This window comes from Perca fluviatilis, chromosome 16, assembly GCF_010015445.1.
Source record: "Perca fluviatilis chromosome 16, GENO_Pfluv_1.0, whole genome shotgun sequence".
Classification (NCBI taxonomy): Eukaryota; Metazoa; Chordata; class Actinopteri; order Perciformes; family Percidae; genus Perca; species Perca fluviatilis.
The window spans coordinates 8,326,276-8,447,730 of NC_053127.1; the positions used below are offsets into that span (position 1 = coordinate 8,326,276).

Genomic DNA, 121,455 nt, shown 5'->3' on the forward strand with positions numbered 1-121,455 from the left:
GTGGAAACGCAGAAACTACAAAAACAAAAGGTTTTTACACTGGGCTCAGGAGGGAAAGTCGCTGTATAGACAACAACAAAACTGTGACAGTGCAATGGAAACAGACTTCACCAATAAATCGTGACGTGCAGGCCAGTGGAGAAATGTAACTAAGTACATCTACTCAAGTACTGTACTTAAGTACAAATTTGAGTAATTTGTACTTTACGTGATTGTTTTCTTCTCATGTTACTTCACACTTCTCCTCCACAATATGTCAGAGGGAAATGGTTTTCTTGTTACTCCAAATATGTTTATTTAAAAAGGGAACACCACGTAAATTAAGAATTCCAACATGTTATTTCCATGGTCTCGGAAAAGTTCAATCAATCAACCAATCAATCAAATAGGCTATAAAGTCTGGAGCTGCTCGAGACTGATTTGGTTTTCTTTTTTTTTTATACCCAATAAGCTTTATTCTATGAAGCCAATCACAATGTTTGCTTACAATAACTTCCGGGTAGAAAACTCCTGCGAGGTCTCCATTGTCAGGAATGAATGGACGACGGAGGAGGCGTGAACGGTTGCCTCCGCTTTGGAAAGCATTGATTGACATTTTTTTCACCGTTTTCGGACTTTTTATAGACCAACACGCCCACTCAGATCCTCGAATCTTGGTCTTTTATCCATTGCTCGCTCCAACTACAAGACCGAAGGTGATCGTGCCTTTGCCATTTTAGCTCCGACCTTCTCCCTCAGTCTGTCAGGTCTGCTGAATCTCTGAATTCTGAATTTTAAGCGGCTTTTAAAAACAAACCTTTATACGTTAGCTTTCGTGTGAGGGGCTGCACCCCCTTTATGCTGTACTTTAAATGTAATTTGTATTTTGTAACTCAAGTTTATTCTTATTTATTTCTTCATATGTATTGCGCATGAATGTGTGTGAAGCACTTTGTAACTGTGTATTTTTAAAAGTGCTGTATAAATAGTTATTTACTTACTTACAAACAACTAATCGATTGAACGAGTACATAATCGACCCATAAATTGATAATAAAAATAATCCTTAGTTGCCCTACATGCGACCATTGGTAAAAGATTTTGTGCTACTCTGACGACCCCCTCTGCTTGCTAGCTCCGTTTTCCTGTCTTAGCATCTGGACCTGAATGCCATTGGCGATTTTAGACCCTTTTTAGGGAGGGCTCAAGCCTGAGTCTCTATCTAATCTGGTTATGAAGTTTATCGTTGGTAGTCCCCAGAGAAGAAGTTGGTAATTTCTTGGCGCAGATTATTCCCAAATTGAAACGTAAACAACTAAAATGAATGTTAGAACATTGTGTCAAATTGGTCGTTATTACTGTGACTTGAAAATGTCAGGTTTAGTACCATCATAGTGTCAAAAAACCTTAGCTGACGTTGTTGTTCAGTAGCTAACTCAGAGATTATCGGCTAATGAAATTACTGATTTCCGTGTTATTTACTAGCTATATATCCGTGTCACATTCTCATTAGGGGCCGAGCCCCCCTAAAGGTCTGATCCTAGAATCTCCCCTGCTGAATGCAAAACATCCCCATACTGCGGATAGTACAGATAAAACTTACTGGAGCCCAGACTGAACAAAAAGCAGTAACAAAGAAAGGGTCAGTGTGAAAAGATTTCTCTGCAATATGTGCCTGTGGATTGTAGAAACAGCCCACATTTGACTCAGATTTAGCTGTTCTTCCTGAAGCATGCACACAGTGTCACAGTCACACTGGGAGAGAAATGCACTTACTGGATTTCTTTCTGCATCGCAGGCAGAGAGCACACAGCGCACTCAGCGACACCACTGACACAAGTGTCAGCACTGCAGCCAGCAGACTGGAGTTTCCTATCATACCTAAAAAGACACACAGACAGACAGAAATGAACAGCTATGATGTGACTTCAAAGTGGACCGACTTTAGCTGTAGTTTGCAGGTCAATGATCAACAGTTCTTCCCTCTGTCATGGTTAGAATAGCTGCTGTGTTCTGGTTAACAAGACAGTGGAGTCCACACAGGATGTGGTTGGCCAAAACAAAACAAAACTGAAACCTGGTTTGTCGTTTCTATCGAAGACTTACATCTAAAGCTCAGTACACTGGAACTTAACAGTTTACTCAAGTCCTTAAAGTGGCAAAATGCCAGTCCTGATTGATTTAGAAATTCTCTTTGAGTGAAAACAATGGGATTCTGCTGAGTTTAGTTTATTCACACATTATTAAATAAAGCAATACGGCTTGATTAAAGGTAAAACATTGTGCAGGAGAGGCTGGAAGCCAAGGAAAGGCTTATACCGTCAAGATACCACCCATCCAAGTAACACGCGTTAGACTTGGCAGAAGTGAAAATTAGAAAAAAGAACATTGATATATTTATATTCATAGTGGTGACCCTGAATGGGAGCGTGCCTAAGTTCCCACATTTCTAAGAATTTTTTTCCCACTGAAAATTAGGCCCTATGTTCCCACATTTCTAAGATTCTTTTCAAAATTAGGCCCTATGTTCCCACATTTCCTCTTTCATAAATTTCAGATTGTATCCCCCCTTCTCCCAATTTGGTAGCCTAACCCTAACCCATAGGGCTGTGGGAACATAGTGCCTAATTTTAAGAAAAATCTTAGGAATGTGGGAACATTGGGATGTGGGACCATTGGGCTGTGGGACCATTGGGCTGTGGGACCATTGGGCTGTGGAACCATTGGGCTTTGGGAACATAGGGCTTTGGGACCATTGGGATGTGGGAACATAGGGCAACCCCCCCCCCCACACACACACACACACAATCGTGTGTATCGTGATTTTTATTTTTTTGACGATTTTTTTAATTGATTCTTTTCCCCTAGAATCAATATTTATATATATAATTTACTACATCATATCTGTTTCCAGCAAAACGGACAGATAGCAGAAAACACATTTACAGTTAAGTTCTTCTTTACAAATGAAATAAATATCAGACTGACTGACTGACATGGGATGTGCATTCTTTTTAGAAAACAATTAGTTTTTAGAAATGTCTCATGATATATTGTCTCTAGAAGTGTATATCAGCCTATTAATAATACTGTTAATAACAATGAGAAGTAAGGGTACTCATATGGACAAAAATCACAAGTGCAAGTGTTGAATACAAAATGGAAGTGTATAAAATGGGACGACTTCCAATAAGATCCTAAAAGTCTTAAACATCGTTGTTGATTAGAGACATTTTCAGATGTGTTTTGAATGATAATAATATAGATGTTGATCAGTGATAACAGTAGATTGTTTCAAAGAGATGGTCCTCTGTATTTACATCTTTATTGGTTCAGGGATGTCTCGAACAAAATGGGAGAAGAATGTCCTTCATGAGAGTGTCTTGTATTGTACGAGTGAATTATGAGTGAATGCTAAAGGTTTAGCAGTCTGGAGCATAAAACTGGAAAGAATATCATTCTACTTATTTCGTCTGGACTCATGTTGATACACGAGCTTTAGGTTTTCAGATATGTGTGCATAGTTCCATTTTTGTTTGCGTATACAAAACTGTAAAACCGGATTTATTCCGGGAAATGTCACGCCTGACAGAGACCCAGTTTGTAATACTGCAAATATATAAATATTGTAATACTTTTATCAGTGGGCCAAAGGCTCAATCACTGTTGTGTTACCGCCTTCAGCGTTAGATAAGTGACCTAACAGACATTTATTGAAATGAAAATCTTTAAAATTACAGCTTTGAGTTTACATCTGTCAACTCTGTGGAGTGGGCGGATTCAAAGGTCCGGACCCAGGCAAGCTTCGAGTATTCAAACTACTTTTCTCGAGTATTTCCCTTTTATGTTACTTTGTTCTTGTACTCCACTACATCTCAGAGGTAAGTATTGTTCTTTTTACTCCGCTACATTTGTCTGACAGCTTTAGTTACTTCTCACTTCTGGAAAATGCATCGTCACAAAGCTGAAAACAGGGCTAATTTCTGACACAATGAAAAGAAAACGTTGATCCTTTTTATGACGTTTTTATTTTTCAGTTACCAGAGCCGATCAGATCGACTCAACAACAGTGTATGTATACTCCGACACACACCAGCTAATCTCATTTGATCTCTAACATTTCTTCAAAGTTCAAGCTTTTTTCAAACTAATTCAACATCCACACTGGAACAGTATTCTCCCATCATGCAACACTGTCTGTGGGACATCCACTAAATGGAAGTTTGAATTATTTAATTCTTTTTTGGGGCCAAAACTATTTCTGTTAAACTCTACTAAACTATTTTGGTGTCTGAACTATTGTGTTTTGATCTTTGTTTAAATTGTTATTATTGAAGGAAAGAAGAACGTTTGAATGGCAGTGTACCACATTATTATCACATTATTTTAATATGGTTGTAATTTATTTGTCTGCGGAGCGGTTGCAGTAATATCTTCTCATGAGTATGGCAGAAACACCTGCTAGAGGAGGGTTATGTGAAAGAATAAGAAGTGTGTAAATGGCAACCGAGAGATAGCGGAGGACACAAAAAGTTCACACTCTGCAATCTGAAAGGTTAAAGCCGCTGATGGCAGCTGACCGGTATTCATGAGCATTTCTTTAAAGTTCTAACTTTTTGGGAAAACATTGTTTTTTTTTGGCTTTCTTTTCAAGTGTGCGATGAGAAGACCGTGAGATGGTGCATTCAGTACAGAGCTGGAGAGACGTGGTTAGCGTAGCTTAGCATAAAGACAGTGAACAGGGGGAAACAGCTAGCGTGGCTCTGTTCGAAGTTTAAAAAAAATACACCTACCAACACCTAAAAAATCTCACTAATTGGGCGCCCAGATAGCTCAGTTGGTAGAGCGAGCGCCCATATATAGAGGTTTACTCCTCGACGCAGTGGGCCCGGGTTAGACTCTGACCTGCGGCCCTTTGCTGAATGTCATCTTCCCTTTTTTTTTTTTTTTTTTTTTTTTTTTTTTTTTTTTTTTTTTTTTTTTTTTTTTTTTTTTTTTTTTTTCTCTTTCATGTCTTCAGCTGTCCTGTCAATTAAAGGCCTAAAATGCCCCAAAAATAATGATAAAAAAAGAAAATCTCACTAATTAAAATGTTTAATATCCTTTGTTTTATCCATACACAAACAACACAAAAGTTGTGATTTTAGCGGGGAAACTATTTCTTTACAAACAACAGTGTATCCATCCGCCCAGCCCAGACAGTGAGCTCAGTCACAACTTTAATACAGTCTTAAAGTCATTTGTATCTGTTTATAGCTGCAGGTATGTTCGATGAACTGGTCCAGAGTTAACTAAAGACACCTACAGATAAACCTCCAGACTATTTCGGACCAAAGCGCTGTGTTTCTAAAGTGATACAGCTGTTGACCCAAAAACAATGTCTCACCCACCACATTTCTTCTCAACAAGCTGCTTGGTTAGCAGGCTTTTCAAGAGGCGTCATGTACCTGAAATAACCTACAACAGTCCTATAAGATAGCAAAGAAGAAGGAAACGGACTTCATATCTCTGATTGGCTTTCTGAAGTTTGTGAAATCAAAGCCAACGATGTAATTACATGACACAGTTTAATAGATAAGAAGTGTTAAAGTGAAAACAAATCTCCACAGATTTATTTAAATTACTAAATTATTGACAGTGACTACACACGTCTGTCTTCATGAGCAGCTCAGTTCAAAGTATGTGTGAAACGAGCTACCACTTCACTGCTTTGTATTTCTTGCAGAGATCATACACGAGGAGCATCAAATATACGACCCACAGACGTTGTGAGTGTTTGTTCCACATTCTCAAGTCATGTTCTAGCTTTTCTATTGGTTTCCACAGATTAGTCATACATATTTGGAAAAGAAAATAAGGGAAATTATTACCTAAACTGTCTGTTGTAAACATCCATCACAGTTCACACGTAGGTATTGAGAGAACTGGCTAACAAAAATCAACTGTGCTACATGTATAAGAACCTCTTTAAAGTCAATCATTTGTCCATAACTGTCTGATATCTATGGATACAAATCTTCATAAAGAATCTTTGTGACCTCAATCAAAGAGTAACGAGCATCTTCATTTCACTTTTAGCCTTCATCTAAAGTCTTAAACTCAGTCAACGCTGCGATTTTGCTCTAACTTTTGTTTAAATGAATATTTCATGTATTTTAATTTGTTTATAATGTATATCTTGACAGCCAACGTGGTTTGCTGTGACGCGATCAAAAACAGGTAAGTGAGAATTTATTTGGAATTTATTTTAACCGTTTGTGGAATGTAACTAAGTACATTAACTCTAGTACAAATTCAAGGTACAGTTACTTTACTTGCTTATTTCCCTTTTATGCAACTTTCTAATTCTGCTCCACTACATCTCAGAGATAAATAAAATAAGATACGATAAAACTTGCTCTATCCCGAGGGAAATGGCTTTGCAGCAGTTGCAATACAAAGTGGGAAGAGTGCAAACCTAAAAATCTGAAAATATCAACAAGTAACTTCTTTATGACCTCTTTTAAAGTAATCACTGTCTTTTTTAATTCACTCTGGTCACATGTAGGGGAAACATTTCCCCACCTCCACACAGAGGTGAGCCGCAGAAAACAAGAACTATGAGTCCTACTTTAAGGTCAAACCCAAACAAACATTTTAAGATCATTTAGACATCAGCTGGAGCTAATGTGAAGCAACATTTCTAATCTGATATCTTTGATGCGTTTTACCTTCAGTGGACCGGCTGCCTTCATTCCTCACACAGCAGCAGCAGCAGCAGCAGCATTAACACAAGCTGTGCTTCCTCTTTCAACACCTCGCCACATCCGTCCCTCTGAAGGCCGAGGAGAGACCTCCCTGGTGCTGCATGTCTTCTCTGTGTGGTGTGAAGCGTGGGCACTCTGGTTCAACTGCACGTAGCCTACTGTTTGGGGTTTTCATTTCATTTCATTTTAAAGCTGATTAGAGATGGTTAAGTACAAAATACCGATACGGCAATATATATCGCTGTGCTTCGTGCGGTAGGCTACGTGAATTGATACGCTGGCGTTAAATATTGCTATTTTTTATTAATAAAATAAGGCGCTCAATTGATGATAAATTAATGTCTTTTGAGGAGCTATTCATTATGTATAACATCCCACAGAAACATTTTTTTTTTATTTCTATAAGTCAGAAACTTTATAGGAACAAACCTCAATCATTAGATATACCTCCCTATTCAATGTTAGAGGAAAAATATTCTGAAGGACTGTACAGGAAAGGTATAATACCCTATATCTATGTAATACCTGGATTTTATGAGCTACAGTATCATACAAAAGTGAGTACACCCCTCACATTTTAGTAAATATCTCATTATATCTTTTAATGGGACAACACTGAAGAAATTACATGTTGCTACAATGTAAAGTATTAAGTGTCCAGCTTGTATAACAGTGTAAATGTGCTGTCCCCTCAAAATAACTCAACACACAGCCATTAATGTCTAAACCACTGGCAACAAAAGTGAGTACACCCCTATGTTAAATTCCCATAGAGGCAGGCAGATGTTTATTTCATGGATCCAGGATACTATGCATCCTGATAAAGTTCCCTTGGCCTTTGGAATTAAAATAGCCCCCCCCCCCCCCACCCGCCCCCCCATCATCACATACCCTTCACCATACCTAGAGATTGGCATATTTTCATTTCAGTTAGCCTAATTGCTGGTTTGATTTGCATTGAGAGATGATTATATGGAAATCTAGGAAATATGGATAAAGCAAAAAAGCTGTCTGGGGCTAAAATAGAAAACGAAAGAGGGAAAAGGAGATAGCATGTCAATGGATGCAAAAGCAGTTAAATAAGTGGATGGTGAAAGGCAACAGGTAGGATTTAAAGTGTGACGTCTGTGCTTGGAGGCTTGCATATGTTCATGTTAACAGACCAGCTAGCGTTAGCTAACACTGGGAATGTAGCAGCCAAATGGGGGTTTACGGCTAGCTTAGAATATGCAAAACCCAGGTTGCTGAGCTGAAAACTGGAAAAAAGCATGTACAATAGATGACAATAATCTGGAAAACATAACTAATGCTATAACTCTGGTTTACCATGGAATCATGCATATATTTTGTTTTACCATTAGCTGTCAGACATACAGGTTATAGTTACATATGTTGGGTGACATGGAAGCTGTAATTACAGGGTCACATCTCTTTATTTAAAGGTCTGTGCTAAGTGGCTCTCCATATTTGTAATTTTTAAAATCCAAAATGTGAATGTAATTTCAACAGCAGCACAACCTTACTGCATAATAGTTGTCTTATCAGATGCCATCACTAGGCTGATTTAAGAACTGATTTCATTCAGGTGTGAGGATGGTGGACCAGGAAAGACAGGGGAAGGCCACAGGTAGGTCTAACATTAGGTGGAAGTGTAGGGGGAGCCACTTGATACCAACAGATTCATTTCTTCATATTATTAATATGGAAAAACTAATATGGAAAATCTATTACATAATGTTTGTTTGACAATATGTCTTAGAACACAGGCAAGGAGTGACATACATGAGGTCGGCGATGACATGAAGTAGAGATGAGACCAGTGATGACATCAGGTAGGACTTCTATTAGTTAGGCCACACAAAACTAAATGTCCAGTATGGTTTGAAGTTCTGTTGACCAACGTATTCACTGTGTCCTTTTTGGGGGGGAAATAGTGCAGAAAGAGATGGAAAATATAACAATTAGCCTATGTCTGACAGCGGGGACGTAGTAATCAAATCAGAATGCAAATTTAAACATCCGCAAGGCCTGTGCTCGAATGCCATATATATATATATATATATATATATATATATATATATATATATATATATATGTGTGTGTGTGTGTGTGTACATGCCATATCATTATTTATAATTATGGAAATCTGCAAAGTAACTAAAGCTTTGAAATGAGTAGCATGAAAACTATACCGCTTACTATAGTACTTGAGTACAATAATGTAGGCCTGCTCACCACTGGCACCAGGATATTAAGAATTTTAATAGGCTAATTTATTTAGTTTTATCCATAGCCCATTGTAGCCCTTCAAGGGCTCTGGTTTTATCTAATTGTATATTTTATTTAAAGTATTTATTTGTTATTACACTATTGTCACGTATTTATATGATTTATTACTTTATTTGATGTTTTTATTTAAAGTTTCGCCCGTTTATTTTATCTATTTATTTTACTTTACTTTAGAGTATTTTATTCACTTGGAGCCAAGAGCGCTCCTCTTGACGTGATGACGTCCTGACACGTCACAGCACGTATGAGCGAGGACCGTGGACCGTACGGGGCCCAGCCTGGACTGCTAACCCAAAACACTTTGGATTAAATTGTAGTTTTTAAATCTTTAATTATTGAAGGCGGAATTTCACTCCTTCCGCTTTCCTTCTGAAGGCGGGGCTGTGTTCCTGCAGCTGCTCGCGCCCCACCCTCTGTTGTTGTTGTTCTTGTTTTTTATATTATTATTATTATTATTATTACCAACAGTCGCGTGTTGTGTGGCCATAGGTTGTGGCTCGTGCTGCTTTCACCCCCTGTGATATCAGTTGGCTCGCAGCGCGTATGCAGCAGAATGGCTCGAGCGGTTCTTCTAACGGTTCTGGCGACTGCGGCGGCGGCGGCGGGAGGGACCGGCAGGCTCTGTCCTTCAGCCCACTGCCCGCCGCCACTACACGGGTGAGGCGGTTCATTCAGGAGAGACGGACGCTGCCTCTACCCAGAGTGATGGTGGTATTCTCGGCCGCGGGTGACACCGAGAAACCGGGCGATGCCATGTCCAGCTCGGACTCCGCTGCCGAGGACGAGTTCCGAAAGCCGGCCTCCCCAGCGCCGAGCTTCGCCCTCAGCAAGCCGCTCCGCTCCTCGCTCAACACACCGGAGCTGGAGGTAGGCTAGGCCGCTTTATCTGACCTTTTTAATGTTAAACCAGCACACAAACAAGCTTACCACACTCACATGATATTTAGCTTAAAACATTACAGGAATTATTACTTAATTACCAGTGGTGGAAGAAGTACTCAGACATTTACTTAATCTAAGTAACAGTAGTAACGTTAGGCTATTACCAGAAATAAAATAAAAAGTCCTACATTCAGAATCTTACTTTTAGTAGAATTACAAAGGTATTAGCATCCAATATCTAAAGTACAAAAAGTACACATTATACAGAATTGCCCATTTCAGAATAATAGGATAACATATTATTGAATTTGTACATTGCTTTATGTTGCAGCTTTATTTACTTCAGCTGGGTAGCATGGGATCAAAAAAGTCTTATCTTAATTAGAGCTGGGCAATATATCGATATCGATACTGTGATATGAGACTAGATATCGTCTTAGATTTTGGATATCGTAATATTGTAATATGGCTTAAGTGTTGTCTTTTTTCTGGTTTTAAAGGTTGCATTACAGTAAAGTGATGTCATTTCCTGAACTTACCAGGCAGTTGTAACTGTTCTATTATTTGCCTTTACCTACTTAGTCATTATATCCATATTACTGATGATTATTTATCAAAAATCTCATTTTGTGAAAGCCCCAATAGTCACCACTACAATATCGTCTCTGTATCGATATCGAGATATTTGGTAAAAAATATCATGATATTTGATTTTCTCCATATCACCCAGCCCTAATCTTAATAATATATCACAATTTATTTGTCAAGTTACATTTTGTATTATTAATCAGAATCTCAAGTAACTAAAGTTATCAAATAAATGCAGTATATAATATATAAGTAACGCCATATCTGTATAAAGTACCAGAAAATGGAGATATGAATGAATGCAGTATTTCTACATTGCAATATTGCTATTTGTACTGAAGTAAAAGATCTGAGTACTTCTTCCACCACCTGTCACTTACAAAATAGTGTTACAGAGGTCAGAGGTTTGAGCTGGAATGGCCCTGCCATGATTGGCTGTGTGTTGTGTCACATGACTTGAGTTATTGAGCGAGCACGTGACGTACACATCATGTGTACAGCAGAGTAATCCTCTTATTTCTGAGGTCTAACAGTTAAAGATGCAGTAGGTAGGTAATATACATTACCTACTGGGGTGTGGCCTTGACCAACTGCCACTTTGCTCGTTTGAAAGCCATGATGTCTCTCTCTCATGGGTGGGCCAAATTCTCTGGGTGGGCAAAGCAGAGAAAGGGGAGGTAACCTTGCTCCTTATGACCTCATAAGGAGAAGATTCCAGATCGGCCCATCTGAGCTTTCATTTTCTCAAAGGCAGAGCAGGATACCCAGGGCTCGGTTTACACCTATCACCATTTCTAGCCACTGGGGGACACATAGGCAGGCTGGGGGAACTCATATTAATGTTAAAAAAACCTCAAAGTGAAATGTTCATGCCATGGGACCTTTAAATTGTCAATGGACCTTTTTCACAGCAGACATTTTGACTTGTCATAGCAGGAAAAGCACAGCTGAAATTGATAACCTTAACGATGGCTCAGTTCCATCAAGTGTCCCAGTAAGATATTTCAGTGAGTCAGCATGCACAATACCAGGACCTCTCCTAAGTGGAATGCAGCCATCAGTAATGGTTTAATACCAGGGTCTCTCCTAAGTGGAATGCAGCCATCAGTAATGGTTTAATACCAGGACCTCTCCTAAGTGGAATACAGCCATCATTAATGGTTTAATACCAGGACCTCTCCTAAGTGGAATACAGCCATCATTAATGGTTTAATACCAGGGCCTCTCCTAAGTGGAATACAGCCATCATTAATGGTTTAATACCAGGGTCTCTCCTAAGTGGAATACAGCCATCAGTAATGGTTTAATACCAGGACCTCTCCTAAGTGGAATGCAGCCATCAGTAATGGTTTAATACCAGGGTCTCTCCTAAGTGGAATGCAGCCATCAGTAATGGTTTAATACCAGGGTCTCTCCTAAGTGGAATGCAGCCATCAGTAATGGTTTAATACCAGGGTCTCTCCTAAGTGGAATGCAGCCATCAGTAATGGTTTAATACCAGGGTCTCTCCTAAGTGGAATGCAGCCATCAGTAATGGTTTAATACCAGGACCTCTCCTAAGTGGAATACAGACATCAGTAATGGTTTAATACCAGGGTCTCTCCTAAGTGGAATGCAGCCATCATTAATGGTTTAATACCAGGGCCTCTCCTAAGTGGAATACAGCCATCATTAATGGTTTAATACCACGGTCTCTCCTAAGTGGAATGCAGCCATCAGTAATGGTTTAATACCAGGGTCTCTCCTAAGTGGAATGCAGCCATCATTATGGTTTAATACCAGGGTCTCTCCTAAGTGGAATACAGCCATCATTAATGGTTTAATACCAGGGTCTCTCCTAAGTGGAATGCAGCCATCATTAATGGTTTAATACCAGGGTCTCTCCTAAGTGGAATACAGCCATCATTAATGGTTTAATACCAGGACCTCTCCTAAGTGGAATACAGCCATCAGTAATGGTTTAATACCAGGACCTCTCCAAAGTGGAATACAGCCATCATTAATGGTTTAATACCAGGGTCTCTCCTAAGTGGAATGCAGCCATCATTAATGGTTTAATACCAGGGTCTCTCCTAAGTGGAATACAGCCATCAGTAATGGTTTAATACCAGGACCTCTCCAAAGTGGAATACAGCCATCAGTAATGGTTTAATACCAGGACCTCTCCTAAGTGGAATACAGCCATCATTAATGGTTTAATACCAGGGTCTCTCCTAAGTGGAATGCAGCCATCAGTAATGGTTTTGAATACCTGGGCCTCTCCTAAGGAAACAGCCACATTAATGGTTTAATACCAGGACCTCTCCAAAGTGGAATACAGCCATCAGTAATGGTTTAATACCAGGACCTCTCCTAAGTGGAATACAGCCATCATTAATGGTTTAATACCAGGGTCTCTCCTAAGTGGAATGCAGCCATCAGTAATGGTTTTGAACACACCTGTGCTTTTCCTACTATGACATGTCAACATGTCTGCCGTGAAAAAGGTCTATATGGGGGCAAATGAACATCAGGATTCACAGACAAAAGTTAAAAATAAATAAAGTACAGCACATTAGTGCAATAGGTCCAATTACAAAACCATAAAATATGATTAAAATTAATGTAAATGGACTGTTTTTATATAGCGCTTTTCTAGTCTTAACGACTACTCAAAGCGCTTTAACATAGTACAGGAACCGTTCACCATTCACACAGATTCATACACTGTGGCTGAGGTTGCCGTACAAGGTGCCACCTGTGCACAAGAATCTCTGTCCTCACAGCCAGAACATCTGAGCTATATTTATATAACATATTCAGTATTTAAGAACACTATTGTAGGTATTTGTATACAGTAAAATAGTAAAATATTCCCCTTTTTGTTTTACATATTTTGACAGATGCCGTAGCCATGTTATAGCTGAAATATCTCTTCACTTTTTTTATCCATTCAACAGTCTCGGTTTTATCTCTATATTTTTCTAGTTTCCAGAGGTCATCTCTCTGAACGTTGGGGGCACATACTTCACCACTCGCCTGTCCACACTGCGACGATATGAGGACACCATGTTGGCCGCCATGTTCAGCGGGCGTCACTACATCCCACGTGATTCTGAGGGGCGCTACTTCATCGATCGGGATGGAACATATTTTGGGTGAGTTGCACCGTGTGCGACTTTTTTTTAGACCTGGAAGCTGACGCATGTTTGTTTGAAAGAACTAAACACTGTACGCTTGTTCAACCAGACTGACAACCGAAAGGGCAGAAAGAGACAAAGATCCCTCTGAGCAACAGTTGAATAAGAAGAGAAGAAACCAGCAGTCATATTAAAAGAAACGGGAAGCTTAGCATCAAAATGTGTGCAGATTTATATAAGAACAGCTTCCTGTTTCAGTGCACAATGGACCTTTTACACAGCAGACATGTTGACTTGTCATCGTAGGTAAAGCACAGCAGAAATTGATAACCTTAACGATGGCTCAATTCCATCAAGTGTCCCAGGCCCAATCCCAAAGTTAATCCTGAGGACTAAAGACTCACAGACTTAATTAACATTCATTCAGTGTTTTTTGCACAATGTCTGTTGTTTGCCTGTTGTTTGTTTGTTTGTTTGGTTTGTTTTTACTGTGGAAAAACTGCTGCTGTAATAAGTGAATTTCCCCATTGTGGGATGAATAAAGTATAATCTAATCTAATTGATCTCAGGTGCTAAGTGAGTGAGTGTGTGAGGCCACATGGGCTCATATAGGTATAAATGGGATTGGGACAGCACTTCACGAGATCACATGTTACCTTGGCGACGTTTAATAACAAAGATGTTGCTGACACTTGCCGGTTTGGGAATTTTCATTTTAAGTTTGTTGCTTTCCACGCGGCCAAGGCCCAGGAGACGGCTGCGTGATTCCACATTATTTCAAGCTCTTGTTTTACGAGCTGGACACCAGGTCGAGCTGTTCCGTGGCCGTCGTGTGTCGTGCTTTGTTTACCTTTTGTAATTTCCGGATTTCCCCTTAGGTCTCCGCGGTAAACGTCACAACGTTTTGAACTGTGGGTAATTCCCTTTGGTGAAGTCTGCATCGATGCAGACTCACGGAAAGGGCTCGGTAAGTGTGTACTGAAACCCTCACGCCCTTTGAAATTCAACATTGGGACAACCCTAAGCCCTTACGAATTTTGCCAGAATGCGAACCAAAGTCTGTGAGTCTGTGAGTTCGGACTTTGGGATTAAGCCCCAGTAAGCTATTTCAGTGAGTCAGCATGCACAATACCAGGGCCTCTCCTAAGTGGAATGCAGCCATCAGTAATGGTTTAATACCAGGGTCTCTCCTAAGTGGAATACAGCCATCAGTAATGGTTTAATACCAGGGTCTCTCCTAAGTGGAATACAGCCATCATTAATGGTTTAATACCAGGACCTCTCCTAAGTGGAATACAGCCATCATTAATGGTTTAATACCAGGACCTCTCCTAAGTGGAATACAGCCATCAGTAATGGTTTAATACCAGGGTCTCTCCTAAGTGGAATACAGCCATCATTAATGGTTTAATACCAGGGTCTCTCCTAAGTGGAATACAGCCATCATTAATGGTTTAATACCAGGGCCTCTCCTAAGTGGAATACAGCCATCATTAATGGTTTTGAATACACCTGTGCTTTTCCTACTATGACATGTCAACATGTCTGCCGTGAAAAAGGTCTATATGGGGGCAAATGAACATCAGGATTCACAGACAACATGTTGCTTTAGCAAAGCTCTTCTTCAAACGTCACAACAGGAACAGAAGGTTAGTCTAGGGTTAGCACTGTGGGAATATCAGCTGGACATACTATAGACCAGGGGTCACCAACACGGTGCCCGCGGGCACCAGGTAGCCCCCAAGGACCACATGAGTAGCCCTCAGGCCTGTTCTAAAAATGAAAATTGAATATTGATATTATCTGTTTCCTACTTTGTTAAGTCATTATTGATAATTATTGTGAGAAATCATCAACATGATCAGTGTCTTCACATAGATGAGTATCATTAATCATTAATAATCATATATAACTAAAGGCAAACTGAGCACATTTGTTATTTCAGAAGAGTGTATCAAACTGGTAGCCCTTCGTATGACTCAATACCCATGAAGTAGCTCTCAGTTTAGAAAAGGTTGGTGACCCCTGCTATAGACTGACCCATCACAGTTTAAACATCTCCAATCTAACCACTGAGTAGACTGCACAGGGCCCAAAGAAAAACACAACAACTCAACATTTAGAGCCACATTGCACCGTTGGGCTTCAATAATGATCAATGGCCACTTATGCTTTTCTGGACTGGAAAACTAAAACTAAAACATCCACATTGGAACAGTATTCTCCCATCATGCAACACTGTCTGTGGGACATCCACTAAATGGAAGTTTGAATTATTTAATTCTTTTTTTGGGGCCAAAACTATTTCTGTTAAACTCTACTAAACTATTTTGGTGTCTGAACTATTCTGTTTCGATTCTTTGTTTAAATAGTTATTATTGAAGGAAAGAAGAATATAACAGCTGATTACAACATTTGAATGGCAGTGTACAACATTATTATCACACTAATTTAATATGGTTGTAATTATGGTTGCAGTAATATCTTCTCATGAGTATGGCAGAAACACCTGCTAGAGGAGGGTTATGTGAAAGAATAAGAAGTGTGTGAATGGCAACCGAGAGATAGCGGAGGACACAAAAAGTTCCCACTCTGCAATCTGAAAGGTTAAAGCCGCTGATGGCAGCTCGTTATATTCTGACAGGTATTCATGAGCCTCTCTGTCTTCTCTCAGTGCTGTAAACTGATTTACATTTCTATTTCTGTCCTTGTTCACTGACGTCTGTACCGATAAAAATTGGTGAATGTGAGTCTGTCTGTGGCTTATTAAAAATCTCCATCTCAGCTACTGATGTCAACAGAACTTTACTGAGATTTGTTAAACTTTTGTTCACCACTGAGACTCCGGACAAAACAAATTATACTCAACGGAGAGGAGTGACGTTTTTTGAAATGATGACGATGATGATGTTGAGGTATAATATATACTGTATGTAAATATGTATATGATGTTTAGCAGGTAAAATGTTTACTGTACAATGTTTGTCATTTTAGTTTAGCGTGTTAGCATGCTAACATTAGCAGTTAGCACAAAGTACAGCTGAGGCTGATGGGGAATAGAGCTCAACAGTCCCGCCCCTCCTCGGAGAGACCTTGGGTTCCAGAAGTAAATTTCCCATTCATTACTCCCATTGACGTCTGGAAAAATCCGTACATAAAGAGTTTTAGACCATGCCTTGGGCTAACCAGATGGTACATGACTCATAAGCATACAACGTACCATTTCAAGTGAAAAAACGAAAATAAAATCCCCAAAAAGTCAAAGGAACAAGACTGTGGACATAGTGAATACAAACTGAATAAAGGAAGCTAACGTTAGTTTAGCTAACAGCTAGTTCGGCTAACCGCTAGCTGATACAGTTAACGTTATTTTCAACTGAATCAAGCTGTCAGCTAGCGGTTAGCCAAATTAGCTGTTAGCTAAACTAACGTTAGGCTAACAGCAGAAGCGTGGAACAGATGGTGATTCGTGCAGTGTCGTAAATCCTCGTAAAACAGGATTATCATCTTGCGCATGCCAATGATGGATCGTGCAGGCAGCTCGGCAGCTCCCCCTCCTCACCACCATGAGTTCCACCAATCAGAGGCATCACTGTGGGACTGTGGGTAATGAAGTACTTATCCAAGACATCGCGAATAAAAGACATTTATCTCAAAACAAGGTTGGTGCCCCATGAACTTTTGGCGTCTATATGAGCATATACAATCGCTTAGTCATGTCGTAGCTGGTTTTAAGTCTACCATCGACGGTTACCATTTTATGGCTTATACTCCAATTTGTCAATGGAGAAATTGCATTGTATTCTCACTTCTGGAACCCGCTGTGGGCGGGACTGTTGAGCTCTATAACAAAAGATAACTTTTTTATCGTAAGACTTGATTTATCCCGAGAGAAAGGAAGAAAGAAGGACTGCAAATATAGAGTACAAAAAAATCTAAAATATATACATTAAAGCTCGATCAAAAATAATTTAAAACATGTTTTATAGCACCATATTGTACAAAAGCAGTTCAGCTTTACGTAAACAAAATAAAACTGAAAAAAAGTGCAAATAAACAGACATTCAAGCATACATACATATTAAAATACACATGCATACGCACAAGTATGGTGTACAACTACGGTGTGCTCATTTAGGAAAAAGCTTGATTGAAAAGGAAGGTCTTTAATTTGGTTTTAAAGAGAACACAGTGTCGGAGCAAGTCTAAGATTAGCAGGCAGACTGTTCCATTCTTTAGCTGCATCAATAATGAATGCCATCTCGCCAGACTTTAAAAGTGCTCCAGGCACATGCAGGAAATTTCCATCTTGTGACCATAGAAACCTGCAGGGGTTATAAAGTGACAGCTTGTCTGAGATGTACTGTGGAGACAGAACAGAAGGTGCTGGTAAGGTGCAATTCAAAATGTACATATGCCAAGTTAACGGAGAGGATCATAAAAATAAACAGGTTTGTGGTAAGATGCAAATCCAAACAGAACTGAAAGGAATGTCATTTTTAAGGTGTTTTGACAATGAAACTCCAAATCTCCAAAGTTATTTATAATTTAACCTGACGGGAACATGAATGTCTGAACCAAATTTCATAGCGTTCCATTTACAGGTGTCATTATTCCGATTTTAAATCAAAAATCGATCGAAATGAGCATTCAAGAACAAAGTCAGAGGAACACCAAAGTCAGTAGGCGTCATGGTCATGAGAGATTAACAGTAAGTCTGGACCAAAGTGGGCCCGTAGCATTGCTAAAAAGCTAAAAATATGAATGTGAACACAGGCTGAGTCAAGATGTAAGACTTATGTAAGAGTGGATTGGGGTAAGGTCAGTTCTGTACGAATGTGTCTGTGTGAGGGCGTGTGTATTAGAGATTGAAAAAGAAGGAACTAGCAGAATGAGACAAGGAAAGATGTGACTTTATAAATTAATAAAAACCCAGACACTCATTTGGGACGTTAAAACCGGTGCTTTTAGCCAACTGTGTTTTTGTGGAGCTATTGTCTTTGCTGGAAAATAAATCCTCTTCCAGGTTGCTGTTGTGTTGTACACTGCAGCAACTTTATTTTGCCCTAAGGGAGTTCTGCTGCAGAGAAGCAGAAGCAGAAAATCATCTTTATTGGCCAAGTTTGTTGATACATACAAAGATTTTGAGTCCAGCTGTCAGTAGCTCTCAATATACTGAGCAGTTGTGGAAGAAGTAAAAGAATTCAAAAATATTACCAGCTAAATGTAGACAATGAAGAAACAGGAAAATATTCACATTTAAGAAACTGGAATCAGAGAGTTTTTACATTGCTTTCATACACAATGACTCCAATCGATTAATCGATGAGCAAAATAGTTGACAATTAATGTAATAGTTGACAACAAATTTAATAGAGTACTTGAGTAAATGTCCTCAGTTACATTCGACCCCTGGTGCTGAGAACAAATGTACAGGAATATTTAAATAAAGATATAGCGCTAAATAAAGATAAGGAGACATAAATATATAGCTAGTGTGTGTAAGGGAAGGTAGGTATGAAAATAGATCTAAAACAACAGGACATTAGGAATATAGTTGTGTGTGTGGATTTGTTCTAGTGATACCTGTTTCCATTTAAAGGGACATCCTGAACTTCCTCCGAGAAGGTGAGCTACCTCACAGGGACCGGGTGCGAGCGGTGCACAGAGAGGCTCAGTACTACGCGCTTGGCCCGCTGCTGGACAGCCTGGAGGACACTCAGCCGCTCACAGGGGAGAAAGTTCGGCAAGCTTTCCTCGATCTGATGCCCTACTACAGAGGTACCTGGACTCTGTGTCCCTCACACGCTGAAGAATGAGCATGGATGTTAATGTTTACTATGGAAAGTAATAATTTTAAATAGGGTCGCCTGAGGATTTAAAAATAATTCAGGAATAAATGTTAGTCACTGAATCTAAACATGTGTATCATGTCTGCGTGTTGAGTAGGGCTGTGCTCGATTGAAGAAATTCTTAGTCGACTAACACTCATTCAATTGTATCGACTAATCGATTAGTTGATTTAATCGACAGATCTGTAAATCTGAGTTTCTCCGCAAAGAGTCATGCAAAAGCACCACTTTAATTCTTGTGTTTACCAGAGATGTGCTGGTACAGTTCTTGGAAATAAGTCATTCAGCATGAAAAAAGCATCAAACATGACTAATGGACTAAAGAAATCTAAGTTGACTAAGACCAAAACGACCGATTAGTCGACTAATCCACTAAGAGGGAGCAGCCCTAGTGTTGAGATTTGACTGAGTTATGACTCCCGAGAAGGAGTATATAAAATCATCTAAAATAATAAATAAAATTAACTAGTCGTTTTGGTGTCACCTTTTGTCTCTGCTAAATTTAACTGTAAGGACCGCTAAACATAACTTGTCATTTGACCAGCAGGCGATTGGCATAATTTTGGGTAGGATATCATACAAACCTGTTAATGAGAAAGCGTTGAATATTATTATTATTATTATTATTATTATTATTATTATTATTATTATTATTATTATTATTATTATTATTATTAGAGGTGTGAATCTTCACTCTTCTCCCGATTGGATTCGATTAAGATTATCATGTCAGCGATTCAATTCGATTCGATGCATCACGATGCGTCAAATACATTTTTCTATTAAAGACATAAAGGATATTTAATTCATAGCTTTTCAAGCTTCAAAAACAAAACATTCTGCAGTGCTCTAATACTAAATAAATTGGATACATAAAACTATACAGCGCTGAGCACATGGCACTTCCTGAATGTGCAAAACATACCAGAATATGTCAACAGAAATGTTAGGTCTACATTAAATTGTAAACAGAAATAATCGATTATGAGCCGGCCGATTATCGATGCAGCATCGTCTACGTCCACGATTCGATGCATCGATTATTTGATTAATTTCAACACTTATTATTATAACAACTGTTTCTATTTCAGACAATCTGGAGCGCATTGTGGAGATTGCCAAAATGAGGGCGATTCAGAAGAAGGCCCGCTTTGCCAAATTGAAGATCTGCGTCTACAAGGAGGAGATGCCCATCACGCCGTACGAGCGTCCTCTTTTTAACTCTCTGCGTTTTGAGCGCTCGGACAGCGAGGCCAAGCTCTTCGAGCATCACTGCGAGGTGGACGTTTCTTTCGGACCCTGGGAGGCCGTAGCGGACGTTTACGACCTGCTGCACTGCATCGTCAGCGACCTGGCCGAGCTCGGCATCACCGCCGAGCAGCAGTGCATCGGCGTCTGCGACAAGCACCTTATCAACCACTACTACTGCAAGAGGCCCATCTACGAGTTCAAGATCACATGGTGGTGAAGCTGGGGGGAGACAGTCGGGGCTGATGGGACCAAAAAGCAAAAAGGATGGATGTTCCATCTTTACTATGACTCGGCCGATATTGGTTTTTGTATTGAAGGCGCCAATATTTTGTGCTGACATCTTAAAATGTGACCTTTAAATCATGATTCAACATGTAAGTATTATGTTTCCCCCAAAATATTTTTTTTATTTTCTTTCGTATCAAAGTCATAACACTCAGTTGCCAGTTTATTAGGTACACCCAGCTAAAACGAATGCAGTCTAAAACAACAGTCCTGCAATGAATTAGAGCTGCAAATATGAATCGATTAGTTGTCAACTATTCAATTAATCAGCAACGATTTTGATAATCGATTTGAGTTTTTTAAACCAGCTTCTTAAATGTGAATATTTTCAAGTTTTTTCACTCCTCTACGACACTTAACTGAATATCTTTTGAGTTGTGGACAAAACAAGACATTTGAGGACGTCATCTTGGGCTTTGGGAAACACTGATCCACATTTTTCACCATTTTCTGACATTTTAAAGACCAACTAATCGATTAATCGAGAAAACGACTATTAAAATAGTCCTTAGTTGCAGCCCTACAATAAATCTTAAATCCCAAAGAGTTTAACTAAAAAATTAACATTATAACCTCCATAAAGGAGGATTTATTCCCGGACTGTTGGGTTAGTGACATTAGCTTTAGCTAAGTGAGCCTAATAAACTGGTAAATAGGTGTAAATACCAAAGCACTACTACTACTTTAAAGAGTAAAAATCCAGTTTTTGCTGACCTCCAGTGGTTAAACTTCTCAGCTTGATGCAGTGATGCACTAGCCTGGTCCTACCAGACTCTGGTACACTAGCCTGGTCCTACCAGACTCTGGTCCATTAGCCTGGTCCTACCAGACTCTGGTACATTAGCCTGGTCCTACCAGACTCTGGTACATCAGCCTGGTCCTACCAGACTCTGGTATACTAGCCTGGTCCTACCAGACTCTGGTACATTAGCCTGGTCCTACCAGACTCTGGTACACTAGCCTGGTCCTACCAGACTCTGGTACATTAGCCTGGTCCTACCAGACTCTGGTACACTAGCCTGGTCCTACCAGACTCTGGTCCATCAGCCTGGTCCTACCAGACTCTGGTACACTAGCCTGGTCCTACCAGACTCTGGTCCATCAGCCTGGTCCTACCAGACTCTGGTACACTAGCCTGGTCCTACCAGACTCTGGTACATAAGCCTGGTCCTACCAGACTCTGGTACACTAGCCTGGTCCTACCAGACTCTGGTCCATCAGCCTGGTCCTACCAGACTCTGGTACACTAGCCTGGTCCTACCAGACTCTGGTCCATCAGCCTGGTCCTACCAGACTCTGGTATACTAGCCTGGTCCTACCAGACTCTGGTACATTAGCCTGGTCCTACCAGACTCTGGCACATTAGCCTGGTCCTACCAGACTCTGGTACATTAGCCTGGTCCTACCAGACTCTGGTACACTAGCCTGGTCCTACCAGACTCTGGTCCATTTCATTAGTCCAGAGAGTCTGGCCTCTCTCCATTGACAAGTGTTAACTTCCTTGAAGGCGGGTACTCTGTTGAAGTTTAAAACTATTGGATCTGCCCAGAGCCACTCTGGATCTGCCAGAACCAATCACTAACGTTTGGTCGTGACGTCGGCTTAGCATCGCTAGCGTTAGCCTTAGCTAACTCCTTCCCCACTAACGGAGCGAGCTGGAAAATCAAACTGTTCCCGAACCCCCGTAGGGAGGAGGGCCACAACATCACGGCCCCCCCCAACACAACTCAGCAAAGATTGGTCTTGCTCGGGCTTTAACTTCTGGATATTCGGCAGCGTTGCCACAACGGACCGAATGGCTTCGCTCGCATCTTTCATTACGGAACTACAACTCAAACTAGCGCACGACCTCAACATCATCGTTCTCAGCCACTCCCTCTGTTCGCTGATTGGACCGGTAAAGATTTGGCCGGAGAAAACCCAAGACTATACCGCAAACTCAGACGACGTACTGAAGGAAAATGAAAATTGAGCGGCATCACGTAGGAGGGCGGAGCCAGGCTAGGGAAGCACAGGTGTACTTCAGGACCTCGTGACATCACGGTCGGGTGTGGTTACAAAGCTGACTTGTGACCACACCCGACAGTTATGAAACAGAGGTAAAACAGGCTGAAGACTTTCAACCAGAGAGGAAAAACACTGCTGTTCAGTCTGCCGTTAAGTTAAGGTCTACCCTTGAAGGAATAGTTCACCCAAAAACAACATGAATTATATATAGCACTCACCTCTCTAGACTCTCTATGGACCCACAAAAAGTTTTCCATCGGATGTCTTTAAGGAGAGCGGAGCGCCCGAAAATGAAAACGTATCAGTGCAAACGAAAGACGGCAAACAAGGTTATAAAACGTGTAAAAACATTTCTCCTAAATTCCTGTGCAGCATTATCCACGTGTCTTTTATCCTCTCTTGGAAATCTAAACAAAACTATTTCCGCTACACTATTGCTAAACAAAGCATTTTCTGATTCTCCTCCTTGGAATGCTTTGGATAGTACTGCAAAGGAACTCTCAGAACGTTTTCTGATGTTTTATAACCTTTTTTGGTGTCTTTTGTTTGGACTGATATTTTTTCTCTTTTTCGGGCGCTCCGCTCTCCTTAACGCCATTACATAGAAAACGTTTTTTGGGACCATAGGGACCCGAGGGATGTGAGTTCTATATACAACGTATATTGCTTCTGGATAGACTATTCCTTTAAGTTACTAATTAAAGGTCTATTCTTAAATTATGATATTTAGGGCGCGTTTCAGACGGGTTTTGTTGGAGTTAAGATCCAGGGCAGTCACTGTAGTTACATGCAAGTTAACAAAAAAACACAAAGCAAAAATGATATGCCTCAAGTTGCGGCTATGTGTGCAAAACCGAGTGATAGACCAGCCATTATGGAGCTTCTGTTCATCGCTGTGTTGATGAAAACTGAAGTCTATGTTTTTAGGGCGATTAAATATAACGTGACTGAAACACGTTGGTGTTTGCAGCCTGTTGCATGTCTGACAGAACAAATCTGCTTCATTTTGAATCAATATTTTTGCCAAACACTAGCCACTGTGGCCATGAATAACAAAACAATATCGATAATGACAATCTCTGTTATACAGTAGCTATCTAATGGTCATTTCAGACCAAGTGTGGCTTTAGCTGCCAAACTCCTGAGTGTATATTGAACAATGGTGCGTTTTCACATTGTGCACACAACTTCAAATTTGTAAGAGAAATGAAGAGGCTTTTTCCTCTTTCCTGCTTTAAGTCGCGTAACCTCGACCCAAAACCGTGGTGTCAAATAGGGCTGGGCAGTATATCGAAATTATATCGATATATGAGGCTAGATATCGTCTTAAAATTTGGATATCGTGATATCCTGATGTGACATAAGTGTTGTCTTTTCCTGGTTTTAAAGGCTGCATTACAGTGAAGTGATGTCATTTTCTGAACTTTCCAGACTGTTCTAGCTGTTCCATTATTTGCCTTTACCCACTTAGTCATTATATCAACATAACTGATGATTAATAATCAAAAATCTCATTGTGTGCATATTTTGTGAAAGCACCAATTGTCAACCCTACAATATCGCCACAATATCGATGTCGAGGTATTTGGTCAAAAATATCGGGATATTTGATTTTCTCAGTATTGCCCAGCTCTAGTGTCAAATCAATTTTTTTCTATTTTCCAACTTACATGTGTAACTACAGAGACTTTAGAGAGTTTTTCGGAGTTCTGTGGCTAAATGCATCCAGTGTAGACACACCATAGACTGTAAAAAAAAAAGATGGACGACATGTCTCCACTTCCTCCCACTGTACAAAAGTGAAGCCAAAATATCGCAGATACAGGCGCTGCCATCTTGTAATATTGGAGCCACAGTATTATTATCGGGTGGTGGAGCAACGATATCAAAGTCCCGCCCATACACCTGCCCGACCAATCACCAGTCAATCCCAGCTGTCAATCAGGATGTTTCACCCCGTTTTTAAAGCATCAAGTAACTAATTAAAACCAATTTTATCAGAAAATTGAAGACATTAACAAACATCAGCGTGATCAGAATTGTCTACAATGACAGAAACATCTTTGGGGAAAAAATTATTTGAGGTGGTGGAGGTGGAGGAGGTGATCCAGATGTTTTGGCTTCACTTCCACAGTCTATGCATCAAGCCCTGAGACACACTGACGAAAGATTAAAGCTGCAAAAATGTGCAAAAGAAATTCTGAGATGACAGTCGCATCAGAAGTGGATGACATGACCGTATATCTCATTTAAAAGCTAATTCTGTCCATGTCCTAAATGTATTATTATTTTTTGTAATCATTTACTGCATTAACTTTTTCACGGCTTTGCCCTAACCTGAATTGATTTGGGTTCATGCGCGTCTCACCAGAACAAAGGAATTACCTTGTAGTAAATATTGAATATTGTAAGTAGCTAAAGTCTGAAGTCAAATCTGTATATTTTTAGGACTAAGTTTTGTTTCAGGATGCAGATTAACGGCGAGCCTGTTCCTTTTGGGATAAACAGAGTATATTTTAATTATGCAACCTCCCGAGGAGCGTGTTTTTAAGGATGTGTGGTATCCATTTTTTTTTCTCCAGTTTTCATGTTTTACTTGGTTACTTTTAAAGTAGCACGGGATTGATGGTAGGTTAAGTTGTTGCACACTGCTGCAAATTTGCAGATGAAGTACAGTTGTTTACACATTTGTTCATTGTTTCTTAGTTAGAAAATGCATAATATTTATTATAGCCACTGTCACAGAGAGAATTAATAATTATTCTTATTGAATGTCAACTTTCATTCCACCTTTTACAACATTACGACAAATTCACCGAAGCTGCAATCTAGAGAGGTAAAGTTAAATGTTATTTCTTCTGTTCTTGATAATGAAGTCAGAGCACTTTGTAATTGTAACCAATTCATTATTATTATTATTATTATTATTATTATTATTATTATTTTTACCTCAAGTGAAAGTATCAGATAAACAACGATAGAAAGCAACAGCGTCGGCATCAGTTCATTTATAACATGCTTATTTTGTTGTTTTATACTTTTAACAGATAATGCAGGAGAGATGCAACACTACTAATCTCTGTTTACACTGTTATGTTTTATATTGTTATTTATCTGTTTCTGTTAGCTTCCAGGAAGCTTTAGTTCTGTGGTATTATTTGGGTTAAGTTTGTGAAAAAGGAATGTCATTTTTATTATTTATGGTAAAAGTAAAAATAACTGTTACATGCTTTCACAGTGTGTCCCTCTTTTATTTATAAAAGCCTCTTGAACTCGAAATCCAGAAACGTGTAACAAAACAGATTTCCCTAACATTACTTATTTGTAGCTATTTATGAGTCCTCGCTAAAATAATATAACGCAGTTTAAAAATAAACTTGTTTTATTGTCACAACAGAACAGAGGAACATCAAAATATATTAAAGTTCTGATAAATAAAATGTATAAAAATACAAACTTAAGATATGAAACTTAAAGGGTTAAACACAAGTGTTGCCAGCAGGGAGGCTGTAGAGCGCCCTCTGGTGGACAAACTATACAACACCAACACTCTGAACCTGGCTGAAGGGTGTGTCCTCCGATTTTATTTTATTTTTTAAATATTAATTTATCAGCCATTATAAATGCCGATACCGATAGTTTTGAAAATGCCTAATATCAGCCGATAATATCGGCCCGCCGATATATCGGTCGCGCTCTAATCGTAATGTATCGTTATAGGATGGTCTTGCAATATATTGATTATGGCAGAATTGCTGTATCGTCATATTATCGGTATCGTGAGACGTGTAACGTATCGTGAGTTACCCTGTGATTCCCAACCAGAGATGTAAGTGGGTGTCAGTGGGTTTTTTGACCAATGGAAAAGCCGTGTCAAACGTAGTGGAGTAAAAAGTAGGCTACAGTATTTCCCTCTGTGGAGTACTAAGTAGCCTACTGTATGAAGTAGCAGAAACTGGAAATACTCAAAGTAGGCTGCCTCAAAATTGTACTTAGTTACTTTCCACGGCTGCCTGCTAGTAGCCTAATACATGATCTTTAACATGAAGTAGCCCATAAATAGGCTATACGTTGCGTTCAATCTTATCACCACTCATTTCTCCGCCTCTCTCGCTCTCTCTCTCTCTCTCTTTTTTTTTTTTTTTCTCTCTCTCTCTCTCTCTCTCTCTCTCTCTCTCTCTCTGTGGGTGGAGGCTGACAGCCGATGCCTTTTCTGTGTTGAGGATGGAGGAAAGAGGGAATTAGTGGCTATTTTTCAGTCGGTTTTCGCAGAGAGAGCGACTTGATAATCCCAACCTAAAACCCTCAGCAGGGACATTTTTTTTTTCTTTTCTTCCATGGGACCAGAACGGCTTTAAGAATGACTCGGGGAGAGAATCTGCTGCACAAGGTATGGATGCACCTTTCCTTCCTTTTCCTGATAGCTTGTTAAATGTAATCATATTATATAGGGGGAGGGGGTGGAGTTACATAACAGTGAACGCCGAATCAGAGATTAATTAAGAATGATTAAGAAAACACGCACGTATGAATATTAATTATAGATGGCTGGGGTTGTTTTTCTTCTTCTTCTTCTTCTTCCTGTTGACACTGTGGAGGGAACAGCAGCCGGTTAGAGGAAGGAATGGAAGGTGTTGAAGAGAGAGAAAATGTTCCGGCTGTAGGAGCCTGCAGGCCCGCGGCCTCACCTCCCCGCAGGAGGACCCCCACAAACGAGCCGTACTGCTTACTGACATTTAAAAATAAAAATAGATTAAGCTATTGTTATTATTATCTAGATCACCTCCGTCTCCATGACAACGGGAAATATCTTGCTCTCGCTTTCTGCACCTGATCTCAGCATCCCACATTATCTAGCCGAGCTTTGCTCTAAAATAATAATAAAACAAAAAGTTAGTATGCTTATGATATTCAGGGAAATCTCAAAAAAACGCAGGTGGCTTTTCTTTCGACAGGCCAATAAAGCCAGTCACTGTGTTAGCTAGTCATCCTCCAACCAGCTAATTCAGGTTCATATTAAAAAGAAAAGTGGCCTATATATCAGATATAAGCAGCCTCATCACAATTTTCGTGTTTGGTTCATTCGCACCAACATTTCTGTCCCCATGAATATTTTCTTTGAAAATGTGTCATATAGGCCAATATGTAGCTATATAAAAAAAAGATACATTTATAGATTAAGGTCTTCTTTATCACATAGAATTAAATGCACATAAAAAAAACACTTTTTTTTCTCCTTGCTGGATATTACCATGTTTACCATGTAATATTACCATGCCCCCCAGTCCACTTCTACAAGAACTATAAGCCATCAAATTATAAAATGCTCAAAGTATCATTTAACGGGCCATTTTAAACTTTCTACTAAATATGTATTAGGAATAACTATAGTTATGTTTTGCCATTTTCATCATTTACTGTACATGTCCCTAAAGTAACTTTCCTCCCTGATAGTTTGTAGTTTCTCGCCTTACCAAACAAAACAGAAAGCTGCAATTCCATTGGGACCATTTTCAGGAAGTGACATCATTTGTTTGGGAGGTCACTCAAAGGAGCAAAGTGGGTGAGCGTAGACTTTCACTTATGTCTTTTGTGTTTAACATGTAACATCACGTTGCATGATGTTAATCTGTTTGTAATATTCTTAAAGTTACAACCTGTTAGGCTAAATTCGGAAGAAAATTGGTCCGATCAAAACAATTTCAAAACGTATTTGATGTAGTTGTAAAAGTTTATGTGTCAAAGATTACCTAGCCAAATTTGGATCACTCACAGAACTATGGTTTTAATTAGCTGTAGGTAGGGTTGTGAAGATCCAGGATTTAGCCAAAAAATTTGAACATCAACAACTTCTCAGTCCCTCCCCCCTTTCCTGTTAAAGCCCAAAATGGTCTCCTAAGCCCCTCCCCCCACAAGGGAGAATGAATGCGTGTGCATGAGTAGTGATTGACATGCAGTTAGACACCCCCACCCTGGCCCTGATTGGTGCATCTGAACAGGGAGCTGTGGATTTTTGCAAATCGCACTACAGGCTGTAGGTGGTGTCAGAGGAGCTAGGTTTATTTTTAAATGACCTGCTTCATGTAGTTCTCCTGGAACATAGGGTCAGTTTCAGCAAATATGACAGAAAGTTAGTTTTTATAAGTCTTACCGACTGCACCTTTAATATTGTATGTGGCATTTTCTTTTGCGTGGTGCAAATGTTCCACCAAAACAAGTTCCTTCTCGAGATTATTTAGCAGAGCCACTGTCGCTGCGTCCAGAGTTTAGCACCGCCCAAGACGATTGTGATTGGTTTAAGAAAATGCAACCAACCCAGAGCGTTTGTCTCTCCTATCCAGGAATGTGTGTGTGGTGTAGCCAGACCTTACTCCACAGCGCTGTGGAGTAAGGTCTGGCCTGGCGTGACTGCAAAATGCTCAATCCGAGAAGAAATGCCCACAGCCCGTCAGGACTTCTGTACAGTTGTAATATCACAACTAAACTATATACAGGTAGAAAGTGCCCTTACAGTCATTCCCTGGCTGCAGTGACGGTGCAGAGACTAGTCCGAATCCGGAAGATCCTAAAACACTGACCAATCAGAGCAGACTGGACTTTTCAGACAGAGGGTGAATACAGGTATATTCAGACAGACAGTATGAGGAAAATAAAGCCCAAACCAAAATACAAGTATGAACCTGAAAATGAGGTTAATATGGGGCCTTAAAAAAACCATCCTGTGAGAGTTGACTACAGAATTAGTAACAAATAAAACTGCTGTTGATTATATTGGCTTTTATAGTTTCTTTACTGTCGGTACCATCATAACAAACATGCTCTAAGCAAACGTGTATAATTATGTGTCTATTCCCAGATCTGTTAGAGCTAAAATATATATATTTCAAAAAACAGACAAAAAAAACAGATGTTACATGAATGACACAAAGCAGATACGAGTACATTGTTCCTCCTCAGGCCTCTGAAACGAGATGAAACAGACAAATGTTACCCAACGCTGCGTGGCCTCATCCAGTACATTCCTGCTATTTTGTGAGCACTTGGGTAGACTGAGCTGTGCGTTGCCATGGAAACCAATGCTGCTCATGCTCACAATATTCTCCTGTGAATGGAGAGCAGACCAGCTTCAACACAACACATTTGTGCCAGTGGTTAAAATAAAAAATACACTGATGGGGGGGCTTAGGCAATGTGGATAGTGAAGGAGATTTGCAGAGGCATCACATAACTATTATACTGTATTTCACATAGTTGTTGGATTTATTTTATTATTTTATTACTTATTTTTCCACTGGCGTGGTCCGACTGGACTGAGCACGTTCTGACATGCACATGTAACAGGTGTGATCTTGCTTTGTGTTATGGAGAGACACCACAGGCCAATATTCCCAATTGAGTGGTTTTATTTTGGTAATAGACTAACAGTTTGGTCACTTGACTGCTCTGGACACCAGAGGTGTTCTCACGACCCATTCATACATTACATACAGCTATGAAAAGTGAAGCACTGTAATTCGTATCTATTCAATGTCTTTATTGCTGTATGGCCCACATCGACTGCTGCTGTAGAAGAACGCTGTGGACAGCGAACACAGCGCTTTTAAGCCGGGAAGCGGAGCAGTGGGGGCAGGTCCGAACACCACCCCCCCCTTTTTCTGCCGAGTGTCCGCGCTATTCTCCGACATGCACTCTTAACAATGCAGCCCTATTTCTGATACCGTGGGGGGCAGAAATGTTGCCGTGGGGGGGCCGCCACGGTCAAATCAACATAGAGGAAATGCTGAAGACTTTCACCAAGGAAACGCATGTTTATTCTCCGTTAGTTTTTTAATCCAAACCACGAGTATTTCCTAAAACTAGTATTTTGGTGCCTAAACTTAACTGTTGTGGCAGCATGACGGTCGCTTTTTGTCGGCTAAACTCAACTAGCAACGGTGTCACCACCCGATGTGAGTCGAGTGCAGACGGCAAACGTTTTAGCTATCTGTGATTGTTTGATGTCTAACGTTAGCTCAAAACGCCATTCAAGTGACAGCCTTTGTTGTGTTTGATTGCTAACTTGTAGCCTGCAGTGAACGAACTTCGTTATGTAGGTCCATTTTATCGGATTGACATTACAGAAGTCTCTCGTTAGCAGGTTCTTGTCGGCTACTTCAGCCTCTAATGAAAATGTGATGCCTCACGCTAAATAATAAATTACTGCTATGTAATGTACCTATCTCATTATTCTGTGGCTAACAGCAAAACAGATCTGTGTGAAGTCGCAAAGTGACGCATGCGCAACTCACATCTGCACTCGACTCACACCGGGTAGTGACAACGGCCTCTGAAACGACAGCTCACGTAGCTCTGGCGTCAGGTGGCCAGCCAGCAGTCGCCTTATTGCCGTGTATACATTTTCGTACCATATTATACAAACCCGTTCAAGAGAAGGCGCTGCAGGCACACACACAGCTCATGGCTAATTTAGCTAACAACATAGGCTACATGACGCTGTTCTTAGAACAGAAATGAATATGTCATCCATATTTAACTTCCTCTGGGTACGTACAATATACGTCAACATAATGAACAAAAATGAACAATATCTTAAAATAATATGTGTTATAAACATGATTTACAGCTTACACGAGCAATTTATACTTGGCCTACAGTGCTTGGGTACAAGTACTCTCTAAATCAAACCCTGAAACAACATCACAGCAATTGAGCTATTTACTTATTACCACCATGTTTCTTCTCTTAAAGGCTTGAATCCACCTAGAAACCACATGGAGCAGGATGTGGAGAGCCCCTCCATCATCAAACAGCCGAAGTTGCCAAAGCAGGCCCGTGAGGACCTGCCTAAACAGCTGGCAGAAAGGGACCGGGCAAAGAAGATCCAGCGGTACGTCCGGAAAGACGGGAAGTGCAACGTCCATCACGGGAATGTTACGGAGAAGTACCGCTATCTGACGGACATTTTCACCACGCTGGTAGATCTCAAATGGGGGCTCAACCTGTTCATATTTGTATTGGTGTACACCGTGACGTGGCTCTTCTTCGGCTTCATGTGGTGGCTTATTGCATACCTTCGGGGGGATCTGGAACATTTATCAGACAACACATGGACTCCATGTGTCAATAACCTTAATGGGTTTGTAACAGCTTTTCTGTTCTCCATTGAGACAGAGACCACCATCGGTTATGGGTACAGAGTCATCACGGACAAATGTCCAGAGGGGATCCTTCTGCTTTTAATTCAGTCGGTGCTGGGATCTATCGTCAACGCCTTCATGGTGGGTTGCATGTTTGTTAAGATCTCACAGCCCAAGAAGCGAGCCGAGACACTTGTGTTTTCCACCAACGCGGTCATCTCAATGAGAGATGGACGGCTGTGCCTGATGTTCAGAGTCGGAGACCTCCGAAACTCGCACATCGTAGAGGCTTCGATCAGGGCCAAGCTTATCAAGTCGAAGCAGACCAAGGAAGGGGAGTTCATCCCTTTGAACCAGACGGACATAAATGTGGGTTACAACACGGGAGATGACAGGCTCTTCCTGGTGTCACCGCTCATTATCTGCCATGAGATAAACCAGGACAGCCCCTTCTGGGAGATCTCACAAGCCCACCTGGCCAAGGACGAGCTGGAGATTGTTGTGATTCTGGAGGGGATGGTGGAGGCCACAGGTGAGTCATCAGATGTTGTATTCGTGATGATATTATGCATTGATTAGAATAATGTGTGCAGCAATTGTTATTCAGTGGTTTTTATAGTGTTGCACAGTACGTTTCATCCCACATGAACGCTCATATACAACCCATATCAGTAAGTCATACTGTCTTTTTTTCAATTCAATTTTATTTATAGTGTCGAATTATAACAGACATTGTCTCAGGACATCATAATTATGATAATAATGACGACACTCTATAATTTACAGAGACCCAACTATTCCCCAAAAGAGCAAGCATTTGGTGCGACAGCAGCGAGGAAGAACTTCTTTTCAACAGACAGAAACCTTGAACAGAACCTGACTCTTGGTGGGCGGCCATCTGCCGAGACAGTTTTTATTTTATTTTATATTTTTAGCAATGCCAGTGGTATGGCTCGAGGAATGACAGTGTCGATCTGTCAGTTGATCCACCACTTTAAAATCTCAACAACTATTAGATGAATTGCCATGAAACTCTATACAGACTATAGCCGCTTTCCGACCAAGTATTTACAGGAACGTAGTTATAGGAACAGTCCAATTCTAAACAGATCTACTAACTACTCTCCCCGAAAACCGGTTTTTCCATTTGCATTCGCACTGGCCAAGTGGCCATAGGGACTGATAGGAGGGGTAAGAGAGTGACGCAAGCACGGCAACGGTCTTTATAGCGTTAAAATCAGAAAACAAATACACCCAAAAAAAAGTATGAACTAAATACTAAAATCTAATGTATCCCAAAGAGAAATGGGTATCTCTCTCTCCTCCCCCTCTGCCTGCTGCGCTGTGTGTGTGTGTGTGTGTGTGTGTGTGTGTGTGTGTGTGTGTGTGTGTGTGTGTGTGTGTGTGTGTGTGTGTGTGTGTGTGTGTGTGTGTGTGAGACGGCCAGCCAGCTTGTGGAGTTTAACTCTGAAAAGACAGTTAACCACAGGTTCCCGTTAATCTTATGATGGACATGTGTTGTGATATTTAAACCAACGATCTGGTGAAATAAAAGCCTCTTATTTATGAGAGCGGTGTGAGAGACCACCAGCTGACATCGGGGTCTCTGAGCGTGACTGGCCGAGCAACGAGCCAGCGGCCGGGGCAGGCGCCTGCTGGCTGTCGCCTCACTTCATGACGCTTCTCACCTCCGAAAACTTTGAAGCAAATTGTCAATTCGGCATCAATTTTCGCAAGACTGCCTATATTCGAAATGTTAACAGTTCATTTCTCGCCTAAAACGTTGTCAGAAGTGAATTTAGTGACGAATAAGATGGCGAAAACTGTTAAAATTGTCCCGTTGTTGGTCTGTGTCTGTACCAAAAACCCGACCCTCGTTGACCTAGGTCCCTATGCTGTAAAGGGAACAGCGAAAAGACTCTGCCCTGAAGTAGGAGCTGAAAGAGTTACAGGAACTGCGGCCAGAGGAACTTAAAAATCCCCAAATTGGTCCAGTCGGAACAAGAGAAAAATGTTCTAGGAACTGCAAAAATCCCTCCGGTCGGAAAGCGGCTATTGATTGTCCACAGAGGATGAATCCTACTGACTTTGGTGACCAGAGGATGACTATGTACTTGTGGTCATCCTCTGACATTTCCTGTAGCACCACCATGAGGTTCACACTTGTAATTTTAATATTTCAACAACTATTGGATTGATTGTAATCGGGGATCATTGACTATTGATGATCATTTCCAGGATAATCGTGGCGTTGTGTTCTCTTCGGGAAACGTTATTCATTGTAAATATTTACAAAGAATATATTTATGGCATTTCCTATCTAACTGGGATGTTTTTGGACCAATTGGTGGGATTGCTATAGACGAAGTACACACGGTGATACACTGGTTAGAGCAAATGAGGTTTAACCATGTAGCCAGCTAATTTAAGTAGCTCACGTTACTGTATTGTGTGAACAGTTAACTTCATTTAATATTGTATGAGGCGTTTTCTTTTGCGGGGTGCAAATGTTCCACCAAAGCAAGTCTCATCCCGAGACTATTTAGCAGAGCCACCGTTGCTGCGTCCAGAGCTTAGCGCCGCCCAAGACCATTGTGATTGGTTTAAAGAAATGCAAACAACCCACAATGTATCTGTGGTGTAGCCACACCTTAGTCCATAGTGCTGTGGAGTAAGGTCTGCTAATGCAAGACTAGATTGATTGCAATCTGCAACCTCACCACTAGATGCCACTTAATCCTACACACTGCTCCTTTCAATTTACAGCACATTCCACAACTTTTGATCCTTAAATGTTGCGTTGTGTCTCCAGGCATGACGTGCCAGGCGAGGAGTTCGTATATCGGCAGTGAGATCAAGTGGGGCTACCGCTTCACACCAGTCCTGACGCTGGAGGACGGCTTCTACGAGGTGGACTACAACAGCTTCCACGATATCTACGAAACTAACACACCCGCCTGCAGTGCCAAAGAGCTTGCTGATATGGCCAACCGCACCCGCTTGCCCCTCACCTGGTCACTGGCCAGTAAGCTGAGCCAGCAGGGGCTGCCAGAGGCGATGCAGGAGGATCCGGACACCAAGACCAGCCTGGACAACCAGGAGAGGATCCAGCAGACTGAGAGGAATGGGGACATTGCCAACCTAGAGAGCGAGTCCAAAGTGTGATAGAGGAAAGAAAGTGAGCAAGTTTTGGCTCCTTCTGAAAAAGTTGTGTGCTGTACGTCTGTACGTGTAACACACAAGCTTGCGGAGCACAGGGGAGAGTTTGAGGTACTAAAACGAGGACCAATGAGCACAGTAGACCAAGTATCCCTGCACCAAGAACTGTTTTTTTTCTCAGTGATTTCATAGTTACCCCAAAAAACAACAAAGCATCTAGACATGTGGCCCACCGCTGAACTGAAAGCCCTCTGCGGGAAGTGCATGTTTCAAATATAATGTGATGTCCTCCTGATGAGATTCCTATTATTTTTTCTATAAAAATATCCCTAGGGACATTTGCATAAGTATTTTTGTATATACTATAAAATGTTTTGAATTCTTTGTTTTGTTGTGGTGTGAATATTTGACGGATGTTTGATACTTATTCTTTTAGGTTAGTTCTGTATATTCTCTGACTTACTGTATGTATAAAGCTTTCATTATTTGGTTTTTCAGAAATATATTAGCATGTATTAACATTATCTGCAGTTAATTTATATTGTATTGTGTATATACTGTAGTGTCATAAGGAACACATTTATCTCAATGGATGCAAAAACTAGTTTAAACCAATAACAATTACTTTCCCATGATAAATGTTTGTTTAAGGTAGTACTACACTATTTCCTTTAAGAAGCCATGCCTTGCCGTTTACAGCTGGGTGACTTCAGACAATGGCCCTTTAAAAACTGCATCTGTTCACCATTTGCACATTGGAGGCCTCTGATGGAGAAAGTTAGTCGCTGTTTCAGTCTCCAGAAACCCCTTGCATTTCACCTAACAGTACCAGAAATAAATAAACAATAAATTGCATATTATGCACTTGATGAGACTTTTTCTAAGTGATTGTTGCATTTTAATTTTATTCAGTGGTGGAAGAAGCACTGAGATCCTTTACTTTCAAAATCCTGAAAAAAAGTCCAAAGTCCAAAGACGTTTTTTTCTAAATAATGTACTTAAATTATCAAAGTAAAAGTACCCGTTCTGCAGTGAAATATCTCCTGTGACTGATATTTTACGATATTATATGACCGTATTAGATTAGTGTGGATCAACAGAAGTACATTTCCAGAATAATTGCTTGACATCCTTGGCGTGGCTCATGCCTGATGTCCTTCACCTTCCGCTCTCTGCGTGTTGCCGTTCTTTAACTCCGTTCTCTTCAGGAAACAACAACAAACTTCGAGCTAGCAAGCTACACGCTGAAAATGGTAAGTTTTTAAGAAAATTTTGATCGTACAACAAGGCAGGCCTGCTTGGCTTTTTCAGGGAATGATTGTTGAGATTTACAAAGAATATGTTAACGGCATTTACTCTCTAACTGGGATGTTTTGGGACAGATTGATAAGAGATAAATGTGGCCGCCGTCGGTGTTTCCGGATCTTAGAGCCGCCCGAGACGATTCTGATTGGTTTAAAGAAATGCAAACAACCCAGAGCTTTTTTTTTCTCCTATCCCAGAATGTATCTGTGTTGTAGCTGGACCTTACTCCACAGCGCTGTGGAGATAGGTCTGGCAATGCAAAACTATGTTACCAATATATTCATTTCTACCCGGACCATAAACAGTTTATATATATTAATATATATTGTTTATTTATATTAAGCTTATTTATTTATTTACTTATCTAAGCTTGTGTTATTTTATTATATGAACAGTATGTATGAGAAGTTAAATAAAGCAATCTAAATGATTTAACACCCCTCATTTTGCAGGTAAACCATGACTGCCTACTGAGTATTTTAAGTATTTGTGTTCATGCTGGAGATAAAAAGAGGTCCAAAGCTTCCTGCCACAGAAGATCCACACGCCACTCAAGGAAAATGTAATTAAAGTATTAAAAGCAAAATGCAGAAAAACAAAAAACACAAAAAACCAAGACTCAAAATAATTAAAAAGACATTTAAACCAAATTAAAAGGAAGAGCAGAAAATTGCCACATTGGCTGAAGCTGGAACGTTGAAATGTTGATGTAGCGGAGTAGAAGTAGAAAGTTGCATGAAAAGAAAATACTCAAGTAAAGTTCAAGTACCTAGTAATTTGTCGGCTACTTAAGTACTTGAGTAACTGTACTTACTTGCATTCCAGCAGTGAGTAGGCTGCTACTGTATATGGGGAGAAAATGTGATTAAAGCCTTTTGTTGTGCCAGCTGTGCTACATCTGTAACATGTAATTGTCACATCGTTGTTTTTATTTCACTCAGTCTGCCTCTCGCTCCCTGTTTTTCAGCCACTCCTCACTTCCCCCAGGCCCATGTCATTCTCCTTCCATCCACCTGCTCACCTGTTCCACATTCCCCAAATTACCCCTCACAGTATTTCGGCTACACTAGTCTCGCTTTGCCAGACCTTCCTCCACAGCGCAGCCGAGGAGGGTCTGGCTAGTCCACACAGTATTCCGGGATGGGAGACAAACGTGCTCTGGTTTATTGGCATTTCTTTAAACCAATCACAATTGTCATGGGCGGTGCTAAACGCCAGAAGGAGCCATAGCGCCTCTGCAAAATAGCCTCGGGAAGGAACTTGTTTTGGTGGAACATGTGTACGTTCAAAAGTTGTTTTAGTCGTGCGAGAGAAAACTCCGATTGGACAGATAGTCTAGCTAGCTGTCTGGATTTACCCTCTTAGGAGATCTGAGATCTGAGGAGCAGTTAACCAGAGTCCTCAGAAATCCACCGGAGGTTAGAATTACAACACAAAGAAAGAGGAAGGAAATGGACATCTGCGAAAAGACATGCATTCGGAGGAATTTCCTGCAGCACCCGGGAAGTGGATCGTCGGCCGAAGACGCGTCCCATAGCTCTTAAATTGCATCCCCGACTCCTCCACTTGCCTCCCTTCCTCGCGTCTTAGGAAATCCTCGGAGGAGAGAGGCAACGAGCAAATGTGTTTAAGAGGAATGAGACGTCCTTTTCTTCTGAAGCGTCACATGATCTGTTGCTGTATGGGTGGAGTTAGCAACTCCTTCAGCTGCACGGCTTCTCGTATATCCTCGGCTATAGCTCCTCGATGATCCCGCCTCGATGCTCACTCCTTTTTTTTTTTATTTCTTTCTTTTTATTGACAAAAAAACAACAACATACAAAACTCTCGTAGGGGAAAGAGAATATACATGAGTAGATACAATATAAATGTTGTCAATGTACAAGAAAGACTTACCTACGCTAAAAAACAACCGATGCTCGCTCCTCTTTGTGCCTCGGGGCAGAAATAAGAGCTTTGAGACGGCCTTCACCGAGGAAGGACAGAACCACTCACGGTTCAGCCGAGGACCGAGGAGTCGAGGAGCTATCAAACAAGGGGCATGAGATGCAGCTATGGCTACACCAGCTTGCTTTCCAGTCATCTGAACCGGCTGCTGACCCGTTGTGCCCCTCTAGAATGTGTTTGCTTGTTGCTGATCATCACCCTAAAGTAAATTCCCCTTCATCCTACCTGCTTGCCTGGTGTGTATTTATCCCCTCTCCCACTGGCCAAAATACCATTAACATCTGGCTTTTGTCTGCATTTGAGTCCTCCTCCCTCTGTTTCCGGATTTCACCAGCTGTAACCAGTAACCAGAGGTGTAACGGTAAGTACATTTACTCTACAAGTACTGTACTTAAGTCCAATTTTGAAGTACTTGTACTTGAGTGGGACTGCCGATGTAAATTAGCCTAAGGCTAACTCTGGTGCAATGCATCAAATGGTCACATTTCTGTTTTAATTGCACATTGTCCCTTACAAATAAAATTGAAACAGGAACTGAGTAGCCTATTACCTTATGTTTAAAGGAGAAATGAAACTTACAGACATCTGAAACGTGAAGGAGGCTGAACTACACATTGCTTTTTTGTTACAGATTACAAGTCAAAGAGTTTGGGAGCCACTGGTTTAATACTTAACAATGTGTTGTTGTTTTTTTAAGATCATCATACATTTTAAAATGGAAAATATTGATCTGAAAAATAACTATTGCTGTCAGAAAAATATAGTGTCTGAAATGTAGTATAGTGTAAAAAAAAAATTTTGGGAAAAACTGGAGCAGTCAAAGTGTTGTTGCTCTCAGTCCATTTTACATTTCAAAAAACATATGAAGTTTATAAAAAAAATATGTTTTGTTATAACTATCCAACAGTTTATACTATAAACCAAGTTTGATGGATTGATTGAGTACAGCTGAAAAGATTAGTCGATTCATTGATTTCCAGCTTTATAAATGATCCGATTTGCTGCTGCTGCTTTGAATAATGTTAAAGTAAAGTTAATGTATTAGTAATAATGTTGAGGTCTGGGCTGTTGGTTGGAAAAAACAAATATTGTGAAGGTGTCACTTTGGGTAATTGTGACGCCATTTATTTTCACTAATTATACAAACCAAACAATCGATTGATTAATGGAGAAAATAATCAGCAGATTAATCCATAATGAAAATAATCATTTGTAATAGTTTTATAATGAGCTCCAGCTCAACCAACTCCAACAGTAAAGTCCTGCTTTTACATAATGCTGAGTAATAATAATCTAATGATAGAATATATAACAGTATAACAGTCACAGGGGACATTTTTATACTTTTAATACTTCTTCCTGACTATACTTAATACTGTACATACTGTACGTGACATGTTTACTGCAGGACCTTTACTTGTAACAGAGTATTTCTACAGTGTGGTATTAGTACTTTTACTGCAGTAAAGGATCTGAATACTTCTTCCAACACTGCGACCCCTGAAGAAGACCCCTGTCTCCAGGATGAACCCACCACCTCCCAACAGTCAGTAAAAAAACCATTTGTTTCATTTCTCTGTCGTCTTTATTTCACTCAAATGAAAAAAAAACAGTTAATATCATTTATATCATTTTCAGTCACTCGATCAAGTTTAACTTTTTGTTCTCTGTGGTCCATTTGAAGATTTGCACTTTAAAGTACAGTTTAGCCCAGTTCTTAACCTGTTTCGAGACCAGATAATAGGCTACCAGGATACATTCAAACATTCATTAAATTAAGAACAATTTGAACTAGATTTATCATTAATGGATGAAATGTTATGATATCATAAACACAAAATGTATACACTTGGGTTTAAACATTTAGATTTTTAAGTTAAAGTTAGTTTTTCATAAATCTTCTTTATGGGAGCTTTTGGTAGTTTTTTATATCACATTTCAGAATATGTTTTACATTTTCTTATTGTCAACAAATCCCATAAATACTTCCTGACTTCCCCACCCTGCCTGAGGCACCCTGCCCCAATTATAACAATATAATTATATTATAATTATACAGTATAAGAGCTGATGTTTTTTTGACTCTTTCTACTCATGGTGCACACAAGCTGCAAGAAGTGAGTTACACTGCCCCTCTGAACTGACTTTGTTTCACAGCGTTACCTCACATCCCGTTCACTGTTTAGGTTACTTCAGGGGGGTCAGCCCAATGTTCCCACAGCCCAGTGGTCCCACAGCCAAATGGTCCCACAGCCCTAAGTTCCCACAGCCCAATGTTCCCACAGCCCAGTGGTCCCACAGCCCTAAGTTCCCACAGCCCAATGGTCCCACAGCCAAATGGTCCCACAGCCCTAAGTTCCCACAGCCCAATGTTCCCACAGCTCTATGTTCCCACAGCCCTAAGTTCCCACAGCCCTATGTTCCCACAGCCCTATGTTCCCACAGCCCAATGGTCCCACAGCTCTAAGTTCCCACAGCCCTATGTTCCCACAGCCCAATGGTCCCACAGCTCTAAGTTCCCACAGCCCTATGTTCCCACAGCCCAATGTTCCCACAGCCCAATGTTCCCACAGCTCTAAGTTCTCACAGCCCAATGGTCCCACAGCTCTAAGTTCCCACAGCCCTAAGTTCCCACATTTCTAATATTTTTCTTAAAATTAGGCCCTATGTTCCCACAACCCTATGGTCCCAAAGCCCTATGTTCCCACATTTCTACGACAATTTAAAAATGATGTCTTGTGTTCCTACATTTCCCTTCAATTTAAGCCCTATCATCCCACAACATTTTTTGGGTTAGGGTTAGGGGGGATAAAACCCGATACAAATTTATGAAAAAGGAAATGTGGGAACATAGGGCCTAAAAAGTCTGCGGTCGACAGTAACGTTAGCTAGCTACACATCCCGGATAAAATTGTTCGTAAAAGTTGTTTTGGGGACAACGACATGGTTGGATAGCAAGCTTGTCTTGTTGTTAAACATACTGTCAAATTATTTTTTACTGATTGCCAACTGTACACAATGTTATTGACTTTGAATCTGGCTAGCAAAGCGTTAGCTTTCTGGCTCGTACCGTCAGCTGACCTGATGGGCTCTACGAGCAATGTCTCCGGTTGCTAAGGGTGGCGGTGGCAAGTCGTATCTAAGGTCCGTGCTATTCCCTGGAGCAGTGACCAACGTTTGCATTGCATAAGAACCTTATGGGATGGGAATGGTTGTTCCAAGTATTTGTCAAACCCTCAGGCGTAACCAGAGAACCGGAGCCTTAACGGCAGTTAGTTGTAATTCTTTGTGTTGTCCTTGGGCCTGGGGCCCAGACCCGAGGACAACACAACAGATTATGTACTTCCGTTTACTTTGTTGAGAATTGCTCTCTAAACCCTGTTTCTTGTAAAGTAAGTAAAGTTTATTTCTAGAACACAGTTCTAGACACAGTTTAAGCTGACCAAAATGCTGTACAAACACGAACTAAGGTGCTGTATTAACCCTTGTTTAGAGAGCAATTCTCAACAAAGTAAACGGAAGTACATAATCCTTGTGTTGTCCTTCGGGTCACTGGGACCCGAAGGGCAACACAAGGGTTAAGAGGTTAGCTAGCTGACATCGTTAGTCGGGATTAGTTAAACCACACATGGCAAACGGGGCCCTGGTGAGTAAATATTACAGTGGTACATCCTTTTACAGGCTTTTATGTGCTTTTAATTCAATGCTAGTCACTGAATAAAAATACTAAAAAGATTTTCAAGCTAATGAATCAACACAAAAACAAAAGCAGCCGTTGGGCAGCAGTGTTTCAACAGGCAATCAGACACCACCAGCATGTTTTTACACCCGATATTATACAGTAGTACATCGCACAATGACAAAATAAATCTTAAATACTTAAAATACATTATTAATAGTTTCATTCATTGTATAGGTGAAAATGCAAAAGCCTGCCAAAATACAGTGAATTCTAAAAACACAGTTCAACGTTAAAACAGTGTGTTTATGAAAATAGAAAATGAAAGGCCTCTCGACGATGATGAGAAATATGTTCCAGTGTGGTTCTGTGTGTTTCTCCTGAATGTGTTACAGCAGAAAAATACTACACAACATATTACACACAGCAAGAAATCGGACAGCGTTGCGATAAAAGTCAGACAAAATTGTATTGGAGTAAAAAAGGAAAAAATGAAAATGAAAAAAAAAGAAGGGAAAAAGCTTCAATAGAAAAAAATTAAAAAGGGAAAAAATAATTAAAAAGGAAAATAAATGAAAATAGAAAAAAATATTAAAAAAGGGGGGAAAAAAAGACTTAAATAAAAGGACAATAAATGAAAATGGAAAAAAAGGGAAAAAAATAAAAATTATAGGGGGGTAATATAAAAATGATTAAAAGGTTTCAAAAAAAAGTCCAACTGGCCCTAAACAGACACACCAACATGCAGCAGATTATACTTGCTATTATTTTTTCAGACAAACCAGAAACTGGTCAATAAGCAACTGTGATGAAACAGCAGCAGTGGCAGCGGAGAGCTTTACAGACGATCCGATAACCATAAAGACTCGGTCACCCCAGAAAGCGGCAAAGTGTATGTGTAGCATTGTAGCTGCTAACGTGCTAGCAAACTGCCGTGCTCCCAGGCCTGTGCATTGCTTCGTTTAATAAATAGTTACTAAAGACAGGAAAAATAAGCTCTCCAAGCTAACTAGCTTGCTAACTGACAATAAGTTCACACAGTTTAAAGTGCAGAAGAAGCTCCAAAGTATTCAGCAGATTAGTGCGTATGGGATGTTACCATCAAACTCAAAAAGCTGCCTTTTCAAAGCAGGAGTACCGTTGGTGTTTGTGAAATGTCTTCCCTCCCTTTGTAGACTCCACTACCCAGCAAACACCTGGGGCGTGAGGGGCGGTGGCAGGTTGTCATTGTCCACGTTGTTGGCATCGATGGCGGAAACGGTGCGAGACAGAACCTCTAGCGGGTATTTTTCCAGGATGCCGTTGACCTCCCGCTGCACGCTCTGGGGCCAGGAGAGGAGGTCGGCCTGCAGACTGCGAGCGGCCTCCATCAGCGACTCCTGCCGGCTGCTGAGGCCCGACAGCACCTCCAGGTTGTGATTGAGCTGAGCCAGGACCGGGTTGGTGGCGGTTGGTGCCTGGTCGGCGTGGGCCCAGTCGCCCTCCGAGCTGTTGCATCGCGGCGAGGCTTGGCCTGACATGTAGCGCTCAAATTCCTCTGGGGAAAGGTTGAGAGACTGGGCGTCCAACTTTTCGATAAAGGCCACTGCACAGCACTAAAAAAAAAAAAAAACAAAAAAAAAAAAAAAAAAAAAAAAAGGGTGAAAAACAAAAAACATACCCACCCCAAGTCAACCGAGCCAGATGGTCTCAATATTAAGACTTTGTACTACGGATGTCCCGATCAGCCGATGTTGAATATCTGCTGATACCGAGTCCTGATCCGATACTTAAGATCCTAGATAACAGAGCTTACCGTTTTTTTATTTATAAAAATAAGTAACTAACTAAACAAAGTAACTAAAAGATGTCTTCAGCCTAATGTATTTTACTATGTGTAGCTAGCATTACTATAAAACTCACATATAAAATCAACTTCTACTTAGAATGGTGTAGATTTTACTGACGTAAATGATCGGCGTAAGGTGATCGGGGTGACTGCCGATCCCCGATCAGTTCAAAAATGCCCACGTCGGCTCCGATACTTTCTGATCAGGACATCCCTAGTTTGTACAGTATTTGATTTCTGGTGGAGAGTTACACAAGAAGATTTCATAGCATATCTATTCGTTAAAATTAGGCTTGAGCTAGTGGCGGTTAGCATAACTGAAATTCTCCTACTTCTTAAGCTAAATAAAGTTTTAAAAAAAGCCTCTCGGATCAGCTGGAAAATGCATCGTCTTCATGTTTTTCCGATACCATGAAAAGTTTTAAACTTTTTAGAGATACGTGGTTCCCATAGGATCAGCGACGCTACAAACATATGATGATCTTATAGAAGATGATGAATTGCTGAAGATTAAACTAGCCAACAGTATACAAAGGAGTTTAAATAAACCTTCAACATCTACAGCAGTAAAATGCAACATACACATGAATGCAGCAGGAATATTAATCCAGAAACATCAGATAGAAGAGGAAAACTTTTACTTGTAGTGGAGTACTTTTACAGTGTGTTGTTAGTACTTTTACTTAAAGGACAAATGAGGTGCAAAATGAACCTAGGGGTTAATAACACGTGTACCGAGTCGACCGTTCTCTGGGATATGTTTTCATGCTAATCGAACGTGACCAGTTTGAGCGCAAACCGCTAATTAGCTTATAATGCTAGTCGTGGGTACAGGTAAAGTAAAAAGAAATCACTATTTCTACACCACTAACAAGGCTCCAAATAGCACCACACTTCCACGGTAGCATAACGAGGGTCCCTACATGTAAACCGAAGCATTGAGAACTTTGTAAGTGTACAGACAGTTTATTAAAAAGATAGTTTAGAAAGACATCTTGGGAAAACAGTCACGATCAGTCGAACGACGAACGCCGTGCAACCAGTAACCAGTAACATTGGAATTGGAAATTGATTTATTTGAAACAGGGACAGTGCACAAATAAACATTAAACTTGTTAAACAAGAGAATATGTCTTGGGCCAGGTTATAGCAACAATTGCTAATTTCCACCTGTAGTCCCTGGGCAGGACAACATAGCTCAAGCACGTCGTTCGTCGTTCGACTGATCGTGGCTGTTTTCTCAAGATGCCGCCTATTTGCGCTAAAACTGGTCACATTCGATTAGCATGAAAACATATCCCAGAGAACGGTCGACTCGGTACACGTGTGTTATTAACCCCTAGGTTAATTTTGCGCCGGAACTGTCCTTTAAGAGAGGAAATACTTCTTTTACCAGTGGTGAAACCAGAGGCCTACAGCTCAAAAGGCCCTGACAAGAATTAAAGAAGGCAGAAGATAGAAGACAGACCAGGTTGGTGAAGTAGTATCCATCCTCTCCGCTCATCAGCCTGCTGGGGTTACAGAAGCGGGTGATGTACTGGATGTTGGACTGAAGTCGAGGAGGGTTAGCTTTGAGCACGATGTAAATGAGCGCGGGGAGAAAGTCGTCAGCTGAGGCCGGCTCGTTCTTGGTGGTCCTGATGGCACTGAAGATCTGTTTACTGCAGTGCGTGATGCACCCAAGTTTGTCCCGAGGAACCCTCTTCGAGTCCATCTCAATGATATCTGGAAAAGACAAGGGGTTGGACAGACTCTCGTGTCATCTGTCACTTCTAAACAAAAAGCTTTTAGTATTAGTTTAAGCAAAAGTGCCCAAAAAAAAATCACTGGTTACTGCTGCTCAAGTGTAAATATTAATTGGTTTTCTTCATCCTCATGATAGTACATTTTATACATTTGTGTTTTGGATAGTTGGTCAGACAAAACAAGTAATTTGAAGAACTTAAGCTCTATTAAAAACTGACATTTTACAGATTAAAAGGATGACTTGATGATTCAAGAAAATTTTTATGAACCTAAAAACCTTTTTTAGGATTTTAGGGTTTAGTCATCCTTTTCTTGCAGGCAAAAATAATATGAATGTTTTTTTTTTATTAGAAAAATGCATTGTCAATAGTTTTTTATTATATTAAATTATAGTTAAACTTTCAGTTGGACTTATAAGATGCTGCCCCCCCCCCCCCCCACCCACACTGGACGATCAAGCACAAACTCTAACCTGTTATTGCTTTGACCACATTCTCAGAGACTTCAGGGATTTCTTCATCCATAGACACGCACAGCATCTGGATGGTCACCCAGTGTAACGCCCTGCAAGACAGAAAAAGAAGCAATGCGGTAAGCCTTTTTTTGTGTGTGCATATGATACACATTTTCTTTCCAACTAACGTCCCCCCTGGATGAGAAACAGATGCAGTCAGCAGCTGCCACTATGGAAAACATGGAGAACGGTGCTACAAGTGGCTGTTGTGTAATCTGATAGACGCAGACAGACGTTTTTTTTCCACAGACTGCAAGCATTGTGCAGTGATGCTTTAGAAACCCACGCTTCCACTTAACGTAACACTAAAAGGCTCCTTGAAAAACACAAATGCAATTGAATCTGAATATGTGTATTGTTCCACTTCTAGTTATAACTCCCAATTTACATTTCAGTTACACTTATAAATCAGCTGTTTATAAATTTATGTTCTCCTTCAATAATGGCTAATTTTTATCGGTACAGGCGTATATGTAAGCAAACAAGCACAGAAATAGAAATGCAAATCAGTTTACAGCACTGAGAGAAGCCAGAGAGGCTCATGAATACCTGTCAGAATATAACGAGCTGCCATCAGCGGCTTTAAAACACCTTTCAGATTGCAGAGTGGGAACTTTTTGTATCCTCCGCTATCTCTCGGTTGCCCCCCCCACACACACACACACACACTCTCCATTTAGTGGATGGCCAACAGAAAGTGTTGCATGATGGGATAATACTGTTCCAATGTGGATGTTGAATTTGTTTTCCAGTCCAGAAAAGCATAAGTGACCATTGATCATTATTGAAGCCCAACGGTGCAATGTGGCTCTAAATGTTGAGTTGTTGTGTTTTTCTTTGGGCCCTCTGCAGTCTACTCAGTGGTTAGATTGGAGATGGTTAAACTGTGATGGGTCAGTCTATAGTATGTTCAGCTGATATTCCCACAGTGCTAACCCTAGCAGTGTTTCCTCTAGGATTTTTTTTAGCAGTGGGGGCAGATCTGTCGGACACACTATTCACACACAATGAGGCATATTTTGATTTCGTTTTGATTGAACTCTATTTTTGAGGAACTGTAGGTCTACAAAATAATTTTACAAGAAATTCTTCATAGGGAAACCAAAACCCAAGAGTAGGCTATAATATGAAACCATTCATAACGAAATTTATTGCATATTTGCCTCAGTGGCAAAGTTGGCAGCCTTGCAGTGTACATTTGGCTTTTGGAAAAATAACTCCAAGGCTCGGTTATAGGGGAATTCAGAAAGAGGTGGCCCATTAATGCTGAGTAGCATAAATGCTGCTAGATGGTCCCCCTGTGGCCTGGACGGTCAACTTTGACCTTTTTCAAATTTATATTTGTAATAAATTTGCTAAATAAAAAAATACAATCCTGCTGGTACCTGACTTTTCCTAAAATAGTCTGTATTTTCATTTAAAATTGTTTTTATATAAATTACACAAAAGGCATGAAAATACAATCACTTTTACCTATTTTGGCCAGACACGATATTGACCGCTCGGATTTTTGCGGTTTTGTTTTTAATCTTTTGCGTGGTTGAAGATGCATCTTGGTTGCTTAGTGATAATCATAGCCTCTGTCAAAGAAACGTAACTAGCGGTCTCGAGTAACAAGTGTGGGCATCACCGATGGGCCGAAGGCAAAGCCAGAGTCGGTCGCGTGGATGGACTCGATCCTGAATCAGAAGAACTTCACTCTGTGAAAGGCGCTGAGACGTAGATGGCCGGTAGCTGTCTACATGTTCATATAACTTTATACATGCTACAAATGGCTGGAATCATTACACACATCCTCTCCAAGGAGTGCACCAGCTGTAAAATGTCCCGGAGGAAGTTCATGCAGCAACTGGCAGAGGAGCTGAGAGCGGAGTTTATGGAGGAAAAAAAGGGCAGCGGCGCACGGTCCGAGCAGCGCTGCGCAGCGCAGCAGACACCAAAATGGAGGCAGTGCCTGCCAGGTTAGGTTATAAATGTTCAAATAACATAGCCTACTTTTAAATGTTATTTGGCTGTGAATTATGTTGAATGAATTTTCCCCAATAGGTTTCATGAATGTATGAAATAATCACGGTTTAGCCTATGCCATGATCTGATATCAAGGGCGTTGTATTGAATCAACAGCCACGTGCAATTTAGCTAGCAGGTGAAGGTGAAACTAAAATGTGCAAAAACTATAGACTAATACAGGCTTAAATGAACTGACAATATAAGTTATACGACTTACAGTTCTCAAGGATGCACACATGCCATCTCAACCGGGTCCTCCGCATAGCCTGTCTCTTTTTTCTTTCTCCCTTTTCTCAGAGTGGCACGCGTGCCCACTCGCGTTGTGAAGCGCGTGTCCGCGCTATTCTCCGACGTGCTTTCAAACAATCGATGATAGACGGCTTTATTTCTGATACCTGGCGGGAGAAATCTAACCGTGGCGGACCGCCACTTGCCAATCAACATAGAGGAAACACTGCCTAGACCAACCTTCTGTTCCTGTTGTGAAGTTTGAAGAAGAGCTTTGCTAAAGCAACATGTTGCCTGTTTACTCCAGCTTGTTATAGGCTGCAGTATTGTGCACTTGACACTGAAAAAGGAATGCTGTTCCTATTTAAATCTGCACACATTTTGATGCTAAGCTTCCCGTTTCTTTTACCAATAACTGCTGATTTCTTCTCTTCTTATTCAACTGTTGCTCAGAGGGATCTTTGTCTCTTTCTGCCCTTTCGGTTGTCAGTCTGGTTGAACAAGTGTACAGTGTTAAGTTCTTTCAAACAAACATGCGTCAGCTTCCTGGTCTAAAAAAAAGTCGCACACAGAGCAACTCACCCAAAATATGTTCCATCCCGATCGATGAAGTGGTTCCTATTTAAATCTGCACACATACATTTTGATGCTAAGCTTCCCGTTTCTTTTACCAATGACCAATTCCAATACCAATTCAGCTGTTGCTCAGAGGGATCTTTGTCTCTTTCTGCCCTTTCGGTTGTCAGTCTGGTTGAACCGTTGAACAGTTTTATGTTCTCCATGTACAAACAAATACATATTAATAAGTACTTTACAAAAAAGACTTTTAAACATAAAGCATCAAAGACATACATTCATAACATATAGAGTAGTACATTGATCACAGACGTTCTGATCAGCCATTGACAACGATTAACGACCTACATTCATTGTAGACAAGCACGAGCCTGGTTAGGGAAACGCGTCTTGTGCTAACATCAAGTGGTGGCTACATACTACGATATATTGAAAACGTATTAGTGGAAATAATTAAAATGTTACGGGTGAGAAAGTTCTCTAAACCAACCTTTAAAGTGACCCATCAAGCGGTCGGACAAGTTTTGGTAGAAATCCTGAACGCACTCCGACAGCTCGTCAGCACCCAGATCCTGACAACACAAGTTGGAAGGTCATGAACGTAAGACTAAACACTATTATTATTAAGAGTATTATTATGACACTAGATGTCAAATCAGAAATAAATTGTATTATGTAAGATACTTGGTAAGTAAAATTATATATTTGTAAGTTTAAAAAAATATATGCCTGAGGAAGCTTGTCAACTAACTAACAAGGATTAAATAAGTGTGTACTTCTGAACACATTCTTTTGTGGGCATTGGGACACACTGTGTTAGTCATATATGTATTAGGGCTGCACAATATATAGTTTGTTTATCGTCATCGCAACATCAACTTGCGCAATATACACATCGCAAAAGGCTACAACATATCGCATAGACACTCAGAGATTTTTTTGTGTGAGTTGAAAGAAAATATCAGCCGAAAACGGCACATTGTCTTACGCTTAATGTAAGCAAAACAGTGGGCATGTATTTCTCTATCAAGAGGAATGTTACACAACATCAGCCCGATATCTGTATTACGGGAGAGGTGATACACATTGATGATCATTTCAAGTATCTGGGCATAATTATTGATTCGAACTTAAGTTTTAAAAAACACATAAAAAAGATCTCCAATTGTGTCAGAGCTAGTTTAGCTAATTTGAGACACACCAGTTACCAATAGCCGCAGCTAAACGGTTTTTGCATTCAATGATCTTCTCACATTTGTCTTACCGTTCTACAAGCTGGTCCCAGGCGGGTGGGACTACGCTAAAACCTTTATGTACCCTTTACAAACAAGCTGTGAAAGTTCTTGACAAAAAACCAAGAAACTACCACCACTGCACCATCATAAAAAAATACAACCTACTAACCTTTGACAGTTTTCTCTGGTTTGCAGACATGTGCCTGATGTATAAATTGACCCACGATCTTGCACCACCCCAACTCAAGCAATGTGTGTCATTTTGCAGAGATAATGTAGGGGTCACCAGGGCTTCTGTAAGAGGTGACCGTTCCACTAAATTTAGGAAGACGAAATTTGGTCAATCAGCTTTTTCATTTACTGTAGTAGAAAAGTGGAACTTAATTCCACTTTACATTAGAGATTGTGCAAGTCTCAGCAGTTTTAAAATGTCCTTAAAGACTTGGCTGAAGGCGAATCAACTATGTGATCATTGATCTTTTTATAACATGGAATGTACTATATTTGTATTTTGGTTTATATGTGAGCAATGCTTGTCACATGTTGTTTGTTGTTAAGTTTTTTAATCTGTTTTGATAGTATTGTCTGTACGGTCTATATTGTCTATATTGTTCTTTTATCTCCCTTGCCCAGGGACTACAGATGTAAATTAGCTGTATAGCTAACTCTGGTACAGGGCCTGAACTGTGCATGGTCCCTGACAAATAAACTAATAAAATACAAATACAAAAAAACTGTCATTCTTTTTTAAGTGGTGCCTTTTATGTATTGCCTCTATTCAATGTTCAATTTGTTCAATGAAAAAATGTTGGAAATAATTTCCTTTATTTGTTTTAAATTCGACACACGATTTGTTGTAATTAACAGAATACTAAGAGAAGCAGAAATGCAGAATTGAGCACACTTTAAGATCTGTTTATTTATCGCAAGTCATATCGTTATCGCCATATTCAACAACGTCGTCGCACATCGCATGTTTTCCTCGTATCGTGCAGCCCTAATATGTATCTCGATATGCTTTCTATTTTTGTGTAATATTATTTTCTGTATGAACCTTTCTGTTTCTTTAACATGTTCAAAATAAATTTCAAGCAATCAATCAGACCTTCTTGTTTGACATGTTGACAATGAAGGCTCGGCACTGCTTATGGATTTCCCGGCCGGGCTTCTGGAGGTTTTTCAAGAAGTCCACAAAGTCCTTGGACACTTGGTCTGTCTCGAAGCTGGCATGGCGGCTAATTGACGGACTGGGTGACTTGCCCTCTTGGTTTTCTGATGAGGAAGAACCACATTTAGAAAAACGTAATGTGTGTGACAACAAGACTGCCGTCATTTACAGGAGATAGTTTCAGTACGAAACTCCACCAAAACCACATTTTTGTGAATGTTTGCGTACAGATTAAACCAACGATTAGATGTAACATGTTAATAAGTGAGCTTTAGAGGTGCTGGTAGGGGTATTCTTTAATTTGGAGCACCTAATCTTAAATATTTCAGGCTAGCCTAAACAAGCAAAGCGTGAAGCTGTGAGTTCGTCAACAAACCAGTCTTAAAGTACAAACAGACCGGCAGGTGTATCCAGTTGCTCCTAATGTCGTACCTTTCTTGTTAGCAGTGCGTGACGAAGGGCTGAAGAACTTCTTAACTGTGGTCACTTTCCGTGTCTTCTCGTTGGTCTTCTTCTCCTCAAACTTGGAGAAGGGTCCCAGAGAGGCGCGCCCCCCCGGCTGTGGTTGTGCTGCTGTGGACTGTGTCTGTGATCCCTGACTACTGGCATATGCAGCCTCCTCCTCCCGCTGCAACCTGGCGCACAGGACATTTTAATAGAGCAAATACCAGCAATCAGCAGGGGAATATGGAGAAAAACTCACTGTACTATATACAGGAAGCAAATGTGCGTTTCCTAGGATGGCGAAAGAAGGTCCCGCCTTACTCTGCCTCTCATTGGCTCACCCTGGTATTCTTACCCTAACTAATCCCACTCCTCATGCCGTAACCTAATCAATCTAACCAACGAAGACAACGAGTACTAACCAATCAGAGGCAGAGTAGTGCAAGATATTCCTTTGCGATCATAGGAAACGCAAATTTGGATACAGGAAGGGCAAATGTAAATGTTTTAACCCAGTAAGTGAAGTTGTTGTTGTTGGAAATGAAGCAGCAGAAGGTCTTACTTTTCTGCCAAGGCCCAGTCGTCCTGGATCTGTTTCTGTCGTACCCGCTGGTACTCCTCCCTCCAGCACTTTGAGCACAGGCCCTGCCATGCCGCGTTGCCATAATAACCGCATCCCTTATTGCACAACAGGTCCGACTGGTCCACGTGTATCCCCCCCCGGCGCTCCGTCCGTTGACTCATGATGCTAGACGACCGGAATAGAATAAATCATAATCTAATTTATTAGTGTATTTTGCATGCGTTGCTGTAGCCTAATCGTTAGGGCTGCTTGATTATGGAAAGAAATATAATCACGATTATTTCAGTCAATATTCAAATCAAGATAATTTAACACGATTACTCGTTGACTTCTGGAAAGACGTTGCAATTATTAAAAAACAGTGGAAAAAGTTAAATAAATAAACAGTAAAAAAAACAAACACATACAACTGTGAAATTTGCCTTAAAAATACTTTTCCTATTTAAACTTTATTTTTTCATTCAGAACACAAGTGAAAATAAGAGTTTACTTGCAAAACGTAATGAGCTAAATAATTGTTTTTCTCGATTATTCTGTTTTTGTGATCATTGGGAGCTAAATTGTACAACCAGCAGTCCAAACCTCGACATTATTACTAAAACATTAAACATTTTTACATTATATAAAAAGGAAACACAGCTAATCTGATTATTTGTGAAGCTGGAACCATTACATGTTTTATGACATAAATTATCATCAAAATAGTTGTTAATTTATTAATCAGTTAATCGACTAATTGTTTCAGCTGTGCTTTTATTAACTGTTGGTAATTCATATAACTCTGTTTTTTATGCTAAATTATTGATTGGTAAAGTAACTAAAGATGTTAAATAAATGTTTAGTAACAAGTTAAATATTTCCCTCTGAGATGTTATGGAGTAGCATGAAATGGAAATACTCAAGTAAAGTACAAGTACCTCAAAATGTACTTAGTTACTTTCCACCACTGTCCATTTCTGTGTACGTTAAGAGTCAAAGGTAACATATCTGAGTACTTCTTCCACCACTGAAAGTAACTAAGTACATTTTCTCAAGTACTGTACTTAAGTACAATTTGACATAACATAACAAAACATAGACTACTTGATATCAAGTCAGGTCAAATCAGCTTTATTTGTTAATTTCTTCACATATAGCCTACTAGACATGAAGAGGAATCGAAAGTTCGTTTCTCACCATCATGATGCAGTATTATCTACCCATTAGTATAAAATTAGCTCCATATTGATGAACTACAACAATAAAATGCTCTAACATGTATTTGTTAGTGATAAAAACAAAGTAATATAGGCTTATTTTCTATAATAATAAGCTGTGAAAGGAGCCCAATTTGCATGAGTCGTTCTATACTTTATTGTATTTTTACCTTTACTTATCTGAGTACCTCTTTCACCACTACCTTGTAATAACAAAAATAAATGTCACAAAGACACAGACTGGTATTTGTATGCTTATTGTTTATTATATAACGTTAAATGTCGCCAGTCTGTACGGTCAGTTAACGTAGCTAAACATGCTGCGGTATTTTACGTAGCTATAACAGGGGAGTAACGTTAACGTTAGCTAACGTTATAACGTTAGCTAAGACAATGTTTATTATAACTTATCATTAATGTTGGATTACACGTTATGTACCTGCAGTGCTGCTTTACTCACCTATAATATGTTCTCACCGATCAGGAGTAGGCTACTAAAACAGTCCTCTTCGCTTCTGTTATGAGAGTGAGATGACGGAACCATGAGGGTGAGGCCAATGACGTGTTGACTCTGGCCATTGGCCAAAATCCCGCTGCTGTTCAACCGGGCGATACGTCGACGCGGCTGCCATATTGGGACGGAGTAGCCGCGCCTCCTAATGCATATAAGTATGGAGGCAAGATGTCTCTCTACAATTAAAATCATACTTTCTCGCTGGATTTTAAACCTATTTTAAGCAAGTTTGCTTTGTTACAAAGTGTTGCGTTTTTTTAAATTTGAGAAAGGAGAGGCTTTGTCCAATGAAGATTAACAAAAAATATTTAATAACGAAATGACATGGCAGCGGACTGCAAGATGTATTCCCCTCTTGGTTCTACATTTTACAGTCCCAAACATTTCTCAGGTTCACCAATATATTCCCTTGAAGTTTTGGGCGGTTCCTTGGATGAACATTTTTTCCATTGCTCCGTCATCCCCCAAAAGTAGCAGTAGCATAGCTACATCCTTTTCAGCATCTTCATGTATTTCTTATTAGTTGGATTAGATAAAAAAAAAAATACTTTACCTGATATAATCTAGCATTAGCTTAATTTAGTATCAGGACCAGATCAGGACAGTCACTTAACTTTATGTTAGCTTAAAAGAAGGATTAATCCTACCTATTGTAATATTAAATTCAACACTTTTACAACAGTAAAATAATGTAAAACACCTTTTTTATCTGTGTACTTTTGGCATTTATTTCGCATGAACATCCCAAAGCGGCACAACAGTCTGTCTTTTTCTACAGTCTTCATGGTCAGAACGGGTTACACGCCCGTCCCAAGATGGCGGCGGCAGAGACGAATGTCACAAGCCGGATGCGGTATGTATATATCCATGGACTATAATTAGCATGAGTAGCCTACCTCAAAATCTTACTTAAAGTACAATACTTGCAATACAATAATACTAGCTATTTATTTACACTCCACAGCTGAAGATTAGTATTAACATGTTATCTAATTAGTTTATTTGTAGGCTATAAAAATCGTGTATGTGTGACTATTTCTTACTTTCCAGAGTTTCTTCACAGTTAAAGTTCCACATTTTCACAACAGTTTCAATCGGTGTACAGGCGTCTAGAGAAGTTATTTCTGGACATCATTGAACAAACTCAATATCTCTTTGACTTTTGCCCGAGCTGAGGGGCTCAGCACAGTAAAACTATCCCTCACTGTGAGCTAACTGCTTTCTTATTGACATTAAGGTTAATTTTCAGTGGTTGTGTCTGAGTCTAAATGCCAATCAGATTACAAAAAGTGTAGTGGTATCAGTTTTATTTATCTGAATCTGAAACAACTAGTTATTACCGTGATATTTGTTTCAATAGTTTCAGTTGTTTGCTCTTTTCCATAGCTGAACACTGTTGCACTTCTGACATTTTTTTTCATAGGTCAATGTTTAATCCGGCTGAGCCACACCTTTGATAAATTCTACTTTTTCAACCTTTGGCAGAAGAGATATTGACCATATTGAGTGAGATTGACAAAGAAAACGTGACAGAGAGGCAGTGGTGGAGGAAGTGTTCAAGTACTAAAGGACAAATGTGAGGTACTTGTACTTCACTTGAGTATTTTAATTTTATGCTACTTTATACTTCTACATCTCAGAGGTAAATATTTTACTTTTTCCACTACATTTGTCTGACAGCTTTAGTTACTTGTCAAATGACAGTTTTTCCTCCCCTTCCTGTCCAATAAAAACCACGTATCTCCAGATGTGTTGATGTTGAATGTTTGTGATAAACTGAAGGATGAAGTGTTCCTTTATCTTGACTTCTTAAGCTAAATAAAGTATTTAAAAAGTCTCTTGGATCAACTGGAAAATGCATCGTCACAAAGCTGAAAACAGGGCTGTTTTTATGACACCATGAAAAGTTGACTTTTTAGAGATACTGGGCAGTACAAGGCAGTGACGCTGCAAACATATGATGAACTTATAGAATATGATGCATTGCTGTAGATTATAGCCAACAGTATAAACAAATTAGTAAAAAATGAGCACAACCTTCAACATCTACAGCAGTAAAATGCAACATACACATGAATGCAGCAGGAATATTAATCCAGAAACATCAGACAGGAAACACTTTGAACATTTACTCTTCATACATTTAGCTGATAATACTTTTACTTAAGTAAGGTTTTGGATGCAAGACTTTCAGTGGAGTATTTTCACAGTGTAGTGACCGTGTTAGTACTTTTACTTCAGAAAAGGATCTGAATTTCTTCCAGCACTGTGTGTTTGTAACCTTGTTTCATTTGAGAGCAGATGGGATAGTATGCATTTGTGTCTATATTCATAAGAGCTTTGTTGGACTGTTCATGCTGATAAGGTCTTTCTGACAGGGGCAAATAAACACAGAACACAGATAACAAGCAGACGCTGGTTAGACACACAGACACACACACACACACACACACACACACAGACAGACACAGCCATGATCCTGATGGGTCGCACTTTGTGTCTTCCTTCTCCAGCCACCGTCCAGGAGCTGTTTTCTGTGGCTCGAGACGCCAGCATCATCCCTGATATCTCCTTGGATCCCGTCCTCACCACCTTCCTCTCGCTTGACTCTTCAGCCGCTCTGCAGCACCAATATGCCTTCTTACAGCGGAGCATGAGTGGGGAGCAGCAGGCTGCATTCGGCCTCAACTTGACTGGAGAGCTGGGAGGCAGCAGCAGGGTCACTTGTGGAGGAGTCGGGGTTGTTGCTCTGGCTCTGTCTGTGCTTTTTGAGCAGGTTGCTCATCAAGTAGGTTTGTTTTGTCTATTGTTTGTATAGCTTTAGATTTTGAACGCAAGACTTTTATTTGTAAGATTATTTTTTACACTGTAGTGTTGGCACTTTTACTAAAGGATCATCCGAATATTTCTTCCTCCACTAAGCATGACTGTTCCTAAATCATATTTCCCTCTAGTTCCGTTTCATTATCCATGCTACAGAACTATGCATGCAAAAGAGATTTTTAAGATAGATAATGGTAGGTGATTTGACACCAATAAGGCTACTGTTAAAATATGTTTTTGTATTGTAGGAGGAGATGAGGCTTGCTTAATCAGTTACTTCTTTTAAATCACTTAAAACACATTTTTATAGACTTGCTTTTATGTGATGTTGTCTTTTTATCTTCTTTTTACCCTACCATGTGTTCAAATTCATTTAATCTATTCATTTGTCATTTTTACTGTCCTTAAAGGTTTCCATCTTCTATTTTGGCTATTGATGATGTGACATATATATGACACATATATAGGCTATGTGTGTCTTTTGATTTGTAGTGCTTTTTACTTCTTCTGTCAAAGCACTTTGTATTGTTTTTATACAAATAAAGATGATTATTATTGTATCCCTGAGCATAATGCAAAAACCAAACTGAAATGAATAATCCTAGATGTTGTGTTACCCCACCAGGTCCGAGCACAGAGATCCACAGAGGGGGATCCATCAGCTCAGAGATCCCGGGCTAAGAGGATTTTTGGTATCAGCAGTTCTTCACGAATCGGCTGGATCATCCACAGCTACCTCCGCCGGGTCCCCGGCGATGCCAACAACCAGGAGAAGATGGCCGAGACCACGGAGCTCCACGACAACTGGCTGAAGCTTGAGCTGATTGACCATTATGAGAGGATGACCACGAAGAAGAGGATGGGTTCAGAGTCCATGCAGCAGTGGTTGGCAGGAGCTGCGTTCCATCTGCACATGAGGATTCACCAGGTGAGGACAGACACAAAACAAAATGTTAAAATGTATGTTTTTATTTCTGCTGCAGCATCAATATCAATAACTGAAACATAACCCCCTGAAAAGATCAGCACCTAAAACAGAAACATTTCTATTTCTAGTCATTGTGTAATAGTTCATCAATATTGATGCAACAGAAGCAGAGATATTGTACTTTTTTTTACAACACATTCTTCTTCCTGGTCATAACCTGGCGCCTAAATTTCCCATAATGCTACTTGAATAATTGTGCAGTTCCCCTTTAAAAAAATAAGGGATGGATTGAAAAAATAGGATTTTCCTGCAGCTAATGCCGCGTAATTATAAATGGGAAACTCTGATATTTCCGACTTAATAACACTTGATAAAACAGAAGTGTCAAGAAACCAGACAAATATGGAGGGTTCACATCAGCCAGCGACCGCCGTTCAATGCAATTAAACCTACTTTTAATGAATATGGTGTTGTATTGTCAACACACACATTGTATTTTAACCCTGGCAAAACCAACTCTGTAATCATACAACTGTCTTGGTAAGGTGAACAAAGTCATAAACATGGGAATTATTCCCATCTCTACCATCCATCCCATCTGAAGTGACAAAGACAATTCAGGGAAAGTTTGTGGTTATGGCAAATTGTTATGGTAAGGCAATTTAAACGCTTGGTTAAAGCAGCTATAATCAATATTTTTTTCATCACGGCAATGTGAAAACAATGTGACAATGTGAAAGGGCTCGCTCGTATTGATGAACCTACAGAGAATTAATCAGCTGAATCTGCAGCTGCTCTCGGCTTTACAGAGCTTCATAGTGAGTTCCAGCTCATTGTTTATCTTTCCGGCTGCAACTTTACTGTTCTGGTTCACTCTCAGTGCTCTCATAGCGTTGTTTCAGAGAAAAAGCTGTACAAAATTCACTGTACACTTCCACACAGTCAGAGAGTAGCTGCTGCACATAGCATGTAGCAGCTAAAGAGACATATGTTTCCCTCAGGAGTTGGTGGAGACTAATAACAGATAAAAAAAGAGAGAATATTGGACTGACTTTCATCAGGTGGACACAAACACAAGGACTGAATGATCATGTTGCTCTGTAACTGCTGGATGTGGAAATAAGAATCTGTTAAAGGCAAATATGAATTGCATGCCTATAATGGAAGCAATGGAAGTTCTCCTGCATAAAGTCAGACATGCTAGTACACGCCCAACCTCCACACCTTTACTTTTCCACCTCTTTCACTTGGCGCGGGATGATATGAATTGTGAGGTGATGTGATCTGAAAATCCTTTTTTAATCTTATTCTAACAGGTTCGTCTGAATTCTGTGCCTCTCGGATCAGCCGAGTCGCTGCGTCTGTCTTATAAGACGGCGTTCGGTCGCCTGGTTCAGGGCTACACAGCCTATCTGCACAGAAACATCCAGGAGACTCCAGGAGCCCGAAAACCCAGAAGCAGGACAGCCGGTGGACTGGGACAAACAAACACATTTAGCAGAACCAATATGACCTGTTTACCTAATCACATTTTTAATGATAGCTTGGCTAATATCTCTACAGAGACTGCCACACCCAATTCAACTGCTGACATCAACAGAAGTTGTGAAACAGACATATCCAGTGAAGACTTTGGACGCAATGTGTCAAACAGAAGTGATGTGGTGAAAAGAAAGACACTCAACAATATGTCTGGATATAGCAGCGATGATGGCGTTCAGGGTCTGTTGGTGATTGAGCCGTGCAGGAATGTGAGTCACAAAGTGCAGCATCACCCCTGTGAGTCTCCGGCCATACAACAAGCTTTGGTGACGCGCATTATGAACGCTCAGGACCTAGAGCGGAACAGAAACTTTTTCCAGTTCGCTGAGAAAGTTCTCCACAGCCTGCTTAGGCAGAGGGACGACTTTGAGCTGAAGACAAATTAGACAGAAATGAACAGTGGCAGTAACTAAAGTACATTTACTCATGTGCTTTACTTAAGTTCAAATTCAAGATACTTGTACTTGAGTCTTTTCCTCTCATGCTACTTTCTACTTCTACTCCGCTACATCTCAGATAATAAATTATGTTTATACAAGTACAGCTGAAACCATTTTCTGAAAATGTATTGCCAACTAGTGATCATTGTTTGTCTTTTTCAATGCAGAGAGGCCAAACATTTCATGGTTCCAGCTTCTCAAATGTGAAGGTTTGGACTGTTAGTTGGACAAAACCAAACATTGTGGAGGTGTCACTTTGAACTCTGGGTAATTGTGATGCCATTTCTCACTATTTTCACTATTTTCACAAACCAAACAATCAATCAATTAATTCATCAGCAGATGGAGACAAACTGAAAATAATCATTACTTAATAGTTTTATAATCAGCTCCAGCTCAACCAACTCCAACAGTCAAATCCTGCTTATATTAATGCTCTAAGCAATAATAATAAGCAATAATAATCTAATGATATGTATATATATATATATATATATATATATATATATATATATATATATATAAACACTCACAGGGGACTTTTTTTTACTAGATTTTACTTACAGGCTTTCATTGAAAGAACATTTTTAATGCAGAACTTTTACTCTAACATAGTTTTTTACAATGTGGTATTAATACTTTTACTGCAGTAAAGCATCTGAATACTTCATCCACTGGAAATGAATGGTGTGGGATTAAATATTTTATTGATCGTGTACAGCCACATGCGTTAATTCACTGTATTTCTGTTGCATACACTGTAAACTATATTAAACTATTTCTACCTAAAATCATGTCTAATGAGAGTTAACTGAAGTAGTCCTCTTGTAATGCAAAACTCAGTGGTGTAGTAGAAAGAAATCATGCAGGTTTGTACAGAATAACATATCTCTTAGAAAAATATAATATATAAAATATAAGTTTACCATTTGATTTTGTTTACCATGTGAACACCTAAATAAAATAGTTTGAAGGCTCTGGTAGATAGTGGTAGAAAGCCAAGAGAAAGCTGTAACAGTCATATGTAAACGCATCTAGTCTCGCATTGCCAGACCTTACTGTTTGTGAACATAAATATGGTATATAAAATAATGAAATTACGCAGATATTCAGAGCGCCCATAAGTTCAATTCTTCAATATTCTTTGGTGACCCCTGGCATATTTTATGTTACTTTGTTTGTTTATTCTCTTTCACTTTTATGTATATTCTCTCATGTATCTGGTTAAACACATAAGTAAAGTAGTATTGTTAATATACTCTCGCACTGCCTAGTCTGCCAGACCTTATGCTTATCCCTTGTGTTGACTTTGGTTCACATTGACCCGTTTTAAATTTTTGTTTTATATCAGAAAATATGGGACGTAGAAATAAGAGCTGAAAGTGTGTAGAACAGGGGTCACCAACACGGTGCCCGCGGGCACCAGGTAGCCCCCAAGGACCACATGAGTAGCCCTCAGGCCTGTTCTAAAAATGAAAATTGAATATTGATATTATTGATAATTATTGTGAGAAATCATCAACATGACCAGTGTCTTCACATAGATGAGCATCATTAATCATTAATAATCATATATAACTATCATTAATCATTAACAATCATATATAACTAAAGGCAAACTGAGCAAATTTGTTATTTCAGAAGAGTGTATCAAACTGGTAGCCCTTCGTATGACTCAATACCCATGAAGTAGCTCTCAGTTTAGAAAAGGTTGGTGACCCCTGGTGTAGAAGAAAAATGTAACAATTTAAAAGGTTGGAAAAGGCAAAAACAAAGACGTCAAAAGGTTTTTTCAAGGTTGACGGGAAGACAACAAGACAACACAAGGGTTAAATAATTGTAATGCTGACAGATAAAAATATATCAATACATAAAAAAGATAACAGCAAATGGCCGTGGGGGGCGGCATTCGCGCATCGTTGCGTGACGCCTCCCGAAAGCAAAATTACGAATGCCACTATGGTCACGCCAAGACCCGCCCTACGAAGCAGCTTGATTGGTTAGGGTTAGGCATTTCACCTCGAGTGGTTAGGGTTAGGGTTAGGGGAGTGGGCCCTTCTGCCCCCGGGAATAGCGTATCGCTGATTGCTGTTGAAGGGCGGGTCTTGGCGTGGCCATAGTGGGATATCGCCTCCCGAAACCCCATTTGAAGAAGAAGAAGAAGAAGAAGAAGAAGCAGAAGAAGAGTTTTTGAACCTCCCTCCCCTTTTTCATCTATGATGATGACACGCGGCGCAGCGTGAACAGTTTTAACTTCCGCACACTAATATGAACAGGACAAGCCCAGACTACTGCTCGGCGTTCACGCAATAGTTATAACAAGGTACGTGATGTCTAATTAAATACTTAACTTGCACCATATATGTTTTTAACCTGGCTAACTAGCTAACTTATTAACCTTGGCTCGGGTAAAGTTAACATTAGCAGCTGGCTGCGGCGCGGTAAAAACAAAGTGTCGTAGCGTTAATTAATTGCCATTTAACTAAAGCCACGTCATGAGAACATGATATAAAGCTTATATATTTCCAACACTGCGGTTTAATGAAACTAGCGCCCAACTTCGCACTGTACGAGAACTACTGAGAGGGGTTTAACAAAACTACGTAGGTTGGCTAATAGGCTAAAAATGCTAACATCATAATAACCAATCAAGGAGCAGCGTTAGCTAAACGACGTCATTCCCGAGAGAAAAACTACATAACGTAACTTAAAATAATATAATCTTGCGCCATTTTGTTGTAAGTCTACGCCTAATAATGTAGCATTGCTAATGTATAATGTTACACTATTTGCTGGTACGGTCCCTTTATACATTGACTGCTGAAGCGCTAATTTTACACGACATTAAAGGTGAAAATACAACATAAATACAACTATGACTCAGGTAAATGTTAGCAAGCTGTCCCTTTGTGTCCATTGTTCAAACACACAAAAGCATGAGTAATGTAACCGTAATTAAGTCAAACTAAAGACTGTTTATAACCGAGACGCCCCAACATTGAGCAATAAAGCTCAACAGACCGCCCACCTTTTGAACGACTCTGGTTCCGGAAGTGATTTCCCCCCCACTCAATAGCTCCATTGACATTTCAGAAAATGCTGGTATAACGAGTTTTAAGACTGGGACCAATCCAACCAGCGACCAGATGTAGCGTGACCATAAAACATTTCATTCCACACAAAAGAACATTTTGAAAATGAACGGCAAAAAAAGTAAAGGGTACAAGACTGTGTACAAAACCATCGTAGTAATTAGTATTAGTAGTTTTCCTACATCTGTGTCAAGTGGGTTTCACCGTTGCCACGCCCATAGAAATACAATGCAAAGAAAGGCCATTCCCATTCAAATCAACATTGAATGGTCAGAGCAGTCAAGGAGCGAGCAGTAACGTCACAAGGCATAGAGAGCCAGCCACTAAATGACTCAAATTTTAACTAGTTAGTGCTTTATCCACACAAAGCACATAACTATCGCCAGATGAGTGACAACTTAGTGCCGCTTGTTTTCTGTGACCGGTGTGGGATCATGGCAGAGCTAGCTAACTACCCAATTGTCCGCTGGCTTGTTGGCTGCGCTGTATTTTCATGTTGCATTGGTTTAAAAAAAAAAAAAGGGGGCAGAACAGACATTCTGGAAAACGACTTACAAGCTGCATCTGCCTGCTCTTCTCCCAGCGAGCTGCGACACACTTTACGGCCCCGGTGACAACAATCACCATTTTATTTTGTATTAACCAAATAACCACGTCAAACCTCAGTGTCCTTTCTATCCATTTTATTTCTATGGCCACGCCTCGTTAGAAGATTAGCAGCAAGTGTGTCCTGTGAGAATCGCTTATCTCAAAGGTTTTATAACTTTTCATGGTGTCAGAAAAACAGCCCTGTTTTCAGCTTTGTGACGATGCATTTTATCAGCTGATCCGAGAGGCTTTTTAAAGACTTTATTTATCCTAAGAAGTAGGAGAAACTTCTCAACACATAAAGGGAACACTTCATCCTTCAGTTTATCACAAACATTCAGCATCAACACATCTGGAGATACGTGGTTTTCACTGGACAGGGAGGGGATGAAAAGTAACTAAAGCTGTCAGACAAATGTAGTGGAGTTAAAAGTACAATTTACCTCTGAGATGTAGTGGAATAGAAATAAAGTAGCATAAAATGAAAATACTCAAGTAGAAGTACTTCTTCCACCTCTGGGGTTGTACTCAACATTCAGAACATTAATATAGTGGCAAACAAATATTTGCTATGTAAAGATAAAGTAATGGTGTGCTGAGCAGAGAATGAAGTCACACTCCCTCTGCTGAAATAAATCCCAAATTAGTTTCGAGTTTCTGCAAGTTGCTTTTCATATAGTGAAATAAATTCAAATCAGCATTTTTTGCAGAACGGATTTCAGTAATTTATGCAAATGTTCTTGCAGATTTGGACAAAATGTCAGACTCTGATTCTGACTGTGGTGACAGGGAAGACGTCAAAGTCAAAGACCGAATGAATGCTGTGAGTTACTAAACCAATAATCAAAATAAGAGCATTTAGTATTGTATTGTTTTCTGTATAATGTCTCTAATTGTTTTTTTTTCCCCTCAGCAAATATTTTCCAACAATGCTACAATTGTTGCCCTCCGTCCATCAGGTAAGATATTTAAAGGCACCCTATTATGCTTTTCTGTAGTTTCTTAAACGTAAAATACAAATAATGAGGTAAATGTATTTCAGAGAAATCACCGTGAGCTAAAACGTTCAGATTTCAACTGTTCTGAACGCTCCGGTTTCAACAGTTTTTGTGTCGCGTAACATCGAGCCGGCGTCTCCGGCCTTTTATGATTGTTCATCTGGCAGGAATTACTGGAATTTTATTTTTTTTATTTTCTTAAGCTACTGCAGTGTTACATTTTTTGCATGTAGCTACATGCTAACAGCAGTAAAAGATGTAATCTTGCCGACTTGATAAATTAATAGATTAAAATGTACTCAGTTCTGCCTTTCTGCTGCTTATTATTCTGCTAAAATACAACAGATTACTCTTTGAATTTAAAACAAAGAAAAAGCAAGTGTAGCCATGATGTGCTTTGTCAATTAAATCTGTTTTATTTTCCAAATGTTAACGGTTCAGCAGATAAAATACCCGATTACCTGGAGCCCAAATGTTAACAACTTAACCCTAACAATCCGGTTAGCTCCAGTTATCTCCGTTATAAAGATATGGAGCGGAGGAGACTGCCGCGGCCAAGGACAACCAGACTCAGCTTTCACAGCGGTGTGGCCGCGGTGTTACTGCAGTTTTATTAGTACAGTTAACCCCACGGCAAGACCCCCAGCAGCATGCTACTACCAACGATAGACTCTGGGCCTGAAGTGCAACGTTGTTGACGCTGTCATGCACGCGGCGCAAGACTTCACGAGGGGGAGGGGCTGGAGGCCGCTGGTCTGTGTGCGCTGTTAAAAAAAAATACACTGTTTGGAGAAAAAAATTAATTCAGACGTTTATTATTGTTTATTATTTAGATCCCCATTAGCTACTCCATTAAGCAGCAGCTATTCTTCCTGGGGTCTTAATTTTTACCAAAATATTAACATCAAAGCTGTACAACAATGAAGACAAATACAGAAGTGCACATAACATCTTCTAAATCATATAACTAAAACACAACATAACACATATACACTAAACATAACAACATAACCATATAACAATATATAAGCTCTTACATATACAAAATATTACCACTCTCTAGGTATAATATAAAATAAAAATCACATTTCCATTGCCATTGACGTAGAACCTATGTATGGGAAAAACGGCTGAATATTTGGCTGTTGAGATGGGGAATTCTCTCAGGCAAAACTAAGTGTATTTTCTGCGTGTTTGTGTTTTTTAGAGGAGGTGTTTGAACGATGGAGTCGTATTGCTGTTGAAACCAGAAGAGATGCTGGGGAGCGAATGAGAGTTTGTGCCTTCTGGCTTCCCATCCTGTTGCAATGGGAAGAGTCCAGCATTACTGCCTGCTGGGCTTCAGAAATAGGCCTGATCAACTCAAAGTAAGTAAAGCTACGATTGGAATTTTTTTTTCAACCCCCAGTTATTAACACTTTCAATCTTCAATGTTTAGCCCTTCTGTTGTTCTGTCTCCTCCTAGGGACGGTGATCTGACTCTGAAGCAGCTGTCGAGGATCGAAACGTTGGAAGCAATCCTTAGAGCCTTGGAGAAAGGAACTGTAAGTTTACTTTTTTGGTATGTCAGCTTAATCCAGGAACAAAGGAACCAGATGAACTTAAACAAATAACTAAGATTGTTTTTTTTGGGAGATAAGGTACTCTATTTAGCCCTGTAGAGAATGACACAATATTTGGTTTGACAGTCTAGCAGACTGCCGTTGATATTTTGACACTAAACAGCTTGTTTGTTCTCTGTTCCAGGTGAAAAAGAACCAAACAAAGCAGGTTATCTCCATAAGTAACAAGTTTAACTTGGTAAGTCTGCCAAAGAATATTTATGTGCGGTGAATATGCAAGAGGTTTACAACAAATGGAGTAAAAGCAAATGTATTTAAAACAATGGCGAAGGGCCTTTTAATCTTTTGATTAGTAATAATTATCTCAATTTGTTTATTTATACATCATAAAACCAATTCTAAAAGAGACAGGAAGCATATTTAAAGATGCTAAAACAGCTTGAATTTTTTTATTTATTTTTTTACTTGTTTTTGTTAAAACTCTTAGTGTCAAAAATGCAGTTGAATAAATACCTACGGGTACTGTCATTGCCTACGTAATGGTCAATCGAGATGGAGTTGAATGGTTCTCCATTTGACACATTTATCTGACTTTGTACCATCAGCGTTCCCAAGAGGTTTTGGATGATGCGCTACAATGGTTGGAGCGAACAGGAGAACCTGGTATTCGCCATTGCGTCATGGATCTCGGCCATGCACACACCTGCTTCCAAGCCCTGCACCTTATCTTCACAGAGTGTAAGACACAAAACCATTCAATAATGCATCTCTGTCATTTTGCTCGGTTTTATTGACAATTCTGGTAATTCGCGTAAAGAGGAAAAACTAATCTTTGGGGGCATTTAGTGGATTTCGGGGTCAGTTTTGTATTCTAAACTCAAATAAATATCATTGTACAGCACATAAATAAGAAGTGTTTGATTATGTGTGCGAACCCTGAAGCTGGTTAGAGCTCGTATGTTGATAGTAAACACACACTCCTTTTTTATTTTCAATCAGTTGCAAAGTATATTCATGAAATGGGTACCAACTTGGAGAAGACGATGAAGTCACTAATGGCTCGACCGCAGGAGTATCAGCTAGAGGTAAGACACTTGACAACATGATGTGATATAACTAGTAGGGGTGGGGGGAAAAATCGATACAGCATAGTATCGCAATACTGTATCAATTCACAGACGCCAAGTATCGATCTTTTATATGTGTTGGTCAGTTTGTCTGCTTGACAATCTGATTTTGCAGCAACACAATTGAAGTGAGATGGACAGAGAAATTTATCTTTTTAGATAAAGCAGATGTTGACAAAGTTTCCTTTTGGGGGACATAATTTGTAGTTGGAAAAAAGTTAATGAATTGCAATATATCGCAGAATATTGCAATATGTTTAAAATCGCAATAATATCGTGACGTAGGTATCGTGATGATATTGTATTGTAAGGTCTCCGGTGATTCCCAGCCCTAATAACTAGACTTTTGTTTACTGGGAAATCATTTACAAATATCTGATAGTAACTGCACATGGTTTGAACATTAAGACATGGAGTAACTATAGTAACTATGTGAAACGTTTTTCACTGTAGACCTAAGTATTTGCAATATTTTAAAGTGATAAATGCACACAACGTCTAGCATCTGTAATCACAATAAAACCTAAAGTCACAGTCAAACTGCTGTCTTTCACATTCAGTAATGTGACAGACCTTCCTGCAATGATATCACTGTATGTGGCACCAAGTTCAAGAGGAGTTGTCAAAAGTACTTAAAAATATTCAAATGATTTTTTATTTTTTTTCATGGATGTTGCTTCTGGACCACCCGAGGAGGACCGGCTTTGATCCAGTCGGTTTATCTTACTTGTTAGCTATTATTGAGTTGAAATGTGTACCATGTACCTCATATGTCCATGCACCACACTGCCAGTTGATCTAGAGCATTTGCTGTTATTTCTTAGATGGTCTTGCTTTGCCAGACCTTCCTCCACAGCGCTGTGGAGGAAGGTCTGGAAGTAGGGATGCACCGAATATTCGGCCACCAAAATTTTCGGCCGAAAATGGCCCAAAAGGGCATTTTCGGTTTTCGGCCGAAATACCTTTATCACCGAAACAATACGGCCGAAAATGTTGTGATGACGCAAACAGAAAACGCGACCTGACGTGTGTCAGTACCGATCCGTTCCACCTGCAAAGCGTCTCCTAAGCAAAGAGGCTGAGACGGACCGCGGGTGAAAACAATGAAAAGTACTCTTAGAGTCTGTCAGCACACGTTTCACTGAGATCTGTTCGGATCCTCTGCACTTCATCGCGACTGTGAAGTCATCCGCGTTATAAAAAGCATGCGTACTTGGGATAAGCAAAAAAGGGGCGCACAAGCCAGAACGTCCGGCATGCGGATGCGGAGAACCACGGGAGACGGAGCGCTCCCAGCGCAGGAGATCAGAGCGGCGAAAAAAGACTTGTGTCGCTGCACCAGTGATGGGGCATGCACCCTCGTTGTCTGATATGTTCAGTGAAATCCTGCAAGAAAGTGCCTCAATTAATAATAATAATAATAATAATAACAATAGGTAAGCTATCTGTTCTTAGGCTACTGTATACTGTATGTGACACATCAGATTGTAGCCATATTTCTGCTAGATATTTTTTAATTAAACTTTAATATTAATTTATACAATTGCAATGCCTTGATTTTAAGTAAAGGTTAGTACACAGTCATAGCCATAAATGCAATGGTACTAATAATTGGCTTAATTTCTTTCGGTGTTTCGGTTTCGGTTTTCGGTCTTGGTTTCCCTCTTTTTCGGTTTCGGTTTCGCATTCGTAAACTGTTGATGCCTCATCCACAGCATTCCAGGATGGGAGACAAACGTGCTCTGAGGGATATTGCACAAAACCAGGATAAGGGATTAAGCCGGGATATTCCAGTTATCCTGGATGAATTTAACCTTGACTTGGTTGCACGAAAGCAGAGTTACCATGGAGATTTATTCTGGGCTGTTAGCCTGCTCCTGACCAGGCTAACAGCCAATGTTTGGCAAACCGTTATGATGCGGTTTGCAAAGCTCCATTTTTCGTACAACAACAACAATAGCCTAGTACATAGAGCAAGAGGGATTCAGTGAAGCTGTATGGATTTAGACACAACCTACAGAACAAATGTTTGATTTTAAAAAAAAAATTTTGTTTGTCCTTAAATGTGGGAATAAAACATTTGGTGTGTTGTGTTCCTTATCCAGAAAAGTGAAGAAATGAAGAAGAAAGGAAATGAGTTCTTTCAGAAAAAGCAGTATGAAGATGCTGTGAAGTTTTACTCCAAAGCCATCAAATATTAGTGAGTAATATTTTAATATTATCTTTAAAAGTTTTTCTCAGATATGATTAATCTTTGTTCTTCTATTCAGTACACATAATACATTTAAAGGTCCGGTGTGTAGTGTGTTTAGTTGTTCATTATCAAAATCTGTGTTGCCTGTTCACAAACTTTTTCACCATCACTTCCAAGTATTCCTTTTGGCTTGAAATTTAACATTTGCATGAACTGGGGTAGACGCTCCATATTCATGCTAGGGCTGGGCAATATATCAATATTATATCGATATCGTGATAGGAGACTAGATATCATCTTAGATTTTGGATATCGTGATATGACATAAGTGTTGTCTTTTTCTGATTTTAAAGGCTGCATCACAGTAAAGTGATGTACTTTTCTGAACTTACCAGACTGTTCTAGCTGTTCTATTATTTGCCTTTTCCCCACTTAGACATTATGTCCACATTACTGATGATTATTTATCTAAAATCTAAGTGTGAAGATATTTTGTTAAATCACCAACTGTCAAGCCTAGAATATCGCCGCAATATCGACATCGAGGAATTAGGACAAGAATATCGCGATATCTGATTTTCTCGCTATCGCCCAGGCCTAATTCATGCGCCATCTTGAAATACGTTAGCCGGTAAGGGACATACAGGACATACTGCTCCGCCTTTCACGGTTTCGCTGTCACATGATAAACTCGCAGGTGCTGCTAACGGGTATCATAGCTTCCCGGCCCCGGCAAGTTTAAAGAAAGAAATGTGGAGGACCACACATATTCAAAATCCAGATTTCAGGAACAGGATTCTTCTTCTTCTCCACAGCTTCAGCAGCGTCCTCAGACAGACACATGGACAGAAATGTGTGCAGGCGTCCCGAGTTACACTCTAGACAGCATAACACAAACTTGGTGCTTCAGTTTACATTGACGTCTGGCTCAGGTCGGGTTAGCACATAATAAACAGACTGCCTGTCGTGTTTTGTTTGGGCTTAGTTACTACTCTCTAATTCAGACAGAAATATGCGGCCCAAGCTGTTCTCTCTCACTGTCGCCACTCCCATGCGCTGGTTCACACGGTTCTGCCATAGAACGTCAGCCTTGCTGCCAGGTAGCTTATATGACGCCCCCCTGGTGCTGTTGATGTATATTTATGTTTAAAAGTCTAGAACACAAATATAAATGCCCCATCTTTTCAGAGGTATTTCCAGAAATGTCTGATATTCAGGCCTATACAGTATTATGGCCCTTTCTTTGTGAAGCTTAGGTAATTCTGTTTTTGTTGACACTGTCTAATTAATACATGAAGGGGACAGATTATTAGGAACATCCCAAAATGGTACAAAACCACTCCAAAAATGCCTGATTTAATAAAAACATTTTCTAGTATTTTAACATAAGTTTCACAAAGACAGGATTCATTGCAGGGCAGTTGTATAAGTGGAACTAATTGGCAGATCTGTGTACTTTTTTTAAACTATAATTTATTTCTTCTCCCTCCAGCCCTGACAACCACATAATTTATGGAAACCGAGCCCTATGCTATATCCGGTGTAAGAAATATCTGTAAGTACCATTTGTTCCTTTTTTATTTGATACTTTATCCACACTATATTATACTTTATTATATACTATTCTGGTGTACAGTGTTTGAGTTATAGTTGGTGGTATCATATTACTCGGTACTTAACTTGGCTGCTGCTTACCTCACACTGTCTTTTTGCACTAATATTTCAAGTACATCTCTGGTTGTGGTTACTGTTTGTATTAGGGGTGGGACAAAAACCAATACCGCAATTCATTGTTGTCCATCATGCAATATGAGAATCAATACGCTGGTGCCAAAAATCTATATTTTAATTAATAAAACTAGTACGGTGATCGGTTTATTAGATAGTTATAGCACTCTAAATAGATTTCCCTGCTCACCGTGTCACTACTTCAAGTCTTCTCGAGGTGGCGCTCAAACCATGAATGAGGGAAACTTAAACATAAGTTAACTGGCCAAAGAGGTTTTTAACCGCGGACAGCAGTTTGAGGAAAATAAAAGATGCCCCAGCCATGTTTAAGTCCAAAGTCTGGACCCATAGTTGCTTTATAGTTCTTTTAATTTTATTTTACAGACTGAAAAACTGCTGCTGCAGAATTGCGCTGTTTTTCTAACCGTTTTGACTTGCAGTGAATAAAGAGAAAACCTGCACTTAACCTTTTTATAAGCATTTTGTATTCATAGTTGGACCTAGTGTTAATTTTGTCACCTATTTTTAATTTAGTCTTAGTCTTGTGCCAAAAAATTTTGTTAGTCAAGTTTTAGTCGACTAAAAGTCTCGTCATTTTAGTCAAGTTTTAGTCAAAACATTTTAGTCTTTTTTAAAATAAATTATTTCTGATACATATTTAGTCTCGTCTGACGAAATTAACACTAGTTGGACCGATATCGTGTTGTGTCATTATAGGATTGTCTAGCAATACGTTGGTTGTGGCAGAATTGCTGTATCGTGATATACCGTATTTTCAGGACTAAGTCGCTCCGGAGTATAAGTCGCATTTATTTAGAAATTTATTTCACAAAATCCAAGACCAAGAACAGACATTTAATCTGGAAAGGCAAGTTATTCAACTACACAATAGCACATAGAACAACAGGCTGAATAGGTGTCCGGTATGTTAACGTAACACATTAAGTTATTCAACTATACAATAGCACACGGAACAACTAGCAGGGCGTGGAGACGTAACTGCACCGTTGATAAGCTCCTCCCGGCAGCACGTTGTTCAAGCACCCATCTGTGGACTCGTTCCTCCAGCTCTGGCCATCTTGCTTTCTTTGTTTTATTCATTGCAGTAAGAGTCACCTTTTCGCCAGTCCCTCACAAGTTTCTCTCTCACTCCAAACTTTCTTTCTGCTGCTCGATTACCGTTTTCAGCTGCATATTTTACTACCTGCAGTTTGTAATCTACAGAATAGGATTTTCTTTTCTTTCTCAGTTGTCTTTAGGAGCAGCATATAGTTGTCACAAGCCTAGAGCGCCCTCTCGCAGCTTTAGACGGTAATGTTTTCAGTATGAATTAACATTTAAAAACATGTTAAATTATATATATATATATTTTGATATATAAGTCGCACCTGACGAAGTCGCACGACCAGCCAAACTATGAATAAAAGTGCAATTTATAGTCCGGAAAATACGGTAATCGGTATCGTGATGTACCCCGTGGTTCCCACTAGTGATGCACCGAAATGAAAATTCTTGGCCGAAACCGAAAACCGAAAAAAGAGGAAACCAAGACCGAAAACCGAAACCGAAACACCGAAAGAAATTAAGCCAATTATTAGTACCATTGCATTTATGGCTATGACTGTGTACTAACTTTACTAAAATCAAGGCATTGCAATTGTATAAATTAATATTAAAGTTTAATTAAAAAAATATCTAGCAGAAATATGGCTACAATCTGATAGTCACATACAGTATACAGTAGCCTAAGAACAGAATAGCTTACCTATTGTTATTATTATTATTATTATTATTATTATTAATTGAGGCACTTTCTTGCAGGATTTCACTGAACATATCAGACAACGAGGGTGCATGCCCCTCATCTGGTGCAGCGAGACAAGTCTTTTTTCTGCGCTCTGATCTCCTGCTGCGCGCTGGGCTCCGTCTCCGTCTCCACCGCGGGTTCTCCGCATCCATGCGCGCCTGGATCATTTCTCGTGCGCCCTGCTTTATTTCCGCCGATCCAAGTAATGGGTGTTTATAACGCGGATCAAGTACAGTCGCGATGAAGTGCAGCGGATCCGAACAGATCTCAGTGAAACGTGTGCTGACAGACTCTAAGAGCACTTTTCATTGTTTTCACTCCGTGGTCCGTCTCAACCTCTTTGCTTAGGAGACGCTTTGCAGGTGGAACGGATCGGGTACTGACACACGTGCAGGTCGCGTTTTCTGTTTGCGTCATCACAACATTTTCGGCCGTATTGTTTCGGTGATAAAGGTATTTTGGCCGAAAACCGAAAATGCCCTTTTGGGCCATTTTCGGCCGAAAATTTTCGGTGGCCGAATATTCGGTGCATCCCTAGTTCCCACCCCTAGTTTGTATACTGCTTGCATTGCAATTGTGAGTCTAATTGCTCTTTTATTGGTTCTATTTTTATTCTATTAACTTTTGGTTTTTACAGAAAAGCGGTTAATGATGGAAAACGTGCTACGCTGATAAAACCACGCTGGACAAAGGTACTAATCTCTTTTATGACCCGGTTACATTAATGTAGGACATGTAACACGGAGAAATTTGTGCAACGTGTATTACACAGACGTTAAGGATGTCCTGAGTCAAACGGCAGTGTCAGTACTAATGCGGAGAGGAGGTAACTTCAGTATGGTTAAGTTCAGATTCAGTACGTTTCACACCCCAATAGGCTGTTCATCAGGTACAGAGGTATCAAACAGACACAGGTGTCATGTCATTGAATTGATTTTTTCTTTTTCTGTTTTTTTGCATTGGATTGTTTCCTTTTATGACAGCTTTGTTTCTGTAATTTGTATATTTTGCAGTAAGTTAACATTGTGAATGCTAGTTAGGTCTTCTTGGCGACTGATGTATACACTACTGTTCAAAAGTGTTGAATTAGCTGATGTTTTTCTTCTTTTCTTCAATATTACTGCTAGTTTTTAATCAAGATAAAAACTGTATAATTCGGACACCAAATGTTTATTTCCGACCTGTGACGATTTCCTGCATGTCTTCCCCCCCTCCCCTTTCTCACCTGTCCATTAAGGGGCAGAAAAGTAAAAAAAATCTTTAAAAAACAAAATTCACCTTTTAATAAAAGGAAGAAAAGAGTTTTGTCCCCAAAAGAAGAATTAAATGATTCAAACTTCCCCACAGTTAAGAATATTGTCTAAATCTTGCCTCCACTCATCCATACAAAACATAAGAATCAAATATTATGATGAATAATTGCTGTGTTTTTCATGTAGGCCTACATTAGTGTGCACTATAAATATCAGAGCAGACTATCTTGGCAAATAAAATTAAAGGAATTGGACTGGACATCACTAACAGAATAAGGACATGTTTTATTTATGTAGCAGATTCATATTGAGCAGTACGTCTGAAGTCACAACGGGAACTGAACTGCCTGCTGCTGCTGTTGACACCAACTGTACTTCATGTCAATCAAACAATTATTTTGAGTTAGAAGTTAATGAATGTTTCTGTTTGCAGGGTCACTACCGCTACTGTGAGGCTTTGTTCTCCTTGGGAGAGTTCACAAAGGCAATTGAAGCCAACATTTCAGCCCAGGGTCTTTGTAGAGACAACCACGAGGGGATCAAAGACCTGGAACAGCAACAGCAGAAATTCTTCACTGAAATGCCCGAACCCAAAGGTATTTTCACTGCACTCATGTCATGCTAACACTAGCACCCTAAATCCCATTATTATCTGAAACAACTAGTGCAGGGAAGAGCTAGTGTCCTGTAGATTTAAAACACATTTGTAACTGGTTTACACAAGTAGTACAAAACATACATTACACTGTTTACTAGGCAGATTTACACTGTCAGTAAGCAGCCTCTATACTGAAGGAAGTCCACATCTTCTCATTTTGATACAGCTAAAAAATCAAAGGTGGAAAAAAGTAAAGAAAAGCAGGAATATTAATAAACAAATATACATCTTGCAGTGTTTTCTTGTAGGTATTTTTTCCATTTGAAGTTGGAGTGTGTCTTTTAGAACCGTATTTTTTGCTTGTCGTGGAGGACAAAAATAACTACTTGATATTTAATCTGGGTGAAATCTTTTGCTGTCGCTCATAAACGAAAGCTGCGTTTCTGTGCTTTGATTTCAGTTGTACACCCTAAGAAAAACCACATTAAAAGGTATGTGTGCTACCTTATACATGTTATACAAACTTAATTAATAAATGCTGATAAACGTCTTGATTTAGCTTTTGTTTTTTACAGATCGGAGAGCACTAACAGAGCACGTGCAGTGGAGCCACAACATTTTCTGAAAACTACTAAAAAGATTGATCCTCCTCCACAGAATAAAGTTGGTAACCTTTTTTTTTTCATGTTGAATTAGCAGACGGTGTCAGTATTGCATCAGTTTATTTTTTTTTTAGAGTTTTGTCTAGATCAGAAATGTCTAATCGTTAAGTTGATCAAAATAATTATTAATTATTTTGAGAATCGGGTAAGCCATTTCTTAAGCCAATTGGATTTTAAAATGACAAGTTGATATTGTAAAATGGCGATTTCAAAGTATAAAATCCTGCTTAAATCTTAAAATAGAACGGCTCAAGTTGTCATTTAAAGGAAAAGCGATCGTCTGTGTGCGTGAGAAGTTAATTACTAAGATATAAAGTTGTTTTTCTTCATTTAAGCGTTTACATTTAAGTTTTATTTTCTATTTCAGGATTTTAAATTTCACATCACCGTCATTTTCACATCAACTTTTCTTTTAAACATTTATACTGTAGTACTAAAATATAGATGCATTTTGTTTGCCCTTTTCTTCTTTTTTTTTTTTTTTTTTTTATTTTAATTCTGGGTAAATTATCCTGGATACCAAATCAAATAAATCGAGAACATGATCTTGAATAAACAGATCATAAAAAGAATCATTAGTTTCACCCATTAGTTTTGTCAGTGTGAAACACTAGCTTCAGAATATAATTCACATGTAAAAGACACATCAGTACATCCAATTTTACCTGAAGTATTTTTCTGGCAAGCCAATCGGAGCAGACTGGGCTTTTCAGGAGGGGGGCTGAAAGAGAGAGGCGCTAAAATGAAGCGTTTTAGACAGAGGGTGAATACAGGTGTATTCAGACAGACAGTACGAGTAAAAGGAGGTGTTTTTTGGAGATTAAAGCATGTAAACATGTTGTAGTAGAAACCCCAAATACAAGTGTGAACCTGTAAATGAGCATACTATGTCTTGACAGGTCTCTGACGTTAAATTGGAAAAGCAACAAGGTGAGTTTGTTTCAACGCCTTCTGACACACCTAACACTTTATCTGGCCCAGGTTCAGATCCTGGTAGCAGTATCTCTTGTTGTCCAACGCATACAAGCTGAATATAACTTGTATTAGGGTGTACACAGTAGGGATGCACCGAAATGAAAATTCTTGGCCGAAACCGAAAACCGAAAAAGAGGAAACAAAACACCGAAAGAAATTATGCCAATTATTAGTACCATTGCATTTATGGCTATGACTGTTGTTACGACCGGATGCCTGGGGGTTATGTGGACGCAAACAACAGGTGTTGTGTTTAACTTTACTAAAATCATGGCATTGCAATTGTATAAATTAATATTAAAGTTTAATAAAAAAAATATCTAGCAGAAATATGGCTACAATCTGATAGTCACATACAGTATATAGTAGCCTAAGAACAGAATAGCCTACCTGTTGTTGTTGTTGTTGTTGTTGTTGTTGTTGTTGTTGTTGTTATTAATAATAATAATATTTTTTTTTTTGAGGCACTTTCTTGCAGGATTTCACTGAACATATCAGACAACGAGGGTGCATGCCCCTCATCTGGTGCAGAGAGACGAGTCTTTGTTTCTGCGCTCTGATCTCCTCCTGCGCTGGGCGCTGCTCCGTGCGCTGCTCCGTCTCCACGCGGGTTCTCTGCATCCATGGCGGCCTGGATCATTTCTCGTGCGCCCTGCTTTATTTCCGCATCCAAGTAATGGTCTTTATAACGCGGATCAAGTACAGTCGTGATGAAATGCAGAGGATCCGAATAGATCTCAGTGAAACGTGTGCTGACAGACTCTAAGAGTACTTTTCATTGTTTTCACTCCGTGGTCCGTCTCAACCTCGTTGCTTAGGAGACGCTTTGCAGGTGGAACGGATACTGACACACGTGCAGGTCGCGGTTTCTGTTTGCGTCATCGCAACGTTTCTGCCGTATTGTTTCGGTGATAAAAGTATTTCGGCCGAAAACCGAAAATGTTCGGTGGCCGAATATTCGGTGCATCCCTAGTACACAGTATGTTGCCCATATCCTGAACTACACATTGATTGATTTTGAAGGTGCTCTGTAGAGTTTTGTTGACTTGTGTTTTTTATACCCCCCAAAAATGGACTCATGTTCATGACACTTAATGACTTCATGGCTAATATTTTCTCTCTCCAGTGAAAAATGAAAGGACTGCACAGTCAGATGGCAGTACTAAAAACTCTAAACCATCAAAAAGGTTAGTGGAATATTAAAGCTTTTATAAAAGATGCCACTGCTTAAAACATCTGCTTATATAAGGAATATAACAACCTATAACCTTGCTTTGATGACAAACCCACATTTGTTTGCCTCATGAATAACTGCAATTCACTGCTTAACGTGTCATTCCCCCTGTTGCCTGCGCACGCTAGTTATAAGCGCATTATAGCAGTTGCTGATAAAAAGTGCAATAGTGTTAATAGATTATATGTAATAATACAAAGGTAAAACCATTTGAGTTGGATAGGCAAGGAAACCCCTAAATTAGTTTTCTCCCCAGCCAGCTAATGCAAAGAGTCTGGTTCTGTTGAACTTGCTTCGTCGTATCCTCTGGTGTCACTGATGACATGTTTTTCACTTAGAACAAAGGCACTCTTGTAGCCTTATTACTTGTATTTTCCATAAATCTAACTAAGAGCTGTGTCTGCATTTATTCGGTGCAGACTTGTTTTTATTTCTGCTGTGGGTCTGACCAACACTTGTGTTGAAATAAATCCGCTTTTAATAAGAATCAACATTGTGGCCTGTTCTATAGATTTAATCTCATCCAAAATCAAAGAATCCCTTTCAGACCTTTTTTATATAGCTAACAATTCTGTGCTTCCAGTGAGCTTTCTTCAAAGAATGGGAAAGGAGAGTCCAGCACCCCAACAAAGAAGAAATCTAAGAACAGAAATCAGCCTGAAGATGAGGTAAGGCTCTGCATGTAATTTTAGGTTGGGAGCGCTGCTTCATGCAACGTGTTGCATCTGTCTTTAGTCATGGGTGTGGTGTTTAATATTGTAAAGCTTTTCCAGCACACTGTGTATCAAAGAAACCTCTGTAGAGATGATCATATCAGTCTCTTTCACACTTGCTGGATGGTGATGTACGGTGTTAAAAGATTGTATTAAATAGTATCTCAACTTTTTAGCACTTCCAAAAAGTAACCGTATCATTAAATTAAATAACTGACTGGCTCTGTGCTTTGTTTCATCTGTTCAGAAACTGGATGGCAGTAAAGCAGATGTGTGTGAAGAGTTGAGATCCTTGGTGCAGGACGGACACACTGCTCTGGCCGACCTCCGCAGCCACAATGCAGAGCAGGCCTTCAGGAAGGCACTGGCTATACTGGGAAACAGCTCACCCAAGGTAATCCTATCACTGATGTGTAAACCAATGCTAAAATTGTAGCACTTTACACGGTCAACATTGTGCGAGTAGATTAAGAGAATTGTCATGTTTGAGATTGTTGTAGTAGTTATGTAGATATGTTTTCTAAAATTAAACATTATGCACTAGGGGTGTAACGGTACACAGGAGACACGGTTCTGTGCATACCTCAGTTTAGGAGTCACGGTTCAGTTCAAGTTTGGTACAGTGGGGGGGAAAAAACAGCATAAGAAATGCAAACAACGTATAACCATGTTAATCAATCAAACTTTATTTAACTTATGTAACACAAAGTGCTTTACTGAATCTAAACAAAGCAATGGGTGGCTTTGCAATTACTAAAACACTCAATAACAGCATTCACTACAAAAACGCAGCTGAGAAAACGCTTTCATAAATCTCAATTAACTGCTTTATTTCCAGTTGGAGACCCTTTTTTCAATTCATCCCCTCATTCTACATCAATCTATCAAATACAAAAATAATGTAGGCCTGTGAAATTATTCTACTGTTGCAAAGACATAATTCATTTTCCTTTTGCTTTCTCAGGAACTTGGACTTTCTACGCTGGATGTACTTTTGTTGCCATATGGCCGCGCTACAGCCCTAACAGAAATCGGCCAGCCTGAGGTAACTCATAGATAAATGTAGACTTGTTAGCCCTGAATGGCAACAGCTATCGAGTTAGACCACTTCATGATGTCCATATCTTATCCTCTACCTAGATAGAAGATCATATAAACCTTATGGAGTCCCACCGGGGTGAGATTTGGTTGTTGCAGCAGCACAAAGAGAGAATAAATACAGATAAATAGGGAAGTAAAAGAGAAATAATAAGAGGTACATAAAACTAAAATAAGAATTGAATAAAAAAAATAGAAACTATACAAGAGCATATGGAAAAAAATAACCAGGTAGGGGGACAATAGTGTGATTAATAGCAGCAGAGTCACCAAACTAATATATTATAGGACCACTTTATCCACAGTATTTTCTTTCTTCCTGATGTGGCGACATCCTGCTTTGATTAATAACTGTGAGGCGAACTTTAAGAATAGTAAGTTAATTTCCTGTGATGCTTTGTTAAACACAGGAACTTAGAGAAGCACAAACACTTCTGGAGAAGATTAAATCCTTTGAGGAGAGGACCTTTCAGTGTCTGGTTTACTACGCCATCGGGAGGGTGCATCTCAAAGAGAACAGGTACGATGGCTTTTACCAGTTTTGTGTCATTGATTCACACCTTTTGCGGTTTCAAACATAATGCTCTTCTGCTTCGGACAGGTTTGCAGTTGCTCTGCGGCAGTTTTCAGATTCACTGCAAATGGTCAAGAATCAAATAATCCCGGGTAAACTCACCTGGCCTTTAACGAAAGAGATTGTCAAAGAAACACAGCCGGACTATTTCAAGGTATGTTGTCATTTTGGTTTTGGTTATTATATCCATTTTAAAGATTATTTAGTTGCATGTTAGTGTTTGAAAATATAAATATTTACATCACCTCCGCTAATCAACTGAATGGAATCACTTTTTTTTTCTTTTTTTAACACTGATTAACAGAAAAGACTTAAATGTAAAACCAAATTTAGCTAAATAGCAAATATAGTATTCACCCAATTTACTGTTCAAGGTTCAGCTTTATTGTCTTCTAACAATACAGGATTGCAGTTGTAGCCCCCTTCATTTTAACCGTCATATATTCAAATATTTAAATAGGATAAATTAGATGATAAAATTAAAACATTAAAATACAACGCAGTATATAAAAGCAGGGATGCACCGAATCAAGATTTTGTGGATACAAAAATCTATATCCAACATTTGGGGGTTCGGCCGAATACCGAATCCACTGGTTAAGATTCTGTCGAAACCAAATCCTTAACTCCCATCCTCAGTCCATTAACACAGTAAACGCATTAATAAAGTAATGAAGCTAGTAATGGTCGTCTCGTTAACACTTTTTTAGCTGTGACTGTCCTTCCTTTGCCGTACCGGACGTTGCTGCATTTTGGCTGCTGTCTGTTCCTTCGTGCACAACTCGTATTCTTTTGGATGTTTCATAAGCAAATGTTGTAACAGCGGCGAAGTTGTGTATTGTTTAGGGTCCTCGCCACCACCAGACAAATCGGCATTGAACAGATTGAACATGTAGCTTGTCTTGAATCGCCTTCTTTTGACTGAAAGTACGGCCAAACAACAACTTTTTCTGCTCCCGAGTTCCATTTTTACTTCCTCACAGCCTGCTGCATTGAACGGTCCACCTACGTAAACACCTTCCCGTAATCAACGGCGGCGTCACTACGGCGACCAGCGTAGTGCAAGCGTAGGGTTCGGTGGAAAAAAATTCTAAGGTTCAGCAGAACCTGAACCCCCGTCAAAAAGCCCAATATTCAGACGAATACGAACCCGAAGCCCTGGATTTGGTGCATCCCTGTATAAAAGTAGCACTAAGTTAAGAAATAAAAAGAAAATTTAAATCACAGACAAACATGACGTACTGTATATATTTATATGTAGAATACACTAATTATGAATGCACACTGGGCTTGTCTTACTTGTATTTTCTCTTTTAGGACATTTTGGAGCAGGCTATAGAGTTTTGCAGATTTCCTCCTAATCCCGACGCCATTTGTCGACTTGAGAAATGCCTCGGCCATTTAAAAGCTGAAATCTACTTTACTGACCCAGATTTTAAGGTAAGTGGCAGCCGTTAGTTTTGGAATTCAACTATTAACGTATCGTGATAACGAATGTGCCTCTTTTTATATAGGGCTTTATTCAAATATGCTGCTGTCGGAGCTGCATTGTTGAATACCACATCGCCTGTTGGAAGGCCCTCAAGACATCATCTTTCTGTGACAAGAATGAAAAGGTACATTTTCCATATAGTTCTGTATTTTCAGCCATGATCATCGATCGAAATTGTCCAGAGTAAGTACTTTTTTCACTTGACAGAGCTATAGCTGTTTCCTACGATGGCACATAATGGCCTTTTGTAGATAAAAGAAGTTTACTTTATGAGAAAAAACCCTCAAATTCTCAGATTTTAAAGTCACAAATCTGCGAGAAAATACTCTGAACTTTTCTGAGATTTAAGGGGAGACACAGTCCAGTTGGTCAGTTAGGACTGAAGACAACTTCTCTCATTTAAGGTGGTTTATTAGACTTGTATACAAGGATCTTTCCGCTTTGAGAATCCAGTCAGCGGATTTGCTGTTTCTCTGTCCCTTCTCGCCCCAAAAAGAATGCAGTTTCAACAGTCACAGTTCAATATATGAACAATTTGCAGGCTATTGTGATTGGTTAATACTAAGGTGGGAGGCAGCTGTAGATTTAGACTTTGGCGCCTCCTCGTTAGTGCACAGGCTGGTCCCTCATGGCACTCGATCCATTCAATGGTAGAGGACAGCGCTCGTCCACGAGGATGGTATCTGTTTACTTAAGAAGAATTCAAACTGGTTCAAACCAGTCTGACTGCCTCCTCACCCTCGTGGGGGTGTGTGTGTGTTGGTGTCATTTTGCCGGGAACAGACAATTAATTTAAAATGACTGTTCTCTACTGTACTAGTACCTTGCAACGGCAGGCAAAAACATTGAGATTTTGGGCTTTTTGTCTTGCATAACATAAAATTTCGGACTTCTTTTCGTCCAAACTACACATTTAGGTCTTTATTTTACTATACTTTGTCTATTTGCGTCTGTAGATTTCTCCTAAATTCAACAAAAGTTGGCGTTCTAAATCAACATGCTGCTCCGCGATCGCTGTCTGCACCCTGTCGTCACATAACACCATTGGAAAGCTCTCTCTCTCCTGTGCAGTGTTGTCGGATCCAAATTTGGTCATTTCCTTTTTTATAAGCAACCAATCGTGAAAGTACAGTGGGGGATTTAACTCTAAATGCGCAATCTCATTGGCTGATGCCAATTTCTGACGTGATTCGTTCAGATTCGTCACGTGACGTGCTCTGACGTTTCCGCAGGAGTTCAAAATGTCCAAAGAAGTGCGTCGAAAATCATCTCCGAAGACGAAAACAATTAGCAAGTCATTAGCAAGGAGACTCAGGATTACAAACTAAGACCGCAGATTATGAAAAGCCTTCATGTAGTGCGTCGATGCGTAAACTGTCATTCGGAAAACGGGAGTGTTCAGACAGCGGAGTTAATCAGAGCGCCAAAAATAAGTTTTGATGCGATTTAGGTTATTTGTATTGTTGTTGTTGCTAAGGATTTGATAATATATTGTGTCTGTAAATGGTTGTTTCCACTAAAAAGTGAATTTTTACAATACAAATCTTTAAAGGCCGTTTTGTCGAAATGGGTTTCTTCTCCTACTCGGAGTCAGAAATCTCCACTTATGTATATTAAGGTTTTTACAGAGGGGTTTGTTCATATATCACTCAGTCTGATTTATACATTTTATACCTTAAATCGGTATTTTCTGATTAACTGAGTGATAAAAAGAGATCCAAAATTCCCTCTGTAAAACCCTTTGACTCTAATATGTCAACAAAATGAAAGAAGAATTTTGAATCTGAATATATTTCCAGAAGAGAAATCTGAACATCGGATGAAGATCCAATGTTCAGATTTCTCTTCTGGAAATATATCCAATTTAGTGCATATTTAATGAGAAAATACCTTATTTGCATATTAAAACATACAGATTCTAAAAACTTGTAATACAAAAGATATTTGTCTTAATGTCAGTAATCATCTGGGGAAGTTTCATGCTGAATGTTTCCTTCCTATTCACCTGGGGTGTCTGCCCTTAAGTCACAAGTTCAAGAGAAAAAACATCAGAAAATTGTTTTATTTTTTGTCAAGGACCCACATTGTTTAAGGGAGGTTACATCAACCTCATTACAGAGAGGGTTTTTTTCTAGCCGATGTATGCCTTTATAATCTCAGAAAATATTACATTTTCCCCCCCGTAAATTTACAGCTTTATTCTTGGACAATCTGAGTTTATTTCTCTGAATATGAACCCCCTCCCCCGGCTCCATAAATCTTTTTTTCTTTACCTACAACTGCCCTAATACTTTGCCTTAGTTTCCCCCTGCTGCTTCCAGTCTAATTTATTGTTATTGTGTTTCAGGATTTCCTGCAAGAGCCGTGTTTGACTCCAGACTGTGTCGGCCAAATCTGTTGTATCAAGATCTTTGGTCCGACGGGGCTGGTGAAGTGTAAGGTAAGATGATTCACTGTAGGTGAAGTGAAGCTTTTTAAGAGTCTCTGCTCGTGAATCACAGGATCAGTGGTTGATCCAAGTCCTTTCTCTCCTCAGTTTGAAGCTGCCATTCCAAAACCACATAATCCAAAGAAGCCCAAAGTGAATCAGAAATGTACAAGGTGAGTTAAGTACAGTTCATGCTGGTGACTGAGTGTAGCTGCAGAGGTTAGTGAGTCATCACAGCAAGTCATCCTGATTGGTGCTGTGTTACAAATAACACTGAAAGATAACAGGTTGCTTATTTGGCAAGACACAATGAATTATGTATTATTGTTATCAGTGTTACAATTCTGTAAAAACTGGTTTGACATTCAAATGAGGTGCTGCTAGAATTTAATTTACAGACAGTGTCGTGTACATTTGGTTCAATTCTTGGAGAACTTTAAAGGGTAATATATTAATAGACAAGTACTTGGTTTCAAGATAACTACCTTTTGTCTGTTATGATTTATTTTCAGTCTGAAGAAGTTAAAATCAAAAGAAGGGCACAGACTCAAGAGAAAACAGCATAAGCAGTCATTTCAAGAAAAGCAGGCGATCAACGATGAGATTCTGCAGCAGAAAGAAGACTCCGCAACTGAGAGTCAACAGAAAGGTACTGCTTCAAATACCTTCATGTCTGAAATGTTTCTCTGACTGCACTTCTTCTAATTGTGGACTCCGGTCTTGTTAAGTCTGTAATTTTTCATCAGGGAATTTGATTTAATACATGTTTACAGTGTTTCCTCTAGGATTGTTTTTTTAGCAGTGGGGGCAGATCTGTCGGACCTCCAAAAACTCCAAGGCTGGGTAACACTAGAATGGCCAGGACGGTCATTTTGACAGTTTTTAAATTTATATGTTTAACTTTGCTAAATAAAAAAAATACAATCCTGCTGGTACCTGACTTTTCCTAAAAGAGTCTGTATTTTCATTTAAAATATTTTTTATATACTGTACATTACACAAAAGGCAAAGAAAATACAATCACTTTGACCTATTTTGGCCATACTGTCATATTGACCGCTCGGATTTTCGCGGTTTTGTTTTTAATCTTTTGCGTGGTTGAAGATGCATCTTGGTTGTTTAGTAATAATCATAGTCTCTGTCAGAGAAACGTAACTAGTGGTCTCGAGTAACAAGTAATGCATCACCGATGGGCCGAAGGCAAAGCCAGAGTCGGTAACGTAGGCTACGGCGTGGATGGTTCTGAATCAGAAGAAAAGCACCGGGCGATCGCTCTGTGAAAGGCGCGGTAGATGGCCGGTAGCTGTCTACATGTTCATATAACTTTATACATGCTACAACTGGCTGGAATCATTGCACACATCCTCTCCAAGGAGTGCACCAGCTGTAAAATGTCCCGGAGGAAGTTCATGCAGCAACTGGCAGAGGAGCTGAGAGCGGAGTTTATGGAGGAAAAAAAGGGCAGCGGCGCACGGTCCGTGTCTGCGCTATTCTCCGTCGACGTGCTCTTTACAATCACTGCTCATAGACGGCTTTTTGTATATATATTTCTGATACCGTGGCGGGAGAAATCTAACCGTGGCGGACCGCCACTTGCCAATCAACATAGAGGAAACACTGTGTTTATATTCACACTAGATCGTGATGATATTTCATGTTACTCCATATTGCACGATCCAGAGATTTGGTGGCTAGCATTTGTTCTTAACTTTGATTGTTGGAAGAGTTTTGTAAAAAAAAATGTTGAACTGATAACAACACAACTTGGTCCTTACTACTAGTTTTTCTGATGTCCACGCTAGAGCCTGACCACTACATCTTAACTTACTAACCAGATTTGGACACTGTCAGGCAGCTTATTAGAGCCGCATGTTTACTTTGTTTTAGCAAAACAAATGTTGATCAGTCACCTTTTTTGTTTTCACTGTGTTGTCAGCCTGGTTGCTGTACAGGGATAGAGTTCTTCTGCAGATCAGCCAGAACATGGAGCTGCTCAGAGAGGAGAAGGGCCTCCACTTGTCGGCCCTGACCTGCAGTCTGAAGCCCTGGCTGGAGCTGGACTCGTCGAGGGGGAACCAAGTAGCTGTCAGGATGTTGAACTGGCAGCTGGAGCCGCTGGAGAATCTAGGTCAGGCCGTTGAGCTGCTACTGGAGAGGAAGAACCGGGTTTGGGCTCGTGTACTTATTCAACTACTCAGTGCCTGTCAGGATATAAATCCTAAACTCAGCAACTGGGCGTGCCAGCTCAACAATGCAGGTCAGCATTTATCAGTACTCTTAAATATGCGAGTCCTCTAGAGTTCAAGGTAAAATTTGTACAACTTGAACGATGTGTGACACGAAACATGGAAGGAACATGTGGAAGTTAAATGGATGAAGAGTTATTTTACCGAAAGTACACTTGAACGTTTACCTGGGAGAAGTGACGCACACATTGAAAAGTTTGGAACCAGCTGTTTTGTTTTTTTTCTTTCCTTCAAGAGATAAAAAACCATATAATTTAGACACCTATTTCTATTTTGAAGTTTGAAGAAGAGCTTTGCTAAAGCAACACGTTGCCTGTTAACTTGACACTGAAATAGGAAGATGTTGCTATTTAAATCTGCACACATTTTGATGCTAAGTTTCCCGTTTCTTTTACCTATGACTGCTGGTTTCTTCTCTTCTTATTAAACTGTTGCTCAGAGGGATCTTTGTCTCTTTCTCACCTTTTGAGTTGTCAGTCTGGTTGAACCATTGTACAGTGTTTATTTCTGTACAAAACAAAAGAGCATATATTTGTAAAAAGGACTTTCTACAACCTGAAAGCATCAAAGACCATTCAAACATTATAGAGTAGTTCTTTCAAGCTGGACCCAATCAAAATGTTGTGGCAGGAGATTCCAAACTTTTCAATGGTAGTGTATATTTGCGCACAGAAGTTGTGTAAAAATTGTGGACTTCAACATCAGTGCCATGTTGTAAAGTGTGACCAACTACTTTCTGCTTTCTTCAGGTCTGAATGCAGCCAAATCCTTCATTGAGCTCTACGCAGGACACTTGGAGCAGCTGGATCTGGCTTTTCTGCTCAACTTTGGCCCATTGCAGGACGTGATTATAGAGAAGCTCGGTACTAGGCCGGAGCTTTTTTCAAGCATTGGCTTGACTGTGACTGAATACCTAAAACAGGCCCCCCCACATGACATGAGACTCTTTATCTGGACTCTGGAGGAGCATAGGGATGGGTATCTCTCTTGCCACCCTATACTGGATGAGTATTTTGATATGATGGGTATGTATATTTAACTTGACTTAACATTTGATTTGAAGGCTTCTTTATTTGTTGCTCATTTTAAGTCTAATTCTTTTATTTTCAGATGGAAATTGTTCGGTCTTAAAAAAGTCTGATGAAAATCAAAATGTAAGTCTTTAGAAACTTTATAACATTTTGTTCTTTAACTCGAATTAAGTTAGTTGCCTCATAAACTAAACCTTAAAGGAGTAGGTCTACATTTTTGTGAAATGCTCTTTGTTTTGCCTTCTTGCCGAGAGTTAGATGGGACGATCGATGACAGTGTCAGGTCTGTACGGATACCGCCAGTTAGCGTAGCTTAGCATAAAGACTGGTAACAAGCCAACATCTGATATGTTGCATTGTTGCCACCTTTTGGAACTAGTATCAAGAAGTCAAACTGAACAGGACAAATTGTTAACAGCAACCACAGGAGAAAACAAAGCTGATTTAACCTGCAATTCTGTTTCATTTTGGTTTATATGTTGTTCATTGTAGTTTTTATTTAGTATTTGTGTTTTTGAAATATGTTGCTTTTATTTAAAGTAACGAAATTGTTTTCACTGCTAGTTTTAGTCTTATTTTTCGTTAACTACAATAACCCTGATCTACAACAACAAAATGTAAAAAAAAAAAAAAAAATGGCATTATTATATTGTTGAAGTTGTTAAATTACAGCAGTCTTCAATATATATTCAATATTTGACTCAAACCTAGCTTAACCATGTCATGTGACATGCTAATTCAGTACACTTTAGGAACAAATATTATTGGCACCACCGCAACAAAAATGTAACATTTAATATCCAGGAATTTAAATTATATTATATCCCATAATTCCTTTCAAGTGATTTATTGTAAATGTGCCTGATCCCTCATGGTAACAATACATGAATTAAACTGAATGAAACTTGAGTAAGTTGTCAATGCATTTGTTTTAATTTCAGAATTCTCCTATCAAGAGTCGAGGTCGGAAGAAGAAACAGAAAGAGCCAAGGGTGAGAAGAAATGTGATATGTCTAGTCGTTGCTTGTAAAAAGAATATGTCTTACGTCTTATTTATGTCTTTTGTAGCGTCCCTCTGAAGTGTGTCCCCTCAAATTCCTGATGAAAAGAGTAACTCCGAGAGATGAATGGGACCAAGACTTTTTTGAAGATGACTCTTTGTAAGTTCTCATCCTCCCGATTGGGCACACTGATTGTTATTGTATACATAATACAATAACTGTTTTTATATAATAATGTTGAGATTGGCTGTCAACAGATCATTCCTTCACCCTGGTGATCCGTTCAGTGTACCGAGTCACCTTCGAGAGCAAGTGGCCGAATTTGAGAACCAGTACAACGGCAACAGACACAAAAGTCACTTTAAAAACATTTTGGACAACAACCCCGACCCAACAAAAGAGAGTTTGTATGAGTAAGTGCAAGCTGCAATTCAGAGTAAATCTACTTGGTTAAACTCCACTGTGTGTGTGTGTGTGTGTGTGTGTGTGTGTGTGTGTGTGTGTGTGTGTGTGTGTGTGTGTGTGTGTGTGTGTGTGTGTGTGTGTGTGTGTGTTTTTTTGTGTGTGTGTGTGTGTGTGTGTGTGTGTGTGTGTGTGTGTGTGTGTGTGTGTGTGTGTGTGTGTGTGTGTGTGTGTGTGTGTGTGTGTGTGTGGTAGTCTTCATGCATATTCTCCTTTTTTTGTTTTGAATATTTGGATGTCTCTCTGCAGCTACTTTGCTCAGATCTTGGAGGAGCACGGTCCGCTGGTTGCTGAGGACCCTCTGCTGGTTGGTGAACTAGGGAATTTCCCTTCAGTGGCTCAGCTGAAGATGAAGGAAGCGGGCGGCTTTGAGCCCTTCCTCCTGGAGTCCCTTCGCTTTATAAAGATGGGGAGCTGTATCGGCCTGGCGAAGCATGCCGTTACGCTGCAGCAGGCTGGACACGGAGCCAGCCTGGATGACCTGGATGAAATCCACTCAGACTCTCCCTCTCCTGATTTTGAAGCGGGTCAAGAATCTGCTTTCACGGGCTATCTGGACGCTTTTTCATCTGCACAGACTATCTATCCCATCCTCCCAAGTCCTTATGTATTTGGCTCCCAGTCTCCTCTGCTTGGTCAGTCAGCTAGTGGAGGGACTAGGAATGATCCATATCACCATTGGTCTAATGGTGACAGTCAACAGCAAGTCTCTTTCTTTTTACCTAATGGTTACGAGGAGCTAGATCTAGCTACCAGTGAATTGGATGATGGATTTTTGGAAACGTCTTCAGTGACAACTGAAGAAAGCTTTTTAAAGAAACATGCAGCAGTACAGGTTAACACCAAACATTTCAGTCTTTTTAAATAAACTAGATGGAATATGTAAATACATTCATGTGTACTGAATTGGGTGTTAAGTTCGAAATGCTTTTTTGTTTTGTTCTCTCAGACGTGTCAGGAGACCATGAGGAGTGTAGCGGTGAATACAGAGATTCATGAGCGTTTTGAGAGCTGCCAGGTCAGTGGCTATAGCTTCATGGATTACCTGTAACCGTTTTAAGTAGAGCCAGACCAATAGTGGATGTTTTGAGGCTAGAGCTGGGCAATATATCGATATTATATTGATATCGTGATATGAGACTAGATATCGACTTAGATTTTGGCTATCATAAAATCTTAATATGGCACGTGTTGTCTTTTCCTGGTTTAAAGGCTACATTACAGTAAAGTGATGTCATTTTCTGAACTTACCAGACTGTTGTAACTGTTCTATTATTTGCCTTTACCCACTTAGTCATTATCTCCACATTACTGATGATTATTTATCAAAAATCTCATTGTGTAAATATTTTGTGAAAGCACCAATAGTCAACCCTACAATATCGTTGAGGTATCGATATCGAGGTATTTAGTCAAAAATATTGTGATTATTTGAGCAAAAGACTGCCTGAAGAAGACCCAGCTGGGTCGAAACGTTGCATTTTTATATTAAATATGGGAGTTTAAAGCAGTGTTGCGGACATTATATTATTTTCGTTTTAAGTATTTTCATTTGTCCTGCACCTGCCAGAAGGTGGGATGTGCACACAGTTACTTTTATAAATTATTTGTTTTTCTCCATATCGCCCAGCCCTATTTGAAGCTAATATTTATTTAGATATTGGCTGCCCTGGCTAGGCTCTGTGTTTAAGTTGTTTTAACTTTCTTTGAGTTTTGCTCTTGACCCTTTTTGGCCTGGTTTGTTATTCCAGGGTGACCTCAACAAAAAGCAAAAGGGCAACACGAAGTTGGAGCAGCAGATCAAGAAAATGGTGAAAGGCTGTGACAAAGTCAATCTGAGACATGAAGAAGACATTGCTCTCCTCGAGGCAGAAGTTCAGAATATCACTGCCAATATACAAGTAGGTCCATAAGCAGTTATAATTAGAGTATGTAGTCTTCATAGATAAGCCTTTATTGACCCCCAGATGGCGTTGCAGCAGCACAAAGACAGACACAGAGTAGAAGGAGTAGACAGAAGTACAAATATATATTTTTAAGCCTTTGGCTCAAAACTCCACTTAAAAACCAAAACATAGCAATATAAATGTAGCCCAAATGGAAGTTTTAATCATTTAATTTTTCTTCTTTTGGAGCCAAAACTACTTAAAATGTAAAAAAAAAAATACATTTGGTGTCTGAAAGTAACCATTTTGTATCTCTGTTAAAATAGTTATTATTAAAGAATAAAGAAGAAAAATTGCTGATTCTACGCTTTTTGAAAAGTGTTTTGAAAAAAGTGATGAGCTGAATCTGAAAGTGTTTGTTGGTTGTTTTCTGTTGTCCAGGTGACCAATAAGGAGCTGACACTGTTCCAGCAGAAGCTGGAAGAGGAGGTGAAGAAGGACCAGAAGGAGAAGAAAGCCAACCAGGAAGGACTGAAGTCCCTGAAGTTGGAGATAGAAGAGCTGGTGGAGCAGCACGGCAGGTGAGACAGAGGCCGATGAGGGTGAAAAGTAACTAAGTACATTAACTCCTGATAGTTTATAGTCTCATTTAGTCACATTAAACAAATTATTCTGTTTTTGTCTTTTTACGCACAGTCTCTCTCGAAGCATCCGAGAGAAGAAAACCAGCTTTGACGCAAAGTTGAGTGATTTCCTTGAGCTGGGGTAAGTGATGAACAAAGAGTTGATAATGAAGCATAAATTGAAAGCCTCCCAGACTTTGTTGTTCACTTCTTTTCTAATTGTTTTCTTTCAGCAATCAGTCAGCAGCTGAGAAGATGAGTCTGGAGGATGAGATCAAGCGCTGCAAGGTCTTGTTTACCTCAGCAACCAGGAGATCTCACACGGCTCAGGTAGGGCTTTAATTCTTAACACCAATCGGAGACATTTCATTTAAAGTTAGTTCTTTTTCTTCTTCTTCTTGTGTGAAGCCCTGATAGCAAGTACAAATATGGGACTTTAATTTGCTAAATTGCTTGATTTTGAGTCTGTCGTCAGAGGTTTCCTTAATTAAAATGCATCAGTGTTTTATACTTTATACTGTGAATATAATCCAATTCATCTCATTTCAATTAATGTATTTTGTATATACTCGTTAACACCTTATTTTGAAAAGCGGACGTAGTCACACCTGTCCTGGGCCATTTCAATGCATTTACCATAAAGGTCAGAATATGTGTGCACTCCAACTTTAGCAGCAGCTAGTTTGACCACAGAGATGCCAGAGACCGGGTTTCAGTACCCAACCCTAGCCCTAACTGCCACTACTATAGGAGTGAACACAACATGTCAAGTTTCCAGTCAGAGTGAAGCACAGCTTATTCTTTACAGGTTGTGGAAACTATTACTGCCTTGGCCAAGCTCAGTACATGTCTTAACCCTCATTGTTTTGCTCCTCCAGGTGTCTGTAGTGGAGAGCGGTCAGGATCAGGGTTTGTACAGCCTCTACAGAGAGCTGGCCAATGGCAAAGCTCTGCAGACCAAACTGGACGAAGCAGCACACAGGTTAAAAAGAGTGAAATCCCAGCGTTCAATCAGAATAAACCCATTTTATGTTCGATTTATTTATTGTGTGACGTACTTTTGTCTTTTCCAGATACCCATCTGCAGAGCTGGAAATACTTAGAAACAGCTGGAGAGTTAATGTCCAAGAAGTTGAAAAGAAAATCGCCGCTGCTGAGGTACATGAATCCATCTCATACAGCAACACAAGTAGATCATCACACACTGAGACTTCTGATATCCTATTGTACTTGAGTATAATTTTGACGTACTTGAGCATTTTGTGCAAGTGCAGCAACAACAGGCTTCATCAGCGTCACTTTACAACCTACATCATGATGTGGATGTCATAAGACTCCGTTTTAAATTATGTATTTGAGCTGAAGTGATAATTTGATCTACAGTTATTAATCGGAAACTACTTCTGTAATGGGTTATTTTAAATCTGCCCAGATGCCTGGTGATTTATTCTGTGTCTGTGTGTGTGGTAATCCAGATGTTTAATAAGACTTGCTATACTCCACAGGCACAGTACAAGGAGCAGCTGGATCAAGTGAAGAATGGTAGAAGAGTCAGCGAGTTGTCTCCAGTCAACATCCACAACCAGCCGGAGCCTCCAGCCGCACCAGTAAGACATTAAGCAATTTGAAGACATTATTTTGGACTTTTTGTACAATTGATCTCTTCAGTGGATAAAAAGAAAATGTAAAATAAAAAATTCCCATCTACTGCCACAACTACTACTGCTACTACTTCAGTTACTACTCTAGCTATGGTATTTACTTTAAAAAATGTGTCATTTATTCAACTGAAATACAAGTTTCACAAATTAATCATTTTTAACACCTTGGGTCATATTCATGTATATTATTGCCCAAAAATCTGGTTTATTTATAAAGTCCAATAATAAGCATTAATAGAGGAACTGTTGCATTTTACAGAAAGTCCTTCTGTTGTTGGGAGGAAATAAACACCTTAAGAAAAAAGTAAATGAGTCATGTTGAGAAAGTCAGTCATACTATAGTATGTTTGGAAAAAAAGTTTTTTTTAAATAATGGTTTAGTGTGTCGAAAAATTCATAGAAAGTCAAAAAAATAACAAAATAAAAGTAATAACCATTTCCTTCTTTTCACATCCAATATCCAACTAAAGAAATGTGATTTTGGTTTTTGGTGTCGTCCCTCCACGCCCTACTTTCTCCTTGCAGGTGTTGCATATTGCAAACTTGTTATCTTCTGCACACACGCTGAAGAATGTCCAAACAGCTGACATGTTGCAGGTTAATTCATGAGGTTCCCTAAATGTGGGAGAATAGCGCCGACGCGCTTGCGGGTACGCACCACACATGGCGGAAAAGTTGAGAGAAAGGAAAAAGAGACCATGTGCTGTCGCGTCCGTGTGTGCGTGCGTCCTTGAGAACTGTAACTCGTATAACTTACGTTGTCAGTTAATCGGAGCGTTGACCGGCATGAAATCGCCGTATGTCAGACTGACCTGCCGGTCATGGCCGAACACGTGAAAACCGGCCAATTCTGGTCACCGGCCAGTCTATCGGTGCGCCTCTACTACTAGAACTACCAAACAGGCACATAATTATTTTGTTTATCTCTAAGAGTAGAATATGTCAATCAGAAACTATACAGTTGCAAAATCAATGATAATTTCTAATAGAAAGGACTAATTAAATGTGAACTCTGTCCTGTCTTGATGTTGCAGCAGTCTGCGGCAGCCAAGGAGTTTGCTCCTCCACCCTCAGCCTCCCACAGAGCTTCACCCATCATCCACCCGTCTGCAGCTGAAGCTCCGGCCTCTCTGCCTCAGCACAAACCTCCGACCAGGGCGCTGGAGGCTCCACCCAACACGGTGTTCGACAAAGCCATAGAGCGCCTGACCATCATTTTTCCTGAGAAAACGAGGTAACGCTGGACCACTGATACAAAGTTATACGCACTTCAGACTGGCTATACTTGCTAGTAAAAGAGAAATTGATTTTTTTTTTTTTTTTTTTTTCACAAGCAAAAGGTTTAAATGCAACAACGGTGATAATTTAGACTGAAACTTGTAAAATGAATGTATTGTGCGTTGTGTGTTCAGGTCCGACTTGATGAGGTATGTTCAGGAGTTGCGTTCATCCAGCGGGGGCAGCCTGAACAGCATGGCATTGCAGGATATGGTGGGCGGAGTGACCCAGCTGATCCTGGACCATCAGGTAGGTTTTTAAAGGTCCCAACGTTTGGACCTGGTCGGGGTCAGAGGCTCTCCCCTGTTCAGGTCTCTGTTACGGCGACCTGAGAAGACCTCTAGTATTTATTGGCCCAGTCAGTTTTCATCTGAAAACCCATCACATGGATTGTTTCTCTCTTTTTTTTTTTTTTTTCCTCTCAGGAGAAGCTTAATGCTGCCAAATCGAACATGAGACGTGAGAGTTCAGCCAATGCTGCCAAATCAAACGTGAGACTCGAGAGTTCAGCCAAGTACGTCACCCCGCCTTATGTGGCGCAGGTCTGGCAGCCACTTGGACCCCCCCAGAGAGCCACACACTCCAACGCAGTAAGCCCAAAAATATATTAGTATGAACTGCACTGACTTTACCACAAAATTTGTGTTCTGTAGAAGAAAGGAAAAATGTTAACTTTGCTATCAGGGTTTCTGATCCTGCCGTTTGGTCTTCTGTAAGCGGTTTACTGCGTCACAGAGCCCAGAGCAAGATAAAGGCCTGACCTGGGATTAGGGCTGGAACTGTTTTCTCACTCAATTGACAAATCATGTCATCTATAAGACATCAAAAATATGAAGATGCATTCCCATATCACATTACAATTTACCAGTTTCCTTAGGACCAGCAGAATCCCTCCAGTAACCCATCTCCAGTCTGGACCTGACTGTCTGTGTGTGTCTGTGATTGCAGCTGAATGTCGAGGATCCTTGCATCATCTGTCACGAGGACATGAGTCCAGATGACATCTGTGTGCTCGTGTGCAGACACAGCTTCCATGACGAGGTGAGCCAAGATACTCTCCTGGTGCTGCTTCATGTAACTTAAGCTGTGAGGTGTAAAATGTTTTATAAGTTTAAAATTAAATGCCACAACAAAAGGGTATTTTGGTTAAGTTGTGAGACACACACAAGTCCTGCTTGATGAATTTTTCTTGACTTGGGACTCCAGGGATTTAAAAACAGATCTCGTTTTCTCGGCACAGAATCAAAGGTCATTCAAAAGGTTTTATATTTAAAGAAATATTTAAAAAGCATTGGTATTAATTGGTTAATTTATCATTTAACAGACGCAGGGTAAAATTTAAGCATTTTTGAAATGTTAACCCCTGCTGCCATACAGTCATATTATAATGTAAATTATAGCAAAAACTAAATGTATGGTTTACACATTAATTGTTTGGTTTATATTACAAAGATGTCTTGTTCTTTACAGCTGACAAATGTGAGACAATAAATGACAGCTATGACCCTGAAAAAGTACTAAATTGAACTCTGTGGTCTTAAAAGTGTACTTCTGTTTATCCTTGAGGTATAACAAACTGTTACATCTTTAGCCAGTGGCTGCTGTTGTCAGTTTGTGCTGCTGGTGTTAATGTGCGGCCTTGCTGTGTTTGTGTTCAGTGTATACGGTCGTGGCTGAAGGAGCAGAGCACCTGTCCCACCTGCAGAGAGCACGCATTGCTGCATGATGATTTCCCCGCGCTGTCCGCCAGAAGACGCCAAGCTCAATGATGTCTTAACCCTTTTCCTTCAAGTATGCTTTTATCTCCCTTTTTTTTTAAATCACTTCTTTCATTATACTCTAAAAACACTTTGATTTTTGTATCGTTTTCAATGTTAAGACATTCAATTTCTATCCTTTGAATAAACAAAACGTCTTGTTTTGAACTCGTCTCTGTCTGATGTTTGTCACGTTTGGAAATTATAAGAATTTCTGCTCCTATTTTTGTATAATTTCTAACACAATTGAAATTATTTACCTTATACTTAGGAGGACTCAATGGTGCACATGTCCTTCTTCCTGTAGTGACCTTAACTTAGAAATGTAGTAGTTGTAAAAAATAAATTTAGTGTAGTATGTAGAAAAAGTCATAGTATAGCATGTCGAAAAAAGTAAAAAAAATTCATAGTATAGTATGTCGAAAAAGTACAAGTCATATTATAGTATGTAGAAAAAAAGTTGTAAAAAATAGTATAGTATGTAGAAAAAGTCACAAATTCATAGTATAGTATGTCGAAAAAAGTACAAAAAAGTCATAGTATAGTATGTCGAAAAAAGTCATAAAATATTCATAGTATAGTATGTCAAAGTTATAAAAGTCATAGAATAGTATGTCAAAAAAGTACAAAAAAGTCATAGAATAGTATGTCCAAAAAAGTTGTAAAAAATAGTTAGTGTAGTATGTAGTAAAAGTCATAGTATAGTACGTCCAAAAAAGTCATAGTATGTCGAAAAGTTATAAAAAAGTCATAGTATAGTATGTCAAAAAAAGTAAGTCATAGTATAGTATGTCGAAAAAGGTACAAAAGTCATAGTATAGTATGTCGAAAAAAGTAAGTCATAGTATAGTATGTCGAAAAAAGTAAAAGTCATAGTATAGTATGTCGAAAAAAGTACAAAAAGTCATAGTATAGTATGTCGAAAAAAGTCATAGTATAGTATGTTGAAAAAAGTACAAAAGAAGTCATAGTATAGTATGTCGAAAAAAGTCATAGTATAGTATGTCGAAAAAAGTACAAAAGTCATGGTATAGTATGTTGAAAAGTTATAAAAAGCCATATGTCGAAAAAAGTCATAGTATAGTATGTTGAAAAAAGTAAAAGTCATAGTATGTCGAAAAAAGTCATAAAATATTCATAGTATAGTATGTCAAAGTTATAAAAAAGTCATAGTATAGTATGTACAAAAAAGTCATAGAATAGTATGTCGAAAAAGTACAAAAAAAAGTCATAGTATAGTATGTCGACAAAAGTAGTCATAGTATACTATGTCGAAAAAAGTAAAAGTCATGTCGAAAAAAGTAAGTCATAGTATAGTATGTCGAAAAAAGTCATAAAATATTCATAGTATAGTATGTCAAAGTTATAAAAGTCATAGAATAGTATGTCAAAAAAAGTACAAAAAAGTCATAGAATAGTATGTCCAAAAATGTCATAGTATAGTATGTCGAAAAAAGTACAAAAGTCATGGTATAGTATGTTGAAAAGTTATAAAAAAGTCGTATGTCGAAAAAAGTCATAGTATAGTATGTTGAAAAAAGTCATAAAATATTCATAGTATAGTATGTCAAAGTTATAAAAAAGTCAAAGTATAGTATGTTGAAAAAAGTCATAAAATATTCATAGTATAGTATGTCAAAGTTATAAAAAAGTCATAGAATAGTATGTACAAAAAAGTCATAGAATAGTATGTCGAAAAAGTACAAAAAAGTCATAGTATAGTGTGTCGAAAAAAGTAAAAGTTATAGTATGTAGAAAAAAGTTTTAAAAAATAAAGTTAGTGTAGTGTAGTTATGTAGTAAAAGTCATAGTATAGTATGTCGAAAAAAGTAAAAGTCATAGTATAGTATGTCCAAAAAAGTAAAAGTCGTAGTATAGTATGTCGAAAAAAGTACAGAAGTCATAGTATAGTATGTCGAAAAGTTATAAAAAAGTCATAGTATAGTATGTCGAAAAAGTAAAAGTCATAGTATAGTATGTCGTAAAAGTCATAGTATAGTATGTCGTAAAAGTCATAGTATAGTATGTCGTAAAAGTCATAGTATAGTATGTTGAAAAGTTATAAAAAAAGTCGTATGTCGAAAAAAGTACAAAAAAGTCATAGAATAGTATGTCGAAAAAGTACAAAAAAGTCATAGTATAGTGTGTCGAAAAAAGTAAAAGTTATAGTATGTAGAAAGTTGTAAAAAATAAAGTTAGTGTAGTTATGTAGTAAAAGTCATAGTATAGTACGTCCAAAAAAGTCATAGTATGTCGAAAAAAGTCATAAAATATTCATATAGTATGTCGAAAAGTTATAAAAAAGTCATAGTATAGTATGTCGAAAAAAGTAAGTCATAGTATAGTATGTCGAAAAAAGTAAAAGTCATAGTATAGTATGTCGCAAAAAGTAAGTCATAGTATAGTATGTAAAGTAAAAAATAAGTCATAAGTATGTAAGTAAAAAGTAAAAGATCATAGTATAGTATGCGAAAAAAAAGTAAGTCATAGTATGAGTATGTGAGAAAAGTAAAAGAATTATAGTATAGTATGTCCGAAAAAAAGTAAAAGTCATAAGTATAGTATGTCGAAGAAGAACAAAAAGTCATAGTATAGTGTAGTCAAAAAAAGTTACAAAAAGTCATAGTATAGTATGTCGAAAAAGTTATAAAAAAGTCATAGTGTAATTATGTTCGAGAAAAAAGTCATAGTATAGTATGTCGAAAAAAAAAGTAAATTAATTGTATAAGTAAGAGTCACAATTATAAGATGTCAAAAGTAAAAAAGTCATAGTATAAGTATTTCGAGAAAAAAGTAAGGTCATAGTATAATTATGTCGAGAAAAAGTAAAAGTCATAAGTATAGTATGTGCAGAAAAAAGTACAAAAAGTCATTAGTGTAATTGTCGCGAAAAAAGTCATAGTAATGTATAGTCTGAAAAAAAAGTACAAAAAAGTCATAAGTATAAGTATCTCAAAAAAATAGTCATGAGGGTGTAGAAAAAAGAATTAAAAGTCATGGTATAGTATGTTGAAAAGTTATAAAAAAATATGTCGAGAAAAAAAAGTCATAGTATAATTGTGTTGAAAAAAAAGTAAAAGTCATAGTATGTCGAAAAAAAGAGTCATAAAATATTCATAAGTATAGTATGTCAAAGTTATAAAAAAAGTCATGAGTATAGTATGTACCAAAAAAGTCATAGATAATAGGTATGTGCAGAAAAAAAAAAAAAAGTCATAGTATAATTATGTAGAACAAAAGTAGTCATAGTATACTATGTTGAAAAAATAAAAAGTCATATTGTCGAAAAAAAGTAGAGTCATAAGTATAATTATGAGAAAAAAAAAGTCATAAAATATTCATAGTATAGTATGTGTCAAAGTTATAAAAGTCATAGAATGAGTATGTCAAAAAAATTACAAAAAGTCATAGAATAGTATGTCCCAAAAATGTCATAGTATGGTTATGAGAAAAAATTACAAAGTCATAGAATAAGTATGTCAAAAAAAATTACAAAAAGTCATAGAATAGTATGTCCAAAAATGTCATAAGTATGGTATGTGAAAAAAGAATTACAAAAGTCATGGTATAGTATGTTGAAAATTTATAAAAAAGTAGGTATGTCCGAAAAAAGTCATAGTATAGTATGTTGAAAAAAGTCATAAAATATTCATAGTATAGTATGTCAAAGTTATAAAAAAGTCAAAGTATAGTATGTTGAAAAAAGTCATAAAATATTCATAGTATAGTATGTCAAAGTTATAAAAAAGTCATAGTATAGTATGTACAAAAAAGTCATAGTATGTCAAAAAAAGTCATAAAATATTCATATAGTATGTCGAAAAGTTATAAAAAAGTCATAAATGTATAAGTGTATTCGAGAAAAATTAAAAGTCATAGGTATAGTATATTAGTAAAAGTCATAGTATAATTATGTCGAAAAAAAATTACAAAAAGTCATAGGTATAGTATGTGGAAAAAAAAGTACAAAAGTCATGGTATGAGTATGTTGAAAGATTTATAAAAAAGTTGTTGTAAAAGAAAATACAAAAGAGTCCTTAGTATAAGTATGTTGAAAAAAGTAAAAGTCATAGTATGTCGAAAAAAGTCATAAAATATTCATAGTATAGTATGTCAGTTATAAAAAAGTCATAGTATAGTATGTCCAGAAAAAAATCAAAAGTCATAGAATATTATTGCGGAAAAAGAATTACAAAAGTCATAAGTATATGTGTGTCGAAAAAAGTAAAGTAGTATTATTATGTAGAAAGTTATAAAATAAAGTTAGTGTAGTTATGTAGTAAAAGTCATAGTATAGAGCGGTCAAAAAAGTCATATGGTATCGGAAAAAAGATCATAAAATATTCATATAGTTATGTCGAAAAGTTATAAAAAGAGTCATAGTATAGTGTTTCGAGAAAAAAAGTAAGTCATAGTATAGTATGTCCGAAAAAGAAATAAAAGATCAATCATATATACGCAAAAAGAGTAAGTCATAAGTATGTATATGTACGTAAAAAAGTAAAGTCATAGTATGTCGTAAAAAGTAAAAGTCATAGTATAGTATGTCGAAAAAGTAAGTCATAGTATAGTATGTCGAAAAAGTAAAAGTCATAGTATAGTATGTCGAAAAAAGTAAAAGTCATAGTATAGTATGTCGAAGAAAGTACAAAAAAGTCATAGTATAGTATGTCAAAAAAAGTACAAAAAAGTCATAGTATAGTATGTCGAAAAGTTATAAAAAAGTCATAGTATGTCGAAAAAAGTACAAAAAAGTCATAGTATAGTATGTCGAAAAAAGTAAAAGTCATAGTATAGTATGTCGAAAAAAGTAAAAGTCATAGTATAGTATGTCGAAGAAAGTAAAAGTCATAGTATAGTATGTCGAAAAAAGTAAGTCATAGTATGTCGAAAGAAGTAAGTCATAGAATGTCGAAAAAAGTCATAGTATAGTATGTCGAAAAAAGTACAAAAAGTCATAGTATAGTATGTAGAAAAAAGTTGTAAAAAATAAAGTTAGTGTAGTATGTAGAAAAAAGTCATAGTATAGTATGTCGAAAAAAGTACAAAAAAGTCATAGTATAGTATGTCGAAAAAAGAAAGTTATAGTATGTAGAAAAAAGTTGTAAAAAATAAAGTTAGTGTAGTAGGTCGAAAAAAATAAAAGTCATAGTATAGTACATCGAAAAAAGTACAAAAAAGTCATAGTATAGTATGTCGAAAAAAGTACATAAGTCATAGTATAGTATGTCGAAAAAAGTACAAAAAGTCATAGTATAGTATGTCGAAAAAAGTACAAAAAAGTCATAGTATAGTATGTCGAAAAAAGTTATAGTATGTAGAAAAAAGTTGTAAAAAATAAAGTTAGTGTAGTAGGTCGAAAAAAATAAGACATAATATATACATTCAAAAAAAAATCAAGTCATAGTATAGTATGTCGAAAAAAGTACAAAAAGTCATAGTATAGTATGTCGAAAAAAAGTACAAAAAAGTCATAGTATAGTATGTCGAAAAAAGTTATAGTATGTAGAAAAAAGTTGTAAAAAATAAAGTTAGTGTAGTAGGTCGAAAAAAATAAGACATAGTATAGTACATCGAAAAAAGTACAAAAAAGTCATAGTATAGTATGTCGAAAAGTTATAAAAGTCATAGTATAGTATGTCGAAAAAAGTAAAAAAAGTCATAGTATAGTATGTCGAAAAAAGTACAAAAAAGTCATTATGTCGAAAAGTCATAAAATATTCATAATATAGTATGTCAAAAAGTACAAAAAAGTCATAGTATAGTATGTCGAAAAAAGTAAAAGTCATAGTATAGTATGTAGAAAAAAAGTCATACTATGTCAAAAAAAGTAGAAAAAAGTCATAGTATAGTAGGTCGTATGTAGGAAAAAAAACTTGCCTGTTGGTCACGTTTGAAAATTAATAGAATTTCTGCTCTTTAGTCGTGATTGTTTTCTTAAACTGTGTGAATAGGAGCACTTTTAGGCACAACTAGTATATTAAAGTTTAATATGTAGATTTGTTTTAAATACTTTGCATAATAACACTGATTATCATGGTCTGCAAATATAAATATTTCCAACAATTTACGTGAATGAATTTGTCATTTATTGAACTGAAATACAACTTTCACAAAGGCATCATTTCAAACACTTTTGGTCACATTCATGTATATTATTGACAGAAAATCAGGTTTATTTATAAAGTCCCATAACAAGCGATATTAGAGGAACTGTTGCGTTCTACAGAAAGGCCCTGTGTTGTTGGCAGCATCCATCCAGGGCTGATGGGACTTCAGGGTTTCAGATTCTGCATAGCTTCAGAGGGAAGTTCTCCGTGATGAGGTGGTCATCATGAAGCACCATGACAACGTTGACTTCAAACTCTAAAAAAGGACATAAACATCTAAAGGTCCTGAGAACAGTAGTGCTTGAATCAAATGTCTGAATCTGAAACATTAGTCATTTATTTAAGGTGGAATTCATACATTTTGGGAAACATACCACTCTCATATCTGTCAAATATGAAGCTACAGCTAGCCTGGCTCTGTCCTACAATGACAGAAACTGACTTTTCCACCATTGGCTTTAGGGGCAGTATATTATAGTATGTTGAAAAATCAAAACAAAGTCTTAGTATAGTATGTCGATAAAATAAAAAGTCATAAAAGTCATTATAGTACATTGGAAAAAAATTTAAAAAGTCATATTATAGTATGTCGAAATAAAAGTCATAGTATACTGTGTCGAAAAAAGTTTAAAATAAAGTCATAGTACAGTACATAGAAAAAAGTCATAAAATATTCATAGTATAGTATGTCGAAAAAAGAAAGTTATAGTATGTAGAAAAAAGTTGTAAAAAATAAAGTTAGTGTAGTATGTAGAAAAAGTCATAGTATAGTATGTCGAAAAAAGTTTAAAAAAAGTCATAGTATAGTACGTCGAAAAAAGTACAAAAAAGTCATAGTATGTCGAAAAAAGTCATAAAATATTCATAGTATAGTATGTCGAAAAGTTATAAAAGTCATAGTATAGTATGTCGAAAAAAGTACAAAAAAGTCATATAGTATGTCAAAAAAGGTAAAAGTCATAGTATAGTATGTCAAAAAAAGTACAAAAAGTCATAGTATAGTACGTCGAAAAAAGTACAAAAGTCATGGTATGTAAGTCATAGTATGTCGTAAAAAGTAAAAGTCATAGTATAGTATGTCAAAAAAAGTACAAAAGTCATAGTATAGTATGTTGAAAAAAGTAAAAGTCATAGTATAGTATGTCGAAAAAAGTAGAAGTCATAGTATAGTATGTTGAAAAAAGTAAAAGTCATAGTATAGTATGTCGAAAAAAGTCATAGTATAGTATGTCGAAAAAAGTACAAAAAAGTTATAGTATAGTATGTCGAAAAAAAGTACAAAAAAGTCATAGTATAGTATGTCGAAAAAAGTACAAAAAAGTCATAGTATAGTATGTTGAAAAAAGTAAAAGTCATAGTATAGTATGTCGAAAAAAGTAAAAGTCATAGTATAGTGTGCCGAAAAAAGTAAAAGTTATAGTATGCTTGCTTGATGCTTATACTTTTGTACTTTAAGTAAGAATTTGAATGCAGGATTTTTAAATGTAACAGTATGTCTACACTGTGGTATTAGTACTTTCTCCACCACCGTTGACGGCCCGGTTAGTAAGATTTACCAGTGGAACCAGTGGACTTGGGGCTTAAAGCAGACTGGGAGGCTTAACTGACCGACTTTGAAGTTGGTGGTCTCCAGTGTGGGGCAGGTGAACAGCCTGGGGAACACCATGTAGATGGGGATAGGGAGGCCGTGGCACACATCGCCTTCAGCTATCTGGATGTTCTGGATCTCTGTGGCGTCTCTGGCGTAACCCTCGGCACAACCTGAACAGAAAATATAGAAAAACTAAATAAAAAAAAAACAGCAGCTCTGCCGTTACAACAGAAATCCAATCGTCTCGCAGCATGAACTCACCGCAGGTCTCTACTCGCACGAGCTGCAGTTCAATACTCTTGATGGGGACGTCGGAGTTCTCCACCACCACCTCTCCCGTCAGCGGCTGGCTGATCACACAGCTGGTGGCGTCTAAATGGCCTCGGACCAGAAACTTTGGCAGTAAACTCCTCTGAAGAAGGCAAGCAAGTTCATTGTCTCAGTAAAGATTTAACGAATAGTTAACCCCAAATCAATACAAATATATATATGTATATATATATATATATATATATATATATATATATATATATATATATATATATATATATATATACATACATACATACATACATACATACATACATACATACATACACTCACCTAAAGAATTAGTAGGAACACCTACAAGATTTTTCGTTAATGCAATTATCTAATCAACCAATCACATGGCAGCTGCTTCAATGCATTTATGGGTGTGGTCCAGGTCTAGACAATCTCCTGAACTCCAAACTGAATGTCAGAATGGGAAAGAAAGGTGATCTAAGCAACTTTGAGCGTGGCATGGTTGTTGGTGTCAGATGGGCTGGTCTGAGTATTTCACAATCTGCTCAGTTACTGGGATTTTCACGCACAACCATTTCTAGGGTTGACAAAGAATGGTCTGAAAAAGGAAAAACATCCAGTATGCTGCAGTCCTGGGGGGTGAAAATTCCTTGTTGATGTTTGAGGTCAGAGGAGAATGGGCCGACTGATTCCAGCTGATACAAAATCAACTTTGTCTCAAATAACCTCTCGTTACAACCGAGGTATGCAGCAAAGCATTTGTGAAGCCACAACACAAACAACCTTGAGGCAGATGGGCTACACCAGTAGAAGACCCCACCGGGTACCACTCATCTCCACTAAAAATAGGAAAATGAGGCTACAATTTGCACAAGCTCGCCAAAATTGGACACTTGAAAACTGTAAAAATGTTGCCTGGTCTGATGAGTCTTGATTTCTGTTGAGACATTCAGATGGTAGAGTCAGAATTTGGCGTAAACAGAATGAGAACATGGATCCGTCATGCCTTGTTACCACTGGGCAGGCTGGTGGTGGTGTAATGATGTGGGGGATGTTTTCTTGGCACACTTTAGGCCCCGTAGTACCAATTGGGCATCATTTAAATGCCACTGCCTACTTGAGCATTGCACCTGACCATGTCCATCCCTTTATGACCACCATGGACCCATCCTCTGATGGCTACTTCCAGCAGGATAATGCACCATGTCACAAAACTCTAATCATTTCAAATTGGTTTCTTGAACATGCCACTGAGTTCACTGTACTAAAATGGCCCCCACAGTCACCAGATCTCACCCCAATAGAACATCTTTGGGATGTGGTGGAACGGGAGCTTCGTGCCCTGGATGTGCATCCCACAAATCTCCATCAACTGTAAGATGCTATCCTCTCAATATGGGCCAACATTTCTAAAGAATGCTTCCAGCACCTTGTTGAATCAATGCCACGAAGAATTAAGACAGTTCTGAAGACGAAAGGGGGTCAAACACGGTATTAGTAGGGTGTTCCTAATAATCCTTTAGGTGAGAGTGTGTGTGTATGTATATGTATGTATGTATGTATGTATATATATATATATATATATATATATATATATATATATATATATATATATATATATATGTATATGTATATATATATATAAACATAAAATACTTACCTCCCTTGACTCTCTCTATGATCCCAGAAAAAAAGGTTTTCTATTTCATGGCGTCGAGCAGAGCGGATGCATATCAGTGCAAACAGACTTTGACGGAGTCCGAACAAAAGACGGCAGAAAAGGTTATAAAATATCTAAAAAAACTTTCAGAAAAATTCCTGTACAGCATAACATATCTTATGCACCCGCGCAAAGACAGATGCAAGTGTCTTTGCTAGTTTAAGACCGACGCAGTCGTCAGTTTCCCATCCAGCGCCCACGTCGTTTAAATAGCAAATGCACCTGCGCCCATCTGTGCGCCCATGGGCGTGCTGGTCTTACAGGGAGGTGTGTTCAGGTGCATTCTGGGCGTATTGCTATCTTGAGGCAGCGGGAAGTGATCGCACACTATGCTTGTTACACACACAGGGACGTGCAGCAGCACACGCACATGCAGAAGATTAAAAATTTAAATATTACAATGTAAATTATTATTAAGTATTATTCTTCTCCTGAAAATCTCTCCTTCCTGCTCAGCTAATCCTCCATCATAACAGCAATGCTCCAAGGTCCAAACGCGCCTGGCTTTTAAAGGGAATGGGAGATGATCTCTGATTGGTTTATTGCATGTTACGCCCAAAACACACCTCTGAATTAATGAAGACACTAAGTACAACCCTTTTGGAACATGCGCCCGGCGCACGGGCCCTTTTTTCTGCCGTCAAACTAGCAAAAGTGGATTCGAACACGCCCTAAACGCACCAGCGCCAGGCGCTTCACGCCTAGATCGTTAAAATAGGGCCCAAAGCGTCCATTTCCCGTGATAGAATTTGCTGTGCTCGTGAAATCCGAAAATGCTTTATTTAGCAATAGTCAGGGTCTTCCCTGCCGTTATGTGGCTAAAACGTGTTTCACGCTTCTTGCGGACAGCGCGGTCGGGGCGATGCGATGTCTTCTGGTCGGAGCGTCGAGCCGTGCACCCTCAAGATTTTGTAACGACCTTTAAGGTGGACCAGCTATCCTCATTTTAAGTGACAAGCTGCTCCTCCAAGTATTGCTTCCGTGATCTCTCCCTCGCTGCAACCGACAACCACTAAGCTTCATGAAAATAATTGTGCGATGACGTCACTAATACGCAAATGAGCATATTAAATGGTTTATCGAAAATGGTTGCATTTGGATTTCCATGAACCAATGAATGGATACGAGCCACTCTGAGCCTAGGGAGGCGAGTACTTCATACAACTGATATTGTTTTGGGTGAATTATTCAACATAATGAGGCAATAAAATGAAAGTTTTTTTTCTCTCACCTCACGGGTGTTCTGCAGCGTATCTGGAGTGATGGTGAACTTAACCGGAGTGGGGACAACTTTAGCTTTCTGAGGCTGAAAATCAAGCAAATGCAACAAATTACACAGAGTTTATACATATTATTATTATTATTTTTTTTTTCTCCATTAATATTAAGTCAATTCAATGACGTGTTCCCAGGGCCCAAGGTGACTTCTTCAAATGGCTTGTTTGACCAAAACCCAAAAATATTCAGTTTACAATTACATAAAACTGAGGAAAAAATAGAAAACCATCACATTTTAGAAGCTGCAGCCAGAGATTCTTTGCTTTGCTATTCTGTCTGTAATCCTGATTAATCTAATTCATCTGTAAGGATCAGTGAGGTTAGGATTTAATCATTAGGACGGAAGTTCAACCCTGCTAACATCTCAGCTGAGGTGTTATTTTTATTTCATCTTTTGGGTGGGGTTAAATAATTGTGACTAAGACACATACGAGACATGACAAGCAAAAGAGAGAAACGACAACCAAAAAAGGACAGAAATACAGATAAAGGCGCTGACACACCAACCCGATAATGGGCCGTCAGACAGTCTGGCGAGGTCGGTGACTCGAGTCTGTTCGGTGGGTTCCGTGCCGTCGTCCGTCGGAGGGGCCGTAGGCGTTCGTTTTGGCCGACCGGACTTGCTGGGTCGGAGGGCGGGCAGTCGGCCTCAATGACCAATCAGATTGGTGGAGCGCTAACCCGGAAATGGCGAGCGGGATGAGTGACGGACGCCTCTCCAAATCGGACGAAAATCTTTTAAACTGACCTTTGTCGATCTGAAATGAAGACCGATTCAGCGACTGCACGGCCTATTTCTCGCTTTAAATGTTTTCAGTAACACGTTTCGGTGAACTATCTTCGTAAAATATGAGATCGTATTTCGAACAAGCCGCCATTACTATCGGCCGGAGAAGCCAGACCCACTTCACGCGTTCGTCATTTCCGGTTTAAATTTTTTGGCTGACAATACAGATTAGCGCCGCCTGCTGTTATGGAGACGTATTACGTCTCGCGCACGCGCAGAACGTACGCTAATGTTGGCGTCGCTTCGGTGTGTTCCGAGTAGAGTTTAGATTCTCTGCCCGAGCCCGGCCCGGCCGTTATTTTCCACCACTATGCTTGATCAAGGGTCCGGCCCGGCCCGGCCCGGACCCTTGATCAAGCATTTGTGTTTTTTTTAATCATTACTTTAGCCTACTTTATGCCATAATCAGAACTAGTATCTATATAGGCCAAAGTAACAAATGTGTCCAAAAAGTTACACAAGTTGGACTACAGTTACAAAATGCAACATGTGTCATGCGCGGAGTCTCCTCCTCTCGCACGCATCACCCCGGGGCTGCGGGCTGTATTGTGGAGCTTAAGTGCAACATGGAGCTTGAGGATGTAAAGAAAAAAAGAAAAACAGGAGAATTACCTTTGAGCAAGTTTGGAGGAAAGTCGGAGGTATGGAACCATTTTAAACAAGTCGTGGGCAGTGACGACATATGTGTCGGCTTTGTTGAGTGCATTAAGTGCGGCCGCTGTTCGCCTATGACAGCTGATAAAACGGAGAAGTGGATGATGAGCAGACACATGAAGCAGGCTCGCCGTGGCAGAAAAGATGATAGTCAGCCTTCAACCTCTTTTGTTACTTCTCCAAGCATAGGCTGCCCCTGAGGGCGAGGCCAGCCCTCCCAGAGAAATAGCCTACGTTGAGTTTTTTTTTTTTACGTTTCTTCATTCAGATCCATTTGCGATCCGTTCCAGTCTGAATAAACAAACAGCGCAGTTTACATGCTTCGCTCCTGTTGCATTATTCATTAAGATAATTTTAAAACAGATTTCTGCAGTTCAAACAACTCTGAATTGTAGTTGAGAACGTCAGTTATGACGGCCCACGGATTAAAAAAGTGTCGGGCCGGGTCGGGTCGGGCTCGGACACAACGTGCACGGGCTCGGGCAGGCTCGGGACTTGATTTTTTGGGCCCGATCTAAGCTCTAGTTCCGAGGCACTTCTTGGACCTCGGGGAGCCGACTGATCAGCCCGACTGCCTTCTCTGCCGACGGACGGCCACCGGGTTGGTGTGTCAGGGCCTTAAGCTTAAGTAATTATCATAAGAGACCTGAGTAAAATTGAAAAGATACATGTACAAGTACTTGAGTAAATTCCACCACTGATCCAAACACAGTTTGTAATGGTAATGTACTGTAAATAGTATGGTAATACTATTACTATTACTATACTATACTAAACTAGTAATGGTTTAAACCTTGATCACAGGTATATAATCCTAAAATCATGTCGGTTCAAACAACACAAACCTGTCTTTAGGGTTGGGTACCGAAACTCGGTGCCGACGTAAACGGTAGTAACGAGACCGAATAAGAACAAAAGTTTCGGTGCCTCATTTCGGTGCTTGACTTTACACTACACCTGACAGCATGTAACGTTAGCCTACCTTTAGCTAGCAGCTGGATTAAACACCGGTAAAATGCTGACAGCTAACGTTAAACAGTGTAAAGTGTGACTGTATTTCACTGTGGAGGACTTCAACAGCGGGATGTAACAGTCTGCTCTGTAGCGCAGCAGCAGCTGCCGTTGTCGCAATTCATAGATATACAGTAGTAGTACTAGTAGTACTATGTTTTATATGGTCGGAATTAAACAACACAGACGGTGCGTTCACTTGCAGCTGCCGTGCGGAATTAAACAACATAGACGTGCCGTTCACTCTCAAAACAGGTAGCCTCGTGGTGCATTCACAGTAATTGTAAAATACCCTTTTCCCATCTGGGGTTCAACAGCAATTTACTGGTGAAATAAGTTATTGTTATTGTTATAGTTATTACATTATTATTAAATCTTTAATTTTGACCATGGCCTTAGCACTAAACAAGTCACTGACTGTTGTTTACTACCCTTATATTTTTTCTTCTTCATTTTTTTTTACTTTATTGAAAAGTACCGGTTCAGGCACCGGCACCGTTTTAAAAGTATCGATTTAGCACCGGAATCGAAAAAAAACCAAACGATACCCAACCCTACCTGTCTTACAGCTTTAGAGCGTCTTATTCACATCACCGCAGTAGTTTATCTAAATGAAATGCGTCTCACTCACCTGACAGTGCACGATGAACTCACAGTTCCTGGTCAGGTCTTTGGCCAGCAGAGAGCGCTTCATGTCACAGCGGAGGGTGTACTGAGAAGAAGACAACATCTCCATTTACTGACAGGAAGTTGAAATGTACCACAACTATTTGTACAAGGGCTGTACCGAATAGTTCAAGCTGCTTTTATGACGTTGATATTGGAATCAATCAACGTTCAAATGCTGCGCAGCTTCTTTTTTTTTACATTTCTATTCATTCTCTCTCAAAGCTATAGTGCGTAGTCTCTGTCGCCCCCATGAGGGATTCTAATTAATGACAACAACGCTGTCGGCGCGTAGGCCTGTCGCGATAGTCAATAAATCGAGTTATCGCACGATAAAAAAAAATGAGCTCGATAATTTTTCCGGCCGCGATAATTTCCATTTGCATGCTTGTTTGTTTTCCTCGTCTCTCTCTACCAAAGAGACTGGAGGACCACTCTCGGTTCCTTAGCGTAACGAGTGAACCCTCTTGTCAGTCGCATGGTCTTTGTGGGGGCGGGACTGCGGACAGAGAGACAGAGACAGACAAACGCTAGTTGAGAGTTGGAGCAGGGTTTCCCCGCAGCACTTTGCAGTTAAGGCGCCCGTCAAAAGAAAGTAGGCCTATATGCGCGATATCCACCGTGTTATTTGGCGTTGTTTCTGTTTTCCCTTTCAATCCAAACAACAAGAGCTGACAACCTGCGAGCGTGGAGACTGTCGGGCTCCGACATACACGCCGCTGGTCAGGTCGCAAGCGGTTTCAGGAAAGTGGCTGCATGTTTCCAGACGCATGCACAGAACATTAACGGTACAAGCCTACAGCTGTCCGCGGACACGGAATGTGGAAAGTATGTCAGAGTTGCACCGGTGTGTGTGTGTGTGTGTGTGTGTGTGTGTTGTGTGTGTGTGTGTGTGTGTGTGTGTGTCCGCCCGCCTCACGAAGCTCCGACCTGAAGAGGAGCAGAAGCCGCACCTTCGCCAAAATGAAGACTGAAAAACAGAACTATTTTGGTACATTTACTCGCCATGTGGCAGATAGCCATACAGATAGATTTAATTTATTAATTATATATTATTTAAATTTAATATTTAGAGTTAAATAATTGTAAAATGTAGTACAGAGTCTGTAGTCTGAGAACTTACGTGTCACAAACGGCAATTCCACAACTGTACATCAGCGTGAAAGACGACATACTAAAGGAGATCAAAGACATGTTCTGGATATTTAAAATGTCTTCCAGTTCCAGTGTTAAATATTATTTACAAATAAAAGTGTATTGATCTTTGAAAAGGTGTAGCTGTATTATTATGCCATTATCATTATATTAGATGCAAATGGTCTCTCGATGACAATATTATCGTTTATCGCAATAATTTCTGGGACAATTTATCGTCCAGCAAAATTTGTTATCGTGACAGGCCTATCGGCGCGTCCACGTGACACAAGCCTTCAGTGAAACAACAATGGCGGAAGTGATTGACAGATGCTTTATCCAATCACCTGCCAGGTATTTTTTTGAAAGTGCCTGCCCTTTTCCAAACAGTTTCCAATGACGGCTTCTCAGTGTATCAGACCATCTGGAGCATCTGGTTACTGATCTGTATGAGTGCAAAGTTTGCCCCGATATATCAGAAGGTGAAAAGGAGTTAAACTAGAGGTGTATTGAATTTGAGTTCTACTCCGTTTATATAAAAGTGAGTAAAAAGACTGGAACATAGAGACCACTGTCCTGTATTATTACAGTACAAAATGTATTTTTTTGTCCTTTATTTGTCTGGACTAAACATGCACATAAACAGGTATTTCTTAGTGAGCTCTTGTGACAGCAGATTCAACCTCTGTGCCCCCCCCCCCCTCACTCACCTGAATGTTGACGAAGACGCCGTGGTAGGTTTCGTACAGCACTTTGTTGCCTTTCGTGTTCAGAGGGAACTCAAAGGGGATTTCAGTCTTGCCTCCTGGGATCTTTCCTGCCTTGGCCACCTCGATGTTACTGCTGATCAGCTGGATGGGCTGCAAACATGGCAGGCAGGGAGGTCCGATTAATATTAGCAACAGTTTATTGACTGCTGTGTGCAGACATTTTAAATATCAAGGAATTTTTACTTGATAAATTACTGACATGGCAGATTCGCACGGGATTAAGATCACAGACGACCTCCACAATTATTACAAGTTACTAGAGGTCCCCAGCTGATACCTGTCCCGTGCACATAGGGCTTTAGTCAACACACAAATGTAGTGGAATAGAAGTATAAAGTGGCATAAAAAGGGCTGTATGTGTAGGGCTTTATTTTTCATTAGCCATTAATATGATAATATTTCCAATTATTAATATAAGGTCCATCACCTGTTCCCAGAGCCCAAGGTGATGTCTTCAGATGTCTTGTTTTGTTTGACCAAAACCCAAAAATATTCAGTTTACACTTATATAAAACTGAAGGCAAAATAGAAAACCATAACATTTAAGAAGCTACAATCAGAGATTCTTTGCTTTGCTATTCTGTTTGTATGCTGATTAATCTAATGTAGCTGTGTGGATCAGTGAGGCTTTGATTTAATCATTAGGATGGAAATCATCCATTTAGACTGCAGATCCTCTGACTGACTTTAGTTCACCTTTACCTTGCTTTTATTTGACAGGGACAGTGCATATTACTAAACATGTCAGTAAATATGCCAAATTTAGCCAAAAGGCAAGTTTTCATCTGCAGTCTCTGGCCAGACGTTACAACAGGCTCCCTAAAAAGCAAACCTTGACAGAGTTGTAGAAAGCCTCGAAGACGCCGACGCTCTTGGAGCTGAGCTGCAGGTTCACCAGCCCCTCCATGCTCAGAGAGATGCCATGGTGCTGCAGCGCCTCCTTACACACCAGCAGGATGACACCGGCCACCACTTCCTGCACACAAAACAGCACCGCATTCAAAATCTTACTCAAGTATAAAATTAAGGCTGTCAAACGATTAATTGCTGCAATTAATCGCTGAATTTCTATAGTTAATCGCAATTAATCGCATGTTTTATCACATGATTAAAATTATATTATTTAGCATTTCAGAACAGTCACTTTTTAAACTTTAAATAACAAAAGTAAAAGTACTTATTATGCTGAAATCGGAATGGCCCATTTCAGAATAATATATTTATTATATTACCGTGTTCATCGCTTTAATGTCATAATGACAAGTAACTTGTCATCTAAATGTAGTGAAGTAAAAAGTATAATATTTGCTTTCAAACTGTATACAAAGTATAAAGTAGCATAACATTGTAATACTTAAAAGGTCCCATGGCATGACAATTTCACTTTATGAGGTTTTTTAACATTAATATGCGTTCCCCAGCCTGCCTATGGCCCCCCAGTGGCTAGAAATGGTGATAGGTGTAAACCGAGCCCTGGGTATCCTGCTCTGCCTTTGAGAAAATGAAAGCTCAGATGGGCGAGTCTGGAATCTTCTCCTTATGAGGTCATAAGGAGAAAGGTTAACCCTCCTTCTCTGCTTTGCCCGCCCAGAGAATTTGGCCCACCCATGAGAGAGAGACATCAGGGCTTCCAAACGACCAAAGTGGCAGTTGGTCAAGGCCATACCCCCACCCTCCACCTTGCCCCCCTCTCTCCTCCTAATAGCTGCACAGACACAGAAATGGCACATCCTAAGGAAAACTCATTGTGGGACTGGCTCTAGTGGCTGTAATTCTGCACCAAGGCTTAATTTCAGGAAAGAGACTTCAGATACAGTATTAGGGGACCACTAAGGTCTATAAAAAGAGACTTCAGATACAGTATTAGGGGACCACTAAGGTCTATATAAAAAGACACTTCAGCATACAGTATTAGGGGACCACTAAGGTCTATATAAAAAGAGACTTCAGATACAGCACAATGGGGACCACTAAGGTCTATATAAAAGAGACTTCAGATACAGTATTAGGGGACCACTAAGGTCTATATAAAAGAGACTTCAGATACAGTATTAGGGGACCACTAAGGTCTATATAAAAGAGACTTCAGATACAGTATTAGGGAACCACTAAGGTCTATATAAAAGAGACTTAAGATACAGTATTAGGGGACCACTAAGGTCTATATAAAAGAGACTTAAGATACAGTATTAGGGGACCACTAAGGTCTATATAAAAGAGACTTCAGATACAGTATTAGGGGACCACTAAGGTCTATATAAAAGCATCCAAAGAGCACCATGTCATGGGACCTTTAAATAAAGTACAAGTACCTCAGAATTGTACTTGAGTAAATGTACTTAGTTAAATCCCACCGCTGATATTTGATCAACATTTCAGAGTTGTTCTCCTTGAGGAACAGAATATGACGGGTGACAGATTCAGTTGTAACAACCCGCTAATCAGCTGATGGTCATGTGCGAAGAAGAAGCCGACTCCTAGCTAACTACCTAGCTTACTATTATCTTAAAAAAATACGCTCTTTTACTAACAGTTACGCTAAACACTATGAGAGTAACATTAAATAAACAGCACATAGAAGCAGCTTGTTAGCTGGCTAGCTAACGTTAAGCTAACTGTGGTCAACGTTAGCTACTTACCCCTTCATGGTAAACTTTGTTCGCTCTTTTCAGTCTTATATCCAAAGTGACGCTCATCTTTGACTATGGCACGTCAGACAGACATTTAAAAGAAATGGTCCCAGGCTCCTTTTTGTTAATACAAACATACAAACATCGTCTTATGTTTACATCCTCTTTCACTCTGCTGTGGTTTGCGTTCCGCTCGGTAGCAGCGACAACCAACAACACGACTTCCGGTCCACATCTTTCAAAATAAATGCGTCATGTCAACTCAAAAATACAATTCCAACCTGACCAAAAAAAAAACCTTGATTACATTTAAACGTTTAAAAAATGTAGCTGCCCTGCACCAGGGAAACAGTGTCCTATTTTACTGTGAATAATACACAGATCTCATTGTGAATACTACTTTATAATACAGAAATATTCCCACTGAAATCTGTTAATAATGGTTTTTAAATGTAATTTTCAAGGCGGTGAGCACCACAGGTAAAAGTGAATGTTTCAAAACCGATACAGTCATAACCAAAACAATCTGCATGGCTACATACCAATCAGGCAAGCAAGAACATATGTTTGTTTCTTTTTTGTATATGGGTGACAACCCTTTAAAATGTGGTAATCTGCCAAAATGACACGTTAAAATACTCCTGCTGCAGATGATAAAAAAGAAATAATTTAGATTAAAAGTTTAAAGATTAAAGATACTCCAAGGCACAATTACTTTTTGATGGTTAATGCACTAAATGTCAGAAGGTTCCTCTTTACCTGTAAAGTCAAAAGTTTTCTGTTCAGTGGAGACATTGTTGACATTAGTGTTTTAATATTTTAATAGCCTATGTGGTTCACAAAGAATACTAATATAATCTCAATTTATTTATTATATGCTCTGACATTAGGACTGCAACCTCGAGATGCATTTTCTAGCTAAGCTATTTTTTAACTAAAGTTCAAAATGTGACCCCTATGTCTAAAAGATAAGTTGTGTTTTGTATTTAAAGATTGTTTATACCAGATACAGTCGCCGCACACAGTGTGTTACCACAACAAAAGCTGAAGCCAACACAAGACTGTATGGTGGCTGAACCTGTTTTATCTTTCATTCATCACTCTATCTATTCTTGAAACACGTATATTCCTATACTGGGTTACTGGATGCTATTCCAGCATAAACTGGGAGGCATTTATTTTTGCAACAACAAAATAAATGTCATTTTAACTTCAAAGAAATATTTATTTACAAAACAAAAAGCATTTGAAGTCCATGAGAAGTGAATTACTATACTTCACTGTTTGTCCATCCTAATAACATAACAAGAAAAGCTAAAAATATTTCCCAGGAATCATGTCATGTGTCTGATTTCTGCTGTCCCCATAATGGCTTTTTTGTCGTCATATAGAGACCTATGGCGTATGTATGTGTGCAGCGTTATTATAGTGAAATGAAACTAACACGAAAATAAGCAGTGAAAAATATTTTGAGTAAACTGAAACCAAATAAAAACCAAAACCTTCAAGAAAAACTAAAATGATATCGCCAGGTAAAAAACAAACAAACTGTTCACTCATTTCAGTTTTAGTTTTTTACAGAAATTGAACGGACTTAATATTGACATTCCAGGTGATGTCGCTGTAAGTTCTTCACATCGGACACTAAAGTAGCGTAAAGATTGAACACAAAACATCATGGCCATTCCTACACATTTCTCCATCCTTGTATTTTGTATACATACGTAGCTACATATGTCTGAGTCATTATACCTGACCCTGACAAAAACACACCACAACTAAATGTACAAAAACTAAACCCTTCTGAAAAAGAAACTAGCAAAAACACTCTGAAAACTAACTAAAATAAAATGAAATTGGAAAGTCAAAACTAAATAAAATAAAAATTAATAAAAAATTGAAAACTATAATAACCTTGTATGTGTGCCTATAAGGTTAATGTGGCCTACATGTATGCGAGTTAACGAGGAGCCTGCGTAAGTGCTTTGATGTAGTTTTCACTTCTCTTATCTATCATTTTGCCTAATACTAGTCTATGTTACCAATGGCCGTTGATGTTATGTATGTCCTGTAAGTTAGTTTGGTCTGTGTGAATACTCGATTCTCATTGGCTGCAGGGTGTCCATAAAAAAAGTGACAAGGACACCTACTAAAGGAGTTGTGAAACTGACTGCTTACTGTTCTAAATGATTGCGCTACATCAAAAGAAAAAGAAAAGGTCAATGTGAATATGAATATGCTATTTCCAATACTGTGTGGTGCTTCATTGACTCGTGCTATGAACACCACAGGATGGCGCTAACACACGAGCTGCAGAAAGTACGCCACACTGCTCCTCTGAACTCACTTTGTTTTTCAACGAGTAGCTAACGTTATCTCATCCCGTTCGCGGTTCAGGTCGCTAACGTTACTACAGGCTGCGGCCGACAGTACACATGGCGGATAATTGTTCGTAAAAATATTGTTATGGGGACATTGACATGGCTGGGTAGCTACAGTGCCTTGCGAAAGTATTCGGCCCCCTTGAACGTTTCGACCTTTTGCCACATTTCAGGCCTCAAACATAAAGATATAAAACTGTAATTTTTTGTGAAGAATCAACAACAAGTGGGTCCCAATTATGAAGTGGAACGAAATTCATTGGCTATTTCAAACTTTTTTAACAAATAAAAAACTGAAAAAGTGGGCGTGCAAAATTATTCAGCCCCTTTACTTTCAGTGCAGCAAACTCCTCCAGAAGTTCAGTGAGGATCTCTGAATGATCCAATGTTGACCTAAATGACTAATAATGATAAATAGAATCCACCTGTGTGTAATCAAGTCTCCGTATAAATGCACCTGCTCTGTGATAGTCTCAGAGGTCCGTGTAAAGCGCAGAGAGCATCATGAAGAACAAGGAACACACCAGGCAGGGCCGAGATACTGTTGTGGAGAAGTTTAAAGCCGGATTTGGATACAAAAGATTTCCCAATCTTTAAACATCCCAAGGAGCACCTGGTGCACAGCGATAATATTGAAATGGAAGGAGTATCAGACCACTACAAATCTCCACGCCAAACCGGCCGCCCCCCGCCGTCCCTTTAAACTTTCAGCCTCATACAATGAGAAGAGATCAGAGCTGCAGCCAAGAGGCCCATGATCACTCTGGATGAACTGCAGAGATCTACAGCTGAGGCGGGAGACTCTGTCCATAGGACAACAATCAGTCGCATACTGCACAAATCTGGCCTTTATGGAAGAGTGGCAAGAAGAAAGCCATTTCTTAAGATATCCATAAAAGTGTCGTTTAAAGTTTGCCAAAAGCCACCTGGGAGACACACCAAACATGTGGAAGAAGGTGCTGTGGTCAGATGAAACCAAAATCGAACTTTTGGCAACAATGCAAAACGTTATGTTTGGCGTAAAACAGCAACACAGCTCATCACCCTGAACCCACCATCCCCACTGTCAAACATGGTGGTGGCAGCATCATGGTTTGGGCCTGCTTTTCTTCAGCAGGGACAGGGAAGATGGTTAAAATTGATGGGAAGATGGATGGAGCCAAATACAGGACCATTCTGGAAGAAAACCTGATGGAGTCTGCAAAAGACCTGAGACTGGGACGGAGATTTGTCTTCCAACAAGACAATGATCCAAAACATAAAGCAAAATCTACAATGGAATGGTTCACAAATAAACATATCCAGGTGTTAGAATGGCCAAGTCAAAGTCCAGACCTGAATCCAATCGAGAATCTGTGGAAAGAACTGAAAACTGCTGTTCACAAACGCTCTCCATCCAACCTCACTGAGCTCGAGCTGTTTTGCAAGGAGGAATGGGCAAAAATGTCAGTCTCTCGATGTGCAAAACTGATAGAGACATACCCCAAGCGACTTACAGCTGTAATCGCAGCAAAAGGTGGCGCTACAAAGTATTAACTTAAGGGGCTGAATAATTTTGCACGCCCAATATTTCAGTTTTTTATTTGTTTAAAAGGTTTGAAATATCCAATAAATTTCGTTCCACTTCATGATTGTGTCCCACTTGTTGTTGATTCTTCACAAAAAATTACAGTTTTATATCTTTATGTTTGAGGCCTGAAATGTGGCAAAAGGTCAAAAAGTTCAAGGGGGCCGAATACTTTCGCAAGGCACTGTAACTTATCTTGTTGTTAAACATATTGTCAAATTATATTTACGGATTGCCAACTGTACACAATGTTATTGACTTTGAATCTTGCTAGCATAGCGTTAGCTTTCTGGCTCGTAGCTGTCTGAGCTGAAGGATTCTATGAGCTGAGCGGACTATAAATATCTCCCGTTGCTAAGGGTGTCAAGTCATCTACGGCCCGTCCTATTTACTGGAGCAGTGAACAACGTTTGTATTGCATAAGAACCTTATGGGATGGGAATGATTGTTCCAGGTATTATTCAAACCCTCAGGCATAACCAGGGAAACCGAGTTACTGTTTAGAAAAACAAATGTTATTTGACAAGTGGTCATGGTATAAGCGGTTTAATGCCCTTCACGGTGTCCAATGTCAGGTATTAATGAACTTCGGCGGAGGCATCCCAACCGCTGCGCGACAGACGGTTCGCGCCACGCTGTCGTCCATTAATACCTGACAATGGACACCTCGAAGGGCATTAACCCTTACTCATTTAGGCAGAGGGTGTTGTTGTAGGCCTATGTGTGAGGGGGAAGAAGGGAGGGAGGGTGTCAAAGGGAGATGGGGGTTCTAATGTTAAAGTAACTGTATACAAATTCAATAAAATAGTATGTGTTTGAATAATGGACTAACTAATGCCGCATTTCCACTGCATGGTACGGCACAGCTCTACTCGACTCAAATCTTTATTTTTGGTTTGTGGAAAGTTCCTGGTACCAACTCGGTCATGTTCACGGAAACGCCTGGTGAAGTGAGAACAACAACTCGGAAACTCAGGAAAGATATTGGTGCCCGAATTGGTAATAGCTAGGATTGAACGGTGTACTGCTACCAGAAAGTTAACATGATACTCCATCGTTAATAAACAGCACCTAAACATTCCAACTTCGACTTTGATGAATGCGCAAGATGTCAGCTGAGAATCTCGCCTACACTAAGGGGGGGGTACGATCCACAGTGGAAAACGAAATAGAGAAAAGCACCTGGTACCAAAAGAGAGTCGAGTTGAGTCGAGCTGAACCATGCATAGGAATAACTACTATAAGGTGTACTGGTCAAGGCCAAACTAACATATCACTGTTACATCGAGCAGGAGCAACACAATGACAACACATGCATCCCTTATTCTTTCTTAAAGCCCTCTCCCAGGTTGAGCTTCTCTGTGTTGTGACTGAGGAAGGCTGCATCGTTGCTGCCTTGCACCTTGTCAAAAAAGTTGAAATCCGCCACATAACGGCCGCCTGTGCTGCTGAACAGCACCGGCTTGAACTCGTACCCCCAGAGGATCTCCTGAGGGATGTAGGAGGTGCGGCTCTGGCACGTGGCGGCCGTCGACTCCATGGTGGCGTTGAGGGTCACCAGCAGTTCAAAATCACGAGTGTGCAGGTTTTCGGCATTGAGTCCTGCCAGCGGGCTGTGCTCGTCCAGAACGTGGTAGAAGGTGAGCGGAAGGATGAGGAAGGGGCACTCTGCAGTGGAGTCCATGTGAAAGTCCACAGAGCTCTGGTGGATTTGTGTCTTTTCGCCTTCCTCTGTCACATTGGAGTGGAGGAGCTTTCCTGTTAGCTGGCACTGGATCAGAAGGCTCTTCCTCATGTTGGCCACTCTCACCATCAGACACAGCTTTCCCTCTAACCGGCAGATCACCGCAAACTGGCTGAACTTGATGGTCTCCGCCCGTTTCTTGGGGCGAGCCAGTTTGGCCAGGAAGGCCCCGGTGATGAAGATCTCTGCCAGGCCGGTGATGACGAGCTGAGCCACCAGAGTGAAGATAGCCAGAGGGCACTCCTCTGAGATGTAACGAAACCCATAACCGATGGTGGTCTGAGACTCCAGCGAGAACAGGAAGGCTCCGGTGAGGGTCTCCACGTTCACCAAGCAGACTGTGTGGTTGGCGTTCAGACCGGGCTCAAAGTCTCCGTTGCCCATGCTGATTAAGAAAAAAAAGACCCCGAAGATGAACCAAGTCGTGACAAAGGTGGAGGCAAACAGAGTGAGTTTGTAGCGCCACTTCATGTCCACCACGGTGGTCCAGATGTCGTGCAGGTACAGCTTCACCATGCCCTCCACGTTGTCGATCCGCACATTGTTGTGGCCGTCCTTGGACACAATCCTTCGCTGGAACTCAGCCTTCCTGGTCGCCATGTTGTTCTGGGTCAATTAAAACTGATAGTGACTTTTAAGGTCTCAGTATGGCATCGCCAATGTTAGGACTGACAAAAGACACAAAAAGATTTGATTAATATACAGTACGTATATTTACATGATGAAGGTCTGGGACCGAAACGTTGTATTTTTCTAAATAAATTCAGTCAGTGTGCGGGATTTTCTCTCAACAATTTTTGATCTGTTACCTTTGATCATATCCTACGCACCTGCCCGACCAAAGGGGTGTGCAAAAAAGTTTTCTCCCATTAATATACAGTACAAATACTCAAGTAATTTACTTAAGTGGTACTACTATAATTATACGCCACTACATCTCAGAGGGAAATATTATACCTTTCACTGCACTATATTTATCTGACAGCTTTAGTTACTTTGCCAAGGTAGGGTCTGGCTACACGACCTGTCTATTCAGGTGGAAAAACACTTTGGCTCGTT

The 121,455-nt window shown here is 39.3% G+C and overlaps 8 protein-coding genes across 9 annotated transcripts in view; 4 read left to right on the forward strand and 4 right to left on the reverse strand.

Annotated features, from left to right (window-relative positions):
- Positions 1 to 6,795, reverse strand: part of si:dkey-183i3.6 (LAT2 domain-containing protein) — a 17,293-nt gene extending 10,498 nt beyond the window's left edge. The window contains exons 1-2 of the mRNA XM_039776700.1: positions 6,690 to 6,795; positions 1,756 to 1,860 (exon numbers count right to left, since the gene is read on the reverse strand). Coding sequence (XP_039632634.1) covers positions 1,756 to 1,858 — 103 coding nt within the window. The 5' untranslated portion in view covers positions 1,859 to 1,860; positions 6,690 to 6,795. The remainder of the gene's footprint in view (positions 1 to 1,755; positions 1,861 to 6,689) is intronic.
- Positions 6,796 to 9,256: 2,461 nt separating this feature from the next.
- kctd7 (potassium channel tetramerization domain containing 7) lies at positions 9,257 to 21,314 on the forward strand. The gene is made up of 4 exons (XM_039778691.1): positions 9,257 to 9,881; positions 13,452 to 13,621; positions 19,206 to 19,384; positions 20,547 to 21,314. The coding sequence occupies exons 1-4, from the start codon at positions 9,558 to 9,560 to the stop codon at positions 20,921 to 20,923; spliced, it is 1,050 nt and encodes a 349-aa protein (XP_039634625.1). The 5' UTR covers positions 9,257 to 9,557; the 3' UTR covers positions 20,924 to 21,314.
- Positions 21,315 to 27,182: 5,868 nt separating this feature from the next.
- Positions 27,183 to 36,168, forward strand: kcnj6 (potassium inwardly rectifying channel subfamily J member 6). Its single transcript, XM_039778636.1, has 3 exons — positions 27,183 to 27,388; positions 31,747 to 32,667; positions 34,948 to 36,168. The coding sequence occupies exons 2-3, from the start codon at positions 31,770 to 31,772 to the stop codon at positions 35,298 to 35,300; spliced, it is 1,251 nt and encodes a 416-aa protein (XP_039634570.1). The 5' UTR covers positions 27,183 to 27,388; positions 31,747 to 31,769; the 3' UTR covers positions 35,301 to 36,168.
- A 6,051-nt stretch (positions 36,169 to 42,219) lies between these two features.
- On the reverse strand, positions 42,220 to 54,300 carry rabgef1 (RAB guanine nucleotide exchange factor (GEF) 1). The gene is made up of 8 exons (XM_039777953.1): positions 54,214 to 54,300; positions 52,537 to 52,722; positions 51,963 to 52,165; positions 51,468 to 51,634; positions 49,593 to 49,699; positions 46,272 to 46,363; positions 45,522 to 45,778; positions 42,220 to 43,820 (listed from the first exon to the last, which is right to left on the reverse strand). Exons 2-8 carry the CDS (start codon positions 52,716 to 52,718, stop codon positions 43,407 to 43,409), a joined length of 1,422 nt encoding a protein of 473 aa, XP_039633887.1. The 5' UTR covers positions 52,719 to 52,722; positions 54,214 to 54,300; the 3' UTR covers positions 42,220 to 43,406.
- Positions 54,301 to 55,772: 1,472 nt separating this feature from the next.
- Positions 55,773 to 60,482, forward strand: LOC120544532. 2 transcript variants are annotated; one of them, XM_039778350.1, is made up of 4 exons: positions 55,773 to 55,848; positions 56,781 to 57,055; positions 57,716 to 58,018; positions 59,335 to 60,482. In XM_039778350.1, exons 2-4 carry the CDS (start codon positions 56,921 to 56,923, stop codon positions 59,944 to 59,946), a joined length of 1,050 nt encoding a protein of 349 aa, XP_039634284.1. In that variant the 5' UTR covers positions 55,773 to 55,848; positions 56,781 to 56,920; the 3' UTR covers positions 59,947 to 60,482. The 2 variants fall into 2 exon arrangements, with proteins under 2 accessions (XP_039634284.1, XP_039634283.1); XM_039778349.1 differs by lacking the exon at positions 55,773 to 55,848 and having other exon boundaries at positions 56,672 to 57,055.
- A 1,709-nt stretch (positions 60,483 to 62,191) lies between these two features.
- Positions 62,192 to 96,236, forward strand: ttc3 (tetratricopeptide repeat domain 3). The gene is made up of 46 exons (XM_039777316.1): positions 62,192 to 62,323; positions 64,427 to 64,503; positions 64,594 to 64,639; positions 65,886 to 66,045; positions 66,144 to 66,222; positions 66,425 to 66,478; positions 66,846 to 66,978; positions 67,240 to 67,325; positions 69,473 to 69,567; positions 71,054 to 71,116; positions 73,734 to 73,788; positions 74,783 to 74,945; positions 75,408 to 75,438; positions 75,523 to 75,610; positions 76,509 to 76,539; positions 77,711 to 77,771; positions 78,402 to 78,486; positions 78,779 to 78,925; positions 79,496 to 79,576; positions 80,040 to 80,149; positions 80,231 to 80,357; positions 81,521 to 81,643; positions 81,718 to 81,819; positions 84,043 to 84,135; positions 84,232 to 84,296; positions 84,636 to 84,772; positions 86,060 to 86,380; positions 87,119 to 87,394; positions 87,480 to 87,523; positions 88,342 to 88,392; positions 88,469 to 88,560; positions 88,659 to 88,814; positions 89,113 to 89,698; positions 89,813 to 89,881; positions 90,615 to 90,764; positions 91,191 to 91,330; positions 91,446 to 91,514; positions 91,606 to 91,702; positions 92,251 to 92,354; positions 92,446 to 92,530; positions 92,878 to 92,979; positions 94,068 to 94,267; positions 94,446 to 94,560; positions 94,737 to 94,901; positions 95,260 to 95,352; positions 95,970 to 96,236. The coding sequence occupies exons 2-46, from the start codon at positions 64,438 to 64,440 to the stop codon at positions 96,078 to 96,080; spliced, it is 5,307 nt and encodes a 1,768-aa protein (XP_039633250.1). The 5' UTR covers positions 62,192 to 62,323; positions 64,427 to 64,437; the 3' UTR covers positions 96,081 to 96,236.
- A 5,904-nt stretch (positions 96,237 to 102,140) lies between these two features.
- vps26c (VPS26 endosomal protein sorting factor C) lies at positions 102,141 to 114,929 on the reverse strand. The gene is made up of 8 exons (XM_039778675.1): positions 114,714 to 114,929; positions 112,907 to 113,050; positions 112,015 to 112,164; positions 110,136 to 110,216; positions 107,006 to 107,080; positions 104,031 to 104,181; positions 103,787 to 103,939; positions 102,141 to 102,434 (listed from the first exon to the last, which is right to left on the reverse strand). The coding sequence occupies exons 1-8, from the start codon at positions 114,768 to 114,770 to the stop codon at positions 102,352 to 102,354; spliced, it is 894 nt and encodes a 297-aa protein (XP_039634609.1). The 5' UTR covers positions 114,771 to 114,929; the 3' UTR covers positions 102,141 to 102,351.
- A 3,913-nt stretch (positions 114,930 to 118,842) lies between these two features.
- The window catches only part of kcnj15 (potassium inwardly rectifying channel subfamily J member 15), a 4,145-nt gene continuing 1,532 nt past the window's right edge, over positions 118,843 to 121,455 (reverse strand). The window contains exon 3 of the mRNA XM_039826494.1: positions 118,843 to 121,064. Coding sequence (XP_039682428.1) covers positions 119,974 to 120,996 — 1,023 coding nt within the window. The 5' untranslated portion in view covers positions 120,997 to 121,064 and the 3' untranslated portion in view covers positions 118,843 to 119,973. The remainder of the gene's footprint in view (positions 121,065 to 121,455) is intronic.

What these genes read in the sequence shown, in the direction of transcription:
- kctd7 (XM_039778691.1), top strand. Translation starts at nt 9,558, where the DNA reads ATGCAGCAGAATGGCTCGAGCGGTTCTTCTAACGGTTCTGGCGACTGC. An exon ending in TCAACACACCGGAGCTGGAG is followed by an intron (nt 9,882 to 13,451) that starts GTAGGCTAGGCC and finishes ATATTTTTCTAG; the next exon opens with TTTCCAGAGGTCATCTCTCT. An exon ending in TCTGATGCCCTACTACAGAG is followed by an intron (nt 19,385 to 20,546) that starts GTACCTGGACTC and finishes TTTCTATTTCAG; the next exon opens with ACAATCTGGAGCGCATTGTG.
- kcnj6 (XM_039778636.1), top strand. Translation starts at nt 31,770, where the DNA reads ATGGAGCAGGATGTGGAGAGCCCCTCCATCATCAAACAGCCGAAGTTG. An exon ending in GGGGATGGTGGAGGCCACAG is followed by an intron (nt 32,668 to 34,947) that starts GTGAGTCATCAG and finishes TTGTGTCTCCAG; the next exon opens with GCATGACGTGCCAGGCGAGG.
- rabgef1 (XM_039777953.1), bottom strand. Translation starts at nt 52,718, where the DNA reads ATGAGTCAACGGACGGAGCGCCGGGGGGGGATACACGTGGACCAGTCG. An exon ending in GACTGGGCCTTGGCAGAAAA is followed by an intron (nt 52,166 to 52,536) that starts GTAAGACCTTCT and finishes CCTGTGCGCCAG; the next exon opens with GTTGCAGCGGGAGGAGGAGG. An exon ending in TGTGGTCAAAGCAATAACAG is followed by an intron (nt 45,779 to 46,271) that starts GTTAGAGTTTGT and finishes TGTCTTTTCCAG; the next exon opens with ATATCATTGAGATGGACTCG.
- LOC120544532 (XM_039778349.1), top strand. Translation starts at nt 56,741, where the DNA reads ATGATCCTGATGGGTCGCACTTTGTGTCTTCCTTCTCCAGCCACCGTC. An exon ending in TTGAGCAGGTTGCTCATCAA is followed by an intron (nt 57,056 to 57,715) that starts GTAGGTTTGTTT and finishes TTACCCCACCAG; the next exon opens with GTCCGAGCACAGAGATCCAC. An exon ending in TGCACATGAGGATTCACCAG is followed by an intron (nt 58,019 to 59,334) that starts GTGAGGACAGAC and finishes TTATTCTAACAG; the next exon opens with GTTCGTCTGAATTCTGTGCC.
- ttc3 (XM_039777316.1), top strand. Translation starts at nt 64,438, where the DNA reads ATGTCAGACTCTGATTCTGACTGTGGTGACAGGGAAGACGTCAAAGTC. An exon ending in TGAAATGCCCGAACCCAAAG is followed by an intron (nt 74,946 to 75,407) that starts GTATTTTCACTG and finishes CTTTGATTTCAG; the next exon opens with TTGTACACCCTAAGAAAAAC. An exon ending in GAGCCACACACTCCAACGCA is followed by an intron (nt 94,902 to 95,259) that starts GTAAGCCCAAAA and finishes CTGTGATTGCAG; the next exon opens with CTGAATGTCGAGGATCCTTG.
- vps26c (XM_039778675.1), bottom strand. Translation starts at nt 114,770, where the DNA reads ATGAGCGTCACTTTGGATATAAGACTGAAAAGAGCGAACAAAGTTTAC. An exon ending in GCGTCTTCGTCAACATTCAG is followed by an intron (nt 110,217 to 112,014) that starts GTGAGTGAGGGG and finishes TCTTCTTCTCAG; the next exon opens with TACACCCTCCGCTGTGACAT. An exon ending in AGTTCATCGTGCACTGTCAG is followed by an intron (nt 107,081 to 110,135) that starts GTGAGTGAGACG and finishes CTTGATTTTCAG; the next exon opens with CCTCAGAAAGCTAAAGTTGT.